Source organism: Mixophyes fleayi, chromosome 5, assembly GCF_038048845.1.
Source record: "Mixophyes fleayi isolate aMixFle1 chromosome 5, aMixFle1.hap1, whole genome shotgun sequence".
Lineage (NCBI taxonomy): Eukaryota > Metazoa > Chordata > Amphibia > Anura > Limnodynastidae > Mixophyes > Mixophyes fleayi.
The window spans coordinates 131,388,193-131,532,371 of record NC_134406.1 but is presented as its reverse complement, the minus strand read 5'-3'; positions in this window follow the sequence as shown (position 1 = coordinate 131,532,371).

The window sequence follows — 144,179 nt, the reverse complement described above, 5'->3', positions numbered from 1 at the left end:
GGGCCACTATCAATGCTCCATTCCCGATGGGACACCAACTCTTTCAGCATTTGTTCCATTTGCTCCTGCATGACTACAAACACATCCCAGAGATCCTTGATGCAGCTCTCCTGCGGGTGGGACTCTTCTCTGGTGTCCCTAGCTGGAGCACGGCCTGTGAGCAGTGGCTGTGGCCTAGGACTACAATTAAGGGAGAGGAAACTAGGGATGCCTGCTCTAAGGGTTAAGAGGCCAGGAATGGGATGCTAGTGGGGCACTCCTTCGCTGCTGTTTTCCCCTTGCTCTGCAGGAAAACACTTCTTTCTGTGGTCTCCTCTGTGGGCTGCTGCTCCTTCAGTGCTGCCTCTGTGTCTCTCCCTGTGTCTCACAAAAGACTGCTCCTTTGTACTCACTCCTTCTCCTTCTGAAAAGCCCGGCAGGATACCAGGGGGCAGAGCTCTCACACATGGATGTTCTTAATGATATTTCTAATATTCTGAATCAGTTTCAGTGACGTTTGCATCAAAGGCAGAGCAGACACCAATTTTCAGCTTGGATTATTTGTGGTGTGTAGAATGTTATAGATAACTCATTGGATTTGTTTTTTTCAATTTAAGTTAAGTTAAGTTTTACAAAATAGCATCTGGTTGGGCAGGCAGTAAAGGGGTTAATAAAGGTTTGAACTTAGTACAGAGCAGTGACTTTCTATATTTTGAAGGTTTGTGCAAATAGTGGTTCAGATTATGAGCAATTGTTACTGAAACAAGGACAGGACAAAGTATTTTAAAGCTGTCGAAGTTTCCCAACGGAGTGTTAAAAGGTTTTTACTTGAGTAACTAAATGATTTAATTACATCACATTGAATAAACCTTAAGATTCACAATATGGCTTAAAGATGATGTTTCTGTATCATTGTATTTACACAATAGATGTTTAATAAAATTCACACATAACATTATAATCTGTCATAAGACATTCCACAAACTACCTTTGGCACATCTAGTGTTATATGTTTAACAATATAAATTACAAAAACAAAGAATAACAATTGTGTAAGTAAGGTTGTTCTTCATGTAAATTTGTCAATTTAACATTTTCTAATTAATAATCTGTCATTTAAAATGACTGTACTTATGTCTAAATGTTTGATTTGCAAGTAATAAAGCCCTTGCTTGAAATTGCTGACACTGAAACCACTGAAACAATATCACGAGAAGAGAAACTATTCGCACTAATTAAAACATGGGCTCAGTTATTAGCATTTTTGTAAATGTTTATGTTACATTTTTATAGACAGTAATTGTATATGAAGTTAAAGGATCACTAAACCCCAAATTAAAATGTTCCAATTTCACTGTGGTGGTAATCGTAAAAATGATTACCACCATTCCGACACTGAAGATACCTCCATGAAAAATGCGAAAGTTCCAAAAAACGATTACTATTTAAGCAGACTTCCCTTTAAAACGACTGCTTACAACTCTGATGGCAGCACCACACACCCAGCAGCTTATTCCGATATACAGATGTCCGGCAGGAAATTGTTATATGATTGTGACCTGAGTAAATTTTAATTTAAAGCGGCAGCCTGAGGGACCCTGGCATTGCCACTTTAAGATTTAGTCAGGTCGCAATCACATCACAATTTCCTGCTGGACATTTGTATATTGGAATAAGCTGCTGGATGTGTGGTGCTGCCATCGGATATGTATGCAGTCGGAATTTTCCGCACCGTTTAACCGTACACCACCCTTTCACTGCAGATTGTCTAAAAATTTAAAATGATTAGTCAGGTTGCCTACTGGTTTTGTGTTTGCATCAAAGTGCAAACCATATGTGAAAATGCATATATACGCTATGTATATGATATTCGGTTCATATACGTCATACCCAAGGTTGAAATGTGCTGAACATGGTCGCATGTGTTTGCGAATCCATCCGGAATGCAAGCAGCACAGAGCTTTTTCTATACTAGTCAATAGCCCATTCATTAAAATGGAGTTTCCAACATGTGCACTTAATGCATTCATTAAAATAAATAGCCTATTGAAAATATTATTATTAGTTTTATTATCATTATTATCTTTTATATACCTATTACACAGTAGTGTACATTGAGGAGATCATAGTACAATTATGTACAATTATATTAAACAGAAAATAAAAATGACCATGCCCAGATGAGTTTACAATCTATGAGGTGTAGGAAACAATTAATACATAAGGTAGCAGAATCGCTATTGTAGCTACTGTTGGGGGAAAGTGCATATGGTAGAAGCATTATCATATTAAAACAGCCATTGGTGACTGCCATTTTTGTACAGCTACAGTTTGTAGTCTGAGGAATCTTCTTTTACTCCATGGGAAATCATCTTCTTGTAATACAAGGGAAATTTTAAAAAACTCACAACAGATATCTCAAACTTCTCTGTTAGGAGCCACGGTGCAGAATGACAGTAAATTGAGTTGAGCGCAGAGGCGGATTGGTCATAGGCCTTATCGGGTAGGCCGATGACCTAAAGAGGTCGTCTGTTTTTTTTCCTATGAATTTTTATTTTTTATTTTAAACAAGGCCTTCAAGTGGACGCGGATCTCCTGTGACCTCCCCCACCCCTGGTGAGCAGCCTATCCCACGAGAAGTGGATATCACATGGGAGGCACACCGTGTGACAGGTGCCGTCCCATGTGAGCAGAGAATGTGTGTGTGTGTGTGAAGGCAGCATGGGGGCTGATGGCAATGTGTGTGTGTGTGAAGGCAGCAGTTGGGGGGGCTGATGACAATGTGTGTGTGTGTGAAGGCAACAGGGGGGGGTGATGACACTGTGTGTGTGACGGCAGCAGGGGGGGGGGCTGATGACAATGTTTGTGTGTGTGTGTGTGTGAAGGCAGCAGGGTGGCTTATGACAATGAGTGTGTGTGAAAGCAGCAGGGGGGGCTGATGACAATGTGTGTGTATGTGAAGGCAGCGGGGGGGAGGCTGATGACAATGTGTGTGAAGGCAGCAGGGGGGGGGGGCTGATGACAATGTGTGTGTGTGAAGGCAGCAGGGGGGAGGGCTGATGACAATGTTTGTGTGTGTAAAGGCAGCAGGGGGAGGGCTGATGACAATGTGTGTGTGTGTGTGTGTGTGTGTGTGTGTGTGTGTGAAGGCAGCAAAGAGGGGCTGATGGCAATGTGTATGTGTGAAGGCAACAGGGTGGGCTGATGACAATGTGTGTGTGTGTGTGTGTGTGTGTGTGTGTGTGTGTGAAGGCAGCAGGGGGGCTGATGACAATGTGTGTGTGTGTGAAGGCAGCAGGGGGAGGACTGAAGGCAATGTGTATGTGTGAAGGCAGCAGGGGGGGGTGATGATAATGTGTGTGTGTGAAGGCAGCGGGGGGGGGCTGATAACAATGTGTGTGTGTGTGAAGGCAGCAGGGGGGGGGCTGATGACAATGTGTATGTGTGTGTGAAGGCAGCAGGGGAGGGCTGATGGCAATGTGTATGTGTGAAGGCAGCAGGGGGCCTGATGACAATGTGTGTGTGTGTAGCAGCAGGGGGGTTATGGCAATGTGTATGAAGGCAGCAGGCAGGGGGGGGTGATGACAATGTGTGTGTGTGTGTGTGTGTGTGTGTGAAGGCAGCATGGGGGCTGATGGCAATGTGTGTGTGTGTGAAGGCAGCAGTTGGGGGGGCTGATGACAATGTGTGTGTGTGTGAAGGCAACAGGGGGGGGTGATGACACTGTGTGTGTGACGGCAGCAGGGGGGGGGCTGATGACAATGTTTGTGTGTGTGTGTGTGTGAAGGCAGCAGGGTGGCTTATGACAATGAGTGTGTGTGAAAGCAGCAGGGGGGGCTGATGACAATGTGTGTGTATGTGAAGGCAGCGGGGGGGAGGCTGATGACAATGTGTGTGAAGGCAGCAGGGGGGAGGGGGCTGATGACAATGTGTGTGTGTGAAGGCAGCAGGGGGGAGGGCTGATGACAATGTTTGTGTGTGTAAAGGCAGCAGGGGGAGGGCTGATGACAATGTGTGTGTGTGTGTGTGTGTGTGTGTGTGTGTGTGTGTGTGAAGGCAGCAAAGAGGGGCTGATGGCAATGTGTATGTGTGAAGGCAACAGGGTGGGCTGATGACAATGTGTGTGTGTGTGTGTGTGTGTGTGTGTGTGTGTGTGTGTGTGAAGGCAGCAGGGGGGCTGATGACAATGTGTGTGTGTGTGAAGGCAGCAGGGGGAGGACTGAAGGCAATGTGTATGTGTGAAGGCAGCAGGGGGGGGTGATGATAATGTGTGTGTGTGTGTGAAGGCAGCGGGGGGGGGCTGATAACAATGTGTGTGTGTGTGAAGGCAGCAGGGGGGGGGGCTGATGACAATGTGTATGTGTGTGTGAAGGCAGCAGGGGAGGGCTGATGGCAATGTGTATGTGTGAAGGCAGCAGGGGGGCCTGATGACAATGTGTGTGTGTGTAGCAGCAGGGGGGTTATGGCAATGTGTATGAAGGCAGCAGGCAGGGGGGGGTGATGACAATGTGTGTGTGTGTGTGTGTGTGTGTGTGTGTGTGTGTGAAGGCAGCATGGGGGCTGATGACAATGTGTGTGTGTGTGTGTGTGTGTGTGAAGGCAGCAAAAAAGGGGGGGGCTGATGACAATGTGTGTGATTAAAGGCAGCAGGGGGGAGGGGCTGATGACAATGTATGTGTGTGAATGCAGCAGGGGAGGGCTGATGACAATGTGTATGTGTGAAGACAGCAGGGAGGAGAGCTGATGACAATGTGTGTGCGTGTGTGAAGGCAGCAGGGGGGGGCTGATGACAATGTGTATGTGTGAAGACAGCAGGGGGGAGAGCTGATGACAATGTAAGTGTGTGTGAAGGCCGCAAGGGGGGGGAGGGGGCTGATGACAATGTGTGTGTGTGAAGGCAGCAGGGGGAGGGCTGATGACAATGTGTATGTGTGTGTGAAGGCAGCAGGGGGGGCTGATGGCAATGTGTATGTGTGAAGGCAACAGGGGGGGCTGATGACAATGTGTGTGTGTGTGTGTGAAGGCAGCGGGGGGGCTGATGACAATGTGTGTGTGTGAAGGCAGCAGGGGGGCTGATGACAATGTGTGTGTGTAGCAGCAGGGGGGTTATGGCAATGTGTATGAAGGCAGCAGGCGAGGGGGGCTGATGACAATGTGTGTGTGTGTGTGTGTGTGTGTGTGTGAAGGCAGCATGGGGGCTGATGGCAATGTGTGTATAAAGGCAGCAGGGGAGCCTGATGACAATGTGTGTGTGTGAAGGCAGCAGGAGGGGGGCTGATGACAATGTGTGTGTGAAGGCAGCAGGGGGGGCTGATGACAGTGTGTGTGTGTGTGTGTGTGTGTGTGTGTGTGTGTGTGTGTGTGAAGGCAGCAGGGAGGGGGCTGATGACAATGTGTGTGTGTAAAGGCAGCAGGGGGGAGGGGCTGATGACAATGTATGTGTGTGAAAGCAGCAGGGGGGGCTGATGGCAATGTGTATGTGTGAAGGCAACAGGGGGGGCTGATGACAATCTGTGTGTGTGTGTGTGTGTTTGTGTGAAGGCAGCAGGGGGGCTGATGACAATGTGTGTGTGTGTGTGTGTGTGTGAAGGCAGCGGGGGGGGGGGGCTGATGACAATGTGTGTGTGTGAAGGCAGCAGGGGGAGGGCTGATGACAATGTGTGTGTGTAGCAGCAGGGAGGTTATGGCAATGTATATGAAGGCAGCAGGGCGGGCTGATGACAATGTGTGTGTGTGTGTGTGTGTGTGTGTGTGTGTGTGAAGGCAGCATGGGGGCTGATGGCAATGTGTGTATGAAGGCAGCAGGGGGGCCTGATGACAATGTGTGTGTGTGAAGGCAGCAGGGGGGGGCTGATGACAATGTGTGTGTGAAGGCAGCAGGGGGGCTGATGACAATGTGTGTGTGTGTGTGTGTGTGTGTGTGTGTGTGTGTGTGTGTGTGTGAAGGCAGCATGGGGGCTGATGGCAATGTGTGTATGAAGGCAGCAGGGGGGCCTGATGACAATGTGTGTGTGTGAAGGCAGCAGGGGGGGCTGATGGCAATGTGTGTATGAAGGCAGCAGGGGGGCCTGATGACAATGTGTGTGTGTGAAGGCAGCAGGGGGGGGCTGATGACAATGTGTGTGTGAAGGCAGCAGGGGGGGCTGATGACAATGTGTGTGTGTGTGTGTGTGTGTGTGTGTGTGTGTGTGTGTGTGTGAAGGCAGCAGGGGGGGGTGATGACAATGTGTGTGTGTAAAGGCAGCAGGGGGGAGGGGCTGATGACAACGTATGTGTGTGAATGCAGCAGGGGGGGCTGATGGCAATGTGTATGTGTGAAGGCAACAGGGGGGCTGATGACAATGTGTGTGTGTGTGTGTGAAGGCAGCAGGGGGTCTGATGACAATGTGTATGTGTGTGTGAAGGCCGCAAGGGGGGGGCTGATGGCAATGTGTATGTGTGAAGGCAGCAGGGGGGGCTGATGACAATGTGTGTGTGTGTGTGTAGCAGCAGGGGGGTTATGGCAATGTGTATGAAGGCAGCAGGGGGGGCTGATGACAATGTGTGTGTGTGTGTGTGTGTGTGTGTGTGTGTGTGTGTGTGAAGGTAGCATGGGGGCTGATGGCAATGTGTGTATGAAGGCAGCAGGGGGGCCTGATGACAATGTGTGTGTGTGTGTGAAGGCAGCAGGGGTGGGGGCTGATGACAATGTGTGTGTGAAGGCAGCAGTGGGGCTGATGACAATGTGTGTGTGTGTGTGTGTGTGTGTGTGTGTGAAGGCAGCAGGGGGGGCTGATGACAATGTGTGTGTGAAGGCAGCAGGGGGGGCTGATGACAATGTGTGTGTGTGTGTGTGTGTGTGTGTTAAGACAGCAGGGAGGGGCTGATAGCAAAGGTGTTTGTAGGCAAAGGGGACTTGTGGCAATGTACTGTTTGTGTTGGCAAAGGGGGCTTGTGGCATTGTAATATGGGTGTGAGGTGGGTGGTGGCTAATTAATGGGTGCTATTTTGTTTGTGGAGTGATGGTGAGGCATTTTAATTTAATAGCGGGGCCTATTTAAGTTGGGATGGTTTGGGGGCTATTAATTGAATGTGGGGGTGAGTTTGAGAAAAATGAGGTCTATTTATTAAATGGAATTTGAATTATTTAATTCCAGTGATGGTTGCGGGAAATAGGTTTATTTATTAAACGTAAATGCTATTAATTTATTGCTGGGGCTGTGGACGTTCTCTAATTTGGGTGGGAGGTAGGCTAGTAATTTAATGGTGGACTGCAGGTTGGAGGTAATTGCTTAATGGTGGGTGCTATTAATTTATTTGTGGGGTTATGGTGGTGCTATTTAATTTAATAGTGGAGTTATTGATTTAAGGTGAGGTGATGGGACCTGTAATTTAATGTAGGGGTGGTTTGGGGCTATTAATTGAATGTGGGGCTGAGTTTGCGAAAGAGGACTATTTATTAAATATGAATATGAATTATTTAATGCCGGCATGGTCGTAGGAAATGGTTATATTTATTAAATTTAAATGCTGTTAATTTATTGCTGGGGTTGTTTGGAGGGAGGGAAATTGGTTTATTTATTAAATTTGAATTCTAGCATTTTAATTTTGGGGCTGGAGGGAAGCCTATATTTTAAATGTGGGTGCTTTTGATTTAACAGCGGAGCTTGTTGGAGTTTTCTGAATTTCATGTACTCATTTTTTTTCCAAATAGGGCCCCCAACATTCCTGATCCACACAAGCGTCAATTGATCAAGAGACACCAGCAACCACAGGTAGAGAAATGCAACAAGAACAGGTAGGAGAGAGCAGGACAGTTTGCCAACTGTATTTTTCTATATTGGCAGTTCCTCTGCAACATGTTATTAAATAAACATGAATATGTTTCAGCGGGAGAGTCCTGATTTAGTCCCAACATTCCTGCTCATGTCCCATGAGCGGGAATGTTTGGACAATTGTTGTATATAATGGGCAGTCTAGCAATATTCAGCTCTCTGGTGGCATAATCAACTTTTTATTAATCCCGCCTCTTTTTGCATTTGCCTTGCCTACACTTGATTTGGTCCCGCCCACATGAGTTCCAGATTTTTTTCCATGGCCACTTTATCTTCGCAAACCGCCCCTGGTTGAATAGGACTTCTTTTAGCTGCTCAGCCAATTGCAAGCAGTTCCCCATGCTAGCTAAGATATGACTGGCTAGCAGTAAGATTCCAGCCTTGTTCACACATCAATAGAAATACATTGAATGTCTGCAGATGTGGGGACATAAAATAGGCGTACGTTCAACTCAACATCAGACCCTTTATGAGCAAGTGTGGCTGGGGCCCGAATACCTGCCGCCGCAATTGTGGCCATCTTGAAATGGGGTTAAATCTCCAGCGCTAGGTGCTGTGGGCATAAGTAAGTGTTTTAAATGGGTATTTAATTAAAATAAAAATGTGTTTTGAACTGTGCACTGCAGTACCCAGCGCTGAGGCATATAAGGTGTTAAACCCCGGTGCTTGGTGCCGAAGAGTGTGAGTGAGGGGCTAAATGTATTTAATGTGTATAATGTACATATAAAGTGAATGTATATGTTTATAATAAAAGAAAAGTACTTACCCTTTCCCTGGTGTTCCAGCGGGGGCTACAGAAGCAGCCCTCGATCCTTCAGACCCTTGCAGCCTGCTTCAGTAGCTGCTGGAGTACTGGAAGGACTTCCACAGTAGTTTTCTGGATGTAAGTAGATCCAGGAGGTGCAGCACCTCCTGGAGGACCCAGGAAGCTAAGTCACTTGCTGGAGCTCAAAGAGCTTTAACTAGCGACAGGGCAAGGACTGATACCCCAGGATCTGGCTGCTCTCCCCTGGTACTATTTTCGGCCAGGGGGCAGAGCCAGTCCCCGAAGCAAAGTCCCTGGAAGAAAGTTGAGGCTGGAGATTTAAAAAATAAATCTCCAGCCTCAGACAGAACAACACCAGGGAGGAGAATGGTCTGCTCTGCAGTCTGGCTCGGCTCCATGGCCGAAAATGGTACCAGGGGAGAGCAGTCAGATCCCAGGGCAACAGTCCCTGCCCTGTTGCTAGTTGAAGCTCCTTGAGCTCCAGTAAGTGACTTAATATATAGTTATATAGTATTAACCCTCCCAGGGCCGGAGACGATTTAAAGATAGCTGCCGCACTTATGTGGCGGCCGGTACTCGGGACCAGGCCACTCCCCCCTAGTCTATGTGGGCCTCCAGCGGGCCATATCTCCACGATTTGGTCCCTGGTCCCTCAGTCTCATAGGGTTACCAGGAGTGACCATGGGAATCCAGCTCTTCCTGCCAAGACAGTCCATCCGAATTGCTGTGCGCCTTTTCTTGCTTGTGATTTATATGGAAGTCATAGATTTGAAGTGCATGGCTCCAGCGCAACAATCTGTCATTTTCCCCTGAGGTGTGTTTTAACCACTTTAAAGGATTATGATCAGTCACCAGAGTAAAATAAGTTTTTTCAATGCCCAAAAATTCCTCCTCAATTGTGGCATACACCACCTCCTGATTCAGCAGTTTTCTGCTCAATAGGTCACAGGGTGCTCCTGCCCATCTGGCCCCACCTAGCTTAGTACTGATCCCAGTCCTATGATGCATCAGTTTGCACAATAAAGTCCTTGACGTAATTGGGTGCCAACATTATTGGAGCATGAACCAGGGCTTACTTTAATGACTGAAATGCCAGATCACAAGTTGATGTCCAGTCAACTATTTTGAGAAGTTTGTTCTTAGTGAGATCTGTCATGAACTTTGCTACATTACTAAAGTCTGGAACAAAACGTCTGTAGTACCTTGCGGTCCCTAAGAAGGCCAATACTTGTCTTTGGGTAGTGGCTCAGGGCCAGTCTCGGATTGCATGTACTTTAGTTGGTTCCAGCTTAAACCTACCTCCCCTCCACACGATGACCCAGGTACTGCACCTCTGACATCCCTAATTGAACTTTCTCCAACATTTGCACTACATGTTTAAGATGCTCCTCCCAGGATTTACTGAAAATGGCAATGTCATCCAAGAAAGTCAGATCAAAGCCTTTACACCCTTAAAGCACGTTATCCACCACACGTTGGAATGTGGCTGGCGTGTTCTTCATCCCAAATGGCATGGACTTAAACTCAAACAGGCAGAATGGGGTGATGCACGCAAAAATAGTCAAAGTGGGAATGAACCGCGCTTCCTATATGTAAATATGTAGGCTGCTGCCTCATATGGAAATACTTTTGTTATAGGGACCAATAATGATGAATGAGTAAACCAATAATGATGAATGAGTAGTATTACCTGGCGCAATAGGTGATATAAGGAATGGTAATACCTGATATGAAGAGTTTACAGTAATCAATATAAAATAAAATATTTATTAATCAGACAAAAAAATAAATAAAAAACCCCAAATTTTTATGCTTACACGATAACTCCAGCAGAAAACAGCGCTGAACTTCAATCTGTCAGCCGGAGACAGCGCATGCACAGACTGTGCAACAGGAAGTGAATAGCCGGCCGGCCGCGGCACCATTTGATGTTAGATCGGATATATGTAATAGCAGCAGCCACGATACCTCAGAACGCTTAGGGGCATACTAGAACTGGAAAATGGGAAACTCCAGATGGGACATCTGTATCCCCTTACTCTGGCATAACTAATGAGGGACCACTCGGGCGCAGCTTCTCACGGTCATTACACCAGGATGCAATATAGTGAGTGACTCTTATGCACCTTATTGAAGTATATTATCGCTGTTGTGATTTCCTTTATATTGGATCCATTTGGTATGTGGCAGTCTTTCCTATTAGACTTAAAGTGTTGGACTTCCACCTAGTCCTTTCCACCTCCATAGAGGATATATTTCTGAAAACTCTGTATGGTGGAAGAATTTTAAAATTCTGGACATATGGCATATGACATATGACATTGTATCCAATACAATTTGTGTTTATAAATAGGTACACTTACCTGGTAATCACTGGACCGGACCATATATGGTATATATATTTATTTATTTTTCGTCCAATCAATAAATATTTTATTTTATATTGATTACTGTACACTCTTCATATCAGGTACTATCGTTCCTTATATCACCTATTGTGCCAGGTAATACTACTCATTCACCACGAATGGGGTGATGAATGCTGACAATTCTAGAACCTCTAGGATCAGTAGTTATCTGCCAATACCCCTTGCTCAAGTCAAAGGTGGAAATATACTTTGCTCCAGCTAACTCGTCTAACAGAGTGTCAATTCAGGGTAGGGGATAGGCATCGGATACGGCCAGCTCGTTCAACCGGCAGTAGTCTACGCAAACCGCTTTGTCTTTGTCTTTCTTGGGAACCGATACAACGGAGAATGCACATGGACTATGGGATGGCTGGATAACCCCTAGCTCAAGCATTTCCTGTACCTCCTTCTATATACTTTCCTTGGCCTCTGGTGAGACCTGATAAGCGGGTTGCCTAACTGGCCTATACTCACTTGTGTCCACAAGGTGTATCACCAAGGAAGTCTGACTGGGCTTCCTACTGAACTGAGTCACAAAGGGCCACAGCACTGCCTCAAGCTGCTTCCTCTTGCAGGCACTCAACTGCTCATGCCAGCCCAATTCCTCTACACCACCTTCATCTCGGGCATCCACGAGGAGGTCAGGTAGTGGATCACTTCCTGGTTCCTCAGTCATGGCAGGAAACCACTGCTACTGACTCCACACGCTCATGGTATGCCTTCAACATATTCACGTGGTAGATTTGCTGCCGCCTACCATCGCTATCAAGTGACACCATGTAAGTGATGTCACTCATGCGCTTTGGGTCCAGCCCAGTCAGCCTGGAGCTTCTTCTAGCGTGAGTGCATCAGAGCAAGGACCTTTTGCATACTCCACCACGTAGACATCCTGGCTGTGTAGCTCCCCTTCCCAAGACCCCAGGAACAGGTCAAGAGGTCCACAAACTCTGCGGCCATATAGTAGTTGAAAGGGGGAGAAACCGGTAGACTCCTGCGGTACCTCCCTATAAGCAAGCAGGAGGTGTGTTCCCAGTCCCGACCCTTCGAAGTTGCAAATGCCCGTACCATGTGCTTCAGAGTGTCATTGAGGCGCTTGCACAATCCGTTAGTCTGGAGATGGTAGGGGGCAGTACGGAGTTGCCGTACTCCGTACTTTTCCCAGAGACACTGGACCAGTTCACTCATGAACTCTCTCCCTTGGTCGGTTAGAATCTCACTAGGGAACCCTACTCTGCTAAATACTCCTAGCAGCGCATCCCCTACCTTTTATGGAGGACAGAGCTACAGCCACTGGATACCAGGTAGCGTGATCCACCCTGGTGAGGATCTACTTCTTCCCCAATCTACTGGGCACAGGCAGGGGACTTACTATGTCCACAGCCACTCGCTGAAAAGTTCCCCAACTATTGGCAAGGACCTGAGGGTAGCACAAGCACTGGGGCCCCCAAGATGCTGACACACATCACAGGACTTACAGTAGGCCCGGACGTCATCCAACATCCCCGGCCAGAAAAAGGCTGCCAGCCTGGCGTCTCAAGTCTTGAGAGATTAGAGAGCTGAGCTGCCCTGAACACTTCCCTGTGGCCCTCACTATCGTAAAAGTCAGGTACTCTATGTTGGGGTTACTAGGGTCAGTGAAAGTGGGGTCAGTCAAAGGGAGGTCACTGTGGTCAGCTATTCTCACCGCTGGAGCTGGTATACTGCTAGGGACAGGAGTATCACCGGGCACCCCCACAATACAAGGTTGGCAGGAGACAACATCCTCTAAATTGCTAGGGGACAAAGTCATTCCAGAGGCAAAGAGCTGGCTGTTTCCAGAAGAAATAGCAGATGGAGACTTTTCCTCTGGGCTGGCTGAAGCTGTGGTTGCTGGTGATGGCTGTTGTCTAGCAGTTCTGGTCTTTTCCTCTGGGCTGTGTTGTGCAGGTGTAGATCCTGAAGACTGTAGTCTGGCAGCTTGGCTCTGGGTAATGGAGTTGAGAAATGCGGTCACAATTCCACCCCCAACATAGTTGCCCAAGATCACATCGGTTGGGAGGCCATCCATAACAGCAACATCTCACAACTTCTGGCCATCTCCCCAGTCCAGATACACCCTTGTGACAGGCTCTGTTTTCTCCAGTCCATCTACCACAGTAGCTTTGTTAGTGTGACACTGCAATACTGCAGCAGGATCAATAAGATGGGGGCTCACTACAGTTATTGAGGCCCCTGAATCTCTCAGTCCTTCTCTCTGCAGGGGTCCCAATTGGACCAGTTGCAGGTTCCTCCACATGTTTTTGGGGGGTCTTTTGGACACACAGGAAACTCTTCCCTCCAAGTCATCTCCAGACACGCCACACTCCATTGGGCTTGCAGGAGTGGAAACAGTCTCTAATGGCTCACCTTTGCCAGTTAAGCAAGTCAGCTGGGCCCCAGGACTCGGATTAGGGGCCCAAGTCTGGGCTGGTACAGTCCATCCTCAGACGACTCTCATGAGGCTGTGGGACAGTCCATCCTCAGGTGACTGGTTTTTCCGCAGCTCTAGCACTTCTTCTCCAACCTGGGCTCCGGTAGTCTCTGATACATCCAAGGGACAGGACGGGGGGTGCTTTTAGCCAAGTTCAGAAACATCTGCAAGTAGGTCTCCGGGGTAATAACATAGTGCTTAAGGAGGGCCGCTTTCACCATGTCGTAGTCATCACAGTCCTCTGGGGCCATTCCACGATATGCTTCCACTATATGACTTTGTAGCGTGGGAACCAGATACTTTACCCACTCCTGTTTGGGAAAGTCACGGAGGCTATATGATATTTCGAACACCTGCAAATGTCCATCAATATCTCCAACATTGTCATCAAATTTGGTAAAGTGGAAAAAGCCTAACCTGGGCGCAGCAGATAACTGTTCATGGGCAGCTGCAGGAGGCGGTGCCAACCAATTGCCCCCCAACTTGGTAATAAGCAACCAGTTGTTTTGTCTGCCAGGGACCCCAGCTGCTGCATTAGGACAGAAAATTTATCCTCATCACGATGGTGAACTTGCGCCACTGATTCACTCTGGAAGGGGACTGCCGCTGGAAACAGGGGCTGTGTTCTGGGATGTTACTGCAGGTGCCTCAAGGTTTGGCATTACAACTCCTTCTGGTCACTGTCGCAGTCAGCTTCCTCATATGCTGACCCGTGCTGCTCATTCCAGAACGTCAAAAGCCTCTTCATTTCCCTCCTTGCCGCTGTGTAAGGAAATTCTATCTTCTTTGCTTGTCACAGTATCTCGAGGTCCGCCTTGGATATTGCACTGTACTTAGACATCGTGTGCATTCTCCTGGCTGCAGGTATTCCTCTCCTGAATAACTTGGCTCTCCTGATTGGTGCACGAAAAGACGCCTGGAGTTATCCCACCGCTCGCAAACAGAAATCTGTCATCGGATGGACTGCCGATGCCAGCCTGTCTTTTGTTGCTGGGAACCAGCTGGTATTACTTTGCCACCATTCCATTTTATCTTTATCCCAAAATGTGTCCTCTAGCTGCAGTAGGAGGGACTTAAGTTGCTGCTACCACTGGACTCCGTAGCAGCATCCAGAACCGCATCCTTCTGGGTAACTGTCGCTGCTAGTGTATCCCCTTGCTGGTACACCTGGGCCGGTACCTCTAAATTCTTGCATTCAGATCAGGGTTGCTGTGAATAGTAATTTTGGCCTATCATACTGGCCAGAGCTGCCAGTACCGGGGAAAGCCTTAGAGCTGGAAAGCTGGGTCCAAACCTCAGAACAGCCAGAAATGGATTAGATTTGGGTCTAATCTGTAGATCACAGGAAATGTAGCAGGAAAGAAGTTGTCAAAGCAGGATCTTGAAGTGATGTTTATTAGCTTAAGTGTCTTGATAAGGATAGTTCACACAGGTTTAAGTGATTAGAAGGTCAGTAATACATTTCAATGCAAAACAGTGCTCTTTTTATACAGTTTTTAGAGACTAGCTTGGCAAGAGGTAACCAGTCCTGTTTCAATGAGGTTAAGACCTTTTTGCATAGAGGCTAGTGGCAGGGGGGGTGCCGTTCTGTCTGAGACTGGAGATTTATCTTTTAAATCTCCAGCCTAAACTTTCTTCCAGGGACCCACCAGGGGCGAGCAGCCAGACCCCGGGACAGCAGTCCCTGTTCTGTCTCTAGTTGAAGCTCTTTGAGCTCAAGCAAGTGACTTAGCTTCCTGGGTCCCCCAGGAGGCGCTGCACCTGCTGGATCTACTTGCATCCAGGAGGCTACTATGGAAGTTCCTCCGGCAGTCACTGAAGCTTGCTGCCGGGGGCTGAAGGATCCAGGGCTGCTCCTGCAGCCCCTGCTGGGCCACCAGGGTCAGGGTAAGTACTTTTCTTTTATAATACACATATACATTCGCTTTATATTTACATTATACAGATTAAATACATTTAACCTCTCACTTACACTCCCCGGCGCCCAGAGATGGGGATTCACCCCTTATATGCTACAGCGGGTGGGTAGTATCCAGCGCACAGTTCAAAATACATTTTTATTTTAAAACATTTACTTATGCCCGCGGTACCTCGCGCCGGGACTGGGTATTAACCCTCCAGGCGCTGGACACCATTTCAAGCTGGCCGGTACTTGGGACCCGGCCGCAGCAGGTATGTAAAAAACCAGTATGTCCCTGCCTCTCACTGGAGTGGTATTTCATGCTATGCTGACCGTAGGTCCTGGAAACTAAGTGAGTGACCTGTCTCTTGTGTCTGTCTTGAAGTGCTAAGCTATGGGCCAGATAGACAGGCAGATGAGAGTAGCCTGGGTTGGAGATAAACTCTACAATCCAGAATCCATGAATCATTGACTACTTAACTCAGTAACTGAGGTCTGTGTCTGGTAATGAAAGACTGGTAAGTTTAACAGCTATATTGTGAGAGCCGGGACCAGTGTTGCTAGGTTGCTTTCCCAGCTGGGGGGTGATGCCTTGGTGACATCATCGGGCAACACACCAATCACACAACGCCCATCCATAGCTCTGTCCCTGGTATCCTGACGGCCTTTTCAAACAGGAGAAGGAGTGAGAACAAAGGAGCAGTCTTTTGTGAGACACAGGGAGAGACACATATATTGTCATGCCTTCAGGAGATTTTCCTTATTGATTAATTGCCATGAGATTGTTTGTATTATTTTAATCTGATTTTGATTTTATTCTTATTTTTTATCCCTGTATTTATATTTATTTATATTTAAAGGTTTTTTTTATATTTTGATTGCAAATCCATTTAAACATGAGATGAGTTAATAATGAAATCTACTCATACACATACACATATATATGTTTATAAGTCTATTTTTATATATATTATTTTCTTTTATTTTGTGATGTGGACACTGGAGGAGAGGACTCCGAATCCGTGTTTCGATATGGAGGATATGTTAAGAAATTATACGTTGGCTGGTTTCAATTACCTTGATTGCTACAATGTCTATTTAAGACAAGCCAAGGCATTACAGAGGCAGCTTTGAAAAAGTCCCACTCCAGGGACGAAACGCGTCAGCTACCAGACATCTGGGACACTTTTTGAGAATTCAGGCTCCTTTACATTTACGGAGGTGTGAGGAACCAAAGACCAAGGAGGAACTTTGTATCACTGTAGCCGTTTCCGGATAGCCGATATAGTAGGTGCACCTACAGGATCCAAACAGAGACCAGCTCGATATACAACGCGGCAGCAAACACACTTTTCTCCACTCTAACGGGTAAGTCCGTGCAAACTCACTGTACCGCTCTTATCACCTGGATCCCCACGGAATATTCATCTGCACACAGATGTGGGTAATATCTATTCCCTAAGGTGACTATATTTCTCTGTAGTCTACAGCTGTCCAGACGGAGGTACATTTATTTATTTCAGATTTCCTCGTTGCTTGTTCAGTCTGTGGATTAATCTGGACATTCACTCTATCAATTGGATATATATTTTTTTCGATTGGGCATTATGATTTATGAGCCCCATACAGACAATTTTCTGTGACCATACATTAAATCCAGTATGGCATGATCTTATTCTATATCCTTATTCCTCTAATAAGCCTCCAAAGAGCCTATTCTCATTTATATCTACACCAGCTTTTTTATGTTTATAGGGATTTCTTGTTGGATGTATTGATTGTATTATATTAAACTGTTTTATATTATATCAACCAATCTCATGGTTTATTTCTGGCTGATTTACCACCTCTCCCCAGCGCCATTTCTGTTTTCTACTCTTTGTTTTCTTAGGGTACTATAGGCCTTTAATGAGCTGCAGGGGAGGGTGGTTCATCACCTAGATTTGTTTACATATTCTGTTATATGTTTTTATTTGATATTTTCTACTACACTTTCCTTAACGAGCGCCAAACCTATCCCCTTTGGGGAGATGTTGGTTGTTGATATCTACTAATAGCGTGTACCTGAAAAAATTGCCCCTCTTTCAAAAGGATCTTTTATGAGAAGGGCAGAAAAATTATATTGCTACATTCTAAACATCCCACCAGACCTCTGCTCCACACCAAATGCTTCACACTGTTGTTGAGCATTGATGTTCAGCAAGAGCAGAGCAGTAGCTGTAATTAGTATCATTGCCAGACTGTTCAGTATGCTAGTCGGGTCAGTTATCGTACTCAATGCTTTTTTTGTAAGAAAAAAGGTGTTGGAACATTTTTTAGGATACACAAAACTTTTATTAATCCACCTGGAAGACCAATACTTTTGGGTTTAAGATTATTATCTGTAGATTTATTTGTCTTTTGTTCTAAAACTTAATTTGAGATCTTTTGTACTGATGTTATACGACTTATTGAGCCACTCTACAATTTATTACGCCGTGATTAGTGTATACAAACTGTACAATGGTTTCTTACAAACACCTCTGTGCTAGATAATCAAATACTTCTCACCAAACACTGTGCCAGCAGGGCCGGTACAAGGTTGCTTGGCACACTAGGCAAATCTTTAACCTACCTCCCCTCCTCCCCCCAATACTCCCTTCCTTGCCCCTCACATACTTGACAATTGAAAAATAAAAATAATAACTCTTACCTCCTCCTTGCTGGCTGGCAAGGCTGCAGTGCAGATGCACTGTTGTCTGAAGCAAAATGCTGTCCAGTCTTCTCTGCTGCCCACGAGCAAATGCAGGATATCTAGAGGGGAGACCCCAAATGTTAGATTTAATAATACTAATCAAAACAACTGGACATCCCCCACCTGTTACACACTGACATGTCCCCTTCTGCCTACCAACTTTTCTCACATATGCCCACTAGCTATTCTCACCTCTATTCTGCCCCCCTCGTTTTTCTGTAGCCCTCTCTTTCTGCCTCATGTTTTTTCTGTAGCCCTCTCTTTCTGCCCCCTCTTTTTTCTGTAGCCCTTTCCTTCTGGTCCCTGATTTTTCTGTAGCCCTCTCTTTCTGCCCCCTCATTTTTCTGTAGCCCTCTCTTTTTGCCCACTCATTTTTCTGTAGCCCTCTCTTTCTGCCCCCTCATTTTTCTGTAGCCCTCTCTTTCTGCCCCCTCATTTTTCTGTAATCCTCTCTTTCTGCCCCCCCTTGTTTTTCTGTAGCCCTCTCTTTCTGCACTCTCATTTTTATGTAACCTTCTCTTTCTGCCCCCTCGTTTTTCTGTAACCCTCTCTTTCTGCCCCCTCATTTTTCTGTAGCCCTGTCTTTCTGTGCCCCTCCCCCGCTTTCTATAGTCTGTACTTACCTTCTATGCTTCTTTTCTCGCTTCTTTGCTTGATCGCGGCTCCTCTCAATGGCAGCGGCGTGACGTCACAGTGCTGCCGGAGCTGGAAGTAGGACACACAGTAAGATGCGGTGCTGCACTGTAGAAGCACTGCAGGGAAACAAAAATGTTAAAAAGTTAATCAAACTTTGAAAACCCGTTTGGAGCGTTCTATGACAAAAAAAAACCACTGATCATACTAAATAACCTGATTAGGGGACATGTCCTCTTTAAGACTGTTGAAAAGGTAATTATTCTTGACTATACAAGGGATACATTTTCACGTTTATGTTTATAGGTAAAATGCCCTTATATGCCCAGCAGAGCAACCTGCATTGAAGTTCCCATACTTATCTATGCTTACATATATGCAGAAAAAGAAGGTTATCTGTGAAAAAAATTCCTTTGGTACTTTGTAGAATGTAACTTGCGAACAACCTTATTTTGACAATTTGCAATAAATGCAAATAAAATTAATGTTTATTTCAGAAGCAATATATATATATATATACATATCTATATATCTATCTATCTATCTATCTATATATATATATATATATATATATATATATATATATATATATATACACATACACACACACTTATGTGATCTAATATCAGGAAGGAGTTAAGTGGAAAATTCCCTGGTGGTCTTAACTAGTGCCACACAAGAGACAAAAAAAATACAAACATTTATCTTCTAGCCTTGGAGTCAGTTTGTCTTCTTAGTGCAAATCATAATTGCTTTAGGAGTTTCTGAATCCACTTTTGAATTCTAAGCTTGAGACAAATAATTGGATTTCCCACAAACACGCTGAGCTATGTTACTCTTTCTGTTTTGCTGTGTATCCTCGGGGCTTCACTCTCTGTTTTATATCAAACTCTAGCTTCCAGGCTAGATGGGAAAAGGACAGATCAGTCTTCATTAAGCTGTCCATTTGTTTTAAAAAAAAGTCCCCAGAACAATTTTTACCATCTTCAAATGAATTATTGCCAGTGAAGTTAAGAAATAGGAAACTGTGCACAATGACTTAGTAAATTACTAACTGAAGTGTTTTCTTCGCCCTGTGGAACTACAATCCAAACCAATTACATTTTACCTGCTGTATTTTTACAAGACTTTGACATTGTATATAGCCAATCCATGTGTGTCATTGACTATAGGGCAACCCTAAATTTGCTTTTGGCTATGTGACTAGACACTTCTAGCTCCAGGTAAAATTCTGTTGAAAAAAACAGCAAAATACAAAATGTGATCTGTGAAGTCATGCACAAAAACAATAACAAGGATCATGCTCTCATGCCATATTAACCAACAGAAGTCTTTCATTAACCTGACAGATGCATACTTGAATTCTCATTTGTATAATACTTTAGTCTCTCACTGGTAAGGCTAATTAAACAACAAAAAGACATAATGCTATCATAGAGAATTATATAAATGAGGAGAACACACTTCTCTTTATTTAATACATATGTTGCATAATAAATAGCATACTTATATATAGCTAGTGAGTTTTCCTAGCAATAGTTGTGCACAGGCTCCTTGTTTGAATATTAGATTGGGGGATTCATTTAAAAGATTGGAATATAAAAATATGTAATGTGTGCCATTGTATGGATGACTTATCCAGATTTGAAATATTCTAATGATGTAGCTAGTGACTCTCACTCTCTCAATATAAAACTGACTTGTTTTATGTATATCTTCTTGCAAAAAAAAACCAACATTTTTTGAATAATAACAATATACTATAGTCATCAGCCTGATAATTGCCAACTGCCCAGTATCAGGAACTACTGGTTTTCCTGCGTTTAAACAGCTGCCAGGAGCCAGGAACTAGCACAGTGCCTGTAACCACCAACTGCAGGGGCGCACGCAGGATTCTCAGGAAGGGGTTTCCCCCCATGACCCAAAAAATAAACAAAAAACAAAACACGAGAGAGAGCTGCTGTGCATGCGCCCGCGCTGTCCTATACAGAAGCCGCGGCGCTGTCAAAGAAGCGTCCGCGGTGGTGATGTATACAGCGCCGTGGCTGCTGTATAGGACAGTGCCGATATGGTGGCCACTTAGTTAGCGCAGGGGGGGTTTCTGGATACTCAGAAACTCCCCCTGCGTGCGCCACTGAACTGTCCAGTGCCATGAATGAACATGCATCCTCGCCAACAGCTACAATTATGCTGCTACCATATATATAAAGTATACTCTAAGATTGTATACTCGATTGGGCAGGGCTATCTTTAAATCTGTTTAATGTCAATGTATCTCATCTGTTTTTAACATAATTCCCTCAATGTAAAGCTCTGCATAATATGTTTGTGATTTATAATTAAAAAATGTATTTATAAATACACTAATCAGTTACAGCATTAAAACCCCCTGCCTAATATTGTGTAGGCCCCCCTCGTTCTGCTAAAATAGCTCTGACCTGTTGAGGCATGGACTCCACAAGACTTCTAACTGTATCTTGTGGTATCTGGCACCCAGACATTAACAGCAGATGCTTTAAATCCTGTAAGTTGTCAGGTGAGTCCTCCATGCCTTGGACTTGTTTTTTCAGCAGATCCCACAGGTGCTCAATTGGATTAGGATCTAGAGACTTTGGAAGCCAAGTCAACACCTTGGACTCTTTTGTCATATTCATCAAACCATTCCTGAACAATTTTTGCAGTAGTGCATTATCCTGCTGAACAGGAGTCATTACCATCAGGAAATAATGTTGTCATGAAGGGGTGTACTTGGTCTGTAACAATGTTTAGATAGGTGGTATATGTCAAAGTAACATCCATATGAATATCAGAACTCAAGATATCCCAGCAGAACATTGCCCAGAGCACCACACTGCCTTCACTGTCTTGCCTTGTTTCCATAGTGCATCCTGGTGCCATCTCTTCCCCAGGTAAATGACACACATGCACCCGGCCGTCCACATGATGCAAATGAAAATGGGATTCACCACATCAGGATACCTTCTCAGGGGCGCACGCAGGATTGTCAGGGGGGGGGGGGGGTTTCCCCCAATGACCAAAAAAAACCAAAAAAAACCGCATGCACAGCAGCTCCATTTCGGCAGTGAGCACTGTACTATACAGCAGCCGCGGTGCTGTCAAAGAAGCGTCCGCGGCGGTGCTGTATACAATACAGCACCGTTGCGGACGCTTTTTTGACACCGCCACTGCTGCTGTGTAGTACAGTGCCGCTATGGTTGGCACATATTTAGCGGAGAGGGGGGGGGGGGTTTCTGGAGACTCAGAAACCCCCCCTGCATGCGCCACTGCTCCATGGTCAAGTTCTGGTGCTCATGTGCCTATTGTATGCACTTTTGGCAGTGGACAGGGGTCAGCATGGGTACTCTGACTGGTCTTTCGCTACTCAGCCCCATACCCTGCAAGCTGTGATGCAATGTGTGCTCTGACACCTTCATATCATAGTAACCAGGAGGCTGTAGTAGTAAAGACGGGAAGTGATGAGAGAATGGATCAAAGTTTTGGTAGCATGTTGAGTAAGAAAAGGGCATATTCTGGCAATGATTTTAAGGTGGAGTCGACAAGACTGGGAGAGAGTTTGGATGTGAGGAATAAAGTGGAGGGCGGAGTGAAGTGTGACACCAAAGCAGAGGGCTTGGGAGACCGAATTTTGGTGTTTATGACAGTGAGAGAAATTTGATGGGAGGTGGTGACTCTGGCAGGAGTGAAAATCATAAGCTCTGCTTTGGACATGTTGAGCTTTAGGTAGCATTGCGACATCTATGTGGAGATAGCTGAAAGACAGTTAGTTTCCCAAGATAGTACAGGAGGGGAGAGGTCAAGGGAAGAGATATAGATTTGGGTGTCATGAAAGTAGAGGTGGTACTAAAGGCTGAATGAGCAAATTAGAGCTCCAAGAGAAGAGGTGTACAATGAAAAAAGTAAAGGGTCAAAGCCAGAGCCTTGTGGGACCCCAACAGACAGTGGGAGTGGAGGATATGCCAATGGTAGAAATACTAAATGAGCATTTCAATAGGTAGAAAGTGAACCAGAAAAGAACTTTGTCACAACGGCCAATGAAGTGAAGGGTGTATAGGAGAAGAGGGTGCTCAACAGTGTCAAAAGCAGCAGAGGTCCAGGAGAATGAATATGGGGAAATGACCCTTTGGCTTTGCAGTTAGAATATCATTGATCGCTTTTGCAGGAGAAGTTTCAGTGAAATTCTGGGGACAGAAGCATGATTACAAAGAGTCAATAATGGAGTGAGAGGAGAGAAAGTGAGACAGGCATTTGTACACTAATCAGTCAAGTAGTTTGGAGGCAAAGGGGAGGAGAGAAATAGGGCACTAGTTGGAGAAAGAGGCCGGATCGAGTGATGTTTTTTTTAGAATTAGTGAGATGAGCGCATGTTCAAATGTGGATGGAAATGTGCCAGTGTAGAGAGACAGGTTGAAGAGGTGAGCTAGAGGTAGGCAAACAGTGGAGGAGAGGGAGAGGAGAAGTGAGGATGCAATAGGGTTTAGCTGACAGGTTGTAGGGTGAGAGAATTAGATAAGTGTAGAGACTTTATCTTCTGTTATTGGAGAGGATGAATTAAGGGTCGATTGAGGAGTGTAGGTGAAGGTGGGCAGAGTTGGTTGAGTGTGTGGAATATGGCATGAGGAAATATCTTGTCAAATGATGTTGATTTTGTCTGAAGTAGGTGGCAAAATCATGGGCTGTGAGAAAGGAAGGGGGAGGAGGTGTGCACAGAAGTGAGTGGAAGGTGGCAAAGAGGTAACGTGGGTTTGAAGACTGGGTGGATATTAGAGATTTGTGGAATGTTGTTTTGGCAATTGAAAGGTGAGTGCTGTAAGATGAAATGATGAAGTTATAGTGGAGGAAATCGGGAGGGGAATGAGATTTCCTCCAGTGGTGTTCTGCAGTGTGGAAACACTTTTGCAGGTAGTGGGTGTCACGGTCACTAGAGTTCTTGACCCAGCACTCTGCTAGTTGTTGTCACTACTCTCGAGGCGTGGAGTCTAATGCAGCGACTGGTCTTCTCCAGGGACCCCCGCAAGAGGGTTTGTGTTTTTGCGGCGTCGCTGCGCAGGTCACAGTCCTCAAAAGGGTGCAGCAGAGCAACGGTGTACAGCTAAATATATAGTAGACAATAGTAGAAATGTGAAGATACTCAGGAGAGCATATATTTATATATATATATATATATATATATATATATATATATATATATATATATATAATGGTTGTAACGACAACTGTCCGGCCAGGAGAAATAATGAGACATAAGCTATAGGATAAGCAAACAAAGGTAATGTTATCCCAATCAGGCTAAAACGAGAGAATCCAGTGGGAGAGATATAACACGATTATGGCAATCGTCCAGAGGTTGATGAATTACTAATAGATGAAAGATGGCCAACAGGTAAAAGGTAACAGTCACTACAGCCTACAGCAGGATGCAAGTTTACCACAGATGTGGCTGAGAAGTATCGGGCAAATAGGTGAGGAGTAACAGTCCCTACAGCATACAGCAGGAGGCAGGTCTACCACGGATGTGGCTAAGAAGTATACGGCCAACAGATGAGAAGCTGCGGTCACTACAGCATACAGCAGGAGGCAGGTTTACTACGGATGTGGCTAAGAAGTATCCGGCCAACAGGTGAGAAGCAGCGGTCACTACAGCATACAGCAGGAGGCAGGTTTACTACGGATGTGGCTAAGAAGTATCCGGCCAACAGGTGTGAAGCAGCAGTCACTACAGCATACAGCGGGAGACAGGTTTACCACAGATGTGGCTGGGAAGTATCCGGCCAACAGGTGAGAAGCAGCTGTCACTACAGCATACAACAGGAGGCAGGTTTACCACGGATGTGGCTGAGAAGTATCCGGCCAACAGGTGAGAAGCAGCAGAGACCAGTGCAATGAAGCTGGAATGCAGAGTAACAGCAGCCACAGGAACAGAGTACACAGCTGACACAAGGAGGTGAGAATCAAGATCAGACAATTAAGGAGGGGTCAGGGGTGCCTTAAATAGGGAAAAGGCTAATGGATAGCCAATACCAATAAAAGAAAGGTTATAAAGAGCCCTCCAACACTGCATATGCACAGAAGCACAGTCAAGATGGTGGACGGCCGCGGCGCAACACAGGCTCAACACTAGTTCTAGAAGTCCGGTGAGTGACAGTGGGTCTGTTTGGTGCGCCATGGTTGGATTTTGGATCGTCGGAGACTATATGCGGTAGCTAGAGCTGCATTTTGTTGTAGAAAGAGGCTGCCTGATTAAGACAGGACAATGCAGACATAGGAGAAAATAGTTCTTTAGTGAAAATGAGATGGAGATTGGGCTAAGAGTTTTTAGGTGTCGTTTTGTATGTGTGGATATGGGTGCAGGGGAGGGCATGAGTTAAGGTGAGGCTGAAGGAAAGGAGGTTGTGGAAATGCTAAGTTGGTGAAACTAGAGATGGAGCAGTAGCAGGAGAAGACAAGTTCAAGGGAGTGTCCATCACAGTGGGTGGGAGATCAGGTCCACTATGAGAGACCAAGGGAGGAAGTAAGTGAAAGAAGTTTAGTGGTAGAAGAGACAGTGGGATTATCATTGAGGAAGTAGAAATCATCTAGAATGAGGGTAGGTAGGTCCAAGGATAGGAAATAAGTGAGCCAGGCTGCATAGTTGTCAAGGAAAAGGGAAACTGGGCCTGGATGGCGATAAATGACAGCAACACGAAGGTGGAGAGGATAAAAAAGATGGATAGTGTGGACTTCAAAGGAAGAGAATGAGAGTGAGGGTTCAGAGGGTATGACTTGGAAGGTGTATCTTGAACAAAACAGAATGCTTACTCCACCACTTTGTCTGTTTCAGGGTCTAGGGGTATGGCTGAGGGACAGTCCCCCATAGGAGAAAGCTGCTGGGGATGTAATGTCATGGAAGGCAAGCCAAGTTTCTGAAATGGCAAAGAGGTTGTGGGATTTAGAAATTAATAGATCATGAATGGATGCAAGTTTGTTACAACCAGATTTGGTATTCCATAGTTCACAGGAAAAGGTAAGAGCGGGTAGTGGAGATATGTGGATAAGGTTGGCAAGATTGTAAGTATGGGATGAATGAAAAAGTTTTGAATGTTGCAAGGAGCAGGAGCAGAGAGTGGGGATTGTACGGGGTCCAGGGTTAGGTGAGATGTCACCAGCAGCCATGAGAAGGAGCAGGGTTAGGAAGAGGACATGCGAGGAAGATTTATGGGTGTGAGGTCTATTTTTGTTTATGTTGTGTGGTTGGGCGAGGAGAAAAAACAGTTCATGTGTGCCGACTAATGAAGTGGGAAGTAGAAAGGGGAAATCATAGTAGGGGAAGGAGAGAAAGGATGATGAAGAAAGAAAAGGAGTTTGAACAAAAGTGTGGCACTGAATAGAATAGAGTGTAAACTGAGTAGGTGCATGATGGAGAGATTTTGAATAATGTTTCCCTAGGAATCTCTAGTACCTCATCAATATGAGTGGCGAAGTGGTTAGCCATGGTGGCTAAGTGGTTAGCACTTCTGCCTTACAGCACTTGGGTCATGGCTTCAATTCCCAACCATGGCCTTATCTTTGTGGAGTTTGTATGTTCTCCCCGTGTTTGCGTGGGTTTCCTCCGGGAGCTCAGGTTTACTCCCACACACATACAGGTAGGTTAAATGGCTGCTATCAAAAAATTGACCCTAGTCTCTGTGTGTGTGTGTCTAGGGAATTTAGACTGTAAGCCCCAATGGGCAGGAACTGATGTGAATGAGTTCTCTGTACAGCGTTGCAGAATAAGTGGCGCTATATATATAAATAAATGGTGATGATGATGATGATGAATCAATATAGTAGAAAGCATCCTGTCATCTTTGTTAGGGTTTCATGTACATCCTTCTCACCACTCACTATTCTCCTAGCACAGAGGAAGACTGTGGGAGACCAAATTTTAAAGAGACAGGGTTGAAACCTTTCACATGTAGTATGCTATTCACATGAGTGGGTTTAATATTGTTGAAGTTTAATACAAGAAATTGGCAATTAATATTTTCTGTACACTAATATTGGTTGTGATGCGATTAGTACCAATCAAATATTTATTTTAGCAAATAACATGCAAATAAGTTTAATCTATTTATTTTATTTAATATAAAATGTAATGTGGTGAAAAAGCTAATTAATGTTTTCAACATATTAATTACATTGAGCTTACTCTCATGCTGTTCGCAATCGCATGATAACATTTCCGTGTTATTTATGTAGCTTTCGCACCTTTTGAGAGCTAGTTATAAATAATATAAATTTTCATACACTAAATAGCCAGTTCACATGGATCATAAAGGTTTAGAAGTGGGAATCAGGTTTTATACAGGTTTAGAGGTGGGAATCTGAAGAAGGACACCTGGCAATCTCAAGGAACAATGACCAGAGTAATCAACAAATGGCACTTTGAGTTCTTGAGAGGTCAGGACCCTTCAACCTATGAATGTGGACTTTAATACTGTAACTGTGTGTCTTTGTGGTGTCATTGCTATTTACAATAATGTATAAATTGTTCACCGCTAGCTTTGGAAACCAGAGTGTTCTGATAGAAGTTTGTGTTAGTGTTAACAAGCACAAGCGTATGCATACCAAACTCTGTATTGTCATACTTTGTGAGTAAAACCTTTAGAACTACAGCAATTGCATATGAGAATCTTTATTTTATATGACACTACAGACATAACAATATATAATCTGGCCTTCATTTTCTCTTTATAATTGTTCACTAATACATCCAAAAAGTTGTTAACTACTTTCACTGAATTGAAGAGTAATTTTGATAGGGGTCTCCAAGTTATTAATCTGATTAACAGAATTCTCCAGAAGTCTATAACATCCTGACCTTATTAGAACATATCATCAATGTCATTGTCATTTTTACAGCATGATATGGTTTAAAATACCAAACAGGTTCTCTCTTTCAAAATCAAGCATGAAGCAGTTTGTGTACATTGGAGCTATAGAAGAACCCGGTTAATTGCAGATACAAACGTGGTTCAAAAGCAAAATATTTTGACATCAAGATTAGCTTTAAAATCTTTAGTGCAAAATGAATATGAAGACCATGATAATTGTCACTAGATCTTAATAGAAGTTCTACTGCTAGTAAACCAGCATCATGTAGAATACACGTCTATAAGAAGGCAACATCTATCGTAACTAATAGAGTTCCTGGAGCTAGATCGCCATGTTGTAACAATATTTGTAAAAAATCATGGTGTGATTAATATAATTGCTATGTTGCTTTACTGAAGGTTTTATGAAGTGATCAATAAAGACAGGAAGTGGCTGAAGTAAAGAACCTCATGCGAATTATTAGTTGTCCAGAATGATGCATAGGACCTTTTTGCACTTTAAGTACAACTATAGGAAATTTTGGAGTGATGCCTTGTTAAACATTTTGCATCTTTAACATACATTTGTTGTCCAATCCATATTTGATTAGATCACTTACCAAATGTTTAATGTCCAAAGTGGGATCATAATCCAACCAAAAATTTATAAGTTTGTCTATCAGTCAATTGCCTTAACATCCCAGACCTGTAGTAAGAATAATTCAATAGAACAAAAACACTGCCCCTTATTCACCTGATGGAGCATTGTGTACTGAAGCAGTGATAGCAATTTTAATGCTTTAATGTCTTCTACGGTTAAGTTTAAAATCTGGTTTAGTGTCCAAAATTTGTTGGTCAACTCTTCTCAGAAATGTATTTACAGCCACATTGTGTGTTTGTGGATCTAAAGTACTCTTCACATTCAATTTAGAAGAAACAAGAGAAACATCATCCTGTGTCAATTCATTCGTAACATTAGGGGGCTTTATTAAAAAAAGTTTAAATACAGAAAGTCAGAAAAGTAAGTGGTAGGGGAAACATTAAAGCCCTACTGAAACTGATAATTTGGAGGAGGTGAGAACATATGAAGAAAGGTTATACATTTTGTTTTTTTATGTCACAGAATTTCCCGCCTCTCCTGGTTTTTCCTTTGGTTCTGGAGTCCCTTTTGGTCGAGTACCAACTCCTAAAAAAACCTTATGGCTTTCAATAAAGTTTCTGCTCTTTCCATAATCGACATCACTCTGTGAGGAACCTGTGAAATTTGAATGCTCATTAGTCCATTTTAGTCTGTTTCTAAAGCACATACTTTTACCTCCTCTCTCTATATTGGAATGTTGTTGAATCTGAATTCATTATAATGAAGATTGACTTTGGCAAGCATGTCACTCTTATATCTCAAACCTTTCTACAATATTTATCAAACCTTTTATTAAATCAACCAGTCAATATATGATAGATCTGTCTTTAAACTAATACTTGTATTTTCTTTTGTAGCTTCATCAATTACCAGCAATATCAAGTCTAGAGAACATTTATTTAGCAAAGCTATCCACTTTCTACAAAGTGTGCAGATCATAATCAATATTCCTCATTTTCAATCTTAAAATTTCCTGTTCAATATGTCAACCAGAAAGTTCATATGCATTATCATTAAGAGCTTCAGTTCTCAAAAATGTAGCAGCTTCAATATCAGAAAAGGACAGAGCCTATGCAAAATCTTATTTGTTTCCCCTAAAGTAGGTACTACTAAATAGTGGTGTAATGAACTCAGTGGTATTCTAGAAACTTACCAGACAGTCACAAATTATCAGTCACTCACTTTCCAAAATCCCTTATTATTTCTTTATTATACTTCCTTTATCATCATCATCATCGTCATTTATTTATATAGCACCACTAATTCCGCAGCGCTGTACAGAGACCTCACTCGCATCATTCCCTGTCCCATTGGAGCTTACAGTCTAAATTCCCTAACACACACACACACACACACACACACACACACACACACACACACACACACATACACACATACTAGGGTCAATTTGGTAGCTGCCAATTAACATTTATAAAGTACTGTAGCAAATGGGCCAGGGAAAATGGATACCGGTGGCCAAATCTTATTAGTTAATGCAACTGGACATTCTGTGATTTGAACCAAACGGAACTTATTACACTGCATACCTGGTACTGACAGCATAAATGTATTCCTTTATCCATTAGTGCATCAGATTTTAATCAAATTGAAGTGCTCTAATAAAAAATATAGCAAATGATGTCACAAATCAAAAGAGTAAAATAAATTTGAGATGCATTTTTTCATTATATAGTATAATGTAAAACATATTAAATAATGCAAATCCCTGTGTGCCCCACCGCTGCTGTGTTTCTTAACCCTTTAACTTTCCTTTTTCTGTTATCTATCCACTCTGCCCATGTTCCCGTATCGTCATCCAAGGTAACCCCCTCTATTTCTTCCCGCCTCCTTTTCGCTGTTCCTCATCCCCTCCTATTAGCAAAAAAGACAGGTTATAAAATATAGACAGCCCCAACAAGCCCTGTTGATAAATAAATAACACCCAGGCCCGGCGCTCCCATTAGGCAAGGTTAGGCACTTGCCTAGGGTGCTGGGCTCTGGAGGGCGCCTGGAGGGCGCCACAGAATACTAAAAGACTTCAAAACTGTGCGGCGACCGCTGACCATACCTGTCATGGCCGCCGCACAGCATTCAGATGCACAGGGAGGGGGGGAAGAGGCTATTTTGTCACCACCGCCGCCTCTCTGCTCCGTCTCCGCCCCTCCACTTACTAGTGTCAGTGAGTGGAGGGGAGGAGACGGAGCAGAGAGGCGGCGATGGTGAGACAAGGTAAGGAGAGGAGGGAGGAGGGAGGAGGGCGGCGATTTTTGCGGGGGCGCCGCTTTTTTAAAAATGCCTAGGGCACCGTGGACCCTAGCACCGGCCCTGATAACACCCATGTTTAAGAACATCCCTTCTTGCAACCAGCCCAACTTTTAAATAAAATAAAATGTAGAGCATTCACTCTTAATAAATAGACCTATTTTCCTCAACTAACCCTGACACTAATTTACTAGCATACACATTTAATAAGTAGCCCTATTTCCCCCAACCAGTCCCAAAATGAAATAGTATCCCCATTTAATAAATACATCTATTTCCCTCCCCAAAATATCCCTGTTAATAAATGAACAGCATTTACATTTAATAAACATACCTATTTCTCACAACCATCCCTGACATTAAATAATTCATAATCACATTTAATAAATAGCCTTCATTCTCCTCAAACTCAGCCCCACATTCAATTAATAGCCCCCAAACCACACCAGCATTAAATTAAATGTCCCATTACACCACCTTAAATGAATAGGTCCAACTAGTAAACTTAACCATCACCCCACAAATAAATTAATATTAACATTAATCAATCATTAAATAATTAGCCTCCGCCCTCAGCTCACCATTAAAGGAAAAGGCTACCTCTCATCCTCATTACGTTCAGGGGTGGGCCTAGGTTTTCTTTTTTTTAAAGAGGGTGATCATGCATAGTCACACCCCTTCTTCACTCTAATTGGTTGGCCCTAGTTGGCCTGGCCCACTTTATTCCCATCGATCGGACCTCTCTGCAGCAATTTTAAGGTATGAAGATTGCTGCTAGGGGGTGGGTGAATGCCCTAATTGACCCCCACTGGATATGCCAGTGATTACATCATGAAATACCCCCCCTTCCCTCATTACAATCAGAAAACCTTCCCTTCGCTTAGTACATTAGGAAAACCACTTCCATTCCCTCCTTACATTAAGGCAACTCCCCTTCCCCATCCCTCATTAGGACAGACATAACCAGGAAAATGGAGATTCACAAGTGCTTTCCTTTAAGCATTTTGGTGTATTGCCAAATCTTTTAAATCAGTCAGAAGCAGGGCCACCTTAACAACATTATGGGCCCCCAGGCAATGCAGTGCACCGGGGCCCCTAAATATATATATATATATATATATATATATATATATATAGTGTGTGTGTGTGTGCGTGTGTAAAAAAAATATATATGTATGAAAAAAAGTGATATATATATATATATATATATATATATATATATATATATATATATATGAAACCCAACACTTTTTAAGCTGTACAGCGCTTCAAAAGTGTGAATGAATATGTGAAAATAAGTAAATTGATACTTAAATTACAAGAGGCAGCTCCCAGATCATTCAACACCTGTCTGCAAGTGTCACACCTATTAGACAAAAGACAGGGGGCGCCACACATAGTGCATTAAAAGTGAAATACTGTGATAATCTCCACAAGTATAACATTCCCATACCAGAAATTCAGATCATATGAGCTGGAATGATATAATGAAGAAATCCCTCTAGTGACATCTTAGGACACTGGGACTCAAAGCGATCTTGGGTGGACCCAGTATTCTTCCCAAGCATTTGCAGGATGGTATCCAGATAACTGTGAACTCACATAAGGCCACAATTGTATAATACTGTCATGAATGGAAACACTGAGCTCTATAAAATCACAGATTTATTAAAAGTAGTGGCACAATGCCTCACACTGCAGCTCTGAATAATAAATGCCCGTACATGAGACAAGGTAAAAAACAGCTTATCTGTCCTCTCATACACGCAGATGGGATGGTGAATTGCAGCCGGCAGCTCCCCACACCTGGATAGTGTGTGTCAGGAATCAGACAGTCGCACAATCACCGATGCGTTTCGTCTTATAAAAAGACTTTTATAAGGACTCATTATTACATAGGTGAGTGTGGACTTTTAAATACTCGAGACCTCTTCTCAGAAAACCAATCAGGACATACTTTCCGGAATGTGGGTGGAATCACGTCTGCCCTGATGCATCACTTCCGGTATGTCACTCCCGGTATACGATCAACAATATACAACTAATCTAATTCATATAAACATATAAAGTGCAAAAATGAATGGATCACGGACTCATGGCTATAAGTAACAAATGGGAGCATGTCGCTTTCAAGAAACATATATAATTAAGCGATCTAATTGCACAATATAAAATACATCACTTCCAGTATATCACTTCCAGTATACAACCATCAATATGTAACTGATTCACATTAAACATGAGTAAAGTGCATGTAAACTCAAAAAATGGATATAAAAATATATCACAGACTCGTGGTTAATAATAACATGTGAAAACATATCACTTTCAAGGTACATATAGTGTTAAGCGATCTAATTGCATAATACAAAAATAGATACAATATTGCCCACACATATAGGCTGAATCACAGATACCAGTAAATCTTGTATAAAAAAGATACATGACATATCTAACTAATACATCAGTATTCAACCTAATAAGCTATATGTACTCGATCTAATTCACATAGATATGAATGCATATTAAAAATGAATGATCATATACAGTGACTAGCCACATATTAAATGTGAGAATAAGAATATATAGAAATGCCTACAAATGTAGGCTATTGAAACATTCAGAACAAGAGAATACACAGCTAATCTAACAAATACATCGATATTCTAACTAAATGCTTATAACATTAGGAACCACATGGCAATCAATAACATGGAAGAATACATAGCAAATATCCCACCAATATGACATCATCCTAACTATACACTTCATATCAGAGATCACCTAAAAACAGAAGAATAATATTACTTCACATAGCAAAAACATTATACCAAAAACGATGTCATTTCAAATGCTTTATTAAGACCTTTAGGTGCCAAAGTATCTAATTTATAAACCCAATACATCTCTCTACAAGTCAGTTTCTTAGCAAGATCTCCACCTCATGCATCCAATACCACATGTTCTATCCCTTTGAATTTAAGACCACTAGGGTCCGCATTTTGACATACTAAAAAATGTCTAGAAACTGTGTATAAATCTGATTTCTTTTTAATGGCCCTCGCATGCTCTTGAAGGCGTAACTTGAGGGCTCTCTTGGTCTTGCCTATATACGTCTTACCACAAGGGCATTCCAATAAGTATATGACTGACGTCGTTGGACAGTCAATACGATCATGGATTTTATACTCTCTCTGATGTAGTGAATCATAAAATACTTTGTTCAAGGGAGAAATGAATTTACACATGTTACAGTTGTTACATCTATATGAACCTTTACCCAATTTATTTAGGAATGTCACTTTTGTATCTTTCACATCCTTTAGTAAGCTGGGTGCTAACAAAGATTTTAGATTTCTAGTTTTCTTTAAAACAATATCAGGTTTGGGTGGAACTACAGACAGGGCCATTTTTTCCATTGGGCACGATGGGCAGCTGCCCGGGGCCCCACGGGCAAAAGGGGGCCCCATAGGCACCGCTCTTAATGAGAATAAATAATCCTGCAAAAGAAAAAAACCTACAAAAAAACCTTCAAGGGTCACTGAGCAAGTACATATATCTATCTCTATCTCTATATATCTATATCTGTATCTGTATACATCTATGTATCTATATCTATATCTAGGGGTCCTGGTGCACTGCTTTGCCCGGGGGCCCATAATGTTGTTAAGATGGCCCTGACTACAGAACCTAATATTGGATCCATACAAATTAGCTTCCAATGCTTATTCAGCACAGATTTTACCTTCCTATCATCCTTACTAAATTCAGTAATAAATGGAACAATCTCCTTCCTCTCCTCCTTATTTCTGTTCTTATATACCAGCATATCCTTTCTATCCACACCATTTGTTTTTTCTAAAGCCTCTGAGATAAATGAATCGGGATAACCTCACTCTTGAAATCTTTCAACAAAGATGAGCGATTGTTCCCTATATGTATTTTCATCCGAGCAATTTCGTTTGATGCGGTTAAACGAGATCAGGGGATATTATCTTTCCACTTTGTGAGATGACAGCTATCATAATGCAAGTAGCTGTTTGTGTCTACTTCTTTGATGAAAGTTTTAGTTTGAATTTCAGTACCTTTACTTTCAAGAGACAAATCTAAATACTCTATACTAGTATCACTGATTTTTTTTATTTACATTTCAAGTTATAATCATTTACATTCAAATAGCACAAAAATTCTTCAAAAGGCTGAAGAGGACCATCCCAGATCAAGATGATATCATCGTGTATCTACGATAGAAAATGATATATGAAAAAAAGGATTGTTCACACCATAAATGTAATCAGATTCCCATCTCCCCATAAGGAGGTTGGCAAAACTAGGGGCAAAAATAGTCCCCATCGCAGTGCCGCAGATTTGCAGAAAGAAATCATCCATGAATTTAAAGTAGTTCTGGGATAATATAAATCGAATTAGTTTACAAATGAAACTCTTAAGTCCATCATCCAAATTCTTGTCTAATTGAAGATAATAGTTAACAGCCTCTATTCCCTTAGCATGGTCAATAGACGTGTACAAAGCTTGTACATCTATTGTGACCCATTTAAAGCTAGGTTTCCATTGGATGTCATTCAGAAGTTGCAATAAAGAGGTGGAATCTTTCAAAAATGCTGGTAGGCTAATAACATACTTTTTAATAAAGGAATCAACATATTGTGATGCATGTGATGTTAGGGAGCCAATCCCCGCTATTATAGGTCTCCCAGGGGGCTTTTCTAGCGATTTATGCACCTTCGACAGAAAATCGTAATGACTGGATACTCCTGGAGAAGAAATAAATACTCATCACGAGTCAAAATATTCTCTCTTAGTGCCTCATATAGAATCACTTTTAGCTCCTCTACAAACTCCACAGTGGGATCTTTATCTAGTTTTCTATAAGATAGCTCATCACCCAATAGTCTCACAGCCTCTAGGATATAATCATTCCTATTTAAGATGACAATCCCCCCCCCTTTATCAGCTTGCTTAATAACAATCTTTTCATTACTCATTAGGTTATCTAGAGCCTTCTTTTCCGAGGGTGAGATATTCTTTTTAAATCTTTTTGTGGCATCAGCCTGACATAGGTCCTTTTTTACTAGCTGGTAGAACATCTCAATGTTACTACCCTTGGATTCAAGGGGATAGAATTTAGATTTTAAACCTGATGCTGATTCTTTACAACTGGTAGGCTCAGTGACATTCTCGTTTTTTTAGGAAATGCCTTTTTAGTGTGAGTCTTCTGACAAATCTATTTAAATCTAGAAACAAATGGAAATCATTGGATGTATTGGTGGGCGCAAAGGATAAGCCCTTATTTAGTAATTGAAGCTCATCTTGAGTAAGAGTATACTCAGACAGATTAAATATCCCTAGAGGTTTGGGATCCAGAGGTTTCTCTAATAATGTCTTCTCTTTCTTCCTCTTGGATCCCCCTCGTTTGCCTCTTCGTCTATATATCTCCTTTTCATAGGAGATGCTATCTTTATACTTTCTCTCAGATTAAATTTTTTGTAGATGGTATCTTCTTTTGGTGTTGGAGCAGGGGATAAAAAAAATCTTCTTCGGTACTCCAAAACCTCTCCCTCTGTAATGGGGAGAATCTATTCCGATGATTAAAATGCTGTGGTAATCTCTTATTCGATGGAAGCCGATGTTTAAACGGTACATTAATCCAATCATTTCTATCTCTGAATCTTGATCTATATATGTTATCATCCACCTGTGTTCTATCAAATGTTTTAGAGGAGACTTCATCAGTCTAATGTCTAGCCCAAAGTTAGACCTGATTATTCGCATAATCTCTTTTATCCCTTTGATATTTCATCTGGTTTCTTTCTACAACTTCAGATTCAAGTCTGTCTAATTTCTTGTGTAGCACTTTTTCGCTAATCTTAGATTTATAACCTTCAGCCTTGGATTCCTTGTCCTTCAATTCCAATTGGACCAGTGCTAAGTTTTTTTGTTTCTCAGAAACAATCAATCTAATTTAATTGATGGAACATTCATCTAACGTTCTGTCCTACTCTTTCATAAATGAGGGATTGTCTATACCAAAGGAAGGAGTTTTTTTTCATTCTCAAGCCTCTAGGGACCCTTTTATTTTTAATATATTCTTCTAATCCAACTATGTCCCACCATATCCTAATTTCCTTCGCCAATAATCTCTCTAAATTCCAAAAGAATATATCTAATGGTTCTTGTTCATTGAATATGGTATCAGTGTCATTTTTTTTTTTACAATATTCAGCTCTTCTACTTTCAATGTTCTCAGATCTAAACATATTGAAAAGTAGGAATATAGCAGCTCAGCTTAAAGTGCAGACAGTGACAATGTGAAACCCAATACTTTTTAAGATGTACAGTGCTTCAAAAGTATGTAGGAATATGTGAAAATCAGTAAATTGATACTAAAATTACAAGAGGCAGCTCCCAGATCATTCAACACCTGTCTGCAAGTGTCGCACCTATATTTTACATTTACATATAGGGACCCCCTTAATTTACCTTAAGTCCGATCCCCTGCTCTTCTTTTTTCCGCGCTCAGTCTCTCTGTTCTGCGCTCCTCCGTGCTGTGCTTGCAGTGAATGTAGGGTGTGAAATCACGCCCAACATTCACTGCGAGCACAGCACGGAAGTGGGGACCAGGGAGAGAGCCGGATTGCCAGCTGATGTGACCGCAAGGTAAGTTTTTTTTCTCTTTTTGCAGGATTTTTTTTTTCAGCGCTGCCTCGGACGGGCCCCCGGGCACCTGCCCATTGTGCCCAATGGAAGAGACAGCCGTGGTCAGAAGCATTACAAATTACAAAAAAACCCCAGCAATTCTTTATCCAAAGTCTCTAAGCAGCGATTTTCTTTTAAATTCATGCAATTTATAGTGATTTCGATCATTTAAAAAACAAATATTTCACCAATTATGATTTAAAAATCTCTGGGTTTTTCTAAATTACCTGCACTGACATGAAAGAGAATGTAAATGTGACCCTGCCCAAATAAGATTACAATCAAAGAGGCTTGGAAAACACTTGATATATAACCTATACGTATAGAATATACAATGGGCCTGATTCATTAAGGAAAGTAAAGCAAAACAAAAATGAGTAGCTTTGCACCTTGGCAGTACCATGTTGCATTGGGGGGAGGAAACTTAAAATGTGTGGACAGATTTATAGTTGAGGTATAGCATGTCCTAGATCAACTTTAAATTTCAACTTGTTTGTAAAGCAATTGTAAAGCAATTGTTCATCAACTGTGGTACCTGTACTTCTTATTACCATCACATTTTCATTTTCACTATTCACCTCAGTAGAATGTTTTCCACAATTCAACATAGTAGGAACACATCTGATACATAAGCCAATTACTATAAATACACCAAATATTAGGATAAGGAGTTTACCTATACTAGCAATCAATGCTTGTACCCATTCCTCTTGACCTGAGAACCATTTTGCTAGGTTTAACCATGAGAACCATGGTGCTACCTTTTCTCCTATTTCTTCTTCCTATTTCATACAATGAAGAGTTACGGTTCTTCCGGAATTCCCATTTTAACTGCAGGATTTCGTTCATCTTCCGGTCAATTACACCTTTAGGACCATCTGTATTATTGGTGATGTACGTGCAACACTAAATTGTGTAGCTAATGTCACAAAGTATCCACAAGTAATAGATGTAAGGTAATTTACAACAACCTATGTTGGATAACGCCTTCTTATAAGCCTGTAGCTCATTACTCGTACACCTTAAGGTGTCATCATACATCTCAATAATATTGTCAATCAATTTAGCCAGGTCTTGTATGTACTTAAAATTTAGAGTTTCTTGGTGGGTTCTAAAAAACTTGTTTTTTCAGTAATTAACTTTATAGCTACAGGTCCTTCACCTGGAATCAAGTCTCTTTTGCCACGGTGTTCATACCCTGTGTGTACGTATGAAGGTGATGTCGTTCTATGGATATTAGTCATTTCATCATGTGTTAGAGTCATGATCTCAGGAACCAATCTACATAGGAAACATATACCTCTGGAACTTGTAGTTAACCATGTTTAAATTATTCTCCCACAATTATAATACACCTCATCTGGAAGGATAAGCACAGTACAATTGGTTATAACACTACATAAAGTCTTAACAAAGCTCACCATGCCTAGCGTCTCCATTTTTTCAAGGCAGGTATCGGCCTGTTTGGCATTCTGACAATAACCCAAAGAAACTCTTTCAATCAATACTCTCTTATGTTTGTTGACATGCCCTCCTCTATGGTGTCTTTCAGTATTTCTGGTTATCGGTATTCTAGCGAGTCTCCCGTTAATACTCGCGTGGTGAGCTATTGTCTGTTCGGGTAGTTCAGCTTCCCAATTCTCAAGTTTCTTTGAATATGAAAATTACAAAAACAGCAATGACCGTTCCCGTGAGTATTCCCATCTAGCTCCGCTTCGATCTGTACTCAACGTAGCCGCTAGGCTCATCTTCCTTTCTCACCCCGCCACTTCTGTCTCCCCCCTCTACCAAGCCCTCCACTGGCTCCGCTTCCCCTAGAGAATCCTTTTCAAGCTCCTCACATTGACTTACAAGGTCCTCGCCAACTGCACTGCTTCCTACATCTCCAACCTCATGTCTATTCACACTCCATCCCACCCACTGCGATCAGCCAATGACCATCGTCTTTCTTCCCCTCTGATTACCTCTTCTCATGCACGTATCCAAGACTTCCCCCGCACTGCCCCCTCCATTGGAACATGCTCCCTTGCTCCATCAGAACATCCCCTACTCTGCCCAGTTTCAAATGTACATTAAAAACCCACCTTTTCTTAAAAGTCTTTCAGTCACCCGCTTAACTACCCACCTTGTCGGCTACTTCTCCCTCTCATCCCTTCTTCCTCCGTCTATGACTCTGTCCCCGTTTCATCCGTTTTTCCATTTCACCCTTGTGTCTCTCAGTCTGTCTGCCCCTCCCTTTAGATTGTACGCTAATTTAAGCAGGGCTTTCTCTCCTCCTGTTTCCACCACTTGTAACTTTGCTCTCCAGCTATTCAGCCCACCTCCTCTTGGTCTTTCTGCCCTCTGACTCCTCTCACTTTTCTCTACACCTCTCAGTGGCTCTTAACCTGTCTTGTTTTGGGCTCAGGTTACCAGCTTGTGCTATTTTTCATTCACCCTCTTCCTTTCTCTCTAGCTGTGCTTTGAGCTTCCGAAGTTATAGTGCTTATTGTCAATTGTACTGTGCTGGTTCACCCTCTACTGTGCCATTGTTTGTCCTTGTACGGCACTACGGACACTTTGTTGCACCCTATAAATAAAAATGAATAATAGCAATAATATTGGCAAAGTTTCAAACTAGGGGGCCTAGTGGTATTATCTACCTTCTATGGGCCTCTCTTCCCATAATTCAAGGACCTCAGAAATGTTTATTGGGAACGTAAATAGTCCTGCATTATTTTGTCCCTGAGGCACGTGAGAGCACACCCAGCATTCTTTTTGATTTAAGATCTTACCCACCAAGGAATGATAATCATCTAAGGGAAACCAAATTACTACTGGACTGGCATCGCTGGATGCACATCTCTTCAATTAGGGGGTATAGCACTTACAGATACAATATTTTTCAAACAATATTCCCTCACAATATGTCCCGAGTTCCAGAACTAGCATAAATTTTTATTTACCCCTGAATTGAATAAGGCAACAGGCTATACTGATTGTTTTAACAAATTCTCCTCATTCTCCACCCTATCAGTATCACTACCGGATCCAGTCTTTACCATCTGACCACTATCGCAAGAATAGAATAGAAAAAATAAAAATAAGAAAACTCTGTAGAAATAATAGAAGAAATGCCACTCCATATAGACTTTGCAATATCCTTGGCTCAGGTGTCAGTTACTGCAGCGATTAGGTTTCCCGGAACAGATTCACAAGTACCGTCTCTGGATTGTTGACATTTCTGTAGTGGGTGGAATTGATCCAAGTGTCTCTTTCTCCTACTTTCAGAGATGTGGTGCTGGTCATCAACACTTGGTATGGGCCTTCCCACCGGTCTGTTAAACTACCTGAGTGTAAGAAGTTGTGGATCACGACATATTCACCAGGTTCAACATCGTGACAGTTAGTGTTTGGAATACCAGGTGACATTATTTAGAGTTTCTGCTGCTGTTGTCTTAGCTGCTTGCTCCACTTTATGAAGGATTGAACAGTCAGTATATTGTTGTATTTTAGTTCTTCCTGTGGACCTATGATCAAATTAAGTTGTATGCCAAAAAGGGCCTGGGTGTGGTTCTGATGCTATGGAGGACTAGCGGCAAAGCTTCTGGCCATGCCAATCCAGTATCAGCCATTACCTTACTCAATTTGTTCTTAATGGTACCATTTACCCTTTCCACCTTCTCACTGTCTTGTGGTCGGTAGGGAGTATGAAGTTTGCTAACATCTCACATGAGTTTCACATCATCTGAATGATAACACCAGCAAAATGAGTATCCCTATCACTTTCTATAATTCTAGGGATACCATATCTGCATACAAATTCCTAGACAATTTTTTTAGCAATTTCTTAGCAGTAAAAACAGCAATATTAGTGGCAGCCGGAAATGCCTCTTCCCAGTTAAAAAATACATCAGTACATATTAATACATACTTGAAATTCCTGGAAAGTGGTAATTGGATGAAGTCAATTTGTATTACCTAGAAAGGTCCGTCTATAGGAGGGATACGGGATGGCTCCGATTGTATTGATCAGGAGAGGATAGATAAATTTGTGTATTATCCACATAGAGATGTTACTGAAATCCAAAGGAGCTCATTAGTTTTCCATGAGAAGTGGTGGAGATAGAGAATAGCAGAGGACCTAGGACTGAGCCTTGTGGTACTCAACTGATAAAGGAAGCAGAGTGGAGGTTATTCCAGGGAAATTAAAACTGAAAGAGCGATTACATAGGTAGGATATGATCCAGGATAGGACAGTGTCTTTAAGAAATAAGGATTGTAGCATCTGTATAAGGAGAGAGTGGTCAATAGTGTCAATTGCAGCAGAGAGATCCAGGAGAATTAGAAGAGAGTAATCACCTTTATTTTTAGCTGTGATCAGATTATTGACACCCTTGATTAGCACAGTCTGTGTGGAGTGTTGAGAGCAAAAGCCTGATTGAACAGGATCCAATAGGTTGTTTGCAGAAAGGAAATGTGTGAGGCGAGTGTAGGCAATTTGCTAAAGGAGTTTAGAGGGGTATGTAAACTGAGAGATGGGGCGGTAATTTGAGAGAGAGTTTAGGTCAGAATTTTGTTTTTTTTAGAATAGGAATAATCACTGCGTGCTTGTATAGTGATGGAAAGATACCAGTAGAGAGAGATAGATTATATATTTTAGTTAGCGGTGAAATGAGCACATTAGACAGGGACCTGTCAATTTGTGAGTGTATGGGATCAAGAGGACATGAGGTATAGTAGGAAGATAAGAAGAGAGTAGAAACTTCCTCTTCATCTGTGGGATCAAATGAAGCGAGGGTGGCAGAGGATTCTGGGAAGAAATTGAGCTGATAGCTAGTTGAGGGAGAGGATACCATTTCAAGTCTGATTTTATCAATCTTATCCTTGAAATAGAAAGCAAGATCCTGGGCACTGATGGTAGTCAGAGGGTTTGGAGTGGGAGGATTGATAAGACATTTAAATGTGTTAAAAAGGTGTTTGGGGTTAGAAGCCTGAGCATAGATGAGAGATTGGAAGGGTTTCACAGATTCATCGGTCATCTTGACCCATTTATCACAGTACGCTGTTGCGTACGCACCATATTTCACACTCATAATATACCTTGCCGAACCTATCGGCCCTTGCTTAACCTGTACCTCGGTGACATCGGCCTTCTCACACGTTTGTTTATCACCCAGGCGGAAGTGGAATCCTCAATGCTTCGCAGCAGAAAACTTCTGCTAGAAGAATTCTATAAGATGCGTTCACTCACTTCTTCTCAACTGGATACAACTTAATACTTCATGTGATGACAAGCGTACTTAGCGAGGGCACTAATACAGTCACTGAATTGGGAGAACAGAAATAGTACCCGTGTGGAAGTGAAATCCTCAATGCTTCACAGCACAAAATAATACCCAGCCTTTCCAGCAAAGTTCCTGACGAGTGCTTTAAAACTAAGAGAACTGAATATTGAAGAATACCAGCCTTTCCAGCGAATTTCCTTCGACCATTCACAATTTCACAATCAATGAAACACGCGCAGTTCGTTCGCACAGCTTACAGGTAATATTTATCTGTATACCCTACGATTACAATTGGAATTATCACGAAAACCACTGTTTTCAACCTCTATTATACACTGTTTTCTCAACAGAACAACACAAAGGTTATTTTATACCCTGCTTCCTCAACAGAACCTTAACTGATACTTTCACAGTCACACAATTCACATACACCTTTATTTTCTGTACAGAAAAATGCATTCCCAAATGTTGGTAATAACTTGTCAGAGGTTTTAACAATTTCTTTCACTATAAAATACAACAGAAATATCAATACAACCATTTAAACATGTGGCAAATATACAGGGAAACATATACATATGCTATGCAGACAAATCGTGTTTAAATCACAAAATGACATGAAAAAGAAACAGCTTTCCTTTCTTGTCCCTAAGTCCTCACCAGCCCCCCTTAGATCAAACAAAGTGATATTCGCTTTGGCAACACTGGATGATAAAAGGTACAGAACTATTAACGTTCTTACCTGTATATGACGCATCTCCACCCTTTGTTGGTAAACCGAAATCTGTAGGTTTTGTGAATCCTTTAGTAATGTGGCGCTTGCTTCACAAGCAGCCAAACTGTTTTGTCCGGATTGTCGCTACCAATAAATATTGTCCAATGCGATTAATGTGGTTTCAAAGCACAAAAGAGATTTAATAGCAAAATCAGCAGAACACAATAACAACGCACAAAGTACAACCGATACATACGCTGCGCAGCCCAGGATTCATGAACAGTCTGCCAATCCTGATGTTTTTTCGGCAAAGAGAGGCCATTCCTGAATCGGGGGCTGCTTATATCTGTTAAGTTTAGAAAAAACAATGATGATGTTACAAAATATATGCAGATAACACTAAGAGAGTCCTTCATTAGTCCAGGGTTTACGACTTTCCAGTAGACTGCAGGTCATAGGTTAATTAATTTGATCTTCTTACAAAGGATGGGGCAACCTACTCCAATTGTTGCCTACGTGTCTTCCTGCCGAAGAACCAGTTTAAACTGATCAATAAAAAGAGTTCTTTTGAGTATTAATCTCATATTGATTAATAAGAAGAGTGCTTTTGAGTATTAATCTCAATCTCTTCTGCAACCTCCTCCTTACTGGCCTCCCACTCTCCCACCTTGCCCCCCTCCACTCTATTCTCAATGCGGCGGCTAGACTAATCTTTCTCTCTCGCCGCTCCTCCTCCGCTTCCCCTCTCTGCCTTGCCCTTCACTGGCTCCCCATCCCCTTCAGAATCCTTTTCAAACTCCTGACCACCACGTACACGGCTCTCTCCCAGTCTACTCCCCCTATATCTCTAACCTCCTCTCCATTCACACTCCTGCCCGCTTCCTGCGCTCGGCAAATGACCGTCGCCTCTCCTCCACCCTGGTCACCTCTTCCCACTCCAGAATCCAGGACTTCTCCCTTGCATCCCCGATTCATTGGAACGACCTCCCTCGCTCCATCCGTCTCTCTCCCAATCTAAGCTCCTTCAGACGGGCACTCAAAACCCACCTGTTCCTTAAAGCCTATCAATCTTCCACCTAACCCGTCCTACCTGCCCCTATTCTCTCCCTTATACGTCAACTGGCTCCCTTTGTGCTTGAGGTTTGTTCACCCTCCCTTAGGATGTAATCTCATTTGAGCAGGGCCCTCTTCCCTCTTGTCTCCATACCTGTTCTTCTGCTGCATTAGCCTGCCTGGAGCTTCTGAAGTTTTGGTATTTATTGTTTACTGTTCAATTATGTCTCACCCTGTATAGTCTACTGTTTGTGCTGTGTACGGCGTTGGGAACTCTTGTGGTGCCTAACAAATAAAGGATAATAATAATAATATTGCTCATAATTAGCGACCACTAGATGCGATCACTACTCTGTCAAAACCGGGTTACTGCTGGTGAAATATGGATTAACTATATATATTTTAGAGGACCTGAACTATAAATATCTTTACTATAATGTTATCTGTATAAATAACCTTTAATTAACTTATTAAATAATCGAGTGTGGATTGGAACTTTTAGGAAATGTGTACTATTTACAAGTGTAAGTGTAAATGTAAATGTAAACGTGTGTTCTATTATTTATCCATGTGATTGCGTCATTAGACGTGGCGTACTAATCGCAAATGCACGGTAAACCAATATTAATTAATTTAGCTGACTTCTTCCAATTATTTGACTTCTACAGACAGTAGATATCAAGCCTCTGATCTATATTCTGAGTTTAAACTGATATTAGTAGATATAGAGAAGATTATAAGTGGAGAATGAATAAAGTGGAGAAAAAAAGGGCTAAAATCATTTGAGCTTGAAATTCATGTGACACAGTAGTATTGGCCGGGAGGAACTAAAAGGTTCAGGAATAAGAGAAGGGGATCTGTGTCTGGAAATGTCTAATATCTTTAGTAGGAAGAAGAAATGATTACAGACAATTGAGGCACTAAATTAAGGAAAACCAAATTGGATTGAAGTGGGTGAAAATACACTACAATGTCTTTTGAATTTTTTGAAAAGTTTTTTCTTATAATGATCAACAGAATATTTTAAATATTTTGTGTATGATGTATAGCTTATCAGTAATCATTATTTTATGGCATCAACTTTTATTTTGAATGTAAGAACTGGACAAATTCACATAGGGAATCTTGAAAAACTTGATAAATGTAAGATTTGGACATCCATACAACAATAACACACTTTTAATAGTCTCTCAATGAGAAGTCTTCATTAATGTCTTTATGAAGTGGGACTGAAGGTGGTCATTATAGTTAAGTTAGAGTTATAAGTTATTTATTAACAGTAGTTTACCAATGGAAAGGTAATTTATCACTTTCACACATGTGAAATTTGAAACAAAAGTTTTAGCAACAATGAAATACATGCTGTCTGAATTACAGTATTGAGGTATATTATACAACCTTTATTGAAATTATACTGTGTAATGCAGGTAAAAAGTACTCGAAGATGAAAAAAACAAAATCTTATTGTAGAACAGATATAAGTCATGCAACAACTTTTTCTGCAGAAAAATGAAGATGTAAGAGGTCTTAATGTACTGCTTCAAAGTTTGCTAAAAGTTAAACCTTTGGTTTTAGTCTGATCCAAAAATGGCTAAGCCTTTGAAAGCAATATTTAACATGAATTAGCTGGCTGACTCATAATTATCCAAAAGACCTATATAGACAAATATTAGTAGATCATAATGTCAGGTAAGGTTAGTGAGTGTCTAGACAGAAGCATCAACAAACTCTAAATCAGTTATTTCTTTTTGTTAATTGCTAGTATCTTAATATTCATCCATTATATTTTCAACAGGCAATTTTAAATTCAATGTAGTGACAGAATGAAACATCTTATTTGCAAACCTAAATTCCATATTTGTATTGCAGCTATAGTAGTTCATTTGAAGCAACAGCACCATGCATAACCCTATCTATTTACAGTTGTTATATGTTGATCGTTCTGGTCTAGTTTGATAGCAATAATGTTAAAATGATGTAATGTGAAGTTACACATAGGTGCCATATTTGTTTTAATATGGCATCTACGTCAACTTATTGCTTCACTGAGAACATTATCTGAAATGGATAACATTATCAAGTTAAAGAATTTCCCTTTCATTGGGAGGCAAGCCCCACATTAGTAATTGGTAGGAATAAAATTTCCACATGACAGATCCTGTCCTGGTGCCATTGTTCCCTATGGCTCCATCCCAGAATGGCAGGCAACAATCCATGTTTGAGGTCTTTCATAGAAAGAAAAAAAAAGAAAACAAATAAATTACTGCAATTCTTAATTTTAATGGCAAATGTACTGAACTTTAATAAATAAGCCATATTATTCAATTTTATATTTAGATAAGATTTGCTCTAAAATATTTTATTAAAGGGATTACCTTCTTTTGCACAACCCATTCTCATTCACTTCCCTATTAATGACTCAGGGTGCCATTACAAGAACTTTTACCATGTCTGTCAGACTCAGTTATGTGCAGCATGTGAATGAACAAAGCGCATTCGATCCATAATAGCTATGCACAGAATGCTATGGTGGCTTTGATGCTCAGTACTAGTAGCTGGAGCTCCGCTTCCTGGGACTAATGACTGATAAAAGGTAAGAGCAGAGATCTGGGTGTGAACACCACCACCTCATTGTTAATGGGGGTCAATCTTAAATAAGAAAGGGTTGTTTAAACACAGACAACCTCTTAAAATAGATGTCTGCATACATGGTTGCTCTCTCTGACAAAAGCCATTTTCTTGAGAACATCTTCAGGATAATATGAACAGTACGTGTACAAACATTCAGAAATATCAGATCATAATGTATACATGTCTTTTTATTACAATGTTTAACAAACAATTAACTATTTTACCTTATCACTTTCAGAGCTGTTCTTAAACCTAAGGGTACTGTTGATGAATTCCAATTTTATTGCTCCCATTAAGCGTTGACACTATAAGCTCTAAGCTTTTGTCTTACCTTCCTTGTGAGTTTCTTTGTTGTCAACTCACACACATGACAATGCCTCGTTTTGTTATTATGTACATAGAACCTGATTTGAGTGATCAGTTTTATATGCATATTTGTATTTATCCATATAAATGTAAGCTTACTCTATAAATAATATTACAATCTTCCCAAAGACCAATTTACCATGAAATAAAGAAATTCACTTTGATGCCTCTTTAATGAACATATCTTAGAGAAAGGAAGACAGGGAAGAGGTGATAATTAAAAACATCTAATAAAGTGATAGTAAAAAGTAATACATTGAAGCTTGTAGGTGGTAGACTCATCCATCTACAAAAGAAAACAATGTATTTCACTGTTCAGGGTCTATAAAGGTTGTCATATATACGTGCAAGCTCTTTGTTTTGCTTCATTACTGAGTCCACTGAAAATAAATTAACTTGATAAAATAAGGTAGGACAGATTTGAAGTCTGACACAACACTGACATTGGTAGCCGTTCAAACATACCAGATTTTTTTTTATCAACTTTGCCAGGACTAATCCAAAAGTACAATGGAGAATATTTGGCCCAAATGTGTAATACTGGGACATTATCATTAGTTTGAGATCTAGTTAGGATTTTGCAAAATATCTCCTTATTAGTACCCAACCAAGAAGCTTTCTTTGAGGCATACGTAAAAATCATGCTCAAGCTAGCATGTAGAGTATGACATCTTTATGCATTTTATGCCTATCTTACCACCTCCTGACCATCACATTCATCACCTCCTCTTCTTCCGCCTACCATCTCCATTTTCTTCCAGCTAGTCCTACTGTCTCTCACCACTCCTCTCTATAGACTGTAAGTTCTCACGGGCAGGGTCCCTCTCTACCTATTGTCCCATGTCTGTCTACTGTTTGACTCCCTTGTACGCCCTGTCATTTTGCTGCACTCTGTGTGAGTCCCCATAGCATTACTCATACTCATCTATGCTACATATGTGTGTTACCATATCTATTTGTTATTTGCTTCTGTACCCGGCGCTATGGAAACTGCAGTGCCATATAAATAAATAAATAATGATAATAATAAAATTCCATAACTCAGTGCAGTAGACAGTATACATGCATATATCACTTTTCTTTCAACCTGGATGCTAGGGATTCTAACTTTCCAATATGGGTCTTTCAACCCCAGAATCCTCTCAAAATTTAATTTCTCATTAATTGAAAATTGAACAAAAATAGATATAGGGTTTGATTCAGAGTTTAACATAAAATGTAACACTAGCAAAAATGTGTGTGAACAGGTGCCTTTTTGAGTGTGGATTTTGACTAGCACTTATCTTAAACCAAGTGTATAGATGAGACCGAAGCACAGATACACCCTGGTCAGTGTAAAGATATGGAAGTCATCATTGCCAACTTAATAATGGTGACTGCCATAACTGTAGTGTACAAAAAAAAAATGAAATAGAAAAATAGTGTGGCCCCTCAATAAGTTAATAACAAACACCACAGATACAGCCTGGTCTGGTCACCATTTTTGCAGGGAAGCGAGTATGAGGCCCATCTGCATAAGTTTTAACCAGCACTAGGTGTTGCCAAACTGGGCTGGTCACACAATAACAGGGAGACATGCAGCATGCCCCCCTTCCCTGTTATAATGTGGACCAACCCTGCCTGGTTAGCATGAAGTCACAAGTGGAATCTAGCCCACAAGAAAAGAACAGCTTCCCATCTCCCTGTCCCAACAACCACTATTCTGAATTACTCTTGCTCTTCCTGGAACCCCTGGTGCATTGAATGCCAAACTAATATTTTAAACACCCAGACATTTTATGCTTGTACAACCTAGCTCTTAGGAAACTAGAAGTGCCAACTTGCCGATGAGTGCTGACTGTGGCTGTTGGAGCTTGTTGAACTACAATTTAGTAAAAACATAAGTAATGGGTTTGTTTTATTTTACTTGAAAGATTTTAAAACTGTGTCTGTGTTTTTACATACTATTGTTGAGCTACAATTTCCAGCCTCTGGCAGCCATGGGCATGCTGTCACTTGGAGTTCCACAAGCGCCAACAATCAATAGCAACCATGGCTTGCTGGGACCTGTAGATCCGCAATAGTGTTTAATATAAATTTCCCTTAGAACTATTACTCTGGAACCCACCATACTAGGTGTGCCAGGAATAGCATCATTGCTATTCAGCAGTGGGCTGGTATACCCTTTGGGGCACACTTTTTCCCCTAGATTATTTCCCATAGATTCCCCTCAGGCCTTCAGCTCCATGCTCACCAGGCTGGGGCTCTTTCACCGTATGACAGGGGGTGGACATGCTGCGAGTTTCCCTGTTATAGTGGGCCCAGCCCAGCCAGGCAAAGCCTGGTGCAGGTTAATATTTTTTCAAAGGGACCCCATGCTTTGTGTGCCACTGTAAAATGGTACACTGCCCTGGTTACAGTGCTGATTATTGAGTTGGAGAGCGGAGCATTAATTTTTTTATTTCTTTTTTGAATAGTGAAGGTATATACTGTCGTCATCTTCAGTGTATATCTTTACATCACACACTGAGCAACCCGCTAAAGAAATGACTAAGAAGGCCACATATCCATACACAGTGGGCCTAAAGTGCAAGTTAATTTGGTCAGTAATTTTAGCACTTTCCACACCGTTGGAAGTTGAATTCTAAACCACACACAACATCTCAGAGGGATAGAACACACAGACATGATAAGAAATGTTAAGTTGTCCTAACTTGCTGTTTAATGATTGTCATTTGGTAAATGATACAAGAAACTTTGTTTTTTCCATGTCAGTCTTATTACCCTTTGTTTGGATGATTGTCCACAATAGGTCATACTGCTGGTGAGGAAGTAGGACTAAATGAAGACAATTTAAAATGTGAATTAACTTCCCAGAAGACACTGAATAATAATATACTAAAGTTGGAAAGCATGCTGTAATCATTGCAGCTAATTACCACCTTGTATGCCTTCTAAGATCTCCCTGTTAAGTTAAAAAATGCCACACACATGTTTGAACTCAGGTTTGCTTTTTAAATGCTTAGAAAGGTTGTTGATATTTTGTTTATATATGGTCCTGCTTCTGTGCAACATTTCTAAAGGTGACCTCCTACCGAGCGAATGAGATGGTCATTTTCTTTCAAACACATTTTTAATAGTCTTATTAATGGTTCATGTAAAGTTTATTATTTTGTTTTTAAGCAAAACAAGATGGATAATTTCTCTGAAAAAAAAAAAAGAAGTAAAGACATGTGTAGTTTAAAGTTGGTTAACTTACATGATTTGGAAGCTGCTTCCTCTCAGCAAACAGACAGGGTGTGTCTGTTAGTTCAAACAGAGCCACTAATGGGCGTTTTCTCTTAAAGAGAAGGTGGGTGTGTCACTTGTCCATCAAGCTAAGACTGGGGGAGGAGTATCATGTATAAAAGCTTGTTTGTGTCATTTGTTCACTGAGACCAAAGCTGGGGGAGCTGGCTGGTCTTGAGAGAGAGCTGGTCTATGTATAGCTAGCGTTTAGGGTCTCCATAATTGCTGTGAAAGTATACAGCGTCAAAACATTTACCATCCTGACAATAAAGCTACATAAAAAGGAAGAAGTTGTTTGCGTGTGCTTCACCAGTAGCGGGCTCTTGCCACAAGTGGTGTCAGGAGTGGGATACTCCGAGAAGCAAGTTTCCGCTACCCAACCTGCGCAGACGTCAACATGGAGGAAGTACTGAGAACCCTCGTGAATGTGGCCGCTGCGCAGCAACAGCAGCAAGCTCAGATGCTACGAGTTGCCGAGGCACAGGTGGAAAACACAAGGCTTTTAAGGGAAGAGTTAAGCCAGGTGAGGCATAACAGGAGTGAACCACCTGGTCCGGTTCTCCAGAAAATGTCGCCAGATGATGACATAGAAGCATATCTGGTGTCCTTTGAGAGACTTGCAAAAAGGGCAACATGGTCTTCTAAAGATTGGGCTGAGAGGCTGGCGTCATATCTGACTGGAAAAACTCAGCGAGCTTATATGGATCTAGATGAGGACCAGGCCTCTGATTATTTGTGCCTGAAGTCTGAGATATTGTCTCACATTGAAGTTTCCGGTCCAGGCCGAGCCTAGTGCTATCACCAATGGCACTATGATAAAGGAAAACCGGTCAGAGCACAAGTGGCTGAGCTTTTTAAATTTAAAAAAAAAATGGCTGCAGCCTGAGGAGAATTCGCCTTCTCGGATTATTGAAGTTTTGGCAATAGATCACTGCATCCGGGGGCTGAACAGCGATTTGCCAAGGTGGGTTCTGCAATCAGACCCACAAACTTATGAAGAGCTTGCCACCGTGGTAGAAAGGTTTTGTGCGCTACAGCAAATGACTAAAGAACCTGCATTTGTGCCAAAGCCGCTGCCACGCCAAAAGCCAGGTTTGACAATCCTTGCTACAGGGCCCAATGGCAAAACTCCTACGGACAGAGGGCCAGGTGCAAAGCTGTCTAATCTGAAGTGTTTTGAATGTGGAGAGCCAGGCCACTTTAAGGCAGAGTGTGCTAAACTACAGGAACCCATGGACTGTTATGTGGCACATATTGGGCCTGCATTTCCAAGCTGTTTTACCATGAGTCCCACATCAGGAAGTCCTTGTTTGCTCCGGGTGACTGTGCTAATCAACCAAAACCTTGTTCTGGCCTTGGTTGACTCGGGGAGTGAACTCTCATTGGTTTCCAGCTCTGCCTTACCCGAAACCATAACTTCTCGGTTGCCCAAGGGGAAGGTTCTTTGCGTACATGGCACGACAGAGGAGTATGAAAGAACAATACTACCAGTCACACTCAAATAAAAAACTGTTATGGTGGTAGCTGCCATAGCACCTAAACTCCCATATCCACTCATTTTGGGGCGAGACTTCCCACTGTTTAATAATGTCCTCGGTGAGCGGATCCGGCCGGACATGCTGGCAACTGATGCAACGGTCGGGAGTCACAGCAGGAGTTCCACAAAAGCATCCACCTGCGGGTAAACATGGACAGTCCAAACTAGCATTGGTCGGTGATGTCGCAGATGAGCCCACCCTGCCTGTCAGTGAGGATACGGACTGGTCCGCAATACCAATTTTGTTTCCTCTGCAGGACTTTGCTCGAGACCAACTTAATGATGCCACTTTGGAACATGCCTTTAAAAGTGTGACTGAGGTAAATGGGGTAGCGAAAGCTGCCCAGCCTGCAGAAGGTATACCATATTTTGTTGTTAAAAATAATTTCCTGTATAGAGTTGCTAATGTACATGGGGAAAAAGTAGAACAATTAATGGTTCCTCAGGTCCATGTAACCCTAGTGTTAAAAGCAGCACATACACATGTCTGTGGGGGACACCTAGGGTAGGATAAAACACGGGAACGAGTTCTGCTTAGGTTTTACTGGCCCGGTGTACACATGGCAGTGAAAAAGTATTGCCGGTCCTGTCCCATTTGTCAGAGAACCTGTCCCAAACCCATGTACAGGGCACCTCTCATTCCAATACCAATAGTACAAGTTCCCTTTGAATATATAGCTATGGACCTTGTGGGGCCCCTGGAAAAATCTGCACGTGGGCACCAATATATACTAGTGGTGCTTGACTATGCAACCAGGTATCCAGAGGCAATTCCCCTATGAAACATAAAGTCCAGCACCATAGCTGGAGAACTTGTATTGATGTTTACACGCTTGGGAATACCCAAAGAAATTCTCACAGATCAGGGTACTCCATTCATGTCTAAACTGATGAAGGACATGTGCCAGTTGCTGGGGGTTACGGCGCTTCACACCTCTGTATACCATCCACAAACAGATGGCTTGGTAGAACGCTTTAACCGCACATTAAAGCACATGCTCAGGAAAGCAGTGGCTCAAGAGAAAAAAGATTGTGACACTCTTATTCCCTATTTGATGTTTGCCATCCGTGAGGTACCTCAAGCTTCAACAGGGTTTAGTCCCTTTGAGTTATTGTTTGGGAGACAGCCCAGGGGTATCTTGGATATGTTAAAAGAAGGGTGGGAGCAGCAAGGTCCCAGGGAGCCAATGTGTCTCCCAAATGTATGAGAGGCTGGGAAAGATAGGGCCCATTGTGCAGCAACATGTAAAAGAGGCTCAGGAACGACAGAGAAAAAGTTATGATAAAAGTGCTGTTGTTCGATCTTTCAAGCCTGGGGACAAGGTCCTAGTCCTGGTTCCCACCCAGGAAAGCAAACTTTTCGCCCATATGAAGTTCTAGAGGCTGTCGGTCCTGTCAATTACAGAGTCCGCCAGTAAGGTAGGAGAAGGGAGGAGCAAATATATCATGTTAACCTCCTTAAACCTTGACATGATGAGGAAACCTCTCCTCAGGTAGTGAGTACTGCCATTGAAAAGTCTGAAGTGCCCATAGAGCCAGCTTTGTCCATTCATCAGAGACAACAGACTGAAGAAATGATTCGCCGGAACAGGAATGTCTTCTCTTCCATTCCTGGGCGCACTACCTTAATCGAACACGACATTGTCACTGCGCCAGGAGTCATTGTGAAGCAGAAGCTGTATCGTATTCCAGAAGCCAGATGGGTGGACGTGTGAAAGGAGGTCGAGAAGATGCTCCAGTTAGATGTGATTGAAGAGTCCACTAGTGAGTGGAATAGTCCCATTGTGCTTGTCCCGAAACCCAATAGGACAATTAGGTTCTGCAATGACTTTAGGCGCCGAAACAGTATGTCGCAGTTTGATGCCTATCCGATGCCACGTGTGGATGAACTAGTGGAAAATCTTGCTGGTAGCAAATATTTGACAACCCTTGATCTAACAAAGGGTTATTGGCAAGTTCCGCTGACTTCCACAGCCAAGCCAAAGACTGCATTTTCCACCCCTGATGGTCTCTATCAATATAAAGTCCTACCCTTTGGGTTGCATGGGGCACCTGCCACCTTCCAAAGGGCCATGAATAAATTGCTACTACTTCACACAGCTTATGCAGCCGCTTACTTGGACGATATAGTGATTTATACCCCAGACTGGGGATCACATTTAGCCAAAGTTGAGGCGGTCTTAGCTTCATTAAGGTCAGCAGGGTTAACAGCAAACCCAGAGAAATGTGCCATAGCCATGAGAGAAGCCAAATATTTGGGGTACGTTGTTGGTCGAGGGCATGTAAAACCCCAGCTAGACAAAGTGAAGGCAGTCAAAAATTGGGCAAGACCAGAAAAAATGTCGCAGTTAAGAACCTTTTTAGGCTTAGTAGGTTACTATAGGCGGTTTGTAAGCCATTTCGCCACTAGAGCTGCTCCACTTACGGACATGTTAAAAAAAAGTTGTCCAGATAGGTTTACCTGTTCTGATTCTGCAGAAACCACCTGGTCTAATCTTCACTTAGCTCTTTGTTCCTCCCCAGTTCTACAAGCACCGGATTTTACCCGGAGGTTCTTCCTCCAAACTGATGCTTCTGGTGTTGGCTTAGGTGCAGTCTTGTCACAGGAGAAGAATGGAGTAGAAAATCCTGTCCTGTACCTAAGTCGTAAGTTGCTTCCAAGGGAACAAAAATATGCCACTGTGGAGAAAGAATGTCTCACCATAAAATGGGCTACAGAAGCTCTGCGCTATTATCTCCTAGGCAGAGAGTTCACCTTAATAACAGACCATGCACCATTGAGATGGATGCAGAGCGACCGGGAGGTAAATGCCAAGGTAACCTTGTCACTGCAACCTTTCAAGTTCTCAGTAGAACATAGACCTGGGATTCTGCACATGAATGCAGATGCATTGTCACGAAAATATGCGCTCCTCGCGAAGTCCGCGTCCCCCTACTTGGAGACGCTAGGGGGAGTGATATGTAACAAAGGGAGGCATTTATCTGACAAGATGCAAAGAAAACATACAAGCAGAGTAAGACATTGGCGCAGTTATGCACCTAGATTCAGCTTAAACCAAGTAAAGAATTATATGTAGTTTAAAGTTGGTTAACTTACATGATTTGGAAGCTGCTTCCTCTCAGCAAACAGACAGGGTGTGTCTGTTAGTTCAAACAGAGCCAGTGATGGGCGTTTTCTCTTAAAGAGAAGGTGGGTGTGTCACCTGTCCATCAAGCTAAGGCTGGGGGAGGAGTATCATGTATAAAAGCTTGTTTGTATCATTTGTTCACTGAGACCAACGCTGGGGGAGCTGGCTGGTATTGAGAGAGAGCTGGTCTATGTATAGCTAGCGCTTAGGGTCTCCATAATTGCTGTGAAAGTATACGGTGGCAAAACATTTACCTTCCTGACAATAAAGCTACATAAAAAGGAAGAAGTTGTTTGCGTGTGCTTCAGCAGTAGCGGGCTCTTGCCACAATATATATATATATATATATATATATATATAAAAATGTGAAAAGACAACTGCGCTCAGTGCAAACCAATGATCACGTGTTTAAAACCTGTGCTCAAATATTTAAAATCACATACAGTAGGCTGCTTCCCTTTAAAACATCAGCTTGCAGATGTACAACCTAGATACACAAAAGAGAAAGAGAGGCGCCAAAACATAGTGTGATATTGCCAAAACAGAGCAGTGATCAGTTCCTTAGCCCCTCTGGTGACAAGCGATAATGCGTGTTCAGCCGACAGATTGGATCAGATGCACATAAAAAATCCCTTGATGCGTTTCGTCTATTAGACTTTTACCCTTTTGATAAAGTCTAATAGACAAAACGCGTCAAGGGATTTTTGATGTGCATCTGATCCAATCTGTCGGCTGAACACGCATTATCGCTTGTCACCAGAGGGGCTAAGGAACTACTATCTCCTGTCTGTATATCGGTGCAAAGGAGCCAGGATCACCAGTGTATGGCGAGATCTATATTGGACATTGGATGATCACAGTGCACAGATAAGCTTGATTTGATTATATTCAATGTTCGGGCATTGATTTGCTGTTTATGGATACAATTTTATAATTAAATTCTATGTTATTTTACTTCTGTTGTGAACGCACTACACTATTATTTGCTATTTTCCATCTGAGTTCTAGTTTGGAGTTCCCTAATCTGCATTAGAAGGATTTGAGGACCTCAGAGGGACACTTTCTTAGTTAAGCGAATTTACTTCATATATCTGGTACGAGGCCAATTTGATAATTTTCCTGATCACTGCTCTGTTTTGGCAATATCACACTATGTTTTGGCGCTTCTCTTTCTCTTTTGTATATATATATATATATATATATATATATACATACATATATATTTCTTTAATTCACAGAGTGAGATATACAGTTATCATTTCATGAAATATAAATCAGCTTAAAGAGAATATTCACTTTTTGTTAATTTATCCCTTTAGGCTTCCCCTTCATAAAATAATGATGGCTGTATTATGGATATGTAATAGCGACTTATCCATTCTCTCCAGGGTCTTAACATCACTTTTCTGCGAGCACAAACATTTGTTTTATCGCTTTCTGCCTATAATTACGGGATAATCAGTTTAGGTAAGAACTTGTATTCAGAAAGCAGATAGGGGTTATAACAAGAATAGGTAAGTGCTTGTGACATGTCTATGTTACAAACAATATCATTTTATTTCTAGTAAACCACAAAATTAATAAATATAAAAAAGTGTGAAGAAAAAACAAAGTACTTTAATGCTTGGTGATGAACAGGTAATTTCCTAGCATTCATAATGTCTTTCAGCCTTGGATCAAGATAATGTGAGAAGATTTGCTTTGGTCCAATCACAGGACAGGATATTTAGAATTTTCAGACCGGAGTGAGCAAATTCAGGCTAGCTACATCATCGCCCAGCACCTTTGCAAGCACCTTATAATTAGGCATAGCAAAGGGGCAGTAATCCAGTTTGTTGGCAGAGTTCAAGAGAGAAGAACTTCTAATCAAGAATGAAGACGCCAGATCAAAGGAGATCAGGAGGTAAATGTATCAAGCTGCGAGTTTCAGGTAGGTTTGAAAAGTGGAGATGTTGCCTATAGCAACCAGATTCCAGTTAACACTTATATAGTGCATTTTACAAAATGAAAGCCAGAATCTGATTGGTTGCTATAGCTAACATCTCCACTTTTGAAACGTACCGGAAACTTGAAGCTTGATACATTTACCCCCAGGAAGGAAGAGAAGACAGTGCTGATGACGCGGCAGATGGTACAATAAAGCCAAGAAGACTGAAGATGTTGGGCTCAAATAGAGAAGACTGCTGGAGGCGATCCACTGAAAAAGCAGCAGAGGGAAGGCAATGTAACTGAAATGAATTCCCTCCTCTTGCAGACGAAAGCTGCAAGAGCGAGGTAAGGGCAGTGGGAACTTATTTAATGAGATTTTCGGCCTGTAGAGCCAGTTTATTGGGCATTAGGTCTATGGGCACAATTGTAATCAGGATTTAGGCCGGAGGCATCAATTCATCAGGCGCTATACCTGTGGACACTTATTTAATCAGGCTTTAGACCTGTCATGCAGTCTATTCAGGCTCTAAGCATGTGTTGCATTCAGTTGTTAGGCCTGTGGGCTCCAGTTTAGGCATTAGGTCTGTTGCACAGTTTCACAGTTACCACTTCTTCCAGCACCATAGCCGTCAGAGGCCTTTGCATTCCTCCTCCTGAGAAATATGATCGTGATCCTCAGAAGTGTCGCGGTTTTCTTAACCAATGCGCTATTCAATTCGAATTGGCTCCAGAGAATTTCACGTTTGAAAGGGCCAAGGTGGCTTACCTGATTTCTCTCCTCTCTGGACAAGTGTTAGCCTGGGCTTCTCCACTGTGGGAGCGGGATGACCCCACGCTTCAGAATTCTGTGGTCTTCATTGAGATGTTCTGTAAAGTGTTTGATGAACCCGGAAGAGTCTCTTCGGCCGCCTCCGGACTCCTAGGACTACGTCAAGGCTCTCTAATGGCAAGTCAATACGCGGTGCAATTTCGACTTTAGCAGCTGAACTGCGATGGAACGATGAGGCCCTCATTGCAACATTCTGGCAAGGCCTCAACGAATGTATCAAAGATGATTTAGCCTCACGTGACCTTCCTCCTAGCTTAGATGACCTCATATCCCTCTGTATTAAGGTGGACATTCGCCACAGAGAACGGGCCCTAGGACGGGACCAAACCCGTCAACCTTTTCCTCGTTTGGCACCTAACTTTATACCTCCTTCTCCATCCTCAGAAGAACCTATGCAGATCGGCTGTTCCCGTCTTTCTCTGGAGGAACGCGAAAGACGAATGAGGAACCGTCTTTGTTTATATTATGGCGAGCCAGGACACCTTCTCTCCGTTTGTCCCAAGAGACCGGGAAACGCCACCTCCTAGGTGATAATAGGGAGGTCAACCTAGTATCCCAGTCCCTTCCTCCCTATTCCTGGAGGGAATCAGAGTTTTTGATGTCAGTTATCTTGCTTTCTCCCAGAGGTTCATATACCACCTGGCCCTTCGTGGACTCGGGGTCCGCAGGAAACTTCATTTCTTCCAGAGTGGTGTCCGAACTCCGTCTAAATACTGTGCTGTTATCCCAACACTTGATTCTCATCGCTGTCAACGGGAATAGAGTCTCCAACGGCTCTATTTCTCTCTACACCTCTCCGCTCCAGATGGAGGTAGGAGCGCTTCATTCCGAGTCTATATGTTTCTTGGTTTTACCTCAGTCTATTAACCCCATTATCTTGGGGCTACCCTGGTTAAGACTTCATTCTCCACAATTTGACTGACAGCGAGCGCAGGTTATCCGCTGGAGTCCCTCCCGTACCAAAAAGTACCTGAGATTGGTTTCCCCCTTGAGACCTAAGATGCCCTGCATCTGTACATCTTCTCTGATGGGTCTTCCTAAAGCCTACTCTGATTTTGCTGATGTTTTCTCTAAAGCCGCTTCTGAGGTCCTTCTTCCTCATTGACCTCGGGATTGCCCTATTGACCTCATCCCTGAAAAGAGCATTCCTAGAGGCAGGGTGTACCCTCTATCCTTACCCGAGACACAGGCCATGTCCAAATATGCTACTGAGAGTCTGAAGAAAGGGTTTATCCGGAAATCATCGTCCCCTGCTGGTGCAGGCTTCTTTTTTGTAAAAAAAAAGGATGGCTCTCTTAGACCTTGCTTTGATTTCTGGAGATTAAACGCCATCATGGTAAAGAACCGTTATCCCCTTCCCCTGATTTCAGAACTCTTTTATCGCATTCGTGGAGCAGAAATATTTACCAAACTGGATCTCAGTGGGGCCTACAATTTGACTAGAATTCGAAAGGGGAATGAGTGGAAGACCACATTTAATACCAGGGACGGTCACTATGAATACCTAGTGATGCCTTTTGGGCTTTGTAATGCTCCAGCTGTTTTTCAGGACTTTGTTAACAAAATTTTTAGAGATTTACTTTATCAGTCGGTGGTAATCGATAAAGATCTGATTTTTTTCATTAGACCTTTCTACTCACCTTCTGCATGTTAAAGAGGTTCTTTATCGTCTGCGCAATAATCAGTTGCTCTGTAAACTGGAGAAGTGCCTCTTCAATTGTTCTCAGGTACCCTTCCTGGGATATTTTTTCTCGGGTAACGACCTTCAGATGGATCCCAGCAAATTGGAGGCTATTCGTAATTGGCCTCAGCCTTCCAGCCTCAAAGCTACCCAATGTTTTATTGGCTTTGCCAGTTATTATCGTCAATTCATTAAGGGGTTTTCAACGCTCATCTCTCCCATTACTCTCCTTACTCGGAAGGGTGGTCTGACCAAATCCTGGCCTCCAGAGGCGGTACAAGCATTTCTAGCCATTAAGGAGGCCTGTCACTCACCGGACCGTGAGTGCCACTTCACTGGTGCGTGGCTCTCCAGTATTCCTGCCAGCACCTATCCTGAACCGTGGCCGCCCGCCATCCTGATGGTCTGCGCATGCGCAGTTCCTAAGAACTCTTCTGACCTTTGCTTTTAGTTAAATGGTTGATCAGGCAACGCTCCCTATTTAAAGCACCTGTGTTCATTACCTCGTTGCCTGATCTTGGAGTCTCATTCCCTGTGAGTCTCTGAAGGTGTTCCTGTGTACTTCTCCGTGTCTTCAGCTTCCTGCTGATTCCTGCTCAACTCATTGTCGGTTTCCAGACCGCTACAAGTCTCCCGTGTTCTACTATGTCTTCAGTTCCCTGCTGATTCCTGCCGGTTTCCATACCGCTACAAACCTCCAGTGTTCTACTCGTGTTCGCTATCTCCAGTGATTCCTGCATTGCTCATCATTGTTCTACCCGTGTCAAGTTCTCTGCCTGTGTGCTGACCCGGACCCTGATTACCGCTACCACTCACCTGTGGTTTCTTTACTCGTGCTGGCATGCAGCCGCTCAGCTGTTCCTGTATCCTCTCGTGGACAACCTGCTCAACTGAACTGCGGTATGCTTACTTTCTATTGACTGTATTCGTTTACTGCATATCCGCTTGGACTGTTCTCCACTTAACCACGGAATCCTCTATCTCCCTGAGACTGTGTTTTTACTCTGCATATCTGCTGGGAAGTTTACCTCTTTGTTCAGTCGTGAGATACATATGCTAATTGACCTTCTGCTATTAGCCTGGATTCCAGTAGTGAATTCGTCTCTGTCAAGCAGCGCCTACCACACCAACATAGACTTGTGCATATTGTTTGGGATCAAGTCCCTTGTGCTCTCAGTGTCTACATTCTATGTTTCCACTCATCAAAACTTGTACACCTCCTCACCTATTAAGCAGTGGTACAACTTGCTATACGCAGACCACTGACTTCCCCGCTACCTACCTGCACCTGGACAAGTCTTCTCACCATAAGCAGTGGTACAACTTGCTATACGCAGACCACTGACTTCCCCGCTACCTACCTGCACTTGGACAAGTCCTCTCACCTTAAGCAGTGGTACAACTTGCTGTACGCAGACCACTGACTGCCCCGCTACCTACCTGCACCTGGACAAGTCTCTTCACCATAAGCAGTGGTACAACTTGCTGTACACAGACCACTGACTTCCCTGTTACCTTCCTGCACTTCTTCACGTCCATCAAGATCCTCGTGTTCATATCTACCTAACCATTAACCAGATTGCTGCTAGTCATTGACTTTTCTATTTTCATCCTCTCACCATCTGCTGAGTCATATGTTCCGTTTGTCACCCTGCTACCAGAGGACCACTGTGTAACCCAGACTACTCTGGTAAGATCATCATCTGGTGCTATCCTGGGCAAAGACTCCTAGTGCCCGTGACAAGGCCTTTATGCTAGCACCCGTCTTGTCCTAACCTGATCAGAACAGACCTTTCTTTTTGGAAGTTGATGCATCCTCTGTTGGAATTGGAGCCGTCCTGTCTCAGAAGAACTCTGCAGGCATTCCCACTCCTTGTGGTTTCCTTTCCAAAAGGTTCTCTGCCAGTGAGGCCAATTATGGGATTGGCAATAAAGAACTTCTTGCCATTAAGACGTGGCGCTACTTGTTAGACGGGGCATGCTTTCCTATCACAGTATTTACCGACCATAAAAATCTCACCTACTTGCAGTCTACACAGTGCCTGAACCCTAGCCAGGCCCGCTGGTCACACTTCTTTAACAGATTCAAGCTGATCTTAACCTTCCGGCTCGGTACTAAGAATCTTCGTGCCGATGCATTATCCAGATCCTTTGATTCCTCAAATGTCTCATCACCTGTGGTTGCTAAACCCATCATTAACCCTTCTACGATTCTAGCCATGACTAATTCTTCTCTCAAGACTCCTCCTCCTGGTCGTTCTTTTGTGGAGAATCACTTGTGCATTAAACTTTTGAGATGGGCTCATAGCACCAGATTTGCTGGTCATGCTGGGGTTAAGAAGACGGTTGCCCTTTTGTCTCGTCTGAATTGGTGGCCCTCATTGTCCTTCGATGTCCAAAGATACATTCGTACCTGTGAGGTCTGCGCCCGACATAAGATTCCTAGGAGATCTCCTGCTGGTCTTCTCCATCCTCTTCCGATACAAGACCTTCCATAGGTTAGCATTAGCATGGACTTTATCATGGATCTTCCTCCGAGCCATGGTTTCAACACCATCTGGGTGGTGGCTGACCGCTTTTCAAAATTAGCTCACTTCGTTCCCTCACTTCTGCTTCCCAATTAGCACTTCTCTTCATCTGAGAGATTTTCCGCCTCCACGGCTGTCCGAAGGACATCATTTCTGATCGCGGAGTCCAGTTCGTCTCCCAATTTTAGAGGTCCTTCTGCAAACAGCTCGGTATCAGTCTAAAATTCTCCTCCGGGTACCACCCGCAAACCAATGGTCAGACTGTGCGGACTAATCAGGACCTGTGGGCGTTCCTTAGGTGCTATTGTTCGGATCAGCAATCTTCTTGGCGTGAGCTTTTACCTTGGGCGGAGTTTACTAATAATAACCACCAGCATGAATCTCCGGGCAACTCCCCCTTCTTTGCTATATTCGGTAGACATCCCATTCTGCTGACCTTTTCCAACCCCTCTGAATCCTCAGTACCTGCCGCACAGAGTATGGTTCGCAATTTTTCCCAAATTTGGTCTCAAGTACGTTCCAAGCTACTACAGTCCTCGGATTGTTACAAACGCTTTCCTGATCATCATCGAAGGAATCTTTCAGTTCTACGGGTAGGAGACAAAGTGTGGTTAGCTACCCGCAACCTTAGGCTCAAGGTTCCCACCATGAAGCTGGCCCTGCGCTATATTGGGCCTTTTTACATCTCATATGTGATCAATCCAGTGACCTACAGACTTTATTTACTGGCCTCTCTTCGGATATACAACACGTTCCATATTTCCCTGTTCTCAACGAGTTCTCCAACAAATCTTCTCCACCTCCTCCAGTTAGGCCCATACGGGGTGAAGAATGTCTAGTGGAACACATTCTAAAATCTCGTATCTCTCGAGGGAGACGACAATTCCTAATCCATTGGAAGGATTATGGCCCAGAAGAGAGGTCTTGGGTCTATGAGGAGGATATTCATGCACCACGTCTTTTGGCAAAATTTTTGCAGGATTCTTGTACTACCCGCATGAAAGAGGGGGAGGACCATGTCAGGAGCCGCCTCCACACCTCCCATGGGTGCCGGAGACGGACTCCTTCTGATCGCAGCTCACGTCCTGTTGCCTAGCAACGGGACGCCCTTCCGTCCACGCGGAGGCTATTGCACTCCGTGCCTCCCAGCTTAGTAGCGCCAACACCAGTCAGTGGTAATTCCTGTGAAATACGTGACAGACACAGATCGTCACATATGCAGCTTATTGTCTACTGGTGTAACTGTTGCTACTGTATGTGCACGCGGCCCTACGGTGCACATGCATGTGTAAGACTACAATACTGGTCCGCATGAAACTTTTCTGCTCTACTTGCATCAGCAGACGCTAAGCATTTGAATACCATTGGAACATGCATTCATTTCTGTATTACTGACTACCCTTATTTGTTATTTACCAAACATTACAGTGTTACAGGTTATGTAGTCGTGGTTGTGGATCCCAAAATGTCAACATGCCCATTGCCCTTGCACCCATGAATCGGTGCTTGTTGTTACTACAATTGGCAAACTTTACTTAAAATAATCTTAATACCCATTTTAAAAACAAATGAAACACACATATAAGCTTTTCTAACTAAACAATTTTAATATCGAAACAACAATGATAATTGTAATAACAATGAAACTTTAAAAAAGTTTAAATTTGTTTTATATAATTTATTTATTTTTTAATTTTTTTTTTTATATATTTTTATAGCTTTTTAATTGTTATTTTATTTCATGTACTAGCCTTTGACTAGGGTGTCTTGATGCCTTCATCAATTCTTCATCAGCTGCAAAAAAAGAAATATTTTTTTTTTGAAAATGTATTCTCAATACATTGATATGTTTAAATGCTAAGCCTATAGGTGTACTTATATGTATTTTGCAAGCTTGATAGAGTGCATGAATTGTATGTTAAAAATAATGTCCCAAAGTTATGTATTATGCTGGACACAGCAGTTTTAAGAAGTATATAACTGTGTGTAATTGGAAGCATGTTTTTTTATTTTTCTTCATTGTAAATGTTGCCAATAGGCTGCTAAGCAAATTATCACCCTCCAGGCTGCAATTTTCAAGACAGCCACTGCTGTACCAGCCAGCTGCACACAAGGCAAGAAGTGGAGGCGGGGCGGTTCCTCATTGGGGATACTTAGGATGCCCTCTAGTGTGATCAGGGGAAGGGAAAATTGTTTCTCATATCAATATCTTCCTGCTAAAAAAAAAAATGGCAAAACTCAACTAAACAGTTCAGTTGGGCACCTGAACAGGACTAGGGAGGTAGAAAAACTATTCCTGTCTTCGAGGGCCCCCGTTGCCTCCTCCTCCTGGGGCAGATCCTCCTCCTGGGCCACATCCTCCTCATCAGCTGCTGCCACAACCTCCTCTTGGACCACCTCCTCCTCATGTGGCCCTTCCTTATGGCAGTGGTAGAGGCTGTCAATGTGTTGATGTCCTGTTGAAATATAGGACTTGTTATCTCTTTTTGAATTTATTTTTGGTGTCAAACATACACATATATGCAGATAATGTTGCATTGCTATGTGAAATATCCACACATGTTCCATAAGTGGGGCAAACATTGCTATATATGTTTGTACCAAAAACAGTAATTAAAAAAAATAAAAATTTTGGTACCATTAAACAGCCACATATAAAAATATAATAACCAAACAAACCTTGATAATTTCTTGTAGCTCTCGGAGATTTCACAAAGAGTGCAGATACAATCAGATGAATACAAAATGGCAGCATACAGCGCTTATTATAGCAGAGCTTAATTGGCAGAGAGTATGCAGGTGATTGGGAAGCAAACATCACGATGACATGCCAAGCATGTGTACTGTTGTATATGTTGGCGGTTGTCTGCAGGAGATAAACTAGATCCTGGGCAAGTGTACACTATATGCCGAGCACCCTGCTGTGACCTAGGTTCACCTGACCCTGACTTTGATAGCACTGGACAGGAACGCCCTCATTCTGAATCGACTACAGCTCTATGCCCACTTTACCTACATGCTCACACCCCAAAATCATAGCCCCTAGTAAGTGCCCTTTGCATTTGCAGATATAAAGGATCTACATTGGCTGGCGGCCGAGAGTGCCTGTTGTGAGCATGGCAGAACGGAGTTAGTTAGGTCCCCATTAAAGGTAGACTTTTGATTTATTTCCTGTGTATTCATTGTCTGGCTTCTCATTATATGGCTGAATTGCATTGTGAGTGTCACAGTGTTGTACTCTACACCTAGGAGTATATAAACTAAACTTTTTTAAACCCGCAGTTTAGTAAATCTAGCCCCTAGTGTTAGAAGTTTTGCATAGCACATAGGTCACGTACAGCATTGGTAGGTCAAAGGGTGCTGCTGTTGTTTTTCATTGTTGAAGCTAACACTAGAGTTAGTGGTAAATACTAAGTAAGGAATAGTAAGTATTGTGGGAGGGCTTCTGAATCTCATCCCATTCTTAGAAGCCATTTTAGCTGCACGCTCCAGACATATATCAAGAGGATATGATATCCCTACGGTGAGTGTGCGCCATTCCATTTACCTCTTTGTTAGACCCTCACACCTGGTAAATATGATAGTTGGATGAGAGTCTTCTCTATCACGAATATCGGTAGTCCCGCGCTCAGGCTAAGAACTAAATTGATTTTATTTGCATTAGAGGCAATTTTAATGAATGTCATATTTTAAAACGCAAATGCAGCCCTTGTACATAGAGATTATCATGAAAATGCAAACAGAACAGTGTCTGAGACTTTGTCCCAGTACTATTTTGGCTGTAGTTTTCTTTTAAAGATCATAAAATTAACAATTGCTGACTAACTTTTAAAACTTTATCATAGCAACACAAATAGTTTAAGGTTGCTGAATTAACAAGGACAAAATATGGATTAAATGATAAACTGCAAGATGTGCAATCAGTGTAATGGTTATTCAGCTGAGCAGAAGCGGACCTAAATCCAGTGATTAAGAATAGTATATAGGCCAAATTGTATTTCAGTTCTACATGACTCAGAACTGCACACTGGTTGATCTTAAATTGAATTAGGTTGCTGTGGTTGTCTTTTAATTTTATGTTTTAAACCCTTGAGGTCAAAAGTTGGCCAGTTATGAACTGTTTGTCTTAGACAGAAATATAACTTTGAATATTTAATACAAATCAATTAATTTTCTCTCCTTTTTGTACTATTCATAAATCATTGCTTAGCTATATGTATATTGATTATGTCACAGGAAAAAGAGAGATACTTAGTAGAGCTAAGAAATGCTGACAAAGGTGAGAAGAACATTGATTTTGCAAGAGGAACCAGTAAGATAGAAAAATAGATTTTAAAAGCAGATACACAATGAAGTTGCTCATATTAGGGATTACTATGAACTAAAAGTTAATTACAGCGTGTGAGTCTTGATTGGGGACAGTAAACGTTCAACTATTGTCCCACTGATGTAAGTAAATATTTCTTTCAGCAGCATTCATTGTTATAGATCCACAAACACAATATATATATTTTAAAGGCTGCAGGTAACATTTAGGCAACATTGCAGTAACTTTGGCTCTTTAATGTTGGAGAAGCTGGTTAAGTGGTTTGCAGAGGCCAAATGTTATACCATGAGTATAGGAAGCTCAACAGTCATCCAATTGTATACAGTAGGGATGCTCAGGTTCGTTTTATTGAAACCCCCAAACTTAGGCAATCCGAGTAATGAGCCGAGCCAGCTCGCTACTTTTGCACACCCTCTGAACTGAAATCAAGGCAAAATATCATCGGCACACCATCGGATGTGTGCCCTCCACGGAGATCCGGAGCCATTTCACAGACAAACACAGAATTGGGTAGCAGTGTTCTTGGCAGTCTCCAGTGCCATTGCTCAGCATCATTGCTCACACAGAAACAGGAGGGGTGGCAGTGTTCTTATCAGTCTCCAGTGACATTGCTCTGTGCCATTGCTTATACAGAAACAGGAGGGGTGGCAGTGTACTTGTCACTCTCCAGTTACATTGCTGAGTGCCATAGCTCACACAGAAACAGGAGGGGTGGTGGTGTCATTGTCACTCTCCAGTCACATTGCTGAGAGCCATAGCCCACACAGAAACATCTCTGTAATGCTTTGACAATATTGGTGGCATTATCAGAAATCACATGTCCAAGCAGAAGAAGCTATTTTGCAATGACATCCCTTAATTTTTGAAACAGGTTGTCAACGTTATGCCTTTTAGTGTAGTCAGTGATATACAAATTGAGGCTATCACTTTGGATTTGAAACAGGATGAGGGGGATATTTGGGTAGCTGGTGATGACACTAATGAGGATGTTGATGAGGATGATGTTGTTTGTGTAAGTCCTGCACCAGTGGAAGTAGTTCTTGCATGTGATAAGAAGAACGACATTGTCATGCCTGGGCATAAGACCACAAAAACATCTTTTATGTGTGGAATTATTTTTACCCAAATCCTGACAGCAGTTGCCTAGCCATTTGTAGCATTTGTAAAGTCACAGTAGCAGTAGTGGCCTTAAGCATCTGGGAACATCATCCATGTTACGCCATTTAAAGCGAGTTCATGGCAAGCTGTTGGGAAAATCTGAAACTTATACTAAAAAATAACAACAAGCAGTCTAGCTTAAACTAGCTCCCTTCTCTCAGCTAGATCCCGGCACCTCGCTGTAACAGTAAATAACATATTGATTGATGATAATTGGGCATGGGTGGTAGGACATGGCTTGGAGCAGTAACATCAAGAGAATAGCACATTATTTATGCATATAGCAATCAATGGTACACACAGGTGCCTGAGGGTCCAGGTTCATATCTTACTCATGGGACTCCCTCCAACCCAGGGCTGGAATGTTTGTGAACTGTATAGATGCATTATCCTTGCTCTAATTCACTAGTTCAGAATGGTATGTGAATTTTGTTTCACCTCCCCTGTTTTCAAAAGTTTGTGCTTTGGGTCCTTTAAGCAAAATAGGGATCCACACCAAAATTGAACATTGCCCACCCCTCTACCCAGGGCCCTCTTATCAACATTTTGGGCCCCCGGGCACAGCAGTGCACCGGGGCCCCTATATATACGTATATATTTTTTAAAAAAAATATTATATATATGGGCCCTGCAGCCCAGGGGGCCCCGTCGGAGGCAGCAAAATAAAACAAAACCTGAAAAAAAAGAAGAAAATACTTACCTTGCTGTCAGCTGGCGATCCGGCTCCCTCCCTGGTCTCCTCCTCCGTCGCGCTCCGCAATGGATGTCGGGCAGGCGTGATGACGTCACGCCCGACATGCGTGACATCATGCGTGTACAGTATTGTTTTACTTATACTTATTGCGCTGGGCAGCACGGTGGCGTAATGGTAGCACTGCTGGGGTCATGAGTTCAATTCCCAACCATGGCCTTATCTGTGTGGAGTTTGTATGTTCTCCCTGTGTTTGCGTGGGTTTCCTCCGGGTGCTCCGGTTTCCTCCCACACTCAAAAAACATACTAGTAGGTTAATTAGCTACTATCAAAATTGACCCTAGTCTCTACCTGTCTGTCTGTCTCCCTCTCTGTCTGTGTCTGTGTGTGTGAGTGTGTGTCTATATTAGGGAATTTAGACTGTGAGCTCCAGTGGGGCAGGGACAGATGTGAATGAGTTCTCTGTACAACGCTGCGGAATCAGTGGCCCTATATAAATAAATGGTGATGATGATGATGCTTATGAATCTTGCAAGGTGGTGGTGGTGTAAATTTATGAGACAATCATTGTTGATTCATTTTTCTATTTTGAGGGATAACTGACTGCTTTTTTTTACAATTCAACTGTCAGCATTGGACACACATTCAGACATTACATTAGAATATTGGTAAGTAATCATTACAATAGCAAATCATTCTGGCCAATGGTTCTTTTACCAACATGTAAGAGGGTCACAATCAGGTGGAAGCACTTTAAGGCAATTAAGGTATTCTGCTAAATATACAGAATTGGATCGCTCTTTATACCCCTTTTTGACAAATTTTTGCATCATTCCCTTCAAAATAGATTTGTTTAGATTGTTAATAGACTTTCCTTTCCTTGAGTTTTGGTAATGACTTTCTGAACGACTACTGTACATTTATTACAATTGACATGATGTTATTGTGAACACACTGACGCATTTTTTCTGTGACATATTTCCTTATCTTGTTGTTTTAATGATTGAGGAGTTTGAGTGTAAAATTGGTAATGTGTAAACATTGACTCTTTTCCAGATGGGGCAAAACTGCCAATTTCCACTTCTTTAGCTTGTAGCAATGTGTTTGAACGAATATGTATACAGAAAACAATTGTGGTTTTTCATTGTCATTGTTTTGTAATGAACATGTAAAATGTGTAAAAAAAGGCAAAATGGAATCAGACAGGCCATTGTACAATATTGCTGGCATAGTTATGTAGCAGGGCACACATGAGTATACAATAGTCTAGACTACCAATAGTCACATTCTTAGAACGATTTTCCCAATACAATGGATGGGGTAGATTTATCAAACCTTCTAAAAATAAAAAGTGGAGGTGTTGCCCATAGCATTAATTTATCCAATACATTCTACTAGATAAGTTGCTATGGTCAACACCTCAACTTTTCATTTTTGAGAGGAGTGATAAATCTACCCTGGTGTCTGAGAGTCTGTAAGCATCTTTTATAAGACTATAAACGTATGGCTTTTGCTGATGCTTCCTTTACTACTTTACATTTAATTCACTGCTATTGGACTAATTTTCCAGCAGTCGGCAATTATTCAGTGAATTCTTGGTGAATAGTTATCAAGTGGCAAATTAATCTGAAAGCCTGAGATTTGCCCAGTCAGACGAATAGATCCGCCTATCTTTAGGCACAATTTTGCAGTGTGAAGGGCTTGAATCATTTCAGCATACTTTCATCCCAAATAATCTGACTCCAACAGTAAATATTACAAGGGAAGATTGCATAGATCCTGCATCCAGTATCGTCTTGGGCCCCATGAGTCACAAGGCTCTTCACCTTAACTCCAATGTGGCTACTGACTGCACTAAATTGAAGTGCTCCAGATGATTTCTCTGTGCTCTCCGATATAGTCATCTATGTTTATAAACCGATGCATACTTATGATGTCATTTACATTCGTGAACATATTAAAGTAATTCAAGTTATTTATCTCAACTTGACTGATCCAGTGAAAGAAACATTGGGATAAAACACCGCTAAGAAGCAACATTTTGAATCTTCTTAGTAATGCATGACATATAGATGTGAATGTGGTTTCCCTGTCAAATTAGCACATTTTAGATCGTTTCAGCAAATAGAACACTGCGTGCAGTCTATTGATAGCTTAGCAGCCATCCTGTGACAAGTAAACTCCTTTTCCTATTCCCTACTCGGTGTCATTTAAAGAGTTAAAGTATGCCACATTCTTCAACTTGAAAGCTGATTTGTTCACCTGTTATGCTCTTCGGTCCTGCTTCCTTTACACTTCATAACAATTTTGTGTGAGGTATCAAGAAAGCATGAGACATCATATACATAGAAAGCAGACTCCATTAAATGATCTCTGTCATGTGAATGGGGTCACAGAGTTACCCCATCTCATTTATTGTTGCTTATTACCTTTTACTTTTTATTAATTAAATAGAAAGTCAGTTTACATCCTGGATTTAAACCATACTTGCCAACTCTCCCGGAAAGTCCGGGAGACTCCCGAAATTCGGGTCAATCTCCCGAGCTCCCGGGCGAGCTGGCATTTCTCCCGGATATCACCGAGAATCGCGTCTACAAGATTCTCGGTGAATCACGCCATTTTGGAGGGCGGGAGAGGGCGGGGCGAGGCCAATCGCGTCACGCCCCCTCTCCCGGAAACTTGTTTCCGAGAGTTGGCAAGTATGATTTAAACTAGCACAGGCATATACACATTCAAACCAGTTAGTGCATCTGCATCTCCCTTACAACAATACACGCTGGAATCTCCCATAAGAAGGGAGAGATTGTGCTGTAATTGTATAAGTAATAATAATAATAATAATAATTATACTACTACTACTACTGCTACTACTACTACTACTAATAATAATAATAATAATCTGTCAACCACTGCTAGCTGTAATTATTGTTGCATTTTGAAGTATATTTTTTTATAAAACAATTGCTGTGTTAATTGTCTTTGTATCACTTATTATTAAAAGATGGTGCAACTTTCAAGTACACAATGTAAAATTCTCCTGTTATTTTAATTTTGTTCACAAATATATTTTTGTTTTAGTTTCCGAATGCTTTTTTCTTAAAGCACTCTCGTTTAATATAACGTTTTTGTGACTAAACTTTGTCTTCTTTTTAACAGGCATATGTTTAACCCATGTTTATTTTTTTGATTCACTCAGTGCAATAATGGCTTTCCATTAAAATGCTTCACGACTCACGGCTTGGCTTTAAAAAGTAAAAATATACAGAACGAGACTAAAGCAGAAACTTTAAGTTTGACTTGTAAGGCAGAGTTGCCAAAAAAAATGCCTATTTAATGTTTCTGGAGACTAGTATATACTTGCCTGCCTTTAAAAATATAAAAGAATTCTCCACAAACCTCTAAAAAAATCCCAAAACACAGCTAGCAATATGTTTTATTGATATTCATATTTCAAACATATATTCTGTATTTAGTTTTTCAGGCTATAAACAAAACATTTGTCCATTTCAGTCCATCATTAAAATATTTCTTAATTAAGACTGCTATCAGCATATATAGTAAATCACAGTATGTTGAAACTTCATTATACTTAATGTTTACAAGATTATTTAAAGCAATGGAGTGTTCACATTTACGAGTATATTTACTAAACTGTGGGTATGAAAAAGTGGAGATATTGCCTATAACAACCTATTAGATTCTAGTAATCATTTATTTAGTACATTCTACAAAATGACAGCTAGAATCTGATTGATTGCTATAGGCAACATCTCCACTTTTTCAAACCAGCAGTTTAGTAAATATACCCCTTAATGAATGTTATTGCCTTTAATTTTTGCCAAATTAACATAAAATTAATTTGGCAAAAATGTAAATTAAATTTTAAATTAACCCCCATCAGCTTTGCTACCTGGGCAGTTACCTCTCTTGCACAGCCCTAGTTACGGCCCTGCTAAATACTTCTGTTGGTGCTCTCTGTGACTATTAGTGGTCCAGATGACTGAACACTCATTGTGTGACGTGTCATAATGTCTTGTAGATAGATTTCTGTAGTGATGTAAAGCTGGAGCTGTGAGTCTGTATTGTTGTTGTACGATGGAGCTGGAAAAATGATTAGGCACAAGAAATATGATAATTTGGAGGGATGTAAAAAATTTTTACGAAAAATACAAAAATGTTTTCTTTATAGGGATAGTTATAGTTAGAGATGTTCACTGACTCCCGTGTTTTGGTTTTGTTTTTGGTTTTGGATCTGGATTACGTTTTTGTTTTTTTTTTTGTTTTGGCAAAACCGCCCTCGCGTGTTTTGGTTTTGGTTTTGGATCTGTATTTTTTAGAAAAATAGCTAAAATATGCTGAAATCACATAATTTTGCTCTTTTTTGCTCTTACATTATCCTCAATGACACTAATTTCCAGTGATTTCCAGTCAATTTTGACCACCTCACAGGTGACAATATTATTTTCATCCACTTTCGGACAGACTGCAGCGAACTGGCTGGATGCTAAGCGACAGAGCTATGACACAAAGACACGACAGTTAATAGCACATCTAGGAAACATTGCCACACAGCAGTGGCAGAAAAGAAAAGTGGTGCAAGATAGAATTGGGCCCTTTGCTCCTCCCACCCACCCTTATGTAAGATATTGAAAAGGACATGTACATTTTAACAAAGCAAGCACTCCAGTGCCAAGGAGTGCCACTTTTGTGGCTAAAGTGCGTGATTTGTTTGGGTCCCCACATAACAAGCTACCAATAGCTTAGCTTCCTAAACCTAACAGTGCTGTCAATGAACTCTACATTATTAAACCATGTCTGCTCGTGCTGCATCTTTAATCTCCTCTCTCAATACCTCCCTCTCATCTCTGAAGAATTGCCAAACTTATATAGACATAGGAATGGATACAACAACTGGAGTAGCATTGCATCTGCTTCAGACAGACTGTGACACAGAACATGTGGGCAGCATGGAACCAGACATCTTGGAATACGCTGCATTGAACAGAGCTTTAAACCAATATATAGATGCAGTTGAGGAGACCGTACTTAAAGTAAAACATGATCCACCGAATGAGATCCCAAAATTAAGAGAGCTTGTACACCAGAGATACAGTACGCTTCAGGAGAATAATAGAGAGGAGGCTCTGAGGCAGGATGATAAAAATGTGCAGTTTAAGAACAGCTAAGAGACCTGAGAAAACAAATGAGTGTGTCACCGGCCCCTGCAGATGAAGATTTGGAAGATGAAGACGAAGAGATTGCAGTCACCCTGAGAACTCCAATAACACAGTTGGAGATGGTGAACCCAGTGAAAAACAAAGTGTGTGGTCACACGTACGAGAGAAAAGCAATTGAAAGGATGATTGAAAACAAACTTCAGCTTATAGCACATGTAGATAAAATTGACAGACACTGGTAGCTGAAAGGAAAAGTGGTGCAAGATGGAATTGTCCTTGTTGGGAAATTATAATGGATCTTTAGAAAGGATATGCACACTTTAACAAACCAAGCACTTCAGCGACAAGGAGTGCCACTTTTATGGCTGCAGTGCTTGGTTTGTTTGGGACCCTCACAAAACACTGTAACAATGGGCTTAAGGCAGCTAAGGCAACAGTGCCATCAATGAACTCTACAGTGACAAGATGTTGTTGTCATTATCTTTAGCCTCATCCTCACCCTCATCAGTGTGTACATCATCCTAACACAATATTAATTCAACCCCGCAGGAAACCACCATTACAGAAGTCTCTGTAATATAAATGTCAAAAAACAAAAATGTAAAACAAATGCTTTTACCATTTTAAAGAAAAAAACAGATCTCTAATAAAGGTGAAACTTTACTGTAGAAAAACATAAAATTGCCAAAATGTCATTTTACCCAAATATTAATAAGCATACCAGCATCAGCTAGCTTCCTTATCTCAGCTAGATCTCAGCACCTGCAATCTATATTGTCATCATCCTAACACTCATCAGTGTGTACATCATCATCATTTAATACTAATTAGCCCCAGCTGGAATCCACCATTACAGAAGTCTCTGTACTTTGATCTAAATGCCAGTAAAGGCCTTCCTTTTGGAATTTGTCGTTCATTTTACTACAGAGCTGTCACGATTTTTGGGCAATTCTATTAGACCAGACCAAATGTCAAAATGTTCGGCTGCATCATCTGCATCTTCCTTGGGTCTCTTAGAAAAGCTTAGTATTTCCCTAGCAGCGGTAGCCTGAGAAACTGAAGGAGGGGACGACGTCATTTCGGTTATCACTTCAGCTCTCAACTTGATAACCAGGAGCTCATTGCATCTCTTGTGATCTGGGACAGTGGAGAATAAAGAGAAGACATAGCTCTTAATTGTAGGATCAAGCATAGTCGCCAAAATGTAGTGATATGATTTCCAGAAGCTGATAACTCTTCGATCCTGACGAAGCGATTAAAGTACTTCATCTACAAGTCTGAAATACTTAGCGTAATTTCTTTGTTTCATCTCTTCCTTCAATTTTTCAAGGTGCTTTTCTAAAAGTCTAATTAAGGGAATCACTTGGCTCAAGCTACAGGTGTCTGAACTCAGTTCACAGGTGACTACTTAGAATCGTTGCAGCACTTTGCACAACACGGAAAGTATTCTCCACTGCGCTGGACTAAAATAAATTCCCCCTCATTATCCAATGTCATGGCTTGTGGAGTAAGAATGGATGACTTTTCGCTGTTCCTCTATCCTCACAAGCATATAAAGTGTGTTACCCCCTCTTGCTTTAGTTGGTGGCAGGGCAAAATAAATTGTTCTTGCAACTGCTACAATTTCCTACATGCTGTTGCAGAATGCTGAAAATGTCCCAAAATTTTTCAAGCCACAGACAGCATCTCCCTCACGTCCTTGTCATTTTTCAAAACTCTCTGTATCACCAAGTAGATTGTGTGAGCAAAACAGGGAATGTGATGGATTTCACCCAGCTGTAATGCTCTCACAACATTGGTGGCATTATCGTAAATGACATTTCCTCAGGAGAGTCCAAACGGGATAAGCCAAGTTGCAATGACATCCCTTAGTTTTTCAAACAGGTTGTCATCGGTATGCCACTTAGTGAAGCTGCTGATACACAGAGTGGCCTGCCTCGGAATAATCTGGATTTGTTGGGTACATGCTGCTGCTGTTCCTGCTGCTGAAGGCAATTCACCATCCCAGTGGGCTGTCACAATCATATAGTCTTTAGTTTGCCCATTTCCGCTTGTCCACATATCTGTGGTTAAGTATACAGTGGGTAGAATGGCATTTTGTTGCCCAATAATTTAATTTTATGGAAACTTCTGTTAGAGGTGAGGAATTGCTTTTCTACTTAAATGATGTTGTGATGGAATTTGGTTATGTGGACACAGGACCTCCATTAACTATCTAAAGCCAGTTGCATTAATTGTGCATATTAGACACAGATCTAATACTAGCATAGTTGCCATGGTGTCTGTGATCCAGTTTGCAACAGGGTGACAGCTTTCATACTTTCGTCCACTTGCAAAGGATTGATTAACAGTCAATTGTTGTAAACTACTAGTAGTCTTCATCTTGCTCTACTTCTGGGTTGAAAATCCACCCCTAGCAGCAGCAGCATCGGGACTAACGCTCAAGAATTCTTCAGAGTAATCCTGGATAGGGGAGAAGTCATATAGCCTTAGCAACTTGGATGCTGGACTAACTCCGATCACTAGTGAGGATATTGATGAGGAAGGTGTTGTCGGTGTGGCTTACAAACGCTACTAATGGCTAGACAACTATTGTCCGGATTAGGTAAAAATAATTGCACACATAAGAGGTGGATTTTTTTTATACCCAGGCATGACAATGGCCTTATTTTTTTATCACTAGCAAGAACTGCTTCCAATGATGCAGGACTTACACAAACACCATCATCCTCATCATCAATGTCTGAAAAGTAAAACTGGTCCTTGATGTGCACAGTCTGGGACCCAGCCTCTAGATCAGTACAAATAGGAATGATCACCCGAAATCAGGACTGTCCCACCAGAATCAGAACAGTTGGCAGCTATCCTGCTCTCTCCTACCTGTTCTTTTAGCTTACACTATACTTCCTGGTGTCTTAAGCTCAGTATTTGCTTGTCTCGATCCTGGAAAATTGGGCTCCTGTTTGGGGAAAAAAGGATAGGTACAAGAAATATGAAGAGACAAGCCATGAGTGAAAACTCTAGTTCCCCCTTCTCACACTAATACACTTCTCATCAGAGCTGGATTTAGACCTCATAGGGCCCTAGGCAGGATACTAGTTTGGTGCCCCCCTCCGTGAAACAATATTAACTTTTAATACGTTCTAGAAAAGATAGTGCAGACAATGTTATACCAATAAATATTAACTTTTAATTAAATCCTTACATAAAACAGAGTGCAAATAATGTTGTATATAGCTTTAAATGCTAAGAATTCTTAACCCAAACTTTTTTTTGTAACTATACACTTGATATAAAACATACTGCAAACAATCTTCTATTCAAATTTTTGTTGTTAAATAGAATATATTAACTTTAAACGTCTGATATCAGAGAAAATGTAAAATATATCCCTAATCACTAGACACAGTTTTATTCAATAACTTTTAACAAATATAAAATCCCTTTACAATTCTACAGTGCTATTCTGCGTGGGTTTTTTTGGGCAAAATCATCCACTAGGTCATTGAAGTCCAGTTGTTTAACAAGACCTGATTCCACAGATAGCAAAGATAGTGCTGATAGACGATCTTGGCCCATGGTGGTTCTTCTTTCATTTTTAATTCTTTTTAGACAGGAAAATGACCTCTCTCCACTGGCATTAGCAATAGGCGTACATAAAAAAATATGTAGCATGGTTTCTGTATTGGGGAATGTATCCATAAGATCATGGTCAATTATATACTGCCTCATTGCCAATGGGTTACTCTCCTCAGACAACATTGAAGAAAATTGGATAAATTCTTCAGTAAAAGAATCTTCAATGTCGTCTGGATATTTGTTCTGCAGATTATCTGCCAAACTTCGCAGCTCATTTATTGGTATTCCAGATGAATTTAGAATTGCAAATCGCCTATTGATGTCTTCATAGGACTTATTTCGTTTATTCAGCTCCACAGTAAGATGATTAATTATTACATTGATGGTATTGAAAATGAATTTTTCTCTTGCTGTAAAAAGTGGTTCAGTGCTGTTCTCATCATGAAAAAGTGTCCGATTCTTTGTGCGCTTTCCTTCACCTCGATAAAAATGGTTGGATGTCATTTGTTTAGCTTCAGTTTCAAAAGTGTCAAACAAATCTAATTTTATGCACATAATCCTCTAGTGAACTGTAGAGTTTCACTACTTCATCAATACAGACATTTGTTTTTTGCAAAGTCTTACTTGTTGCATCCAACCTTTCAAGAATGTTTCCCCATCCAAGGAAACATCCATTCTGTGGAGAACCAAATAACTCATTAGTCCCACGAAAGGGTAAACCATGTTCCCCTAGGAACTTGATAACGGCAACAACTCTCTTTAAAACTTCTCTCCAGTAATTTTGTTCTTTACCCATTTGTAAAGCAAGGGTGTTGTCTATCCGACAACCAAATTTGGCTCGTTGTGTAAATTTCATTACACAGCTGCGATGATCACTTGAGATTTCATGGTCCTTAAACCTTGCTCCAGCATTTTTCCAATCATTAAATCCACAAGGGCATGTTATATACTGCTGTATAGTTTACAAGGGATGCAAAATACAGTGCCTTTTGATTTAGAGTATATAAGCCAATCCCGATGAACAATTTCGCCATTAATTTTTTTTCTCCAAAAGAGATCTGGAGTAAGAAGTCAGAAGTCAGAAGTCTTGCACAGTCAGAATAGATTCTCCTGGATGCTGAAAAATCTGTCAAAGTATTTTTTAATGGATTGCGTGAAAAATACTCTCTAATGGATTCGGTTGTGTTATTACCCAGTACCCAGTCAGCGGGATCATGAGAATAACTTACAACGTTATTATCCTCCATCGATTTTATGGATGTATCTTGTGATCTTGACAAGGGAGTAGACAATTTCTGAATTTCTCTCAGTCTGAAGATCTGCAATTTCTTCACAGAAAGCAGAAGAGGTCTGTTGTACATTTGCTTCTTCTATGTCATGGGATGGTCCAGACATCAGGCTTGTGGTATTGGAGGTTTCCTCCAAGCTGGCAGGGAAAGTATCCTGCTGTTCACCTGTATCCATGTGTGCAGTCATACTGCACTGCTTAGTTCCTGGTCTATCAAAATCTGGTTCAGGATCCTCAGAAGACACGGGGTTAAGAAAAGCTGCATCAATTTTTGTTGTTTCAGTGCTTCTTTTTCCATCTCTTTCTTCTTCTTTTGTTTGGCAGACCCAGATGGTTGCTTATGCATGTTATCTTGTAGTTTTTCTACAGAATAAGAAAAGTTAATAGCAATTAATTGACCCCAAATAAAATTGGCATTGCAACAGTCATGCCTAAATATACAAGAAATTATATAGCTGATTAGTGTTGTCCCAAAACCTTCATTATTTTAAACATATTTTAAACATATTATAATTTCTAAATCACTTTCTGCACTTTCTCTACCAGCTGACTGCAGCTGTTGTCTAACTACAAGCCCCTAAAAAAGACCAATCACCACCTTTAAACATAAAGACATTATTTGGTCTTTCACATACAGATTTCTCTACCGATACAGAAATACATATAATCGTAAAAAAGGACTATGAACCATATCCAGATTGAAGGAAGATCCGCCACATAGGTCTATTTATAACCTACTGCCTTTCCCATGCAGAAAAAGCAATAAGCATATGGACTTGTTTGAACCTTCAATTTGTGTTTGCATATTCTTGTAGTATCCATCATTTTACATGTCAATACTTTAATGTATGGTAGAATTTGATCACTTTATTTGCATGTGATATTTATACAAGATTTAACCCATGTAGGTGTAAAATAGGTGTAAAGTCTGTGATCATATAACATGCAGAGGGCAGCAGCCTTATAGACACTTAACCAATTAATTTTCATGTGCATGTAAATATAATTTACTACTGTGTGTAACACACACTCCCAGAGAATACATGCTCCCCCGATGATTTCGCACTATATAAAGACTTGTAGTGTAATCATGGGAATAGGTACTATCTCCTGGATGAGCAGCAGCAGTAAACCACACAAGTCCAGACGTTTCACGATAACAGCCACAGACAGTTTATTCACCAGCTTGTAAACAAAACAGAATATAATCAAAATCCTAGCCGTCTGGCTACTAGATAATACATTTAACAAGACCCTTTCTCAGAACTACAACATATTGTTGATCACTGCAGCAGAGTGTCTGAGGAGGCAGCTCACCTCCTCCCCAGGTCTGAGACACTAGTTGCATATCCCAGCTGCCTTTTTGCAGACACCTCCTATCTCTTGATCAGTCTGTTTTAAAGTACAAACGACAGGAACCTGGGACTTATGTACCTGCTATTTACAACTTGCCCAGAGCTTATGTCACAGACTGAAGAGTGCACATTATTACAATAGAGATAATTACATTTTATTAATAGGATTTTTACAATAATCGTTTAGAATGATAACTTTTCATTACTCACGTTTGCTGATGAAAAGAAAGGTTATTTCAGTCCCTTCAGGTTGATATTATTAAGGATGAGCGCACTCGGATTCCTGGAATCCGAGCCCCCCCGAACATTGCGGATCCGAGTCAGATCCGAGCACTGTCCGGGTATTCCCGCCGATTCCGAAACTTAAAACGAGGCTCTGAGTCATAATCCTGCTGTCGGATCTAGCGATACTCGGAACCTTTAAATTCCCCGCTTGCCGCCGCCATCTTCACTCGGGCATTGATCAGGGAAGAGGGAGGGTGTGTTAGGTGGTCCTCTGTCCTGCTATTTCTCGTGCTGTGCTGTGCTGTGCTATGCTGTGCTGTGCTGTGCTGTGCTCTGTCCTGCTGAGTCCAGTGGTGCTTTTGGCAGTGCTCTGTCCTGCTGAGTCCAGTGGTGCATCAGTCCAGTGCTCTGTCCTTGCTGAGTCCAGCGGTGCATTTTGTCCTGTGCTTTGTTCTGCAAAGTGCATATTTCTTTCAAAAGTATTAAAAATTCTTCCAAAAAATTATAATTCGCCAAAAATCTTTTTAAAAAATTATAAAAAAATATTCTAAAAAGTCTAAAAAAAATTATTGCAGTCCATTAACATTAATACTGCAATCTATTAAAAATTGTTCACTGTTCTTGCAGTATATAAAAAATAGTACTGTAATACAAAGTGTGCTGCATATAATGGAGTACCAAAATTTGGGGGATAAAGTAGGGAAAGACCAAGACCCACTTCCTCCTAATGCTGAAGCTGCTGCCACTAGTCATGACATAGACGATGAAATGCCATCAACGTTGTCTGCCAAGGCCAATGCCCAATCTCCTAGTAAAGGGCATGTAAAATCCAAAAACCCAACGTTGACTAAAATTTCCAAAAAAAGAAAATTAAAAACATCTGAGGAGAAACGAAAACTTGCCAATATGCCATTTATGACACGGAGTGGCAAGGAACGGCTTAGGCCCTGGCCCGTGTTCAGGACTAGTGGTTCAGCTTCACCCAAGGATCTAAGCCCTCCTCCCCCCCCCTCAAAAAAATTTAAGAGGGTTATGCTGTCAGCAACAACAACAACACAGCAAACAACTCTGCCTTCTAAACAGATGACATCACAAATCCCCAAGGCGAGTCCAAGGGTGTTGGTGGTTGCGAAGCCTGACCTTCCCATCACTGTACGGGAAGAGGTGACTCCATCCAGCATTTGCAGCACACCCTCTGCATATGCTGGAAGGATCACCCACAGTGTAGATCCAGATTTGGATAATCAAGGTGTCAATGTTGTACACCGGGAGGAGGCTATTGATGTAGCTAGCGCTGTGGAGGAACTTGATGATGAGAATGCTGATGTGGTTATTGTAAATGAGGCACCAGGGGGGGAAACAGCTGTTGTCCATGGGATGAAAAAGCCTATCGTCATGCCTGGTCAGAAGACCAAAAAATGCACCTCTTCGGTCTGGAGTTATTTTTATCCAAATCCTGATGACAAATGTATGGCCATATGTAGCTTATGTAAAGCTCAAATAAGCAGGGGTAAGGATCTTGGCCACCTAGGGACATCCTCCCTTATACGTCACCTGAATAACCTTCATACTTCAGTGTTTAGTTCCAACAGTGGGATGTGTATTTGTGAGCATTCTGATGATGTGTGCCTTAATAGACTGAGTGTAGCCGGTGATACCCAAATTGAGTATGCCACTTTGGAAATAGAAGAGGATGAGGGGGAGATTTGTGGAGGTGACGAGGGCGCTAATGAGGATGTTGATGATTATGATGCTGTTACGGTGCTGGTAGTTACAGGTCTGATAGTCAGAGCAGGCCTGTACACGACCAGATGCTGAGTCTACTAAGTTCAGAAAAAGGAGGCAAGACACAATGTAGTTCTTCAATACTTCAATGAAAAACATATATATATATATATAAATATGCAGATGATGATATGCAGATGTCAATTAGCCACGGCGGAGCGTGACAAGGTGATAACCACAATAGCAGTCTATTCACAGCACAGATGATAATATGCAGGTGTCCAATAGCCACGGCGGAGCATGACAAGGATAAACACAATAACAGTCTTGTTATATGCACATGAACAGACTTGCAGCAGGCTGTGAATCAGTAGAGGCACAATAGAGAGAAAACAAAGTCTTGGTAATATGCACAAGATGATACTTGCAGCAGGGAAATTTCAGTAGAAGTGCTCCAGCACTAGATAGAGAACTGAAACTCATACACAGGAAGACACAGGATACACAGGAGTCCAAGGAATCAGGCTAGCAACAAGTTGCACTGACAGTGAGCAGATGTCAGTGCTGAGTTTAAATAGAGCAGGTAAAGTGACCACGCCCTGAGGGTGAGTCATGTGATGCACAGAAAAACAGAGCAGACAGGGAAAGTAACAAAACCTGGTCAGGATTGTTACAGTACCCCCCTCCCTAGGGGTGGACTCCGGACACCTACGATATTTTTTTTAGGGAATCTTTTCCAAAACTGTTTGAGTAAACGAGGAGCATGAATGTCTGAAGCTTTAACCCAAGAACGTTCCTCAGGCCCATAGCCTTTCCAATCGACCAGGAATTGCAGTGATCCTCTGGATCTACGAGAGTCCAATAGTTGTTTAATCTCATATTCAGTTTGATCTTGAGAAGTAGCCGGAGGCGGAGAAGCTGTGTCTCTTGAAAATTGATTTTGTACCACAGTTTTTAACAGAGAGACATGAAACACATTGGGAATCCGTAGTGAGGATGGAAGTTCCAATCTGAAAGCTGCTGCATTAATTATCTCGAAGATTCGGTAGGGACCGATAAACTTGGGTGCTAGTTTCATACTAGGAACTTTTAAACAGTTATTTTTTGTGGATAACCAGACTTTATCCCCTAGTAGAAGTGGAGGTGCAGGACACCTTTTTCTATCGAAATTTGTTTTGGCCCGTGCTGCAGAATTCTCCAGATTACTTTTGGTTTGAGTCCAAATGAGAGAAAACTTGTGTAGCAGGATATTTACTGCAGGAACTGAGGAGATAGGAGTTTGAGAAAAGGTAGGTGGTCTGGGATGACATCCATACATGACAAAAAAGGATGAATTACCAACAGCTTCATGGAAATGATTGTTATGGGCGAATTCAGCCCATGGGAGGAGTTCCAGCCAATCCGCTTGGTGAGCAGACACATACATTCGTAGGAATTTTTCGAGCTCTTGGTTAGTCTGTTCGGTCAGGCCATTAGACTGAGGATGGTATGCCGATGAAAAGTCAAATTTAATGCCTAACTGTGAACAAAAGGATCTCCAGAACCTTGAAACAAACTGTGAACCACGGTCTGACACGATATGGAGTGGACAGCCGTGGAGGCGAAATATTTCTTTGATAAAAAGTTCTGCCAACAATGCGGAAGAAGGGAGTCCTTTGAGAGGAATGAAATGAGCTGCTCTCGAAAAACGGTCTGTCACCACCCAGATAACTGTATGAGCTTTGGAAGGAGGCAGATCAGTAATAAAGTCCATAGATACTTGAGACGAGGGTACTTCAGGAACAGGTAGAGGAATAAGAGGACCGAAGGGTCTATGCCGAGGAATCTTATGTTGTGCACATTTAGAGCAGGCAGAAACAAATGATTTTACATCTTTCAGAAGGGATGGCCACCAATAGTACCGGGTCAGGAGTTCTCCAGTCTTCTTGGCTCCAGCATGACCCGAGAAGCGAGATAAATGGGCCCAGCGTAACAACTTGAGACGTAGATGTGGTAATATGAAGGTCCGGCCTGGAGGGCAAGTAGATTTATTCACAAGAGTAAGAGCCAAGACACAACTAGGGTCAAAGATGGGATAAATGTCCTCAGGAGAATCCTGGTCTTCGGAATGAAAGGACCTAGAAAGTGCATCTACTTTTTTATTTTTTGATCCCGGACGGAAGGTAAGTCTAATATCAAATCTTGAAAAGAACAAGGACCATCTGGCTTGACGCGGATTCAGACATCGAGCCGAACGGAGATAAATTAGGTTCTTATGGTCTGTATATATTGTAATAGGAAACATGACCCCTTCCAACATATGTCGACATTCAGACAGGGCTAATTTAATAGCCAATAATTCTTGATCTCCTATACCATAATTCTTTTCTGCTGGGAGGAATTTGCGAGAGAAAAACCCACATGGATGTAGTTTCCTAGAAGCGTCACGTTGAGACAAAACTGCACCAGTGCCCACAGAGGATGCATCTACCTCCAAGAAGAAGGAACGTTGGCAATCAGGTTGTTGAAGAATAGGAGCAGAACAGAAGGCTGACTTTAGATGCTCAAAGGCAGAGATGGCCTCGGGGGACCAAAGCTTGGGTTTGGCTGATTTCTTGGTAAGAGCAGTAATGGGGTCAATGATGGTAGAATACCCCTTGATGAATTGTCTGTAATAATTGGCGAAGCCAAGGAAGTGTTGGATAGCTTTCAACCTGGTGGGCAAGGGCCAATCCACAATTGCTCTTAGTTTAGCTGGGTCCATTTGAAGGGCTGTGCCCGAGAGGATGTAGCCTAAGAAAGGAATCTGAGGTTGCTCGAAAAGGCACTTTTCAAGTTTACAGAAGAGGTTGTGTTCTCTCAGACGAGTCAGGACTTGACCTACATGCTCCCTATGTGAAGGGAGGTCTCGAGAAAATATGAGAATATCGTCCAGGTAGATGATGACGAATTGATAGAGAAGGTCTTGGAAAATATCATTCCTGAGGGTTTGGAATACAGCTGGAGCATTACAAAGCCCAAAGGGCATTACAAGATATTCAAAGTGCCAATCATGTGTGTTAAATGCTGTTTTCCATTCATTACCTGCTTTAATATGAACGAGATTGTAGCCCTCTCGTAAATCTAATTTGGTGAACACAGTAGCGCCTTTAATGCGGTTGAAAAGCTCGGTGATGAGGGGTAACGGATACCTATTCTTAATGGTAATAGCATTAAGTCCTCGAAAATCAATGCATGGCCGGAGGCCGACATCCTTCTTTTTAACGAAAAAGAATCCAGCGCCAGCTGGAGAGGTGGACTTCCGGATAAAACCTTTTTGCAAGTTTTCTTGAATATATGTAGACATTGCCTGAGTCTCAGGAAGAGAAAGGGGATATACACGACCACGAGGAATAGGTTTCTCAGGAAGAAGCTCGATTCCACAATCCCAAATGCGATGAGGGGGAAGCTTGGTTGCCTCCTTTTCACAGAAGACGTCTGCATACTGTTGGTATTGATGAGGTAAAGATGGTAATGACAATGCAGTGGTTAGATGAAGAGGTACTACTTTCTTTAGACGGTGAAACTGACACCGTGATCCCCAGGACAAAAGTTGAGCAGTATGCCAGTCCAGAGTTGGGGAGTGGAGACGTAACCATGACAGACCTAACACAAGGGAATTGATGGTCTTTGGAAGAACTAGGAAGGATATTTTTTCCTGGTGCAGGATTCTAATTTGAAGGGTGAGGGGAACAGTCCGGAACTTAATGAAGCCTCCTGGAATATTACTGGCATTGATAGCTGTGAGGCGTACAGGACGTTCTAGTGGTGTAGTAAGAATTTGATATTTTTCAACCACAGTGGTGGCAATAAAATTATCGGCTGCACCAGAATCCAGAAAAGCATCCAGCGGAATAGAGAGATTCCCAAAAAGCAGAAAAACAGACAACAAGAGGTTCTCTTTGTGATGAGAACTGTTGAGGGAAAAATCGAACAGACCTAACGGGGTTCCGACTTGCTCTGTTTGGTCTGAGCGTTTTCCTGGACGCGTAGGACAACTACAGATGCGATGGGCCTTCCCTCCACAATAGAGGCACAGATTATTTTTAAATCTTCTCTCTCTCTCACTTGGAGAGAGGCGGGACCTACCCACTTGCATGGGTTCTTTTGGGGGCTCAGCGGCCCCTAAGTTATGGAAAACAGGGCGATGATTAGGACACCGAATCTGTTCCTTTTCTTGAACCCTCTCCTTGAATCGAAGATCTATTTTGACACACAATGAAATCAGATCATCCAAGGAAGATGGGAGGTCACGGGAAGCCAACACGTCTTTTATTTGATCAGATAGGCCTTGCCAGAGCGTGGCCACCAGTGCTTCGTCATTCCAGCGCAGCTCGGAGGCCATTGTCCTAAAAAAGATAGCATATTGTCCCACAGAATGAGAGCCTTGTCGTAAACGAAGAATTCCTGTAGCTGCACTGGAAAGCCAACCAGGTTCATCAAAAATGTTTTTGAAGGTTGTCCGAAATTCTGTATAATTTTGCAGCAAGGGGTCATTCTTCTCCCATAGGGGTGAGGCCCAGGCCAGGGCTTGACCAGAAAGAAGAGACAAAATGTAGGCAATTTTTGCCCTATCCGTAGGAAAGTTTCTGGGCAATAAATCGAAGTGAATTGCGCACTGATTCATGAATCCTCTACATGACTTGGGGTTCCCATCGTACATAGGAGGATTAGGAATTTGTGGGTACATGGTAGTTGTGTTAACAGAAGACTCAGCAGTTGTCTTAGATTTATGGGAGGATGCCAGAGTGTCCTGAAAAGAATCCAGGCGATAGGATACATCCTGTAAGAACTGCATGAGACGATCTGGATTGGTCTCTTGTTTTTCCACTCTCCCTATTAGGTGTTGAAATAGGTCCTTGGTAGTGGGATCGTCCATGGTGTTCATTTCCTTTTTTGGGTCAGTGCAAACTGTTATGGTGCTGGTAGTTACAGGTCTGATAGTCAGAGCAGGCCTGTACACGACCAGATGCTGAGTCTACTAGGTTCAGAATAAGGAGGCAGGACACAATGTAGTTCTTCAATACTTCAATGAAAAACATATATATATATAAATATGCAGATGATGATATGCAGATGTCAATTAGCCATGGCAGAGTGTGACAAGGTGATAACCACAATAGCAGTCTATTCACAGCACAGATGATAATATGCAGGTGTCCAATAGCCACGGCGGAGCATGACAAGGATAAACACAATAACAGTCTTGTTATATGCACATGAACAGACTTGTAGCAGGCTGTGAATCAGTAGAGGCACAATAGAGAGAAAACAAAGTATTGGTAATATGCACAAGATGATACTTGCAGCAGGGAAATCCCAGTAGAAGTGCTCCAGCACTAGATAGAGAACTGAAACTCATACACAGGAAGACACAGGATACACAGGAGTCCAAGGAATCAGGCTAGCAACAAATTGCACTGACAGTGAGCAGATGTCAGTGCTGAGTTTAAATATAGCAGGTAAAGTGACCACGCCCTGAGGGTGAGTCATGTGATGCACAGAAAAACAGAGCAGACAGGGAAAGTAACAAAACCTGGTCAGGATTGTTACAGATGCAGACAGATACCAAATTGCCTTTCTCAATTTCTATTTATATTCTAGATTATATAACGGCTGAATAGTTTTCTATTTTACTCCTAGTGGAGAGGGGATCTGATGCAGACAGATACCAAACTGCCTTTGTCCATTTCTTTGTATATTCGAATTTCTAGTTCTACAGTCTATGCAGGCTGCTTTTTTTATATTCAACTACAAGTGTAGGGCGGGGGGGGGGGGCATAGATAGCCACCAAAGTAACGTGGTCCATTTAATTTCACTTTCTAGATTCACCGTCTGTGCAGGCTGCTTTTTTTTATATTCAAAGTATTTACAAGCCTTGCAATCTAAATTAACAAGAGGTAGTGACGCGCTAGAACTACACCCTCTATATGCTGCAGAGGGTGTAGGATCAGCCATTATGCCCCTCATGCCCCTCTATTTTTGTCATTATGCCCCTCTGCTACATATTTTTGCCATTATGCTCCTCATGTCCCTCTATTTTTGTCATTATGCCCCTCTGCTGCATATTGAGGCCATTATGCCCCTCATGCCCCTCTGCTACATATTATTGGCATCATGCCCCCTCCCTTAATACCTGTTCCAAATTTCTCTGGCATGGCCCCTCCGTTAGTTAACTTACCTACTTATTGTGCTTGTTTACTCGATGGCGCGCTGCCACTGCTCCTCCTCTCTTTGCTCCTCGCCGACTTCTCACTGAAAATTACGTCGGGAGTGACGTCATCACGCCAGACGTCATTTTCAGTAGGAGAGAAGGAGAGGAGACTGCCGGGTCCCGACGAGCGGTAAGCTGATTTCTTTTTTTTTTTTTTCTTTATTTGTCTTCTTCCTTTTCAGCGTTATGCCGGCGGACAGAGGGGGATGGCAGGCAGAGGGGAGTGCCCCTCTGCCTTGCCTACCCCGCTCACTGTCGGCTCTGGCAGGGCCCTCTGAGTACCGCTGGACCCTAGGCAGTTGCCTAGGGTGCCTAGTGGGAAATTCGGCCCTGCTTCTCATACACACTGACTTACACCCCTTCTCTCATACACACATTTGTCATACACAGTCTCCGCACTGTGATGCACACAAACATGACTCACATCATCATCATTATTATTAATATTTATTTATTTATAAAGCGCCACCAATTCTGTAGTTCCGAATACAGAAGCAAGTAATAAATGGATGAGGTAATACATGTCAGTAGCTAATATTAATGTGAGTAGTGCTATGGGGACTCACACAGAGTGCAGCAAAAGACGTGAAAGGACATACGAGGGACAGGAGACAGACGTGGGACAATAGGTAGAGAAAATACTGCCCTTGAGTGCTTACATTCTAAAGGAAGGGCTGCTGACAAACAGTAGGACCAACTAGGAGAAAAATTTAGATGGCAAGCGATGAGGAGGAGGTGATGGATAGAATGGTTAAGAGGTGGTAGGATAGGCGAGCTTGAAAAGGAGAGCTTTGAGTGAGCGTTTGAAGGACTGAAGGCTGGGGGAGAGTGGAGTGAGACGGGGTAGGGATTTCCAAAGATATGGGGCAGTACAGCAGAAGTCTTGCAGACGAGCATCATCATCATTGTATATAGCGGCATCAATTCCGCAGTGCTGAACAGCGAATATTTTGTCATTCACATCAGTCCTGCCCTCAGGGGAGGGCTTGCAAATTTTGGCCTGGGGTGCAAGACTCGACTCAGCAGCCTATTTTAAAGGGAAAAAAATGCAGGTGCCCAGTAACTCAGCCCAAGGTAGCTCACTATGGGACCAGCCCAGGGAGCAGATGCCCCCTGCCCCCAATCCGAGCCTGCCCCTTCTTGTCCTGATATTAGGTGATATTGTCTGCCCGATTTAAAACAGAAATTTAATTAAAGGCAGATATTGTCTTCATTCAAATTACCATCCCAGCTGGCAATATTGTTGAATGTCAGTGATTTGCCAGAATCGCACTTTGATACATTTACCCCCTTCTTTTGCTCTCAATCAATTTGACTGTCATTAAAATATACTCAACAAACAGACAGCTTATCATATAAGTAATTATTGATATCATTTAATACAACACAATGAGTTAAAGCAAAGTTTAGAAAATCTGCAATTTTTGGAAAATTATAATGAAATCAATTGATTTACATGAGGACCTTACAAAAATTTGGGGGCATTGTGTAGATATCTAAAATGACAAGGTGCATGCCCAGATCACATCACTGTCCTCATTAAGCTGCACAATGTAGCTACTAAGTAGAATTATTCTCCTTTGATGAGGACGTTTGTCATTTGTACACATACTCTAGTGACAATAAAACCTTTATAACCTGGATAACATCAACGTGATAAAAGTAAAAAGAAAAATAATATCTTTTAAACTTCAAAATATGAACAAAATGTTCCTTTAAAGTATCTTCTTAAAATACTGCAAGGTTGGGGGCGTAGCTAGGATGCAATTTTTGAATGGCTGCATTTGTTTGAGTTCCCCTGATCCAGAGATCCTTATCCCTCCATATTTTGGGACACCCCGCTGGGGAACCTCCATAAACACAGCCACCTATTTGTGGAGTCTTCCAGCAGCCATCCTATACTGCTGGAACCTCTGAACACGCGCTCTGAGCCCTCCTGTGGCTGGCTGGGCTCTTGTGTCAGGGGCCCCTCTGAGAGCCAAATCCGCTGATCTCCCACTGGCTGCCCTGCATTCAGACCCCCCAGCCTCCTGTGGCTTACAGCTGGCTCCACCGGCTGCATAGCTCGCGACTTACCCGGGATGAGTTCGGCGACCTACATCCAGTTGAAGCCCCGGCCTAAATTTTCAGCCTGCCTGCGGACCCCTCACTTCCGGTTTCGCAGCAGCACGCCGGTATCGTCTCTGCACTTCCGGTTTCGCTGTGGCACTTCCGGTTTTCCTTGTAAGGAGCTGGCGACCCTGCTGAGAGGGACAAATATGTTCCTCTGTCCCCCCACCCCCACTAGCAACACTAGTGGAGTACCTGGAGGTCACCCCTGCCGCACTCCTGTTCCACCTGTGGGAGTTTAGGGCAGAGTTTTCAGACCACCAACGCTACAGCTCCCCTCCATCTCCTTCCACCTTTTGGCTGTCAGTTGTGGATAGTGGAGTATCCCCCCTGTGGAGACAAGAACACCAGTCTAACCAGGAACATATTGGTTTTACTCCTGCCAGCTCTGACTCTCTTGCAGTGGACATACAGCTGTCCTCATTCTCCCCCCTGCTTTCTCATTGCACCCCTTGCATTCCTTCGGGGTACCCTCCACAAGCTGGATCACCTCCACTATGCTCTATAAAGGTTATAACTGTTTCTCCAATTGAACAAACACCAATTCTTCTGCTACGAGGATTGTCTCATATTACATTCCGGATCACTTCGGTTTTAATACACCAGGCTTCCACAAGCTCAACATCACTATACCACCAAGCTTGGGCGCCAACCACTGAGGTCTGTACCTGCGACCACAAAATCTGGGTCCTTTGTCTGCCTGTGCTGCCCTCTCTCCTCACAGGCTGAAGAAGACTTGATGCAGATTGTGCCCATGCACCCCTCCTAGCACTGAGATCTACACAATGGAGCAGCCGACCCCCATCCTCCACGCTTTCCTCCCGTTCCGTTAATCCCCAAATTTACTATGATGCCAAGAGGGGGGAAGAAACCTCCAGGTGGTGACCTCCTTCCCTACCTTTCCAGAAACAAGACGCCTGCCAAACATAGCATCGACAAACCTGAGTCATCTCCTGGACACTCTGATTCAGATCCTGACGATGACGACCAATCACCTATCACCCGTCGGGATTTCTTATCCCTCCTCAAAGAGGTAAGGGATGTCAAAACATCTGTACAGGCTCTTCACTCCCTGAAAGCCGATGTTGTTGAAATAGGGAATAGAAAAAAAAATCACCTGGAGCATCTGGTTGAAGAAGTGGTGACCTGCCAACAGTCATTTCAAACTGATCTCTATGAAATGCGCCATGACATCACTCAGCTACAAGATGGCCAGGAAGATCAGGACAACCGCCCTCGACGTAACAACCTGAGAATTAGGGGTATCCCGAAACAGGTCGAACCCACCCACCTGGGACTCTACCTTAAGAAAATTTGAACCCAGTTTTCCCCCTCGACTCCTGAAGACCAACTTCTTCTCGATCGAGCCCATCGAGCACTGAGACCTCGCTCCCAAGACCCATCTCAACCTAGGGATGTTATCCTCAGATTGCATTATTTTACAGTGAAAGAAGCCATCATGAAAGAGGTCCGCCGGCTTCAGATGATCACTTTCAACAACTTCAACCTACAAATCTTCCAGGATTTATCCCCCCTTACCCTGGCCAAACAGAGAGACCTCAAGCCTTTTACTACACTTCTCCGGCAACGAGACATCAAATACCGTTGGTGTTTCCCCTTTTGTATTCTAGTATGGCATGGTCTCTTTCTGAAGCTCAGTCTCTACTTCCCAAACTTGGCATCACCACCGATAATGCTGACCTTCCAATGGACTCTCCTCTTCCACAGAGATCACAAAGATCGTCCACACGTGAAGCCCCCCGTTCTGAGTGGACCACGGTTCCTGTGACCTCAGCATCGCCAACTGGAACCTCAGGGACTTGACTCGGCTTACCAGGTTTTATCTTTTTGTCTTTTTTTCCCTCTCATTGCCTTTATCCACTGTTTGGACCCAGAGCTGATCACGGAAGAAAGACTGACTACACGCCACTTAGGAATCCCCACCTTCTGTGGGATCCCACTTGTGCCTTAGGCTCATAAACCTATGCTGGCTATTTTTGCTATAGGAGGCCTCCTATTTATAAGTTTGGTTAGATTTACTGTTGATATGCCTGTTACACATGTTTTCACTGTTATTATGTTGCTTCTATATGTTTCTATCTGTTGGGCCTCAACATCTGTTAACTGTTCCCCCTGTGGAAGTCTACATACCGCTTAGGGGCTCCCGCCTTTTGCAGGACCTCACCCGTGCTTTTTGATGTTCCTATTATGCTACTACATAGCTTTTGTAAGATCCTATCTGTTGGGGTCCACTATAGCCTATCTGTCCCCCCATACTGAGGGCTCATATTCTAGGCTACATATCATATCGCTTTTCGCGGGACCCCACCCGCTCTTTAGGCCTAGAGCCCTTTCCTGCCTGTCTTGACTCCGAAAGCCCTCCACCTACCTGCTTGGTTTAATACACTGTTAACAGGCCTGATTCATATGTTCTCAATATGTTAAGATGTTATGACTGTTTGTTATTATCTGTCGGGCCTTAGATTCTGTTTGAGGCTCCCCCTCCTATTGAGGGTTCGTCTCCCAGACTCTCAGCACTTAACAGTCCCTATTTACTCCTGTGTCTCTGGCGGCACCCTCTCTTTGCGCCTCCCTATTATACTGTGACGCCCACACGGTCAATTGGCATCTTTTATATTTTACTCCGGATGCCCCCTAGGGAGGTATGATATGAGAGTGCCAGATGTTACAATGTTGCTTAGTTCATTACAAGTTAATGTAATATATGTCTATTCTGTATAGTTTGAATAACTGGTTGTATTACTGTATTATGCTACATATATTCCTTTGTTTCTCACCGTCTCTCCCCCCTTTTATCTCCCATTACTCCCTCTTTTTACTACCCCTTACCATAAACCCCCCCTTCTATCTTCCCTCTCCATACTACCCGGTTGCTCCGCACATCACTTTATTATTTTTTCATCTCCAGCGCCTCATCTCAAAACCCTAGGAGGGTGCGCACCTTGCCCCTACTATTTGGACTCTCCTAATGCATCCTTCGGATGTTCTGCCACACCCCCCGGGAGCTTTAGGTTCCCTTGCTGACCTATGTGCCTTATTGGCTCATAGCCTTCCCTCCCATTGGCGGCACCACAGGTCCCGGCCTATTCCGCCGCGTGACCACCTCCCCCCCACCCTCCTTCCATCCTCTTCTCCCTGCCCCCTTCCTTAATCAAATAGACCACGATAAGCTAAGGATCTTTTCTGCTCCATTCTCCACTATGTGTGCCCCAAGAGCCCCCCAGATACCACGTCAGGTTTACTCAGATCTCCCACCTCACCCTCTCATCTCTTGCTCTCATTTTATCTTCCTCTCCCTCATCGCACATGGGTCTTAGGGTCCTTTCCTTTAATGTAAAAGGGTTAAACAGTCCCCAGAAACGAAGTAAACGTCACGCAACCCTTAAATATCATAGGGGAGACCTAATTTTCATACAAGAGACTCATTTTCTACATGACTCTCACCCCGAACTCCGCTCTAAACTACACCCCGACTCATACCATGCCTGTGATAACTCAGCTAAAAACGAGGGGTCTCGATCTTACTGGCACATCACCTCACATTTGAGCTCAACAATTCTCTCGCTGACAAAGATGGACGTTATCTCATTCTGATAGGTGTCACGGGCACTAGGAGTCTTTGCCCGGGATTATTATTATTATTATTATCATTTATTTGTTAGGCGCCACAAGGTTTCCGCAGCGCCGCACATAGTACAAACAGTAGACTATACAGGGTATAACAGTACAGAACAATAAACAAAAAGTACCAATACTTCAGAAACTCCAGGCAGGCAGATGCAATAGACACAGAGCAGAAGAATGGGTAAGGAGACAGGAGGGAAGAGGGCCCTGCTCATTCGAGCTTACATCCTAAGGGAGGGTTGACAGACCAGGCACAAGAGGAGCCAGTTGAGGCAATGGGAGAGAGGGGAGAATGAGCGGAGGAGATAGGGGTTAAGTGGGCGGGTGGTAGGAATGGGTTAAGTGGACGGGTGGTAGGGATATCACCAGATGATGGACTTACTAGAGAAATAGAGTTGGTACTATGGTTCTCTGGTAGCAGGGTGACAACAGAACAGGAGAAACAGCAGATGGTGAGAGAATGCTTGAGGAAAGTCTATGACTAGCAGCAACTGGTAATGAGTAGATGAATGTACACGAGGAACCAGATGGACAAGGGAACGTGAGGAAAGTCAGTGGTCTGCGTATAGCAAGTTGTACCACTGCTATAGTGAGGAGGAATGTCCAGGAGTAGCGAGGAGGTAGTGAGAGTCAGCGGTCTGCGTATAGTAAGTTGTACCACTGTCTAGGTGAAGGAATGGAATCCAGGTGAAGGTAGGTAACAGGGAAGTCAGTGGTCTGCGTATAGCAAGTTGTACCACTGCTTATGTGAGAGGATACTTGAAACTGGTGTCACAGGGAACAGGAGTCAGTGGTCTGCGTCAGCAAGTTGTACCACTGCTATATATATGTGAGGAGGGGCACGAGGAGATGAATGTAAAGCAGAGTATACACGGGGCACACAGAACTTGATCCCACGATGATATCCACAATACAACGATAACTGACAAGCACTGCTTGAAGTATACAAAGTCACAATAACTATCCAGGCAATAGGAAACAAAGTCAATAGTAACAATAGCTTCAGTGGATAGGAGGCTCCGGAGGAGAACACAACTCAGTCCAGATGGATATGCAATACACAAGCAAAGTCAATGGAAAGTATGCATACCGCGGTTCAGGAGAGCAGGCTGTCAGAGAGACGTGCAGGGATACCTGAACAGCTGAAGGCTGGCAGGAGGAGAGACCACTGGAGGGTGGAAGCGGTAATCAGGTTGGTGCAGTGCACGGCAGGTAATCCAGAATCCACAAAGCAATACTCAGGAAGCAGTAGTAAGTGGAACTGGAAACATGAAGAACACGGGAGAGTTGAGGCTGTCTGGTATCCAGTGGAGGCTGGAGGCAGCGGAGAGCTGACACGATAAACCCAGGAGAGTTGAGACGATCAGGAACTCTGTAGTAGTAACGGAGGCAGCAGATAGGAATCAGCTGAGTGCAGGCACGATGAACACAGGAGAGTTGAAGTGAACAGGAACTCTGTAGAAGTAACGGAGGCAGCGGATAGGAATCAGCTGAGTGCAGACACGAGGAACACAAGAGAGATGAAGTGGTCTGGAAACCACAATAGCAGTAACAGGAATCAGCAGGAGCTGAATACACGAGGAACACAGGAACACCTTCAGAGGCTCATGGGGAATGAGACTCCAAGATCAGGCAACCAGGTAATGATCACAGGTGGTTTAAATAGGGAGGGTTGCCTGATCATCCAATCAATTAAAAGCAACAGGTACTGAAGGTTTGAAAGGGCTGCACATGCGCAGACCCTCAGGATGGCGGACGGCCACGGTTCCTGAATACACGGGAAATGGCACTCACAGTCCGGTGAGTGACAATAGGTAAGCTAAACAACAAGCTCTGTACACTAGTAAACGTTTATTCCCCTAACCAACACCAACACCGCTTCTTCACCAAACTAGATGCCCTACTGACTCGTTTTAGACAGGGGGATCTTATCGTAGCGGGCGACTTTAACACTGTTCTGAATACCACCAGTCTCATGAAATCCCAGCTTCTCTATGACTCCTGGAGAGTGAAGGAGCCGACTACACGCGATTACACATTTTATTCTTCACCCCATGGGTCATACTCCCGTATAGATATGATCTGGAGCTAAATCTTCAGGCGGTCCAAATCCACCCATTGACTTGGTCTGACCATGCCCCCTTTACAATTGACATCTCTGACCTCCTATTCCGACCTCACTCAATCACCTGCCGTCTTAATGTCTCCCTTCTTCACAATACGAACATAGTATATTAGATTAAGACAAAAGTGGAGGACTACTTTGAGCTAAATGATCCTCCAGAAGTCTCCAAAGCCACCTTATGGACAGCACACAAAGCGGTCTTGAGGGGGCACTTGATCACCATGGCCTCCAGACACAAAAAAGAACACCTCACCCGAACCTACGAGCTCTCCATCCAACTTCAAATCCTGGAAGCCCAGCACAAAGCGGCCCCTGACCACGCAAACCTCACAGCCCTCTGGGAAACCAGAGTGTGAGGAAACGGGGTGCTACTGGACTGAGAACTTTGTATTCACCACCCGTTTCTCACGGTTTAATGTACTTTTTAAACCTTGGCCCAGTCTAAGTATTGTAACAAAAGGAGGCATTTAGCTGGCAATATGCAGAGAAAGCAGGGAAGTAGAGTAAAACATTGGCACAGTTATGTACCTAGGTGGAGATTAAACCAGGTAAAAACATATGTGTAGTTTAAAATTGGTTTACCTACATGATTTAAAAGCTGCTTCCTCTCAGCAAACAGACATTGTTGGTCGAGGGCATGTAAAACCCCAGCTAGACAAAGTGGAGGCAGTCAAAAATTGGACAAGACCAGATAAAAAGTCACAGTTAAGAACCTTTTTAGGCTAAGTAGGTTACTACAGGCGGTTTGTAAGCAACTTTGCCACTAGAGCTGCTCCACTTACGGACATGTTAAAAAAAAGTTGTCCAGATAGATTAACCTGGTCTGACTCTGCAGAAACCGCCTGGTCTGATCTTCGGTTAGCTCTTTCTTTCCTCTCCATTTCTACAAGCACCAGATTTTACCCGAAGGTTCTTCCTCCAAACTGATGCTTTTGGTGTTGGCTTAGGTGCAGTCTTGTCACAGGAGAAGAATGGAGTAGAAAATCCTGTCCTGTACCTAAGTCGTAAGTTGCTTCCAAGGGAACAAAAATATGCCACTGTGGAGAAAGAATGTCTCACCATAAAATGGGCTACAGAAGCTCTGCGCTATTGTCTCCTAGGCAGAGAGTTCACCCTAATAACAGACCATGCACCATTAAGATGGATGCAGAACAACCGGGAGGTAAATGCCAAGGTAACCCGCTGGTTCTTGGCACTACAACCTTCCAAGTTCTCAGTAGAACATAGGCCTGGGATTCTACACAAAAATGCAGATGCGTTGTCACGAAAATATGCGCTCCTCGCGAAGTCCGCGTCCCCCTACTTGGAGACGCTAGGGGGAGGGATATGTAAGAAAAGGAGGCATTTAGCTGGCAATATGCAGAGAAAGCAGGAAAGTAAGGTAAAACATTGGCACAGTTATGTACCTAGGTGGAGATTAAACCAGGTATAAACATATGTGTAGTTTAAAATTGGTTTACTTTGCTTCCTCTCAACAAACAGACAGGGTGGGTCTGATAGTCTAAACAGAGCCAGGGATGGGCGTTTCCTTTTAAAGAGAAGGTGGGTGTGTCACCTGTTCATCAAGCTAGGCCTGTGGGAGGAGTGTCAGGTATAAAACCCTGCTTGTTTCATTGTTCAGGGAGATCAACGCTGGGCTAGCTGGCTGATCTGGACAGAGAGCTGGACTATGTATAGTAAGCGTTGAGGGTCTCCATAATTTCTGTGCAAGTATATGGTGTCAAAACATTATTACCATCCTGACAATAAAGAACCATAAAAAGGAAGAAGTTGTACGCGTGTGCTTCTGCAGTAGCGGGCTCTTGCCACAGTATATACACCAGAGCATTGGTGTATTATGTGTATTATTATTTCATGTTATTAGGTACATTTTGCCCTTGCTATTACCTGCGATATTGTATGTAGTATAAATATAAAGAATATTGCCATACTGTGTGAAAATAACAGAACAGCAGCAGTCATTTTGCTTGTGTTAGCTAATGTAATTACCATTTGTCTCCAATGTCCATTGTTATGAGGGGCAGCTGAGATTTGGTTTGTAATCAGAACAATGTCTGAGTTAACTAGTTGGCAGCCCATGTTAATTAGCTAGGTCAACAGGTAACCTGAGAGGTAATAAGGTTAGAACTTCTAAATGATATGCAATGTGCCTCCACAGTAATATATTGGTTGAAATAGCATGGGGAAATGTATCAATATGTATAAATATAAATGTAATTGTATCAAAAGGTATCACAGACTTATATTGTGTAACACTGCTGATATAATGTGTCAAAAGTCTTATTGTTCCATGTAAGCGCGCAGTGTCATTCCTTGATGTACTATTGTAACCCCATGTGTAGTGTATTTAGCCAAAGCAGCTAATTGAGTCAAGCCATTCTATTGTATAATCAAGATAACAGGGACAGTATGTCTAGCAGCTAAAGTGTTGACAGTGTTCTGTAAAAGGGAGGTTTGAGACATTTGACCCTACTTCCTGTGTATACAGAAAATAATATAGAGAGAGGAGAATGCCAGGGGAGCTATTCTAGTTTGGAGGATCCTGTTGTACAAGACATCAGCGAAAAGGACTCTGGGCCAGGCATCGTGGTGCCACTGGAGGAAACCCAACCAGGACAGGGGCGGTGTGAGCCAGTATCCCAGGCTGGGGGACACCCTAACTGTTTTGCTAATCGGTAGTGGTAATATTGTGGAAGGATAAGACCCTGAAAGAGACAGAGATTATTACTTTGGAGTGTTGACTGCAAGAGGCTGCTGGAGGATACATGCTACCATTTACCCTGTAACTTGTGAAGGTCTTGTGGTGTTGTGCTGTTATAATAAAGTCTTATTTTGGATATATTTTGGTCTACCCGAGTGAGTTGAATCCCACAGAGGGTAACTGCCATCCCAGCTAAGGGTGGTATCCTCACACAGAGCTAAACTAAACCTCCCTCTCTCTAAACAAGCGGCCACACGTCTTAAATGGCTCCGTCAGACTTTTTATGAAAAAGGAGACAAAGCTGACAAAATTATTGCATCACGCCTACATACAGCTAGAAAGCATAGAAATATTATTGCTATCCGTGATTCACACATCCATTTAACCCACGATCCAGCAGATATTAGGTCAGCATTTTAACACTTTTACACTGCTCTTTATAACATCCCGGCTCCCGCTTCCCCTCCAACACTGAGAACCCCCTCCGCCCTGATCACTGACTTTCTTGCCAAAGCCAGGTTACCTAAATTATCTAACCAAGCCCTTACACTTCTCAATAAAGAGATCTCGACAGACGAGATCCATCAAGCCATCAAGGGACAAAGAAATGGTAAATCCCCAGGCCCTGACGGCTTCACGGCCGCATACTACAAGAAATTTTCTGATTTGTTGGCCCCTCGTCTCAAATCCCTTTATAACAATACTCTTCAAGGTGACCCTCTCCCATCAGAGCTGCTGGAGGCCAAAATTGTAGTTATCCCTAAAGACGGTAAAGACCCGCTCCACTGTGCTGGCTATAGGCCAATCTCTCTCCTCAATCTTGATTTGAAAATTTATGCCAAAATCCTAGCAAACCATCTGAATACTTTCCTCCCTTCTCTGATCCATTATGACCAAGTAGGGTTCATCCCCGGATGCCAGGCGACGGACAATACCAGACGTGCCATCGACATTATCCATATTGTAAATACCAGAAGATCCCCAACTATTATGCTCTCTCTGGATGCTGAAAAAGCATTCAACAGGATCTCCTGGGGCTTTATGAAAGCGGCTCTTGAGTCGCTGGTGACTTACTCACTGGCGTCCTAGCATTACACAGCACCCCTACTGCAAAGTACTGATTAATGGCACTCCCTCAGAATCATTCTCCATTCGAAATGGAACATGACAGGGTTGCCCCCTTTCCCCTCTGATATTTGCTCTGAAAATTGAACCCCAAATTATGTATATACAGGGGGTCAAGGTGGATAATACGAACTCCAAAATCTCACTCTTTGCAGATGATGATGATGATCATCATCATCATTTATTTATATAGCGCCACTAATTCCGCAGCGCTGTACAGAGAACTCATTCACATCAGTCCCTGCCCCATTGGAGCTTAGAGTCTAAATTCTCTTATATAGACACACACTCACACACACAGACACAGACAGACAGAGAGGGAGGGAGACAGACAGGGAGAAACTAGGGTCAATTTTGATAGCAGCCAATTAACCTACCAGTATGTTTTTGGAGTGTGGGAGGAAACCGGAGCACCCGGAGGAAACTCACGCAAACACAGGGAGAACATACAAACTCCACACAGTTAAGGCCATGGTCGGGAATCGAACTCATGACCCCAGTGCTGTGAGGCAGAAGTGCTAACCACTAGGACACTGTGCTGCTATCGCTTACCCAACCGGGGATCTCCTTGCCCAACCTATATGCCATCCTTCAGAACTACAGCGATGTTTCAGGCTACAAGATAAACTACACCAAGTAAGAGGCCATGCTGCTTCACGTCTCCCCTCGGGTTACCGAGCTCCTCCGGACTAACTTTAATTTCAAATGACAGAACAGGAAGATCAAATACCTGGGTGTTTTCCTCACTTCTCGTTGCGACCTCCTTTACCATGAGAATTTCCTAGCCCTTATCTCCAAGACGCAATCTGATCTGATCTCCTGGAACCACATTATTATTTCATGTCTGGGCAGGATCATAGCTGTCAAAATAAACCTACTTCCAAATGGCTGTACCTCTTTCAAACCTTGCCGGTAGCTGTCCCTGCCTCTTTCCTCGCCAACACCCAGAAGGCAATCAGCCACTTTATTTGGAACCATAGACCTCCTAGAATCTCAGCCAATATCTTAAAATGACCAATCCCTGGAGGAGGAAGAAGCCTTCCCAACATCAAATTATACTATTTGGCTTCCTTTCTTTCACAAATCGTTGCCTCCTACACTCCCTCTGGCTCCACTGCATGACTTGATGTAGAATCGGCCCAACTAACCCTGCTCGATCTCTCCTCTCTCTGGGGCATATCACCCGCTCGTCGCCCCCCCCTGCTGTTAAAGCACTCCCTTCCATCAAATTTGACGCTATTCTCTGGGACTCCAACTCCTCCAAACTAAAACTTTCAACTGCAATATCTCCTTTGACCCCCATCTCTCACAACCCGGTGTTCCCTCCAGGATCTGCCTCTACGACTCACCGTAACTGGTCTCGTGCAGGGCTTAAATTTCCAGTGGATATTTCCAAACAGGCCCGTTGGCTTTCGCTAGCGGATCTCCAACCCCAATATCCGTCCCAAATCCTCAGTCCCTTTGACTTCTTCCAAATTGATCATTTTTTGCAATCCCTACCACCAACCTATGTTCTTAGGAATCTTACTCCATTTGAATCTCTTTGTAGAAGACATCCCTTGGACAGAGGCATGATTTCTCAAATATATAGCATTCTTTTCACTTCTGCCCTTCCCTCTCTAAATCCTCATGAAGACGAGTGGGAAAAGAACCTTGGTCCTCCCCCGGATGAAGAGGCTTGGGAGGACATGAGACTGGGGATAGCTAAATGCTCTATATCAACTAAACTCAAGGAAACCTCCTACAAAATGTATTACCGTTGGTATTACACTCCCACAAGACTCCATAGAATGTTTCCCTCTTCCTCGTCCTGCTGTTGGTGGGACTGTGGCCAAAGGGGTACGATGTTTCATATTTGGTGGTCCTGCCCGGTGAACACCACCTTCTGGGATTCAGTCCATAGTTTCCTAAATACCCTTTTTGAAGCCCCCATCCTGAAAGATCCCTGGATATTTCTTTTATGTTACCCTCCCCAAGACCTGGGCAAATTCTCCCAGAAACTAACTGCCCACATCCTGACAGTAGCTAAATTACTCATAGCCCTTAATTGGAAAAATACCTTATCTCCGTCCCTTTTAGCTCTGAAGAGGCAGATTTGGCACGTGGCCGCTATGGAGGATATTACGTACCACCTCCACGATAGAGGCCACGTCTTCAATCAAGTTTGGGCTCCATGGCTAGCCGTGGAACACGTCCTCCGACCCGACCCATGTGCGATGACCAAATCTCTTCCCGACACGTATTCCCCCCCCTCTACTATAGGCGCAACACACCCTAATTACCCTCTAAATACTTACAGTGCTTATCTTTGTGGTCCTATCCCCCAACCCCCCCCCCCCCCACACACAATCCCTTTTGTTCCTACACCCATTTTATATTACTCTTTAAAATGGTAAAAACTGGTCATTTATTGTCTAAAGGTTCTCTAGTATGCGATATACCACAATTACTGTTGTGACTTCATTGTGTATGTTACACAGTGTTATCATTTGCTGTCTGTATTTTCTTGACTAACCAATGAAAATAAAAAATTCTAAAAAAAAATAAAATACTGCAAGGTTAAAAGCACATATATAAGTCTCAGAAGAATCAATGCCGTGTGAGAAAATGCTATTGACAACTTGTTTTGTGTATGTTCAGCAGAAACATTGGATATAACTGTCCTATTATTGAGCAGTAGCCTTACAATAGCAATATAAGTTACTCTAAATAATAACAAGTATTATATTTAATATTATTTATTTAGTACATGTTCTACTGCATATGTGTCTCCTTTTACAATCACAGTATGTCTCCTTAAATCATATTAATAATATCCTTAGGAATTATCTGCCTTGGCTATATTTTGCTTTTATATTATTACTGTTATAATCAAGTGCACTTTATGATTCCAGAATTAAAATAAGTTCCCCCATATGGCATTGGATGATTCTTTGCATGTCTCATTGCACATTCACTCTCATACACACTGACACACATTCTCTCACTCATACACAGTCATACACACTGACACACTCTAATACACACTAACACACATTCTCTCACTCATACACACTGACACACACACACTGACACACATTCTCTCACTCATACACAATGACATAGACTAATACACTCATACACACTGACACACACACACTGACACACATTCTCTCACTCATACACATTGACATACACTAATACACACTGACACACATTCTCTCTCTCATACACACAGACACATACACTTACCTTTCGCTGCAGTGCAGTCTCCAGCTTCTTCAATGGCTGGATGGGTAGCGAGTGTGTCTGTGCTCTGATTGGCTGACACAGTCACTCAGCCAATCAGAGCACAGCTGCTCTGATTGTCTGACATAGTCACTCAGCCAATCATAGCGCTGCTGTAAGGATTCCTTACCTGTCCGCGGCGATTGCTCCGGCTCCATACTTCCGGGTAGCGATGCCACGGTCATGTAAACTTAGAAGCGGGGAATTCAAACCTCGCTGCCACCTATGCCTCACTCTGACACTCTCCTGTGTCAGAGCAACAAGTGATCTAGCGTCCTGGCTGGTTCTGATCTCTGTGCTTCCCCAGTGCTTTTTTCCTTGTGAATTCCTGCTTATCTACTGTGTACCGACCTGGCTTGTCTGATTAATCATTCTCTTACTGAATCCCTGGCTTTACGCACCGGCTGATCTACTGTGTACCAACTCGGCTACCGCTCCTGACTCTTCTTGTGAAAGTCTCCTCGTGCCTCTGTTCTGATTAGCAAGGTATGTCTGGCTCTCATCTCTGTGCAGACAGTCTCTGCTAATTACCCAGCTTGACGTGGTCTTAAAACCCTGTTCTCAGAACCATTCACCCTAAAACTACCTAGCTATCACGTCGGTGGGCTAACCTAGGGGCCGCGACCTGCGGGGCTCCGGCAGCTAAAACCATCCCGGCGGTTCTTGGAGAAGCCCGGGGGGTCCGTTAGACTCCGTGCCCTGGGAAGGCCAGTGCCAAGACCGACTGGCAGTTGTCTCCTGTGAGACGTAACAGCTGCACATACAGTGATGAGTTCCTGCATGAGCAGGAAACTCCTCTCTGCATTACCGAGCAGCACAGGCTGCTTCTGTGTAAAAGCACACTGCTCCTTCTGTGTAAAAGGGGGCAGAGCCACAGGACAGTGGGGCCCACCGGGGATCTCCCTGGCAACCCACTGGGCCAGTGTGTCACTGAATTTTTCTGCTTTTCTCCTAAAATATTGTTTGGCCTCTTCATGTCACCATAGTAGTCACAGTGTAGAGGACATGGGTCCATTAAACCCTTGTCCATTAAATAAAAAGAACAAATCACATACACAAACACACTTTTCAAACAAACTCTGTTTTTCTACTTCATTAAATTTAAAAAAATATATTATTTTCTTCATTCTTCTTTTTCGATCTGAGTGTCACACATCGCATCAATTAACCATTCATTCTAGTCTCTGTTCATACCTGTTTCCCTTGGTTTTTGCTTCCTGCATTCACTTGATTGGCTAATTGCCTGTTAGCCCTATCTATTTAAAGCATCTGACTCCCTACTAAGGTGCCAGATCCTCAGGTCTCCTTAACTATTAGGACGTCTCTTCCTCTGGCTTCTGTTTATTGCCTCCATCTCGTTATTCGTTGGATTCAACAACCATGCTGCAGATCGTTGCGCATCACCTTTGATCCTGCACCAGGGCTTCCAGCTCCTCAGGACCTCAACGCTCCATCATCCTGCAGCCTTGCTTTTCTGTGCATACCTGACTCACCTGCTCCGCAGTCTAGACGCTGCTGTCTCTCTGCAGACCGTAGTGCCTCTCCTCCGATCCTAATCCAGGGCCATCCTGTTCACCAGAACCTCGGTGCAGCAGCACTCTATATACTGTTGCTCTCTCTTGTTATCTAGAACTACCTGTTGGACCTGCCTCAGTGCTCTGACATATTTGCATTGTCACCTTTATCTCTTGACTATCCATCTAGTCTCGCTCATCGACCGCCTAAGGGACCGAGAAAGAGAGCCGCTAAGTCCATATCCCCTTGCAGGAATCCCTGGTGAAAACCTCTCTTTGTTAGACTCTGAGCCTCTCTGGGGTTATTATCCATCGGAGCAGACTTCGAGGCCCATCCTAACTCTGAACCCATGACACTGAGATAGTCCAATTAGTGATCGAAGTGGGGGTGTAAATTGTGATATGCCATACTGCCACTTCACCTACTGTCTTTGTTGTAGAACTATCAAATTCCATTCACTTACACTGCCGTTTTTTAACTTATGTATTTCTTTTCTGCCTCTTTTAAATGTCTACTATTCCAAATGTAAAAAACAAATTAAAAAAATCACCATAAAAAAATAAACAAACTCATAACACCAATGCAAAACCCTCTTCTGGTGTGTGCATCTATGTGCATCTATGTGCTCAGTTTTCTGAAAAAGTTCATGGATTTTTGAGTCAAGGTTGTGGCATTTGCATCAGTCAAAGTATTATGCATCTAAGTTTGTTTTGGTGATCTGTTGTGTGCAATATCTGATGATAAATGCCATGTCTATGGAAAAAAAATACATATACAAATAGTACTGACAACTATTGACCATACTTACCTACTTTCGCGAAGCTCTTTCCGGGAGAGGAGCGTGACTGGAGGTGGGAGGGGGCCCCCCACGATGAAAATGTTGTTTTGTTGCGGGGAAGGAGGGGCCAAAATGACGCGATTCCTCGCGAATCACTTCATTTAGTGGTGGCAAAAGCAGGATGCAGGAGATTTTCCAGCTCTCACGGGAGTCCATGAGACTGACCCGAATTTCAGGAGTCTCCCAGACATTCCGGGAGAGTTGGCAAGTATGCTATTGACTGTTGTTGCAACAAGCTGATGTTTTAGGGGTCATTGCATGTTTGCCTTGAGAATAAACATAGCACATGGCAGGTACTTTTGGTTGAATATGACAATCATGGATCATTTCACTTTGTCCACTGTACCAAAGGATGTGTATTTGTCCCAGCATATGTTGTTTGAAATGATAGAGCTTGAGGGTGTAAATACATTTTTCCTTCTTTAAAGCAATATAGGTTACATAAGATTTGACAAAAGGTTACCTAAGATTTGAACATAAAACTGTTCCACAATCCAGTGGAGTGATCAGAAAATTATACATATTTTCAGAATTCAATTAATCAATTGGTTTGCAAAGAAGGAACTATGGCTGCAGAGTAATCAAATAATGTAGGAACAAATCAGTTGCTAGCTAGTGAACAGATCCTCAATTGAAATTATTTAAGTGACTCGTGCTTTTAAACCATGAATTGTTGTTTAAAAAATTTTGAATATTGGCACTCTGCTATATTAAGCATTCACAGGAAAGCTCTTAAACATTGGTGACATGCAGGGAGTAGTAAATTAACTTAAATTTTGTAATCATAATGATTAATTAGTGAATTGCAGTTTTATGTAATTTGTATAATGTTTAATAACAATGATTTTGCTTTAATATATTAGCAATCCCGAACAATGTTATACAGAAATACTCCTTAAAAATGGTTTATGCTCAGGTGAACAATTGCCAAGATTCCTAGTGTTTGTGAAAGAAAATTAAAAAATGTTTGACTTTCTTATCAACAATTTAAAAACAAAAAATACAAACAAATAAATAACTCAATAGAATATCCACACAGTTTCAAATTTCTAATTTCCTGTGGCTAAACACTTTTAAAAATTATTCTCTTAAATATCTGACTTAACAATACACAAAACTGATTCAAAAAATATGAAGTAGTCTGGCAAAATGTAATCATGGTTGGTAAATTGCATATTTCAGTTTTTATATTACAATGTTTTAACATATACATATATCTATTTATGTTGATTCCACATGGTTAGAGTTGTTTGATTAATTATTCACTTTAATGTTGCAAGCTAGCACAAATGAGCATTTTATGTTAATAGGGCTAATTAGTTAAAAGACAGTTAAAAGCAGTAGACTACCACTGTACACTGCAAAGTGTCTGTCAGCCATCAATAATTCCCTGACACACACAAATAAAACAAACAAACAAAAAAAAACAATTATAACAAAAGATAATGGGTCTGAGTCATTTAGAAATGTAAGGCAGAAAAAATGAGTGAAGCTAGGTACACACTACAGAATTTTCCACCAACTTTTTATGCCAATCGATTTTACATGCGATCAATGTTCCGATCGCTCGGTCCATGGACTGCATACACACTAGCCTTGTTTAGGACGATAAAGGGAAGAGCGGACGTCCCTTTAGCGACTTTTTACTAGAGATGGGCGGGCTCCGTTCCCTGAGATCCGAATCCTACCGAATTTCGCCTATCCGAGTACCGAGCCAAGCACGCTCGGTACTCTCCCGCCCGTTCCGATTCTAAATCGAGGCAAAACGTCATCGTGACGTATTCGTTTTCTGAGCTTGGTTCTCGCGAGATTTGAAAAGCATAAACACCAGCCTCCACAACAATCCATCGCCATTTGACAGAGGGAGAAAGCAGGGTTAGGTTACACTGACTATATCAGCGCAGGGACAGAGCAGTAATTGTACACATTATTGTTTCTATTCAATACCATTCTAATCTTAATACCAGTTGTTACAGCAGTAAGAGGAGAAGAGAGGAGGGTTTTTGTTCAGTTTCTGGCACTCCAAGTGCTTTTGGGGTGTCCCCCATTCTTTTTTAGATATTTTTCTGGCTGTCAAAAGTCCTGTTTGTCAGCAGTCTAAGAAAATATATTTAGCACTCCCAAGTGCTTTTGGGATATCCCCCATTCTTTTGCATTAATTTTTCTGGCTGTTAAAAGTGATATTTGTCAGCAGTATCTAAAACAATTTGTAGCACTCCAAGAGCTTTGGATTTGGAATGGATTCAAAGCAGTCCACATATGAGCAGAGTGAGCAACCAAGTTCTGTCACCAGTTCTGATGGTAGTGTTCCCAGTACATCATCTGGAAAAGGTGATGTCAAACTACACAGTCTTTTGAAATCAGTCAAAAAAACACACACCAAAAAAAATTTACTGTGTTGAAGCGAAAAAGAAGTGTAACTGAGGAAAAGTTAAGTTCCGATAAAAAAAAAATTGCCAACATGCCATTCTACACACGCAGTGGTAAAGAGAGAATGAGGCCTTCACCTTTGTCTATTAGTGGCAGATCAAAAAATTTTACCGAGCCTACAAGTGGTGCACAACTACGGTTACGCGTCAAAGCCGAGCTGCAATATAACAGTAAGGCATTAGAGGATAATGTTTGCTCTGAATTACGAATGACACCAATCCCTGTGGAGAGTCCATCCAATAGTGGGATTTCTAATCGTGAGCATTCTGTTAGTGTACCCATAAAGAGGGACACTTTCAGCAGTTCTGCTGATGTGTGCCTGAACAGCTCGAGTGTAGCCGGTGATACACAAATTGAGAATGCCACTATGGAAATAAAAGGGGATGAGGGGGAGATTTTTGTAGGCGACGAGGGCGCTAATGAGGATGTTGATGAGGATAAGGTTGTTTGTGTAAGTCCTGTACCAGTGGCAGCAGTTCTGGCACGTGACAAGAAAAAGGGCATTGTCATGCCAGGCCATAAAACAAAAATATCCACTTCTTATGTGTGATATTATTTATACCCCAATCCAGACAACAACTGTATAGCCATTTGTAGTGTATGTCAAGCCACAGTCAGTCGAGGGAGGGAACTTAACCATCTTGAAACCTCGTCTATGTTTCGGCATTTGACGAGAGTTCATCGCATAGTGTTGGGAAAAGCTGAAAGTTCTTCCAAAAAAATAACAAGCACTCCATCATCAGCTAGGACCCTCTGCTCACCAACATCCCGAAGACTACAAAATACACCCACCACACCATCCTCATCAATATCCTCAGTAGCGCTCTGCGTTAGCCCTGCATCCCACTTATTAAGGCTGGATGACTCCTGCACTATTATTGATTCCTCTGAAGAAAGCGTTAGTCCCACTGCTGCTGCTGTTGCTGCTGCTGGGGGTGAATTGTCAGCCAAGAGGAAGGCCAAGTAAAAGAGCAGTCCTACATTTCAACAATTAACTGTGAAACAATCATTTGCTAGGGAAAGCAAATATGACAGCAGTCACCCAGTCGCCAAGCGAATCACAGACGCCATGGCTGCCATGTTAGTGTTAGATCTGTGTCCAATATCTATAATAAACGCAGCTGGTTTTTCACAGTTAATTGAGGTTTTGTGTCCGCGTTAAGGAATTCCATCGCAACACCATTTTTTCCGTAAAGCTATTCCACAACTCTACCAAAAAGTGTGTAAAAATGTAGAGATTGCGCTGAAAAATGCCATTCTGCCCACTGTCCACTTAACCACAGATATGTGGACAAGTGGAAGAAGTCAAACCAAAGACTATATGACTGTGACAGTCCACTGGGTTGGTCATTCACCTTCACCAGCAGGAACAGCAGCAGCATGTACACCACTACGTAACATTTGTCACAGGCAGGCCACTCTTTGTATCACCGGCTTCACTAACAGGTATACAGCTGACAATTTGTTACTCAAACTAAGAGATGTGATTGATACAAGGCTTATACCACTTGTACTCTCCCCAGGATATGTCATTTCTGATAACGCCAACAATATAGTGCGAGCATTACAGCTGGTTGATTTCCAGCACATTCCCTGTTTTGCTCACACCATCAACTTGGTAGTGCTGAGCTTCCTACGAAATAATTGTGAGGTGCAGGAGATGCTTTCGGTGGCCCGTAAGATTTCAGGCCATTTCAGGCATTCTGCCACAGCATGTAGGAGATTGCAGCAGCTCCAAGAGCAGTTTAACTTGCCCTGCCACCAACTTAAGCAAGAGGTGGTAACTAGGTGGAATTCCACCCTGTACATGCTGCAGAGGATGGAGGAACAGCGCAAAGCCATCCAAGCGTATTGCACAAGCCATGACATTGGGAAAGGAGGGGGCATGTATTTCACTCTTGCACAGTAGGGAATCCTTTCAGTGCTGTGCAAGGTGCTGAAACCATTTGAAGTTGTGACGTGTGAAGTGAGTGCAAATTCTGCTAGTTTGAGCCAAGTCATTCCTTTAATTAGACTATTGGAAAAGCATCTTGAGAAACTGAAGGAGGAGATGAAAGCAAGCAATTCTGCAAAGTATGTTGGCCTTGTCGATCAAGTACTTAATTCACTTCACAATGATCCTCGAGTTATTAAGATCTTGAACTTGGATCAGTACGTTTTGGCCACTGTGCTTGATCCAAGGTTTAAGACCTACATTGAGTCTTTGCTTCAAAATGAACGAGATGTGAACTTTTTCAAGGAGTTATTGCTCAGCAAGTTGTCCGCTGAACTGGGCCTTGGCTTGCCGACTTGTCCTCCTTCAGTTTCTCAAGCAGCTGCTGCTCGTAAAAAATTTAATTTTCAAAAAAGAAGCAGGGAAGACACAGAGGGCAGACCATAACAGTTTAACATCTGGGCTGGTTTGAAGGGTTTTTCTAAAAAATGTGTGACCTTGCCCAAAACTCCATACAATATGAGTATTAACATACAAAGGATGGTGGAGGATTATTTTCAAGAGGTAATTGATATGGAAATGTCAGACAGTCCCTTTTCTTACTGGGAAGAAAAGCAGGCTATTTGGAAACCCATGTACAAACTTGCTTTGCAATACTTAAGGTGCCCACCCTCCAGTGTGTACTCTGAACGAGTGTTCAGCACAGCAGGGAACTTAGTTAGTGATCGCCGTAGAAGGTTACTTCCCAAAAATGTGGAGAAAATAGTGTTTATAAAAATGAACTACATCTTCCACGAGGAAGGCCTTCACCATCCAAGACATCCAAGCACTGACTGTTCTCTAATGGCGGATTCAAGCGGCGATGAATTGATAGTCTGTGATGATGACGTACACACTTATGAGGGTGAGAATGAAGCTCCAGATGATGACGATAACATCTTTTTAAAACTTTCTATGTAAGTGTAGGGTGCAATCTACTCCCAAAGAGGAAAGGGACTTGGGGCATTTCCATATCACGTACCGTCTTGAAAGGCTGCTGTTTTGTCAAGGGTAGGGTGTCATACACAGAGTGACCCCAAACTGTCTTTGTCCATTTCTCTTAATATTGTACAGTCTATAACGGCTGAATTTTTTGGTATTTTATACAAGTGGAGGGGGGCCTAGAGAGACAGAAACCAAACTAGCTAGCTTAAGTTTTCTCCAGGACAAACCAAGTTACAATGCAAGGGGTGCAAATTAGTTTATTATTTTGTACATAACTTAAATACTGGCTGTTTTTTCATGTAGCACAAGAATGGATTCCAGGAGTTATGCTCCATTACTTCACCAGTTCACTCCTATGCACAAAAAAGATCATACCATAAGTGTTGCCCAAGATCAAAAGGCCCTTAATATATCCTCAGTGCAAACATCAATAGACCATGATTCAAACTGTGTATTCAAAATTTGCAGCTTGTGTTAGACATTCACAGTTTGTATTTTGGTGCAGATTGGACATACAAGCTTCCAGGACCTTTCCCTGTAGGCCAGGAGCCTTATCGGGCAGTCTAATGTCTTTTCTTTTTCCTTCTTTTTTTTTATTAAAAAAAGAAAAAATATTTATTTATATTTTGTCTAGTAGTGGAGATGACTCATCTAGGCCAGTTCGCGGCCACCTGGGTAATGTATTTTATTGCTATTATTTAAAAAATCTTTCACCACCTTAATCCCTCCCCATGCCTTGTTTTCAAAGTAGGGATCATGGAGCCTATTACTATAGTGTATCACCCCTACCTTCTCTCTTGTGGGCGCTAGATATTTTATTATAAGTTATTTATGAAAAACTGTGTTTACAGGCACACAATTACCGAAACAGACACTGGACATTTACAGGGATAGACACACTGGGCACACATTTATAGGGACAGACACACTAGGCACACATTTATCCGTACAGACACAATCGGCACACACTTATAAGGACAGACACACTGGATACACATATACAGCATACTTGCTTACTCTCCCAGAATTCCAGGGAGGCTCCCAAATTTTGGGAGAGTAGGCAAACCTAACGCATTCACCGAAATTCACGGCATTGAATGGCGGGGGTGGAGCTTAATCACGTCATTAAGGCCCGCCCCTGCTATTCAATGCCGTTAATTTCGGTATTTTATAGTGGGGACGGGGCTATGGTGATGCAACAAAGTCATCGTGTCTCGTCCTACCCCCGTCACATGACTTCTCCCCCGGGATATCCCAGGAGAGAAGTTTTAAAAGTTGGCATGTATGATTTACAGGGACAGACACACTGGGCACATATTTATAGGGATAGACACACTGGGCACACATTTACAGAGACAGACACACTGGGCACACATTTACCAGGACAGACACACTGAGCACACATTTATAAGGACAGACACACTGGGCATACATTTATAAGGACAGACATACTGGGCACACATTTACAGGGACAAACCCACTGGGCACACATTTACAGGTACACACACTGGGCACACATTTACAGGTACACACACTCGGCACATATTTACAGGGACAAACACACTGAGCACACATTTACAGGGACACACACTGGCCACACATTTACAGGGACAGACATGCTGGGCACACATTTACAGGGACAGACACACTGGGCACACATTTACAGGGACAGACATGTTGGGCACACATTTACAAGGACAGACACACTAGGCACACATTTACAAGGACAGACACACTAGGCACACATTTACAGGGACAAACACTCTGGACACGCATATACAGAAACAAACACACTGTGTGCACATTACTACCTTTTGATGAGACTGAGGGATGTATTGAAGGGCTATATATGAATGGAATTAATTGATGATGTGGGTTCTAATTATTATTGGGGATGTGGGAGTTAATGATTGTTAAGAGGTTATTGATGTTAAAAGCAGTGTTTAGATGAGGCTGTAGTTAATGATTTTGAGGAAAGGTTAACCAATGATGAAGGGGAAGATATTGTGTGGCAGTGTCAAATATGCTCTTTGTTATCTTTGGCAGTCACTATGATGCTCTCTGCATTGTACTGTGGTCACAAGAATGCTTTCTGTATTGTATGGAGGTCATAGAAATGCTCTATGTAATGCATAGAATGCTATCTTAATTAATTGGCTGACACAAGAACGCTCTCTGCATTTTATGGATGCTCTCCTTATTTTATGGTGATCACTATGATCAGGGTCGTAATGAGGACGCAAGCCTGAATGGGATCTCCAGGGCCAGATTAATAATGGGCCTGGTTGGGACACTCTAACCACCATGGTTGGGACAAGCTAAAATTTTGGGCACATGTACACAATTTTTTTTTCTTTTATACTGCTAGAGAGATTTTTGAATCTTGGGAGTCTGACAGTGGATAAAACCCCAGTTAGAATGATTTCTCTGATTGTGGCCCAGCTTCTTGCAATAACAAGGATTTCCCATACCTAAATACTATCACATTAATGCTAACCCTGGGAACTCCCAGCTGCTTGATTAAGGTGCACCACTCACACAACCGATATCTGTACTCCACCCACTGGTGTGCTGACTCTGCCTACTTATATTTGCTCCTCTCTTCTGTGCAATGCTTTATCTACTTGAGTGTTATCTCCACCTACTGTGACAGACTCCAACACCTGCTGTTGCTGTGATCCTGCCTACCATTTCCTTTTGTATTGGCCTCACTTAAAACCAATATGGCTAGAGCTATTGGTGTGTTAACTCTGCCTATTCTTGTGTTGGCCTGCCTACAGTTGATCTGTTCCTGTTTACATGAAGCCGTTTTAAGAATTTTTTTCAGCACCATTTTATGTTCCCAATTCACCATTGTTTTTATCTTAACTTTTAAAACCATAATTTAAATAATATTTTAATTAATAAAAAAGTATATTACAATTTTTTAATCAAACTTCAAACACCCCTGTGTTGTTCGCATTTGAGGTTCTGCGTTAGGTGTTCGTAATAAGAATAAATGGAAAATTATTTCAAACTGAATAAGAAATGCTGTGCATAGCAAAATAGAAAATATAATCAGTCAGTAATAATTATAAATGATGGTAGTTGATCCAGATGTGATTGTCATATTGGAGCCAGGAATTTTATCTTCTGATTGTTTCTCTGAAAATCAACAGTGGCTAAGGTTACCACCAGTGCACTAAAAATAAATATAAAAAATATATTCTGCAAATATACTGAAAGGAAGATCATGGAGTGACAGTGACTCTTGATGTAGAATGAAAGAGAAAATTAACTTTGGTGCAAAATAATCCACATAGATTTTAACTGTATAACAACTACCCTACTAAACATTGAAATTAGATGAAAGTGATTTCTTTACTTAGCTTCTCCTAATACCATCTTTCTTCAATTTTAAGAGGCACTTTTCCCCATGTAACCATCTCTTATAATGGGGTGTGTGTCTTAGAATAGCAAGCAGAAACCCCGCCTCTAAGTTTGACTGTTGCCGCTCCACTCCGCTCTCGTTATTCCATTGTTGAATAAAGTGGTGCTCTTTGCAAGTGTGGAGTTACTGTTATTTCATTATAGTGAAGCTGTATTTCGTTCACTTTGATCCCTTATTGTACATAAAATATGGTCAAAAAGATTGCACTACAAAGCCACGTTGAAACACAAAGTTATTGTGTGTGCAGAAGAACATGGAAATAGAGCTGTGAGTCAACATTTTGACAATAGTGAGGTAAATTTTCATCGCTGGAGAAATTATCGCAATTCCATATTTTCATAAAAAGCAACAACCAAAAGCTTTACAGGACTTAAGAAAGGAAGATTTCCACAAGTTGAACAAGCTGTGATGTATTTTGCAATGCAGACACATGCAAAAACATTACCCATCACTCGACAAGCCATGCAATTGAAAGTCGTAGAAATCGCTAACTTCCTTGGAATAGAGGAAATCATTTTTAAAGGCAGTCGGGGCTGGTGTGACAGACTTATGCCTTGTAGCATAAGGAATTATATCGTCAAGGCTAAAGGTGCTAAAGAAGCCAAGATTATAAGTACTGGCAATGAAAGCAGCATATCACTGTGACGCTATTTAACACTGTTGAATGTTGCCGCCATGTTTAATTTTAAATCGAAAAACCATCCCGAAGACTGAAATTTTCCCCAAATAGACGGATGATGGCAGAGCTTATAAAAGCCCGGCTAAATGTAGTGTGGAATAGACGTCCTGTAAGTCTTTAGAACCCACCTAGCATGCTAGTACTTGATACATTTTGAAAACATTTGTCCGACCAGGTCAAAAATAAAATCGTGCAAAAACGTGGTGACTTGTTTGTGATTCCTGGTGGCATGACTAGCCAACTGCAGCCACTCAATATTTCAGTCAACAAACCATTTAAGGATTACTTGAGAAAGGAATATGAATCCTGGCTGTTGACTGATAACCTTCCACTGACACCTTCCGGATAAATTAAGAAAGCACCAGCATCAAAATTGGCAGAATGGGTATCAAAAACTTGGAATCTACTCCCAGAAAGAATAGTGCAGCACTATTTTAAAAAATGTTTTATCACCAATACTCTTGATGGCTCAGAAGATGATATATTATGGGATAATGAAGATAAAGACATCTTAGAAAATTCAAACTCTGATATTGAATTAGAAGGAAGAGAAGAATAATATATGGTACCTGTGGTGAAATTTTGTATGGCATTATTGTTTTGTGTACATTGTTTACATTTAGTGTGATTCCCTATCATTATTGATAGTAAATTGAGTTCTGCTACCGGTATAAATAAATATTTGTTTCCGGTAGCATTTTATTTTATTCTTAGATTTCATTCTTACTGTGCGTCCCTCAATCGATTGTTGGTGCCTTAGAATCAAAGACATACGGCATACTATTGTATAGTTATGTGAATATCTCACTTTCAAACAGTTAGATATGGGCGAATGCTTGAGACTTGGGATTTTTAATAATAGTTTGCTTTGCCCATATTTTTCAGCATGATGCTTCAAATCAAATCTTTAAAAAATTGCCATGTGCTAAACAAACATCCTATCACATAAATAAGCATATATAGGGGAACATAGAACTAGAGATGGTCACTGACCCCCGTGTTTTGGTTTTGGATTCGGTATTGGATCTGGATTACCGTCGTGTTTTGGTTTTGGTTTTGGTTTTGCAAAACCGCCATTGCGTGTTTTGGTTTTGGTTTTGTTTGGTTTTGTTTTGCTATTTTTTTGGAAAATCCATGTTTTTGGGCCTAAATTAACCCAATTTAGTGCTCCAACTGTTTTAGAGACAAGTAATCTAATTGTTGAGGTAATAAATCATCCAAAAAAACAGTTTAATTCTTCGTTGGTAGGCCTATTCTACACACAAAACAGATTGTCTTTCTCTCCATCTATGCATATTGGCAATGCAGCCATCGTCTTTGAATGTATATTACACCCTACACTTATAGTTAAATATGTAAAGAAATGGAAAAAGCCAGTTTGGTTTCTGTCTCTCAAGGCCCCCCTCCACTTGTATAAAATACCAAAAAATTCAGCCATTATAGACTGTACAATATTAATTGACATGGAAAAAGCCAGTTTGGTTTCTGTCTCTCTAGGCCCCCCTCCACTTGTATAAAATACCCAAAAATTCAGCCATTATAGACTGTACAATATTATGAAAAATGGACAAAGCCAGTTTAGGGTCACTCTGTCTATGACACCCTACCCTTAAGGATAAATTGCCCTAACAGCAGCCTTTCAAGATGGTATGTGATATGGAAATGCCACAAGTCCCTTTCCTCTTTGGGGGTAGATTGCACCCTACACTTACATAGAAAGTTTTAAAAAGATGTTATCGGCATCATCTTCAGCTTAATCCTCACCCTCATCAGTGTGTACGTCATCATCACAGACTATCAATTCATCGCCGCTTGAATCCGCCATTAGAGAACAGTCAGTGCTTGGATGTCTTGGATGGTGAAGGCCTTCCTCGTGGAAGATGTAGTTCATTTTTATAAACATCATTTTCTCCACATTTTTGGGAAGTAACCTTCTACGGCGATCACTGACTAAGTTCCCTGCTGTGCTGAACACTCGTTCAGAGTACACACTGGAGGGTGGGCAGCTTAGGTATTGCAAAGCAAGTTTGTACATGGGTTTCCAAATGGCCTGCTTTTCTTCCCAGTAAGGAAAGGGACTGTCTGACATTTCCATATCAACTACCTCTTGAAAGTAATCCTCCACCATCCTTTGCATGTTTATACTCATATTGGATGGAGTTATGGGCAAAGTGACACATTTTTTTGAAAAATCCTTCAAACCAGCCCAGATGTTAAATTGTTCTGGTCTGCCCCCTGTGTCTTCCCTGCTTCTTTTTTGGAAATTTAATTTTTTACGAGCAACAGCTTGAGAAAGTGAAGGAGGACACGTCGTCAAGCCGAGGCCCAGTTCAGCGGCCAACTTGCTGAGCAATAGCTCCTTGCAAAAGTTCACATCTCGCTCATTTACAAGTAAAGACTCAATGTAGGTTTTAAACCTTGGATCAAGCACAGTGGCCAAAACGTACTGATCCGAGTTCAAGATCTTAATAACTCGAGGATCATTGTGAAGCGAATTAAGTACTTGATCGACAAGGCCAACATACTTTGCTGAATTGCTTGCTTTCAGCTCCTCCTTCATTTTCTCAATCTGCTTTTCCAATAGTCTAATTAAAGGAATGACTTGGCTCAAACTAGCAGAATTTGCACTCACTTCACACGTCACAACTTCAAATGGTTTCAGCACCTTGCACAGCACTGAAAGGATTCCCCACTGTGCAAGAGTGAAATACATCCCCCCTCCTTTCCCAATGTCATGACTTGTGCAATATGCTTGGATGGCTTTGCGCTGTTCCTCCATCCTCTGAAGCATGTACAGGGTGGAATTCCACCGAGTTACCACCTCTTGCTTAAGTTGGTGGCAGGGCAAGTTAAACTGCTCTTGGAGCTGCTGTAATCTCCTACATGCTGTGGCTGAATGCCTGAAATGGCCTGAAATTTTACGGGCCACCGAAAGCATCTCCTGCACCTCACGGTTATTTCGTAGGAAGCTCTGCACCACCAAGTTGATGGTGTGAGCAAAACAGGGAATATGTTGGAAATCACCCAGCTGTAATGCTCGCACTATATTGTTGGCGTTATCTGAAATGACATACCCTGGGGAGAGTCCGAGTGGTATAAGCCATGCATCAATCACATCTCTCAGTTTGCGTAACAAATTGTCAGCCGTATGCCTGTTAGTGAAGCCGGTGACACAAAGAGTGGCCTGCCTGTGACAAATGTTACGTAGTGGTGTACATGCTGCTGCTGTTCCTGCTGGTGAAGGTGAATGACCAACCCAGTGGGCTGTCACAGTCATATAGTCTTTGGTTTGGCCACTTCCACTTGTCCACATATCTGTGGTTAAGTGAACAGTGGGCAGAATGGCATTTTTCAGCGCAATCTCTACATTTTTACACACTTTTTGGTATAGTTGTGGAATAGCTTTACGGGAGAAATGGTGTCGCGATGGAATTCTGTAACGCGGACACAAAACCTTAATTAACTGTGAAAAACCAGCTGCGTTTATTGTGGAGATTGGACGCAGATCTAACACTAACATTGCAGCCATGGCATCTGTGATTCGCTTGGCGACTGGGTGACTGCTGTCATATTTGCTTCCCCTCGCAAATGATTGTTTCACAGTTAATTGCTGAAATGTAGGACTGCTCATTTTATTAACCTGCCTCTGGGATGACGATTCACCCCCAGCAGCAGCAACAGCAGCAGCAGGACTAACGCTTTCTTCAGAGGAATCAATAATAGTGCCGGAGTCATCCAGCCTTAAGTGGGATGCCGGGCTAACTCCGAGTGCTACTGAGGATATTGATGAGGATGGTGTGGTGGGTGTATTTTGTAGCCGTCGGTATGTCGGTGAGCGGAGGGTCTTAGCTGATGAGGGAGTGCTTGTATTCTTTTGGGAAGAACTTTCAGCTTTTCCCAACACTTTGCCATGAACTCTCGTTAAATGGCGTAACATAGACGAGGTTCCAAGATGGTTAAGGACCCTCCCTCGACTGACTGTGGCTTCACATACACTACAAATGGCTATACAATTGTTGTCTGGATTTGGGTAGAAATAATTCCACACATAAGAAGTGGATTTTTTTGTTTTATGCCCAGGCATGACAATTTTTCTTGTCACGTGCCAGAACTGCTGCCACTGGTGCAGGACTTACACAAACAACCTCATCCTCATCAACATCCTCATTAGCGCCCTCGTCGCCTACACAAATCTCCCCCTCATCCTCTTCTATTTCCAAAGTGGCATCCTCAATTTGGGTATCACCGGCTACACTCGGGCTATTAAGGCACACATCAGCAGAATGCTCACGATTAGACATCCCACTGTTGGATGGACTCTCCACAGGGATTGTTGTCATTTGTGAATCAGAGCAAATATGCTCCTGTAATGCCTCACTGTTATCTTGCAGCTCGACTTTGACGCGTAACAGTAGTTGTGCACCAATTGTAGGCTGGGTAACTTTTTGGGATCTGCCACTAATAGCCAAAGGTGAAGGCCTCATTCTCTCTTTGCCACTGCGTGTGTAGAATGGCATGCTTGCAATTTTTTTTTTATCGTCACTTAACTTTTGCTCAGTTACACTTCTTTTTCGCTTCAATACAGTAATTTTTTTTTGGGTTTTTGTTTTTTGCACTAATTTGAAAACACTCTGTTGTTTGACATCGCCTTGGCCAGATGACGTACTGGGAACACTAACATCAGGACTGGTGACAGAACCTGGTTGCTCATTCAGATCATATGTGGACTGCTTTGAATCCATTCTGAGCGCAAAACACTGGGGAGTGCTAAAAATTATTTAGTAGATACTGCTGACAGTTATGACTTTTGACAGCCAGAAATATTAATGCACAATTAGGGAGGACACCCCAAAAGCACTGAGGAGTGCTAAAAATGATTTAGTAGTTACTGCTGACAGATATGACTTTTGACAGCCAGAAATATTAATGCACAATTAGGGAGGACACCCCAAAAGCACTGAGGAGTGCTAAAAATTATTTAGTAGATACTGCTGACAGATATGACTTTTGACAGCCAGAAATATTAATGCACAATTAGGGAGGACACCCCAAAAGCACTGAGGTGTGCTAAAAAATATTTAGTAGATACTGCTGACAGAAATGACTTTTGACAGCCAGAAATATTAATGCACAATTAGGGAGGACACCCCAAAAGCACTGAGAAGTGCTAAAAATTATTTGGTAGATACTGCTGACAGATATGACTTTTGACAGCCAGAAATATTAATGCACAATTAGGGAGGACACCCCAAAAGCACTGAGGAGTGCTAAAAATTATTTAGTAGATACTGCTGACAGATATGACTTTTGACAGCCAGAAATATTTATGCACAATTATGGGGGACACCCCAAAAGCGCTGGGGAGTGCCAAATATGAAGAAAAAATAATAAACCTCTATCCTCCTCTCTGCACTAGCGATTTTGGTTAGAGCAATTGCAAGAACAATATTGTATTCTCTGTCCCTGCTCTAATTAGCCTATGACTACACCCTGCTCTCTCCCTCTGTCAAATGGCGATGGATTGCTGTGGAGGCGTGTATTTATAAAGTTGAAGTATCGCGAGAACCGAGCCCCGAGATCCGACGACGTCACAATGACGTTCGGCCTCGATTTGGATTCGGAATGGGCGGGAGAGTACCGAGCTGCTCAGCTCGGTACTCGGATACCCAAAGTTCGGGTGGGTTCGGTTCTCGGAGAACCGGACCCGCCCATCTCTACATAGAACATTACCTACTTGGTTCAATTAATTCCTGCAACAAGTATGATAATATATGAGCACTGGAAGCCATACAGCTAGGAGATGTTGTATAGATTACAAGCCTCACAGATGGGATGACATCATATGGCATCACCTGATTCAATACAAGTTTTACTAACCCTAATGGGTGGTTTCTTCAGTCAGCTAAATTCAGTAGCTTTCTGAGTGTAATATGGCAAATGGAATTATAAGTGTAACTATCAGTTTTTGCGGACTTAGTGCCCAATATATGAAGGCTATTCAGTTCCACCATCCCACTCTTTATCTGCTCATGTTTGCTTTTCTTTAATATTTTCTAAAATTATTAATGACTAATTATACTTATTTGAAGCCTGTTGTACTCAGTGTAAAAATAAGCTTGTTGAAAAAAGCATACAATTATAAATAGACATATTTGTCTAACAAATATAAATTAATTTGCTGATAGATGTTTTACCTATAGAAAAAAATAAGCAAGAAGATTACTTATGAAATAAATATTGTGAAGGCTGAAAGCACTTTGATTTATTGATTTCAATCAAAAATGTTAACTCTTTTTGACAGCCGTAAGGATTGTTTAGCAAAGCACATTTAAAAATGTCTGGAAGATAACGGACAGGAAACCTGTTGATTGATACAGAGCAAATGATTCCTAAGAATTCCTTATAAAAACATGTTTTATATGTTGCTGTTCTTTTAAAAACAAATAAAGCTGCAGACATTAACAACATGTTTGTGTCAGTTAAAAGATCTACTAAAACTTTGTAATGATGTGTGTAAAGAGATACTGCTCTATGATGCATCAGAATGCATTGTGAACTTTCACATTGTACATGCTGATTTAGGTGGTTAAAAGTATCTAGTTTTGTGTACTGCAAGTAAAATACAAAAAATGGGAAAAGAAACCGGAATGATTTTGTTTACATTTACAATTGTAAGCCATTTAACTGCTGCCCACCAGTGGCTCATTTAAGGGAATACACAACTGAAAATCAAAAGTTACTTTAAGCAAAAATTAATAAGCAAGTGTAAAGAATTTAACATGTATGTTAGTGTTATTTTTCTTTTCTTTATTAATGATAATGTAGTACGATATTTGACATTTTCATTGTTAATGTATAAAACATATTGAAATCTTGAAATGTCCCACTGTGATTGTCGGTATTGTAACGTCACATAAATTGTTTTCCTTCTGTTCTGTGCAACTGCATAAACTGTGAGAATCAATTCACCATTATTTCTGTAACACTGGTTGAATGACTTTTATTTTATCTATACATGAATTCATGATTGTTAAACATCTGAAATCATTTTGCATTTGATGTTCATTTGTAGATTTGTCCTCTGTGCATATTATGTCAAAATGTGTTAAGGAGGATCATTTGCACTGGGGTAAAAAATAAAATCACACAGAAATTACTGTTACGGTGTTACTTTAAATGACGTAATATTACTCTATCCATAAGTCAGCCACCTTGGAGTTGCAAACCCATCTGGAATGTTTTCAACATCAATATCGACACACCAAATGACAACACCACAAACCAATTATTGCCAAACGTTTTTCTTAACAGTAACCTATAGGGCATGTAAGCAACAGAAATATGCACTAGGCTGACCACAATGCTGGCATTGGAAATGATGCCTGGAAAGGAATGATAGTCCTCTACTGTTCACAGTCCTCAAGTTTCTACTTTAGGCAAGATAAGTACTCTATGACTCATGCTAGCTAGCAGAATGTAGGGGAGAACAGCTGGAGGAGTAACATTTCAGTACCTTGTTGGGTATACATATATACTGTCATGAGATCAGGGTACAGGCTTTGTCTCCTGGTATAGATGGGGCATTTTATCACTTAACAGCCTTAAAAAGTCACAGCAGTACAATGTTAAGGTACAAATAGCCTCAGCTAGTTTTATCAATGATGACAAACAAAACAAAAAAACAAAATAAATACTAGCCTGTCTGGCTCTAATTCTTGAGAGATTCCCTCTCTCAGTGTGGAACCTAAAGTTCAGCTTACAAACAAACAGCAGATGTCCAGTTTAGTTTACTTATGAACAAATAGCAGTTTTTTCTCTCTATGGAGGATTCTAAACTACAGTTTGCAGGTGTGAATGTTAATTAGCCCGCTGTCTGACTGGTAGATTAGAAGACCCGAAATGGGTATAATGAATAGAGGTCCTCATTCACTCAATTCACTCCAGGGAACCCTTTGATCCGCTCTTGCTTGAGACCAAAACATTTAGAATACATTTTTTCCAACATTAACAATTTTCTCTGGATTTCAAACACATATTATTATTATCCTTTATTTATTAGGTATCAAAAGACTTCCGCAGCGCCGTACACAATACAAACAGTAGAGTCTATAGTAGAGATGTTCACTGAACTCCGTCTTCTGGTTTTGGTTTTGGATCTGGATTAACTTCGTGTTTTGGTTTTTGTTTTGTATCTGTATTTTTTAGAAAAATTGCTAAAAGTAAAATCACATAATTTTGCTCTTTTTTGTGTTCCTACATTATTATTAACCTTAATAGCACTAATTTCAAGTAATTTGCAGTCAATTTTGACCACCTAACAGGTCACAATATTATCTTCATACACTTTAGGACAAATACTGCAGTGACCTGGCTGGATGCTAAGCGACAGAGCAATGACTCAAACACACAACAGTTCCTAGCACATCTAGGAAACATTGGCACACAGCAGTGGCAGAAATTAAATGTGGTGCAAGATGGAATTGTCCTTGAATCATGAAACCAGTTATGGTTCATTTGATTGCTCCACCCGTTTCTTGGATAACTGTGGCAATTCTACAGCTAGTAGATGGCAACGAGTGCTGCCCCCCCCCCCCCACCGGGATGCGTACTTTTATCAGACCCAGACTATTCCAGGCTGCCAGACAATGCACAAAAAAGAGCCATTGTAATTCCCAGCAAAAAGCAAGCTCATCACTGAGCTTCCCACAAAATTATAATATAGTTAGGTACCTTTGATATAAAGTGCAGATTACATACACTTGATGAAACAGCAGGAAAGTGGAAGGGAATACATATACACGTCTATTTAGATGTCCATGCTTGCATTACTTCTGCAAGCAATGTTGTTCTTTGTCAATAAAACTGTTGTCTTTATATCGTTCAAATTTTTTTAAAATAATTCTCCACCATTTTTTGGATGTTGATAGTTGATAGTAGGATCAGGAGGATTTACAGCAGATGTGTCACTAATTCTGGTCAATTATTTTACAGTAGACAAGACCAGATGTCAAAATGTTGTGCTGAGTCATTGGCATCATCAATGGGTGTCTAAGATTTTTGCTAAGCACACAACAGTATATAGCACATGTAGGTAACATTAGCACACAGCCGTAGCTGAATTTTAAATTGGTGCACAATGGAATTGTCCTTGGGCCTTCCTATCCACCCTTATGTTGGATCTTAAAAAGGACATGAACACTTTAACAAACCAAGCACTTTAGCCACAAAAGTGCCACTCCTTGTGGCTCAAGTGCTTGGCTTGTTTGGGCCCACAAAAAACAAGGAAACAATGGGCTTAAGGCAACTAAGGTAACAGTGCTGTTAATAAACTCTACTGTGGAAAGATGTTGTTGTCTTCATCCTCATCCTCATCCTCATCCTCATCAGTTTGTATATCATTGTCACACATTATTAATTCATCACCGCTGGAATCCACCATTACAGAAGTCTCATTAATTTTATGTAATTGGCGGGAAAGGCCTTCCTCATGGAACTTGAAGTTAATTTTAATGAACATCATCTTTTTCACATTTTGAGGAAGTAGCCACCTACGCCAATCGCTGACAAGGTTCCCGGCTGTGCTGAAAACTCTTTCCGAGTACACATTGAAGGGGGGGCAGCTTAGGCAGTGCAAAGCTAGTTGGTACTTGGGTCTCCAAACTCCCATTATTTCCTCCAAGTATGTAAAGGGATTGTATGGTGTGTCTATTTCTATGCTGTCGTGAAAATAATCCTCCACCATCCTTTGGATGTTGATAGTAGGATCAGGTGGAGTTTTGGCAGAGGTGTCATGTTTTCTGGTCAATACTTTTAGACTAGACCAGATGGCAAAATGTTGTGCTGAGTCTTCTGCATCATCTCTGGGTCTCTTGGGAAAGCTAAGTTTTTTGCTAGCAGCAGTTGACTGAGAAACTAAAGGAGGAGACGTCGTCCTGTCACGTAACACTTGAGCTGTCATCTTGCTCACCAGGAGCTTCTTGCATCTCTTCAGATCTGGGTCAGTTGGAATCCAAGAGAAGACATAGCTCTTAAATCGAGGATCAAGCACAGTCGTCAAAATGTAGTGATCCGATTTCAAGATTTTGATAACTCTTGGATCCTGGCGAAGCGATTAAAGTACTTGATCTACAAGTGTGACATACTTAGCATAATTGCTTTGTTTCATCTCCTCCTTCAGTTTCTCAAGCTGCTTTTCCAAATGTGTAATTAAGGGATTCACTTAACGCAAGCTAACAGTGTCTGAACTCACTTCACAGGTGACTACTTTGAATGGTTTCAGCACCTTGCACAACACGAAAAGTATTCTTCACTGCGCTTGAGTAAAATACATCTCCCCTCCTTTCCCAATGTCACGGCTTGTGGAGTAAGCGTGGATGGCTTTTCACTGTTCTTCCATCCAAAGAAGCATATACATGTTGGAATTCCACCTTGTCACCACCTGTTGCTTTAGTTGGTGGCAGGGCAAATTAAATTGCTCTTGCAGCTGCTGCAATCTTCTACATGCTGTTGCTGAATGCTGGAAATATCCAGATATTTTATAGGCCACACACAGCATCTCCTGCACGTCCCTGTCATTTTTTAAAAAGCTCTGCACCACCAAGTTTATTGTGTGAGCAAAACAGGGAATGTGATGGAATTCACCCAGCTGTAATGCTCTCAAAATATTGGTGCCATTATCAGAAATTACATATCTTGAGGAGAGTTCAAACTGTATAAGCCATGTTGCAATGACATCCCTTAGTTTTCGTAACAGATTGTCAGCTGTATGCCTCTTAGTGAAGCCAGTGAAACACAGAGTAGCCTGCCTCTGACAAATGTGATGTACTTGGGTACATGCTACTGCTGTTCCTACAGGTGAAGGCAAATCACCAGTGGGCTGTCACGGTCATATAATCTGTAGCTTGTCCAGTTCCGCTTGTCCACATATCTGTGGTTAAGTGTACAGTGGGTTAGAATGGCATTTTGTAGTCCAATAATTACATTTATACGAACCTTCTGGTAGAGGTGAGGAATAGCTTTTCTAGTGAAATGGTGTAGTGATTGAATTTGGTAACGGGGACACAAGACCTCAAGTAACTGTCTAAAACCAGCTGCCTTAATAGTGGATATTGGATGCAGATCTAATACTAGCATAGTCGCCATGGCGTCTGTGATCTGCTTTGTGACTGGGTGACAGTTTTCATACTTGCTTCCACTTGCATAGGATTGTTTAACAGTCAATTGTTGTAAACTACTAGTAGTCTTTTTCTTGATCTGCTCCTGAGATGAAGGTTCACCCCCAGCACCAACAGCAGCAGCAGCAGTGGGACAAGCGCTCAAAAGTTCTTTTGAGGAATCCAGGATAGTGGATGAGTATCTAGCCTTACCAACTTGGATGCAGGACTAACCCCGATCGCTACTGAGGATATTGATGAGAACGGTGTTGTGGGTGTATATTGCAAGCATAGAGGTGTTGCTGACAGAAGGGACCTAGCTGATGATGAGCTGCTTGTTGGTTTTTTTTTAGCATAAGTTTCAGATTTTCCCAACAGCTTGCTATGAACTCGCTTCAAATGGCATAACATGGATGAGGTTCCTAGATGGTTAAGGTTCCTGCCTCTACTGACTGTGGCTTTACAAATGCTACAGATGGTTAGACAACTGTTGTCAGGATTTGGGTAAAAATAATTGCACACATAAGAGGTGGAATTTTTGGTCTTATGTCCAGGCATGACAATGGCCTTCTTCTTATCACATGCAAAACTGCTACCACCGGTGCAGGACTTACAAAAACAATATCCCCCTCATCCTGTTGCAATTCCAAAGTGGCCTCCTCAATTTGTGTATCACCGGCTACACTTGGGCTGTTCAGGCACACATCTGCAGAAATGCTGAAAGGAGCCTTCTTTATGGGTACACTATCAGAATGGTCATGATTACACATAGCACTCGTGGATAGACTCTCCTCAGGAATTTGTGTCATTTCTGAATCTGAACATATATTTTCCTCTAATGCCTTAGTTCGGCTTTTACACATAAAAGTATTTGGACACCAGTTTGGAGTAGAAATGACAAGGTTTTGTTTGGTCACAACAGACATTATAAGAAGATGCCTCATTGACAGTTGCAGAACTAGCACTCATAGAGAAAGGATAAGGCCTCATTCTTTCCTTGCCACTGTGTGTGTAGAATGGCATGTTGGCATGTTGGCATTTTTTTATGCAAATAACCTGCCTGGATTACAGATCTTTTTTTCTTGACAAAAGTGAAAGGTGTTTTTTTACATTTTGGTTTGCCTGACTTACAAACACTATGGACTTTAATATAAGCTTTACCAGATGATGTAGATAGATTACTATCATCATGACTGGTTCCAGCAGCTGCTTGGTGCTCCTGCTCTTCTATATACTGCTGTGAATCCATTTTGTTAACACTATACACTGTACAATTCAGAAGACCAGGCCTGCCAGACCTACTATTTGTATTTCAGCAATGATAATTAACAATGGAGCAATGGCGCTATCCTCATTCTGTGTTATCTATATAACACCGTACAATTTGACTGCAAATTCAGAAGACCAAGCCTGTCAGCCCTAGCATTTCTATTTTAGCAATGAAACAATGGATCTCTCCTCTTTGTGTGTTACCTATATAACACAGTACAATGTGACTGTAGATTTACATCAAGCCTGCCAGCCCTAGTATTTGTATTTCAGCAATGACAATTAGCAATGGAGCTCTCCTGTATGTCACTGTAGACTTTAAGAACACTGCTAGCTCTCCTCCTTCTATTCTAACTATGATGCTGCCCAACTGCTCTACAGACTGCCAAGAACTGAGCTACCCCTTCTGTGTCCCTCTGTGAAATGGCGCTGAATTGCCACGGAGGGCGGTACTTATAGAATCCAAAACTCGTGAGATCCGACGACGTAACATTGACGTTTTACCTCGTTCTCAATTCAGAGGACTCGCGAAAGTACCGAGCCGACTTGGCTCGGTACTTGGATCTGCTAAGTTCGGGTGTGTTCAGTTCTTGGGGAACCGAGGCTGAGCATCTCCACTCTATTTGGTGAAACAGTAAACAATAAAGAAATAATACCAGGACTTCAGAAACTCCAAGCTTGGCTAGTGTAGTGAAGTTTGTGCAGAAGAATATGTATAGAGACAAGAGGGAAGAGGGCCCTGCTCATATGAACTTAAAACCTAAGGAAGGGTAAAACAGGTCAGAAACCTTGGACTTGCATACAGTTTATCAATGCCATTTTTTCTGTCACAATAAGTATATGTATATATAGTTTTTTTATTTTTTTTTACATGTTCTATATTATAAAAGCATCTTAAGAAAAAATGAAATATACTGTTTGCAAGTATTTAATCCCTAAGTTTACAATGGTAAAAACAATTTTCGAGGACACAATTTTATTCAAATTGGCTTCCGTCAGTGAGAAATGTGATTTTGCTAAGCTTACGCCATCTTGTTGCCTTATAGCCATTTTGTTCTGTTATAGCTTAAATACAAATTAGATGCACCTGTTTTGCAGGAGTAATTCATTATTTGCAAGGCTATGCTTATAACCTTGGACATAGCAGACAGGAGATAAGCCAGCCCCCCCTGGGGAGTTTTCCTGTTGATAATGAGAGAATATACTAACATCTGTGTAAAGGGAGCATGAGTGGTTAAAACCTTTTGGGGCGGGAGTTTAACAAAAGCATGACAGTGACCCAATTGTGGTGATGGAAAAGGTTTTGTTGTCAGATGTGACCAAGAAAGGGCTTTGTGATCAAAGTTCAAAGCAATATGTGTGGTATACTAAAATACACATTTCTCACACAACAAAAAACTCAATACCTACTGTGAAGCATAGTGATTGTAGTATTATGCTTTGGTGTTGCTATTCATTAGCATGGACTGGGCATCTTGTTAAAACAGAAGTAAAATTAATGGTTCAAAATACATGGAAATAATACAAGAGAACATGTTTCAGTCTGCTAAAACACAATGATCGCAAGCTTAGGGTCAAACTAGTACTGGAGTGGCTTAAGAACAAAAAGACAAATGCCATACAATAGATCAGTCAAAGCCTAGATTTCACTCCAATTTTAATCTGTGTCACTATTTGAAAATCGAGGTGCACAAGCACCATCCAACTAACCTGAACAACCTGGAGCAAATCTACCAGCAGGATGGTTCAAAATCACTCACGCAAAACTGGCATAATTATACGTGCAAAGCTGGTACATACTTTTCCCAAAATATTGGTTCTACAAAATATGAAAGTGTATGTATTAAATAGATATATACATTTGTATAGGGATTCAGTAGAGAATAGCTTTGTAATTTTTTTCAAGGATTTTTTTTTTTACCATGTGATTTTTGTAAAGACTAAACTAAACCTCACTACTATTGCTAAGATTGCTACTTACTACATATAAGTAAGTACTTGTCAAAGTCATTTTAATAATTTACATTTCCCATTTCCCTGAAATCTTAAAAACCTTTGCAATAATGTCTAATCATCTTTTTACAAAGTGCTTACACTTCTGATTATCATTCTGAAAACTGTGACCTATACTGAAACTAACACAATTGTAAGCCCACCTGTAAAACACTGTTTTGCTTGGGGCGATACATTTTGAAGCATGTGTATAGCTAATTTTAGTGCATTTTAATATTAAAAATTTAGACCAAGTGAATAGACAGATTCTCCTTTGAGTCCCCTATTTTAGACCTTAGGGAATGAGTAAGTTTTGTGTATACAAGTATAGCTTCATATTCATATAGGTCACAAATAAAGTATTATATCTGTAAGCTGTCCTTATTTTCACCTGCTTTTACATGTTTGATTAATATACATGCAATATATAAAAATAGAGGTATAAAAATAAATGTAATAATGTAATTTCTAAAAAATAATCTCACAAATTCCTTCTGACACTATGGAAATACCTAAAATGTTGTAAATAATATCACACCAAAATACAGTTGCTAGTTAACATGTATGGAAAGACAAATATATAATTGTCAGAACACAAATGCCGATACTTGCCATATTTTGCATTAAATTGCTCTGCACATGCCCAGACACGGACTGTACACCAGAGAATGCAAAGTGTATGCAATTCATCTTCGATCGCAAAGGACACTTATGACAACTTACGATTTCATGAGCAGAACAGGGAGAAAAATGGTAGTATGCACGTAGACAATGAACAGTAAAGGTTGTGCCAAGCTCAAACTCGTGCCGCAGAGTCCGACTCAAGCTTGGGCATCTCTTAGATGTGACATTTTCAGTTGTATCACTTGCAGCAGCTACAGGGCAGGTGTAAGTACCGAGTGATAGTGATGATGGTCGGTTATGCATGGTAGAACATGTGTTTGCAATCAGCAATGCATTTTATGTACTGTACAATAATAACATCCTGATTAATGTATTTCATGGAAAAACATGATTTTTTAAAAAATGTTTTTTCATTAATGTCTAAGCTATTAACTGGTGACATTAATTGAATACTTTTTTTTTTGTTCGTTGTGCTGGGACTTTACATTCCATATATTGTATTTATTGTGCTTATCCTGCAGTCTACTGATTCTGTCTCAATACAGTAAGTGCTGTGTATGCAGAGCGTGCCTACACCCAAAATCAACAAGAGACGTTTGTTCAGAACCGCTTGTAGTTAAATATGGATGTGTGTTTGCCCGATTTCAATGCGTTGTTTTTAAAAAAATGCACAATACCTACATTTTGCTTGTAATGAATCAGGCTATGTGTGTTTAAAAATATATTTGTGCATATAGGGCCTCATTCATATTCGGATGTAGACCATTTGCATAGAGTATCTTGCATAAAATAGCTCTATATATGCCCAGAAATGGACATTACGCCAATGATCACAATTGAATGCAATTCATATCCAAACACAAATATCACATACTACTGCCTACTTGAGAGGCAGGACATAGGAGGGCAGGGGCATACTAATATTATTGTTTATAAAAATGATTATACTGATAATTGTTTATTTATTTCATGATTAAACCTTTTTTATGCATTCTGATATGACCTGTATTGTACATATGCTTGTGCATATACTGAGCCGCGAGCAAAAACCAGTTTTAGAGTACTAACTGAAATTAAGCACACTATTACCATAGTAACGGTAATAGTACGCAGGCCACATTACTTTTGGTAGTAACGTGGTCAATTGAATTCCCTTGTAAATGTTGGGACAGATGCATGGAAGTTGTCATTAAGACATAACCCAAGCACACTATGTGCCTAACGCAAAGACCAATCTTATGAACTCATAGTTAAAGTTTGTTTAAAACTTGTTGAAAACATTTTAAAGCTCATTAAAAACTTGTTGTTTTATTTGCACTTGGTGCAAATGAAGTGCATGGCCTGAAATATGGCACTAGTGTACAAAATGTATTACATTTTTCAAACTTCAAAAATATGACAATTGAAATAGAGTTATTTTTTCCCCTTATGTCAAGTCAATTAATACTTTAATGAGCGCTACCTAGAATAGGTCATTCTTCAAATGTATCTGTACACAAGAGGGAGACTTGTGAGAGAAGTCACAGAGATGAGATGCCAACAGTCATTTTAAAGGAGATACTGAGTTCAGTAAAGGTGCACCAGTCAACCTGAATAAGAACCAAGGATCCTATTTGCTAAGTACCTCCTGAAATCAGCGTTATGTATAATTCTTTATTGACGCTTATCAGCAATATAGCTTATCAGCAATATAGCGTGTTTTCATTATACTGGGTATACACTAGTCCTCAGTAGCATGTCAAAAAGCAGTGAACAATAATGGAAGCAGGCTGACTTGTATGTCTTAACAAAACTCCTCAATAGTCTTGCCAGAATATAGCAAGCGACTTTAGTAGTTGTGATAACCTGTCATTTACATTAGCAGACTCCTAACCACCAAACTATCCTAAGCAATTTTCAGAATCCTTGTACTGACAGCTGGTCCATTCCATCAGTTTGGATGCTGTCCAGCCTTTCTCCTCATGTCTGTCATTATTGTGAGGTTAGGAGACCATAAAAAGCCCACTATGAATCACCTGCAGACATGGTCGGAGCCCCTTACTGTCAGAATCAGAATCGGTGTCCGGAGTGGCCCCTGGGAATTGTCCAATGTTGCTGCCTGCCCTGGAACCAGCATTCCTAAGGAAGTGACAGTGAAGGATGGTGAAATCAAGCCCTTCTCTAGTCACACAACAATGATAATTAGCAAAACAATACAAAGCAGCACTGAAATACACACACACACACTTTACACAAAATGTATGTATATATATATATATATATACATACATACAGCCTCCTTCACTTTCATTTCATGGCTTCAATAGCATCCACTGTGGGGTAATATTGATGACTGTAAGGAGGAAAGGAGAAAGCAGACTGCTGGGATGGGGAATCAGAAAGAGGTGTGCTGCTCTTCATTGATCTTTCCTGTGGGGCATTTCGATAGGGCAGAAATGCATGAAGATAGCTTGTAAACACCATCCACAGTCAAGCTGACATTAGAAAAATTAGTGTGTTCTCCGGCTTTAAACCTTCAATAGATTGGACTAAGAGAAAAATGAGCCTTTATCTGTTTTCAGATTGGGCTTTAGAGTCATTGATAAATAGACAATCCAAGTCTGATTCACAGATCAATTTATTAGAGTATTTTAGATGCAATTTTGTTTGTATTTCATTTTAACACTTTTTTCACTTTCTTTATACCAAGGATTCTATTAATTAACGACCTCTTAAAATTTATTTTATATAATGACATTTGTTTTAGTGTGGAATTCTTCAAATTATGAGTGCTGTTTACACATTCATTACTTTGGTAGGGCTACAATACCTTCTTTAGACAAATACATAACACAGCGTTGTTTAAATAAGATACCTCATTTGTGTTGGGCTTGTTTTAAAGGGAGCTCATTCTGTTTATATGCTGCAGGACGTTGTCCTCTTTATAAACAGACACAAGTAAGTGGAGTAGCCATTAGAAATTATTTATAACCTAGTGACCAGCTCATTTGGTTTCATCCTCAGAGGCTAGTGCAGTCTAAATGACAGAAACATAATGGCCATTGAACTTTTGATCCAATTATTTGTTAATGAGTGGTTTGAGCAGCAAATAAAGAACTTATTAGGTTGGGCGATTGTTTTTCTTTGATAGTAAAGGTCAACAATTTCTGTCTGACAGAGTGGTACAGTATGTGCTCTTTTAATAAGAATATTCTCTCAGCTACTAACTTCAATTACACTAACGAATGTTGCAAACTATATAAAACGACATGGCATGCCCGACTGTTGATTGTATAGCTCATCTAAAACATTCTTCTTATTAGAGATTTGCTTATCTTACTTGCTATTTTAATTTACACTTAATGTGAATGTTCAAGATGCAGATACACAGCACACACATATATATGTTAGAAAAACGTTTTAGTGAATTAGGATGCAAATTTACAACTGTACTAATATAGCTTGAACAGACAAAATCACATATATCAGTCCCAATACCACATAAGACTCAGTGGACCTGAGAGAGTAAGGCAAAAAAAAGAGTAAATGTTCTTCAGGACAAACCATGTTACAATGCAAGGGGTGCAATTTAGTATATTATTTGGCACATAAGTTAAATACTGGCTGTTTCTTCATCTAGCACACAAATACTTGATAGCTTTATTTTTACAATGAAACTTAAAGTTGTTCTAGGACATGTCCTACCCCAATTATAAATATGTCCCCACATTTTAAATTTACCTCCCCTCCAGTGCAACATGGTTTTTCTCAGGTGCAATGTTACTCCTCTTTTATGCTTTGCTCTCCTTAATGACTCAGGCCCAGTGTGTATATTAGTATGAAACTGTCCTTTTTAGAATGCTTGCTCCGGCTATCTCTGTGGCTTATAGTAATCATAAGAGTAAGGAGATCAGCACTGTTTTTATTAAAGGTTTCCATTGATATGTGCAGCTCTCTTTTTAGTTCTTTTTAGCCCTTAGGCATGCACTTCTATGACAAAGTACAATTGGAAAATGCAAATTACATCTCATTAAAATGATAGGATAAAACCTAATCTTCCCCAGTTCAGAGCTGGTGCAAACTCCAAGTACTTTGCGAAGTGGAAATGGATGAGCGTCTTGCAAAGAGTATCATCTCTGAAAATGTATCCGCTTTACTCCTTTATCTTATTTTAGTAACCGTGTTCTTCAAAATATAATTGCATTTTTGTCTTGGCTCACAAAACTAGTACTAGTACTAGTGTGACTTCTATGTACATTGCAGGGAATGCCCTTACTCGGCACAACCCCTCCCTTTACCTGGAGCAAGAGTCTCTTCCTCCACACACAAATGCTGGAACTCTAGGAGCACAAATCAATGTTCCCAGCACTGCTAGAGGAGATTTTGTGCTGTGCCTCGGTGGTGTTGTGCTTCGTACATGAAAACCCAGGTGTTTTGCTTTGTATGTCCAGTTCCATTATTGTTTTTTTTCAAGTTGTTAAACTATGTTCTATCTAAAATGTAACACGCCCCAACACTGGATTCAGTTTAGATACACTGGGCCTGATTCATTAAGGAATGTAAATGCCAATACTTGCCATATTTTGCATACAATCGCCCTGCACATGCCTGGAATTGAGCTAAATTCAAGCGAATGCAAAAACATTCAATTCATCATCAAGCGCAAAGGATCCTTACTACAGCCTAAAATGTCATTGGCGGAACGGGGAGGGGACTGGGTGTATGCATGTAGTCATAGCCGGATTAAAGGGGGGGCACAGGGGGCACGTGCCCCGGGCCCCCTCTCTCCGAGGGCCCCCCGCCGCCGCCGCGCGCATAACTTCTACTGATTTTTTAATTTATTTTTTACTCTTTTTTTTTTAATGGCTCCGGCGGTGATGGTGGCGGCGGCAGTGGCGGCGGGAGGGGGGGGGGTACGGGGCTCCCTTCATTGGTGGAGGGAGCCGGGTAGTAAAAAAATAAAAAAAAGATACACTACTCACCTCACCGCGGCGCTGGCGTACCTCCTCCTCCCTCCTCTCTGCACTGTTGATACTGAATGACAGGCGTGACGTCATCAAGTCACGCCTGTCCTTCAGTGAGGAGCAGCGCGGAGAGGACCAGGAAAGAAAAAAGAAGACAGAAGAGAGGAGAAGAATGAAGCTAACTGAAAGGTAAGTAAAAAAAAAAGGTAATAACGCAGAAAGGCACTATGGAGGAAAAAGGAAAGAAGAGAGGCACAGTATGGAGGTAAAAGGGGGAGAAGAGAGGCACAGTATGGAGGAAAAAGGAAAGAAGAGAGGCACAGTATGGAGGAAAAAGGAAAGAAGAGAGGCACAGTATGGAGGAAAAAGGGGGAGAAGAGAGGCACAGTATGGAGGTAAGAGGAAAGAAGAGAGGCACAGTATGGAGGAAAAAGGAAAGAAGAGAGGCACAGTATGGAGGAAAAAGGAAAAAAGAGAGGCACAGTATGGAGGAAAAAGGGGGAGAAGAGAGGCACAGTATGGAGGTAAAAGGAAAGAAGAGAGGCACAGTATGGAGGAAAAAGGAAAAAAGAGAGGCACAGTATGGAGGAAAAAGGGGGAGAAGAGAGGCACAGTATGGAGGTAAAAGGAAAGAAGAGAGGCACAGTATGGAGGAAAAAAGAGAGGCACAGTATGGAGGTAAAAGGGGGAGAAGAAAGGCACAGTATGGAGGTAAAAGGGGGAGAAGAGAGGCACACTATGGAGGAAAAAGGGGGAGAGGAGAGGCACACTGTGGGGGAAAAGGGGGAGAAGAGAGGCACAGTAAGGAAAAAGGGGGAGAGGCACAGCATGAGAAAAAAGGGGGGAGAAAGGCACAGTATAAGAAAAAAGGGTGAGAGACACAGCATGAGGAAAAAGGGGGGGAGAGACACAATAGTGGGGACAATTAATTTAAGATGGGGTGGTTTGGGGAGAATGAGGTCCCTTTATTAAATGTGCCTATGAATTATTTAATGGCAGTGACGGTTGCGGGAAATAGGTATATTTCTGAAATGTAAATACTATTAATTTATTGCTGGGGCTGTTTGTAGGGAGGGAAATAGGTTTATTTATTAAATGTGAATACTATTATTTTAATGCTGGGGCTGGAGGAAGGCCTAATTATTAATCATGGGTGGTACTGATTTAACGCCGGGGGTGGCTGTAATTTTCTAAATGTACCCATTTTTTTTCTCCAAATAGGGCCGCTAACATTCCAGGACCCAGACAAGCCGCAACTAAAGAAACCTGCAGCACAGGTGGTGAAAGTGAGAAGAACAGGTAGGAGAGAGCAGCAAAGTCTGTGAAATGTTGTGATTCTAGTGGGACAATCCCAATTTTTGGTGACCGTTCAATGGTGTATTTATTATTAATATTTATTTATAAGGCGCTACAAGGCATCCGCAGCGCCGTACAGAGACAAACAAAATCACAATACAATGGGAGACAGCACAGTACAGTAAACACAGCAACTCAGTACGCTCAATGCACAGCTAGAGAGGGCGGGGAAGGGGGAGGGAGGATCCGAAAATGACGGGGCCCAAGAAGGGGGGCGTGGAAGACAGGGAGACCCCCAGGGGGGAGGAGGGAGCGAAAGTGGATGTGGGGTGGAGGACCTTTGAGGAGGAGGGCTAAGTAGCTGGAGAGCAGAGTTAGAAGTGGTGGAAACAGGAGGAGAGATGGCCCTGCTCAGAGGAGCGTACAATCTAAGGGGAGGGGTGGACAGACAGAGAGACGCAGGAGAGAGAGGGAGAGTAGGGGGACAGAGGCAGAAGATAAGGTAGGAAGTTAAGTGGGAGACAGAAAGGCTTTAAGAAAAAGGTGGGTTTTTAGGGCCCGTTTGAAGCTGGATAGATTAGGGGAAGTTCTGATGGAGGGAGGGAGCTTGTTCCAGTGGAGGGGGGCAGCGCGGGCGAAGTCTTGGATACGCGCGTGGGAGGAGGTTATAAGGGGGGAAGAGAGGCGACGGTCAGAGGCAGAACGGAGAGGGCGGGATGGAGCATGAATAGAGAGGAGGGTGGAGATGTAGGGCGCAGTGGAGTTGGCGAGGGCCTTGTAGGTGAGTGTGAGGAGCTTAAAGAGGATTCTGAAGGGGAATGGGAGCCAGTGAAGGGCTAGGTAGAGGGGGGAGACAAAAGAGGAGCGGCGAGAGAGGAAAATAAGCCTAGCTGCAGCGTTAAGGACGGATCGAAGGGGATCGAGATGAGAGTGGGGGAGGCCAGTGAGGAGGAGGTTGCAGTAGTCCAGGCGGGAGATGATCAGAGAGTGGATAAGGCATTTGGTGGCATCTTGGGAGAGGAAGGGCCGGATGCGAGCGATGTTGCGCAGCTGGAAGCGGCAGGATTTAGCAAGAGAGAGGATGTGGGGGCCAAAGGAGAGAGAGGAGTCGAGGATGACACCAAGGCAGCGAAGTTGGGGGACAGGGGAGATAGAGGTGTTGTCGACAGTGATGGAGAGGTCAGAAGGGGATGGGGTATGAGAGGGAGGAAAAACTATGAGCTCAGTTTTGGCAAGGTTAAGTTTGAGGAATCGAGAGGACATCCAGGAGGAGATGGCAGAGAGGCAGGCGGACACCCTAGAGAGGAGGGAGGGAGAGAGATCAGGAGAGGAGAGGTATAGTTGAGTGTCGTCAGCGTAAAGGTGGTAGCTGTGTAGACAACAATGCAGTTTTTTTGTCTGTAGGAGGGTGGCCTGGCCATGCCCAGTGATGCATTATCAATGGTATTTTAATTTGCGGTATAATTGCTAGTTTTAATGTGCATTATAAATTTTATTTTTAAAGTGCGGTATCATTGCTAGTTTTAGCGTGCGGTATCATTGCTAGTTTTAGTGTACATTATCAATGGTATTTTTAATGTGTGGATATCATTGCTAGTTTTAATGTGTGGTTTCAATACCCATTTTAATGTGGTGTTTTGATGATTGTTTTAATGTACAGTATTTTAGTTTGTGGAAGCAATGATTTTTCTTATGCAGACAACCTAAGCGAGCCCTCTGGGAGAGCTGTAAGTGTCATACTGTGGGCTGTAGGTGATGTTATGCAGGATGTGTTACTATGCCCTTAATTTTAGATCTTAGGGGCCCCCCTGTCTTAAGTGCCCCGGGCCCCCTGAAGCCTTAATCCAGCTCTGCATGTAGTCAAGGTACAGTAAGGGCATGCCAAGCTCGAGCGCATGCAGCAACACATATATAGGTATGTCAAAGGTATGTGTTTTTCTGTCATATCACTTGCACCAGTTACAGGTGAGTGAGTGATAGTGATGATGACTATGTATGTATGTATGTATGTATGTATGTATGTATGTATGTATGTATGCTATAACATGTGTTTGCAATCAGCAGCAACTGTAAAATTGCATTTTATGTGCAGTAGACATTAATAACATCCTAGTAAATGTATTTTATAGGGGACAAATATATTTCTTTCTATGTTTTGTCATTAATGACTATATTATTAACAGGTGATATTAATTGAATATTTTTTTTTCTGTGTGTTCTGCTGAGACTTTATATTCCACATATATATTGGATGTATCCTGCAGTGCCTGTCAGAAAAGAGGGCACCTAGATCCCCTTTTTTTCAAATCCGCTCCATGGAAAATACGGATGTGCGTACGCCAGACTTAAGTGCGTTTTAAAAATAAAAGCTATTTACGTCAGTTTTGCATGCTTTAATGAATCAGGCCCACCATGTTTTTCTTACTTTAGAGTTGAATATACTGACATTCCGTAAAAATAAAGCCAATTTAAAAATAATAAAAAAAATGTCATTTCATATACATTACACAGACATGATATTTGCTTTCAAAATAAACAGACAAATCATTAAATATCTCCTACACATAGTATGTGCAATTATATGGCATCTTATTTACACTGGAATTAGAAGATCCAAATACTGTTTATTTTCACTTTGATGCTTTGTTAACATGTTAAGATAATTGACTGATGTTTGCCTGAACTTAATGGGCACTGTAGGCTTTACATTTTTGTGTCGACTTTGTAAAATGTGTATTATTATTTGTGTGTTAAAAACAGTTGTGAGTTTGTCATTCTGCTGTATTTCCGTTTAAGTCAACAACAATATCTAGAGACTTATACTGAGATTATATCAAGCTAGCTATCCCTTATTCACAAAAATGAAGTTTCTTTCTCAGCTGGAAGTAGACATGAGCCTGAAAAACATTTAACAGAAGATGAATAAAAGCATATGGGAAGGAAAACCTACAAAGTTTGAACAGCCAATATTGTGGAAGGCATTCTGGTGAACCACCACCTGCACCCGCTGAACACAGGGATCTGAAGATGACATTGATCGATTTAACAGTAGGAAGGTGTTAATGATATGCAGCTCTGATGGCTGAGCCACTTCACACTCATTTGCATTTCCATTCATCATCTCAGCATTTATCATTATGAGGAGAATGCCAGATCTAATTAAAGTCTGGGCTAACAGGGTGACATGGGAGCTCAGTCACTAGTTATATTATAGAAAACATGGGAAACTTTCCAGCAGGAAGTACACCAACCTTATACCAAACCCAATTAACTTAATTTCTAACTAAACCATGTGAGGCTCCTTCATTTGAATTAACTAAAAGCCTGGAATCAAGTTCCACAACATTTTTGTATTCCTTGCTGGCATCTGGACTGTTCGGGAAGCAGAACCATTAAAATGACATTGTTAGCAATCATGTTCACTATAAACTTGAAAAAACAGATTTGTCGGTGTTTATTGCACAGGAAATGGCTGCTTGTGTCTTTTTTTTTTTGGAATGGTCACTCTTTACTGTACGTTTGCTTCAGTAATCAAAATTAGTTACTTGTTTCTTCCATTGCTTATTTTACTTGCAGGTGTTGTATAAAGAAAAAAGGACCACTAAGCCCCATATTTAATAATTTCATATATAAAGCATTAAATTCATCACATATAAAAGCTTGAGCATCAATTCCTTGTTTCATTGCAGAGGGATTACATCTGTACCTGTATTTGTGAAAATTCCTTGTATAGCAAAGTTTAGGGGGCAGACTTACACATAACTATTTTTAATATAGATATTATTTGCAAATGATAAACATTTAACCATGAATCAATTACAGATGTCTCATTTCCATCCATTTGTCTTATATAGATAGAGATAGAAGCATGAAAAACTGCAGCAGTAAGATATGGATGAAGGGGATATGTTTGGAACAGAAGAAGTGGATTAAAATGGCAAAATGTAAATCTATCGTACATGTTCAATTATTACCCTTTTATTTATAAGAGCTGACATATTACACTGTGCTGTAAATTGATGGGGATCATGATATGACACAAATAATTGCAAACAATGACAAGAAGCAGACGGTAAAGATGGCCCTGAAGCAAATGAGAATACAATCGAAAAGGTGTTGGGAACACATGAAACATAAGGTAACGGAATAACAATTGTATTTACTGGTGGGGAAACTGGCGACCAGCATTTATGTACAGCTATCTGTGGTGTAGTAAGGTTGGAATGAGGAGAGACAGCAGAAGACAAAGACACATAACATGGGCAGATTTAGTAATATAGGTCACACAGACAGAGAGTTGACAGTGTTTGAATCCACCATGCACCATTATACAGACACATACACTTTTACACTGGCCACACAGGAGACAAATGTATATAGATTTAGATTGTGACAAAGGGAAGAGTTTGCTACGGGCTTCCAAGAGAGAAATCAGCTATTCAGCTGACAGTCTGCAGGAAAAGCCTACAAGCCGGGTTACACATAGGTATAGTAATGCACTTCGGTTCAGAGATATACAGATCTGAGACACGTGCATGTGTCACAAAGTAGAAGTATGAAATGATTTAACTTACATGCTTTGAAAGTGTTTTTTTCCACAGCAACAGCAGAAGGTTGACGGGGTGTGTCTGCAAGAAACAATTACAGAGCATCTGCGTAGAACTCCTTTGTGAAAGCAAAGTGGTAGTGTTGCCTGACCTTCAAGCTAAGGCTGTGGGAGGAGTCGCAAGTATAAAAACCTGGGTAATGCATCTGTGCATGGCAGCCGATGCCAAAGTGTTACCGGTGTCTAGACAGGAGGTTAATGTCCAGCCAGTGATAGGCTGCCTGACAAAGTGTATGCTATGTTTAATGTGATTGAACAATAAAAGCACTGTTTTCAACAAGAAGTTGACCGTGAGTGCATCACCAGAAGTATATATTTCATAGGAAGAGTACACTCTCCAAGGTTTTCATTAAGCATAACTGGTTGGACTCCTACAGCTGTAATACATATATAACAATAACTTTGTGGGAATTTTTACGCACATTTAAAATTACAACCATCTTTGGGAACTTCCAGGTTCATCAATTTAACACTGGTTACTGGCGAGGCAATGTCATTAATCATGAAGCCATTCTTTTCCAGAACTCCTTCTGCAGACCCAATTTTTTTTTTAAAATTCTTTATTTTGAATGGTCAGTCAATGAAAAAGAAACATGTACAATCTGAAGTAAAACATTTTCATTGTATGCATATAAGAACATTAATAATTTAGTAAAATCCCACGAAGGCGTTCTTTGACAACTTGAGACTTAAATTGACCATATTTTAATTTTTTGCTTTTGTTTAAGTATACAAACCTAAAATACGGTAGGATGGGGGGGGGTGAAGGAGGGTTAGAAGGGAAAAAGATGGGGGGAGACCACAAACGCTGATGCAGGAGTGTGATCGAGAAGAAGATAAAAGGTAAATGTTAGAGGGTCAGGAGATGTCGGAACAGGAGCGGTGTCCTGATCGCCGCACATGGGCCAGAACGAAGTCTTTAAGGGCCAGAGGGGAACGAACGTTCTGCAAATTGCCAAGGAGCCCAGACTTGGTTGAAGGTGTAACCTCTATCGTGTAAGTAGTAAGTGATCTCTTCCATGGCCGCCACATGCCATATTTGCTTTTTAAGGGCAGACAGAGATGGAGGAGAGCTGCGTTTCCAATTAAGGGCTATAAGGGATTTAGAGGCTGTAAGGATGTGTGCAGTTAGCTTTCTAGAGAATTTGTCAAGATCTGGGGGGGGGTAACAAAGGAGGAAAATCCAAGGGTCCTTCACCATGGAAGCCTCAAACAGAGTGTTGATAAAGCCATGGATCGCGTCCCAAAAGGGAGTAATCATTGGACAAGTCCGCCAGATGTGTAGCATTGAACCCCTGTGGCCGCAAACCCGCCAACAGTCAGGGGATGAGGAAGGGAACATTGTATGAAGTCGGGTGGGGGTATAGTACCATTGATAATACATTTTATAGGATGTTTCTTTTAGTTTGGTCGAAATGGAACTTTTGGATATCCCCAGTATCATGTCCTCCCAGGCCTCCTCATCTGGGGGGGGGGGGGGCAAGGTCCCTCTCCCAGTCAGCTTCATGTGGGCGTTGCGAGTGGATAGTGGATTCAAGAAAGATACTATAAAACTGTGATATCATACCTTTATCCATGGGGTGGAGTTTGCAAAGGTTCTCGAACGGGGTGAGGGGATGTAATAAGTATCTGGGTGGTAGGGAGCACAGAAAGTGGTTGAATTGAAAAAACTCAAAGGGGTTAAGTACTCGAGCTGGGGGGCGAGGCTGAAGTTCTGCTAGTGTGAGCCATTGGCCTTGTTTCGAGAAATCTGATGGGAATTTGAGGCCAGCCTGGGTCCAAAGGCGGTATCTTACCTTGGAGAGGCCAGGGGGAAATAAAGGATTAAACCAAATGGGAGTTAGGGGGGAAGGGCCGATGGGAGTTTTAGTTTAATGGAGTAGGAATTCCAAATCTTGACGTCAAATTTAGTAGTAGGGAGTAATTTTGAAGAGGGGGGGCGGTGTATAGGGGGGTAGACCCCATAGCGGGGTGGAATCAGGGAGGGCTATATATGCCGCCTCTAGGTCATGCCACAAGGTGGAACCCGAGGGGGCATATGATGCAACAATTTGGGAAAAATGGGAAGCCAGATAATATAGCTTGATATCGGGTAGTCCTCTGCCACCACCCGCGATGGGCCTTTTCAGAACTGCAGACCCAATTTTAACCCCTTTTAACAGTGGGGATTCCCTCTAAACAATACCATCGTTTCTATCAAAATTCCTTATAATTTCAAATTAAATAAACCCACAATGATTTAATTGGGATGGACTCCATTAGAACAATATTATTTACTCAAATTGGTATCAACATTCTGTACCTAACAGCTGGACCTTCACAGTTAGCAACTATTGCATTTTTCTGTTAAGCTGTTAAGATTACCCATATGTTTGTTTAGGATCTTATACCCTAAGGCACATTGTCAGAAGCTATGAAGGACATTTTCCAGACCAAATTATCAGTACAGAAGACATTTTATAGTTTTCTAACTTCTGACCTTAGTCTTTTTCTCTTCTGTGCTTTCTATTAACAAAGATATGGGATTGTCTGCCATGACCAGGGGTAACCACGTAGCAATGAGCCTACATGCTCAATGGGAAAGTGTGCCACTATCGCCCCCTCTCTTTGAGGGTTATTTACTAATATAACTATATCTATTGCTCAAAAGTGGAAAGCCAAAGCACTAAATCAGCAATTAGCTTTAATCTGTCTCTTGCAATTTAGACAATGAAACCAAATATCTTATTGGCTGCTATGTTTTTTTGTGCTGATGGGCACCTTTGAGAAATGCTAGTAAGTAATCCTGCTTATCTACAGCATGTCAGCAGTGTGTACTCACAACCACGACAAAGCTATACAGCAATGTCTGATAACAGCTTTCACTCAGATACATGCTATACATAAGGTATGAAAACCTGTATCTAAATATTTCTGAAAGTTACAAGTTGTTTTCCACATTGGAATATGTTATATTTTATATCTTTAGTAAGTAAAATGTGTAGAGGAGAATGACCAATTTGTGTTTATCTGCCATGATAATTTATCGTATGATTCATTAAATTTGATTTAAAATTAATATTTTTTTGCTGTTTTGTGGCAATAGTAATATTATTAATTTATAAAGCACTGACATGTTACGCTGTTCTGTACACTGAGAGGATGATACATTCAAGTTGCATAAACTGACATAAAACATAAGGTTAAGATATCCACTAAGACGTGTGGGGAACATATATAAGGTAGCTGAGTAACAATTGTAGCTGGAGCTCGGAAACGTGTATGACTACTATACCACAGCATTATCATCCACCAATTTTAAAAAAGCCTTTGGCAACTGGTATTTTTGTCTGGTTTCCCGTATGAGGTATGAGAAGAGACAGTAGAAGGTCTAGACATGAAATATTAACTATATTATAAATATAAAATAGCTTTTTAATACAGGGGTATAATTATTAATATTGGTAAAGATGCGAGTAGTAGGATTTTCTTGCCATGTATAAAACTAAACACCACAATGATAGTATTATAACAATTGGTTAATTTATTATAAATGCGTTTGTCGTGCAACAAAATATAAATATAAATATTGTTTACTTTGTTAGATCTTATATTGCACAAGCTTACATTTAGCCGTCTTTGGTCATCTTTATTCTATTCAATATAGTAAGAATGCTCTATTTCAACATAATGATGT